Here is a 135304-nt window from a genome sequence, read left to right on the forward strand (position 1 = left end):
CCGGCTAGCAAGGGGACCCTGAAAGAGGTGTCTGCCTGGCAGAGAGGCGGTCCTGGTGTGCCGTCTCTTTGTGCCTCAGTTTCCTCCTCGTAAGTGGGGGTGCACAGCCCCCTTCTGGGGATGTTGAGAGGGGGTGAGTGGGGGTGGTGTGTCCAGGTGCCCCGCAGCCGCAGCTGCGGCCCTGCCAGCGGGACCCCCTGCCCTCCCGGCTCTCCCTACCCCTCCCCGCCGTGGTGGGGGTGGTGCCGGGCTGTTCCCACGGGCTGCCTCTGCAGGGCAGCCAGAGGAAGCCATCTGGAGGCCTGGCCCACCCTTCCCCCGGCCATCCTGGCAGGAAGTCACCGGAAGGGCTGTCCCCTGGGGCCCTCAGGCCTGTGAGGACAGAGGACGGCCAGAGCTGGGGGTCTCCGGGTGGAGCGGCGGGGGCAGGGAATGAGGAGGAGCAGAGTGGGCAGAGCCGGCGGCTCCGGGTCCACATGGCTGGAGCCCAGACCGAACTGTCCACAGAGCATGTCCACCTGCCTGTCCACCCTGTGAGCTGCCCCTTCCGCACAGCAGCCCCAGGTGAGGCCCAGCAGGGTCCTGGCTCAGGAGGTCACGGTCCCTGGACACGTGGATGGGGACTGTCTGTTGGAGAGGGCGCAGCCCTCCCTCCCCGCCCCCAGCCCCTCCCTCCCGCCCCTCCCCCGTCGCCCCTCGGGGCTGGCCAAGCCTGGAGAGGGATCAGAGCCTGGGCTTCCGCCCCTCGGGACGCGCCCCGCTGCCCACTGACTGGCCTGAGTGCGGCCGCCTGGGCCTGGGGACCGTTCCCACAGACGCTGCCAGCTGGGCCTGCCTGGCCCGAGGAGGGACACTGACCCCAGGGGGCCCTGCGTCCCGTACTCCTGGCTGCCCAGGCGTCTGTCCTCAGACAGACCTGGTGGGCTGGGGGCCCAGACAGCCCCGCTGTGCCAGCCATGGGGGGGGGGCCAAGGAGCGGCCCCAGGCGGCCCCTTCTCCCCCTTCCCCCCACCCCTCCCTTTGAGAGCCCCTGGCTCAGGGTCCTCAGACCACAGCCCTCCTGAGAGCTGGCTGGGGTGTCAGGGCCCCGCACGCCCGCCTCCCCCACCCCCGCCCGTGAGGGAGTGAGCGTGAGAACCGGGGCCCGGATCTGGGATCTGGAGCGCACTGCCGGGAAGCGTGTCCGCTGGTCAGGCCCGGGGCGACTGTGCATGTTCCGGGGAAGTCGGTGTGCCGAGGACAGGCGGCCACCGGCACGTCCCCGGAGGGTCACTGGCGGTTCCCAAGCATAGACTCCATGGCACAGCCTGACAGCTGCCCCCGGGCTCCGCTGGCAGGGGGTTGGCTGCCTCCCAAGGCAGAGCCGGGCGGCCCCCAGGTCGGAGTGGGGTCGGCCGTGGCCCGCTGCCCCCACTGCCTCGGGAGGAGAGGCTGGGAGGGCCAGCGCGCCGGCCGCCTGCGTGCGGCCGCGCAGTCCCTCCGGGGGAAAGGCACGCCGGCCTGGGGCGACCCCCGTGTCCATCCGCCGGGGAGCAGATGGCACACTGCGGTGGCCTCTCCACGCCGTGGGGCACCACCAGCCACGGGACGGAGTGACGGTGTCCTGACCCAGGCCACGCGGTGGATGAGCCCTGAAGACTCGGGGCCGGGTGGCAGGGGCCAGCCTCAGGTGCCACGCGTAGTCCCCCGTGTGCCTGGCAGGGGGAGGGGGGCGCAGAGCCACAGGAAGTGGTCCGGCGGCCGACAAGGCCTGGGCTGGGGGGCGTGGGGGGGACTGCCAGTGGATGTGGGGTTTCTTTGGGGGGCGATGGTGGGAATATTCTGGAGTTAGGGCGTGGGTGGCGCCCTGGAACCCGGGCACAGTGGCGAGCGCCCTGCTCTGTGGGCTGCAGCTCCGCTGGAGAGATCACCCCGCCGCCCGCACAGCCCGGCCCGAGCGGACCCCCAGTTCAGGGCTGCAAAGCAGGATTAAGCGGCTCTGCCCGGGCGTCCGGTGTAGGGCCGCCCTCGCTCTCACAGCTCTAACGGAGGGTGGCTGACAGCCGCCCGGTGTGGGGACGTGGGGACGCGGGGACGCGGGGACACGCGGACACGGGGACGTGGTGGGGGCCCCAGCGCTGGAACCCGGCCCGCGCCCCTCCTCCTGCCTGAGCAGAGTGCCTGGTGTCCTCGGTGAGTTCTGCGGAGCCAGTGAGGGAGCAGAGGCGCCGGGACAGGCCCCCGCGTCGCCCCCAGCGAGTGCGGCCGGCCTCCCTGGTGGTGAGAGTTTCCCTCCGGCCCCTCGCAGAGCCTGGGTGGCGGGTCTTGGGCACAGGCAGGTGCCCGCGGAGGGGCTGCCTGGTGGGGGCGGGGCATCGGTGGCCACGCCGTCCTTGGGGTCCTTGCCCGCCAGGGACTCACAGAGTCGCTGAGGGGCTGTGTGGGGTCCTGTGGGCCTGGGCTTGGCCACTGCCGGAGCGAGTCCCTGGCCTGTCCGGTCCCCGCACACTTTTCTCCCAAGAGGACGGGTCAGGGAGGGAAGGCCAGCGGAGCGGGGTCCGCAGCAGGACCCGGGCACCTTGGGGGACTTGCCGGCTGGCCCCTTTGTGTCTTGAGAACAGCGACCTGCTTGCCGGGCCTTGGTGTCCCTCTTGCGCGGGCTCTTCAGGGGCACAGGGCGGGGGTGGGCTACCTCGCTCTGCCAGGCCGGCCCAGAAATAGCCGTGACCTTCCGCACCCAGCTTGGCAGCCCCGGGGCCGCGAGGCCCACGCTGGCCCGGCCGAGGCCTTGCAGGGCGGCGGGTGGGTTATTTTGGACGCGGCCTCTCCAGGCCCCCCGGCCGGAGCTCTTTCCCGCGGCTCCCGCAGGCTCCTCTGACGCGCGTGCACCGGGACCTTGGCCAGCGGCCCTGGCCACCTGGGTGATCTCGCTCCCCGTTCTGGGTCCCCGGAGCCTGTGTCCCAGGCGGGGTGGGCGGGGGAGGACCCCAGGGAATAAAGCAGGAGCTGGGTGAGGGGCCTTTCCGAGCCCTGACGTGTATCACAGGGCTGGGCCCCCGCTCCCCCTACAGGGGCTGTTCTACGGGGAGAAACTTCGCGGAAAGTGCCCACTGGGGCGGGGGCGGAGCCCTGGCGCAGCCCCGCCCACCGCGTGGCCCCACCCATACAAGGGGTGGAGGACGGATGTGGCGGGGAGGGGTCTGTGCCCAGGTCGCCATGGAATCCGTTACGTGGAGTACGTGCAGGGGACCTGGGAGTCCCCCCCACTGCCCAGGACGGGACACCGGGCCCAGGCAAGGGACGCTCGTGGGATGTGTGCACACTGGTGAGCCGGCCGGCTGGGGCCGAGTGGCACTCAGAGCCGCGGGCGGCACGTGGGCCTGTGTTCCGCCTGGGCGGTGGCGCGCTCTCCAGAGACGTGCGCCTGCCCCCTGCTCCGGCCAGGCTTCTGGGCGTGCTGGAGAGCAGGAGGGGCCAGCGCACCCTGACGCCCTCAGGCCCCGCCCACCAGCCCGGGGGCCACACGCTTGCTGGGCCCTCTGCTGACAGCGTCCTAGGTCTGAGGACAGTCCAGCCCGCTCCTCGCCTCCCGAGCGGGTGCAGGACGGCCGGGGGGACGCAGGACACTGCCGCTCTGTCTGACTGTACTCGGTGGGATCCGGCCCTGCCCGCCTCTCAGGAATGACCGGGAGGGGCTGCACGGCGGCCAGGCGCTGGCTGCAAGCCGACCGCCCTTCCCCTGCTCCGGGCTCCTGCCCCGGTGCTGTCCGGGGGTCCCAAAGAGCCGTAGCTGCCCGTCTGCAGAGAGGGTCCGGGGTCCAAGGCCTGGCTCTGTGCAGGTGGGCGCATCGAGCCCAGTGAATTCTGAATCTTTGCTGCAGAGGGGCCTAACGGGAGGCCGCCCATACCGCGTGTGCCCTAGGCCCGCCCACCGGGCCACGTGACGCCCCCCGCAGGCACCGGTGGGCTGGGCACCCAAGGGCGCAGTTCCTATTTCCTCACCTGTGGGTGAGAGTTCGGTGGACAGCCTCCTCCGGCCGGCAAGAGGTACCCTTGAGCCACAGGGACCCTCCGTGAGGGTCCCAGCACCCACGCTGGCTCTCTCAGGCCTGGCCCGGGGTCTCTTTGTCTGCTGAGGGTCCCGAGCACCCTGGGCCAGGCCTTCTCGCTCCTGGCAGGGCCAGGCTGGGGGCCTGCAGGGGCGCCTCTGAGGGCCTCTCAGGGGTCATTAGCTCCAAGTGGGCCCTGAAACTCCGTGTGCTGCTGGCACCCCACGCCCGCGCTGGGCACGGCCTGCAGGGGTCTCGGAGACGTGGGGCCTGGTGCCAGGAGCCACCGCCAGCCGTCCAGGCCCGGGAGGGGAGTGCCGGCGACGGGGGCCACGGGCCTAACGCCGAGGCCAGGGCTGGCTTTTGGAGCTCGGTGGCCCGTGTCTGGCGGCATCCCGGGGACCCAGAGTTCCCAGCCAGGGGACCTCTGCTCTAGATGAGCAGGCTCTGGGGTGGGAGCTGCCGCCAGCCTCGGAGAGAGCCAGGCCCCCAGGACCGGGGCCTCCTCATGCAGGGGCAGGTGCCGCGGGGCCTACCAGACACTGCTCCTGGACACCCGGCCAGCCCGGCGAGGGGCCCTGTCTGTCCGGGGGTGAAGGTCTGGGCCCTTGGATGAGTCCAGTCTCGTCCACCCCAAGAGGAGACCGCTGGCCGGGCCCAGGGAGGGGCAGTGCTCCGCTGTGCGAGGCCCTGTCCTGCTGGGCAGTGAGGCAGAAAGGGGGGGCCACCCACCTCCGAGGCAAACGCCAAAGGCTGCTGGGAGGCCCCCAGCCCTGCTGCGTCCAGCGGGAAAGACGGGCGTGGTCCGGGGCACAAAGGGGGTGCAGGGCTGCTGCTGCTGGGCTGTGGTGGGGGAGGGCCCCGTCCCTCCTGGCTGAGCCGACTGGTCCCGACGCCCCATCTGGGGCATGACCAGTGTGTGTCCCCACAGGGCTCCTGGTCTCCCTGGGCGGTGCGGGGAGCGCTGCTGAGGGTCACACCGGAGCTGGACCTGGTGTCTGTTGTGGAGCTGCCCCTCCCGCTGTGTAGGATGGTCCCCGGGGTTGTCCCCACCTGGGGGGTGTGCAGAGGGGGCAGGGCTGGAGGGAGGTCTGGGTGGCCCCTCCTATGGCTGTTGCTCCCCATTGCTCCCCCGGGGGTCAGGCATCAGTGCGGGCTTCTGGGGGGCCACCTGGGCCCCTAGGAATTACCCTCCAGGAGACTGGATGGCCTGAGACCCCTCAACCCCCACCCAGGGTGGGGTGAGAAGGCCCCACCCTTCCTGATGTCACCATCCTGGGGCAGCATCCTGGTGGGGGAGGGGCAGCCGCCCTCGGCCCTGGGAGGCAGGAACAGCCCCTCCCCCGCTGGTGGGGGTTCCCACTTCCTCAGCCGGAGCAGGGCCGTGGGGCGGGGCGGGGCAGGGTCACGCGCCCACTGGCTGGCCAGCTCCCTCCTCTCTCGGGAGGAAAGGGCCACAATGGGGTGACCCGAATGCCTGGGCGCTCAGGGGGCGCTTGGGAGGAGCAGGGCTGATGGGAGAGATCCTGTGAACCCCTGAGCAGGCGTGGGGGGGCGTGGGGGAGGGGCACGCAGGTTGAGGGTGAGCTATCTCTGTGTGGGCAGGTGGGGGGTGGGGTGAGCCCACCCGGGAGGGAAAGGGCCCTCGGACCCTCTTCCTAGCTCACATGGTGGGCGCGGGCGGGGGAGACAGGGTGGACACCTGAGGAGCCCCTCGCCTCTCCCCCTCCCCCCGCCAACCCCATCCCCCTGCCAGCTGCAAGGTCTGGGCCTCGGAGCCTGGACTCCCCTCCCCTCTGGCTCCCTGCCCGCAACTCTTGCCCCTCCTGCCCCCTCCGGCTCTGGCTGCCTGCAGTTACAGGGCCCTGGGGACCGTCCTACCCACTCCAGCCCCGGAGCCCGGCCCGGTGGGGGAGGGGCCCTCCTTTCTTCCTCCTGGGACCAGGGTGCCCCTGCGACCTCAGACCCACGTCCCAGCCCCCCGTCCAGCAGCTGGCGGCCCTCGGAGGCGGGAGCCGAAGGCCAGGCAGGCGGGCGGCAGGAACCTCCCCAGGGCCGCCCCCACCGGTGCCCCAGTCTTCCCGCCGATCCCGGGTGGGCGGGGGTCTGGGGCCTTGACGTGGGAGGGCAGGCAAGCGGGCAGGGATAAAGCCAGGCTGGGGGCGCAGCCACAAGGGACTCTAGGACTTGGGACTCGGGTGAGTGTCTGAGGGCTCCTGGCGGCCACGGGGGTCCCCAGGGTGGGTGGGCGGGCGTGGAAGGTGGGGTGGCCGCCCGGGGCAGACCTCAGGTGAGCTCTCGGCCAGGGGTCCTCGGGACTCTGGCTCCGAGGCTTACTCGGCCAGGTGGGGCAAAGGGTCACCCTGGGGCGGGAGCCTCGTCCTCACGGACCTCCGTGTGGGCCACGTGCAGACGCGCCCCATCGTCCCAGGCTCCCTGGTGCCGTCACGTGCCCCCGCTCCCAGCCGAGACACCAGCCTCCGTGGACGGGGGAGGGGACTGGGTGCCCCTGTGTGGGGCTGGCCCGGCTCTCCTGCCCCCCGGTGGTTCCGGAACCCCCCTGTGCCCACGTCCTCTCTGGCAACCGCGGGCCAGAGCGCAGCGGCGATGGCACGGCCACGCACTGGCGGGTGGGGGTGGAAGGAGGGCTTGTGAAAGGTCACCCAGGACAGCCGGTGTGCACAGGTCCACCCCCCCCCCCCCCGTCACCATGTCCCTGGAGGGGCTGGGGGCAGAATGGCTGCTGCACGGGACCCACGGCCGCATGGCCGCTGGTTTGACCACACCCTCTCCTGCTCCTCGTTACCTGGGTGCTCACGGTGGCCTGGGAACCCCCTTGTGCAAAATGAATCAGAGGAGCACCGGGGACACAGACGCCCCTCCAATACAGGGGGGCTTCTGATCTGTTCGACCCTGATGGGCTATAGGCTCCGAGGAAAAGCAGGCGCCGGCCACTCCCAGTTACCGTGAGCACCGGCAGCCCCGATCCCGGTTTGACGCCACCCCCGGGAGGGGGGTCTGGGCATCAGAGCAGGTGTCGCACCGCCCTGCGCCCGCTGCCCACCCGGCCACCCGTGAGGCGAGGGTGGCAATGACAGCCTTCCCGTCTGCGGCGGAGCTGCGGCCTGTCCAGGCGGGGCCGCGGGCTGACAGCGCGGGAGGGTGGCCTTGGTGGGCCGGCCGCACGGGCAGGCCAGTCCGCGCCACATCCTGTGGGCACCAGACGCCACGTGTGTGGCGAGGCTGACCCTTGTGGGCCTGCGGGTCGGCGGCTGAGCTCCGGGAAGCGTCTTCGCCACCTCGAGGTCCCAGTGGGTAAAAGGGGGGCCTGGCCCCGTGGAAACGGAGGCCTGTTTCACACGGCTCTGTGGCCAGCAGTGGGGTGCCCTGGGGCCGGCTGGGAGGTGCCCCCACCTCGAAAAGTGGTTCCCCTGTCTGGCAGTGTCTCCTCTGGGAGAGGAGGCCACAGGACCCAGAGAGGGCAAATGCTGGTCCCAGGCCACACAGGGAGTCAGAGCAGTTGGCCAAGCCCTGACGATGCCGTTGCGGGCCCACTCCTCCAGGAAGTCCTCCCTGATCACCTGATGCTCCACCTCTGCCTTGGGCAGCATCTGCCTGCGTGTGGGTTGGTTCCCCCCGCCCCCCCGGGAGGCTTCCCTCCTGCTGGTCACACCCACACAGTGGGCACTCAGCAGGCACTGGAAGGAGGGACTGGTGACTTGGGGAGCTGCCCGAAGGGGGAAGGCGATGCCAAAGAGCAGCGAGCAAACCGGGGTGTGCAGGCCAGGGATTAGATGGCGTCTGTGACCTCTGAGGCCCTTCGGGACCTCGGGGGCTGAGGTCCCGTGATGCGTCCTGGATGCTTCCCAGGTCTGGACTGCTGCCCAGAACGTTGGGTCATCTGTCCACAAACAAGTGGGGGGGGGGGCTCCTGGTGCCAGCCCCAAGTGCGGGAGGCTGGGTGGAGTCGACGACCTCTGTGTCTGCCTCCGGGACCCGCCCCCCCTGCGGCGGGCCGCTCTCTGCCCCGAAGGGCACGTGCCCAAGGGAGAGGGGACAGGGCCGGAGAGCGGGCAGGGAGGCAGCAGCGGTCGTCAGTGGGGGCTGGGCCCGGGCGCCGCTGCGTGCGAGGGTGGGAGGGCTCTGGGAGGCTTTCTGGGGTGGGGCGGAGGGGGTGAGGGCCCGCCCTGGCGGGGCTCCCCTCCGGGCCCCCCCACAGCAGTGTGTGGACGCGGGCTCACGCTAGGAGGCTTCCAGGAACGGCTCCTGCCCGATAAAAATAGACTTCTCTGAAGGGCTTGGGGCGGCGCCAGGGGCGGCAGGTGCCCCCCGGGCCTGGCCGGAGGGGGCGCCCCGGGCGAGGGGGTTGGGGATCTGGGGCCCAGGTTTGCAGCCTGAGCAGCTGGGTGGGCTCTGCGTCCTGGGTGCGGACCCCTGGGCTTGAAGGGATCTTCCATCCGGAGGGATGGGGGACAGGCTGGGTGTCTCCAGAGGCCCACGGCCAGCGGGGCAGCACCCAGCCCCACTGTGGCCCCACCTCCGGGCTGTGTGGCTGGAGGAAGTCACTGGAGCCGTCCGGGCTGCTGTGTGTCACCCACACGGTGTGGCTGACAGTCTCGTTCACGGTGTGCAGGGCCCAGCAGTGTCTGGGGGGACAGACCCTCAGGGAGTCGTCACGGTGGGAAACCGGTGGGACACTGGGTATCCAGAGCCGCCGTCCAGGGAGTCGCTGCTGGGAGCCAGGAGCCCCGGGGTGCGAGGGCCACCACGGCCACCCCGTGTTGAGTCGGGGGACCACGTGCATCTGGACCCGAGCTCCCTGGAAGCATGCCAGGGCCCTGGGGAGGGTCTCGCCTGGGAATGTCACCTCATTCCGGGGGGTGGCTTTTCCGAGGCTTGGAGGGCGAGGTGCTGGGGAGACAGCACCCTGTGGACCCTGCCTTCTCGCGGTCCCAGGGCAGGCGCGGAGCTCCACGGAGTCCGTTCCTCACCTGCACACTGGGGGCGGGGCGGGGAACAGCAGCTGGCGCCCCTCCAGGCAGCGAGGCCGTGAGGGGTGCTGTGGGTGCTCAGCAAGTGGAGGTGGAGGTGTCCTCAGTGTGAGACCAGGGTCCCCGCAGGAGCCAGAGCAGGGGCCGAGGCCGGGGCCAGGCGAGGTGGGTGGCAGCGACTCTGGGGGTGTCAGCCTAGTTTACCCATCTGGGCCATGGCTACTCTCCTCTGTATTTTCAAAGTTCTGGGTCCAAGCCTTGGCCAGGGCCGAGGTGACCATCAGGAGCACCCTCCGCGCCGCGCGGCTCCACCGCTGCCCCCCTCCGAAGGGGCCGTGGGGAGCCCCGGAGGTTCCAGGGCGGCGCACGCTCGCTCGGGGAGGAGGAAGGCCGTGCGCCCGGCGGCAGGGGCCCCGCCCCGCGGCGGCCAGCGGCCCTCCCCTCTGCCCTTGCATTTCCCCTTCCTCCGCGCCGCTTCCTCCGCGCTGGGCCCTCCGCCGCCCCTTTGTTTGCCGGGCGCGGGGAACCGACAGTTATATTTAGGCGGCAGGTGTGGGAGTCACAACAAGCCAGGTCGCCAGCCGGTCACCGGCCACCCCGCCCCACGTGATGCCCGGGCGCTATAAATAGCCCCCGGCCGCCCGCCCGGGGAGCCTCCGCGGGGAGCCAGCGCCCCGCACCGTGGGTCTCCCGGCCGCGGCCCGGTTTGGCCCCGTGCGGATGGAGGCAGCGGCAGGACGCCCGCACTCTTCGGTGAGCGGGGCGCGCAGGGCGCGGGCGGGGGGCGTGCCGGGAAGGACCCCAGCCCCGCCCCGGGGAGGTGGCCGCAGCCCTCAGAACCAGCCTACGCGCCCCGGGCTCACGCGCGGCGGGACCGGGTGGCCCCCGCCCGAGCCAGCCCGCGCCCGGGAGGCCAGCCCGCTCAGGGGCTCGCGCTCCGCTCCCGTGTTCTCGCCGGCCCGCTCTGGGACCCCCTGAGCCCTAGTCCTCCAGCCTCCCGGCTTCCATTCCCGGTCTGGGTCCAGAGGGGCCGGGCCTCCTGGAACCCTGTGGATCCCGATCCCTGCCGGCTCCTCAGCCAGCTGTGAGCAGGGGTGAGGGCGGTTTCCACCCCGTGAGCCGGCCTGAGCGCCGCTCCTGACTCCCGGACTTGAGCTCGAGGAGCCGGGGGAGCGCTTCGCTGGCCTGGGCAGGGCGCGGGAGGGCCTCTGCCTCCCCCTGGGCTGCCCCCTCCCCCGCAGGCGGGCGGCGAGGGGCCTCCCCAACAGGTTCCCGCAGGACAGTAGTTCCGGGTGGGGTGAGAGGGGGAGGAGGCAGGCTGGGGTCCCGGGAGGGGGCGTGTGTGTGCTGTGGCCGGAAGGCCGGAGGGGTGGGCTCCGGACTCTAGGGGCGTGGGGGGTGGGCCAGGGGGTGGGGCTGGTGGCCTTGGGTCCTGCTGCCTGGGGAGCTTGCTGAGTGGCCTCGCTGAGGAGGTGTGGGTAGGAGGAACCGCCTTCCCGTAAGGCCTGGTTGAGCCACGCGGGGCGCCTGGGACAGGACGGTGGGCGTCCTGTGTGCCCCCACCTGTGGCTGGGAGTCCCAGACCCTGCGGGGGACCACTGGGTAGTGGCCTTGGTCCCACCTCTGCCCAGACCTCTGACCCTAGCCTGCCTAACCCCAACCCCACCGACACGGGACCACTGCAGGCTCCAGCGGGCAGTAGTATGGGGGGGCTCTAGGCCCCTCCCTGCCCAGTGACCCTCGGCCCTCAGGACCCGCCCAGGGACACTGGGTGGCAGAGCCAGGCCACCTCCTGATGCCCACAGGTGTCCCCAGGAAGGGAGGCAGAGCCTCGTGGCTTCCTGGGGCCTTTACCCCCTTCATTCTGGCAAACACATGCACACGCTCACACACACATGCACACACGTGCACGTGGGGCCGGCTGCTGGCTCGGGAGGCTCAGGCGTTCCTACGCTGGCCGTCCGGGGCCTGTGCAGGCGTCTCTTTCTGGCTGCAGGGTGGCTCCGGCTGGGGCTGAGCCAGGGCAGGACCCTTCTCTCTGTCTCGCCCCTCCCCCCCCCCCCGGCCTGGGGGCACCACGCCCCCTGTTGAGCCCTCCTCTCCCAGGACCACCTCAAGGGCCAGGGTGGAGGCGAGACGAGGCGGCTGCCCTGGGCCTGGGAGTGGCCGTGGCGTCTGGGGTCTGAGGCCTTGCACCCCTCCTGCACCCAGGCTGAGGTCCCGGGGGCCACTGGGTCACCGCTGCAGGGACCTTGGGGGCATCTTGTTCGGCCTCTCGTTGTGCAGATGGGGAAACCGAGGCCAGCGAAACCTCCCTGGGGGCTGGTGCCGCTGCGGGGGCCCCAGGCCTGGGTCTCCGGAGCCCAGGAGGGAGAAGCAGGCGCGGAGGTGCCTGACGGCCATCTCTGTGTCCCGGCAGAGTCCCTCCCTGGTGCCGCGTCACAGAGCGACCCCCTCCTGGCCGCCTGTGCTGTCACCCCCTGGGCATGTGCCCCGGAGCTGGTGGAGGACAGAGCCCGCCCTGTTGCCCCCTGTGTCCGACCAGCCCCGTGGGCGAACGGTGGGGACGGTGGCCGGGGCAGAGGGGCGTTGAGGGGGGAATCTCGGTGTGAGCGGAACCTCCTCCACTCCCCCCCCACCGCTCCCCCTGACCCCCGTCCCAGCCCCTCGGCTGCCGTGCCCCAGCCTCCGTGTCTGAGGACCGGCTGCCCCAGAGCCACCCAGCTGGGAAACCCCACAGTGGACAGGTGGATGGTATGGGGTGTGGGTGGGGTGTCTGCCGATCACGGGGTGAGGGGGCCAGGCTCCGGGTGCTAGGCCCCTGTCACCACAGACGGCCTGGCGTCCGTGTGTTGGGGTTCGGGGCTCCCCGAGAGTGTGTGTGTGATCCTGAAACCCTTTCCTCGCTGGGTCCCCCATCGCTCCATCCTGGTGGCTGCCCTGTCACCTCCGGGCCCTGGGCCAGCCCGGCAGGAGCTGCCCTCCCTCCCGCTCTCACGTGGGGAAACCGAGGCCCGAGGAGGGCCCCCCTCTGCCGGCTCCCGCAGCGGGTCCCAGGGAGAAGCAGCGTTGACAGGGTGGTGGGGGTGGTGGTGGTGGGGGTCGGGCAGGCTGCCGCCGCTCTGGGAGGGCGGGGGCTCCGGCGACCCCTGATCTTTCCACTCCCTTCTCCCCCTTGTCCCCAGACGCTGCCCGCTGCTGACCGGCCCGGGATTCATGGCGAGGGCCTCCGGCGGCAGCCCTGAGCGCCGCCGCACCCAGCGTCGCCGCGCCTGCCGCTGAGGGCGCCCCCGTGCCCACGCCTCTGGCCCACACCATCGCCCTCGCCCGCCAATGGCCTCTGCCCGGCCCAGGGCCACCTGAGCCCCCAGCGCCCTGCCAGGACTCGCCGTGCCCCGATGGGGTGACGTGAGGCAGGCCCACGCGTCGGAGCCGCCCGCGACCTCCGCCCCAGGGGGGCCCCGTCGGCTTGGTTGCAGTGTGCTTTCCCTTCGGTCGGTCCTCGGGGCTCGGCCGCCCACCGGAGGGGCCGCCCGCCCGCCCGCCGGCCCGCCCACCGAGGCAGAGAGGACGCCCCCGGCAGCAGGCGCAGCGTGGGACGCGGCTGCGGCGGCCGGACTGACGCGGGGTTTTACAAGTTTTCTTTCCGGAGTCTCTCCATCGCTGTTTCCACGTTCGCCCTTTTGTAACTAATTGTTTGTAACTGATTGCTCATCTGTGAGAAGCCGGGGCCCAGACGGGCCCGTTAGACTTCTGGGGGCTTTTTCTCTTTCTTTTTTACGGACTTGGGTTTTCTTTTTTAGCCATCCTGCCCCCTCCCGAGTATCTGCACAATATTTGTGCCGGGGGCGGGGGCGGGTTTTTTAAAAAGCGTTTTCCTCTCTCAGACAAGCACAGGGACCCCCTTCTTGGGTTGTGGGGGGCTGGGGACTCCTCCTGCCCTCGCCCCCAGCCGGCCCCGGGGAGCAGCCATGGCCCGCATGAACCGGCCGGCCCCCGTGGAGGTGAGCTACAAGAACATGCGGTTCCTCATCACGCACAACCCCACCGACGCCACCCTCAGCAGCTTCGTCGAGGTGAGTGGGCCGGGCCGGGTGTCCCGAGGACCTGGCTGCACTGCCCTCGGCCTCCCGAGAGCGATCTGTGGCCGTGTCATCCTTGGTTACAGGATCCCCCCGAGGGGGGGCACGGGACCGTGCCCAGGAGCTGGGGGCGAGGACTGCTGGGCGGTCATTTGGCTCCTTGGGGGCTGGTGTGTGGGCAGCTGGGCTGCAGGCTGCACGGACGGAGGCGGGTCCAGGGTGGGAGGGGCGGCCCACGCCCTTTGCCCCTGCAGAGGCTGAGCAGGAGGCGGGTGGGGGCCCAGGTGAGGAGCTGCTGCTGGGGCGGCCTGGGCACAGGCAGGTGGGGACGGGCGTGGAGGCCAGCACCATGGCCAGCGCCAGGCCCGTCCGGGCCACAGGAAGCCCACAGGCTCTGGTGGAGGCCTCGGGTCAGCACAGGCCGAGGGGGGCGTCGGGCTGCTGGTGTCCGTGGGTCTGAGGGTCCGAGCCGGGGGGTCCGAGGGCCATAGGGCCAGAGGACGTTGCTCGCAGCCCCAGCGGATGGGACTGGGCGTGTCTGCAGAGCCTGCGTCCCCTCGCACGGCCCCTGGCGGAAGCCTGGGGTGCGGGTCGGGTGCCGTGCCGTGTGTGGAGCTGTTGGTGGCCTCGGCCTCTTCCCTCTGCAGCGTGAGTGCGTGTCACGGTCACACAGAGACCGGGGCAGGGGGGCCCTGAAAACTCTACGGGGCAGGCGGTGGGCGCCTCGCCAGCAGGGCCCTGGACCCCGGACGTGAGCCAGGGGCCCTTTCCAGGGCTGCACCCTCACAGCTGGGACGCCTGAGGCCACGGCAGGCCCTGGGAGGGGGCTGAGGGCAGCACGCAGCCTGTGCTCGGGCTCCGGGCTTCGTGTGAGACCAGGGTCAAGGGTCAGCATGTGACTGGGGTCAAGGCTTTGACCCCAGGGGGCACCCCACAACCTCGAGCCCTGCACCCTCGCCCCCGAATTCTCAGAGGTGCTCTGCCCTGACCTCACTGTGCCCGGTGTCCCTGTCCTGTGACGGGGAGGCCCAGCAGCTGACTCCTCACCACCCCTGAAATAGCCGTGGGGGGGGCAGCTCCTGCACGTGGCCGGTGGGGGGACACCTGCCCTCCCCCGCCCCCCGGGTATAAATATCCTGGGCCTGGCTGGGAGCGGCCTCAACCTTTTCCCTGGGGCTTCCCTGCTGCCTCCCTTCCACCAGCAGCTCAGCACACGTGCGGCTCTCCCCGAGCCCCGCCCCCCGGCGTCCCCTGCCCCCAGGGGCCTGCCCCTCCCGGACTGACGGCCTCAGTGTGGGGTCTGGAGGAGCCCTTGGCTGGACTGTTCATGCCCCCGGCCAGGGGGGCTGCTCAGAGTCGGGGCCGTGCCGGGGCCCGCGGGTGGGCTGGTGGTGTCCTGTCCCTGCTGGGGGACCTAGGAGGTTTGTGTGGAGAATGGGGTCCCGCTGGGTCCCCAGCCCCCGGAGGAGGGGGTGATGTGCTCGAGGCTGCGGTCACCAGGAGCCCCGGTGCGGTGGGGGCACCTCCTCTCTGTGCGGCGCCCCGGGGCGCCGCTGCCAGGAAGCATCAGGAAAGGCGCTTGCCCCCAGCAAATCCGGGAGCCCCGAAGGCCACCCCGGGGGCTCCTGCGCCCCAGGCTTTCCGCCCGGGTGAGCCGGCTCGGACGGCTGGGCCTCGGTCGGGGGGTCATGCCCCGAGCTCTGCAGCCCAGCCCGGCATCCCCCCCCCCCCCGCCCCCGCAGGACCTGAAGAAGTACGGGGCCACCACCGTGGTGCGGGTGTGCGAGGTGACCTACGACAAGGCCCTGCTGGAGAAGGACGGCATCACCGTCGTGGTGAGGGGCGCGTGGTGCGGTGGGGGGGCTCTGTTGGCCGGGGGGGGCCCTCTCGCCTGGACGGCGCTGGGAGGCAGGCGTCCTCGGCCCTCCCGCGTGCCACCCGCCACCCGGCAGGTGCACGCCTGGACCCGGTGTCGTGTGGACACGTCTCGGGGAGGCCCGGGCATCCGGCTGTGTGACCTCAAGTGGGTCCCCTCCTCTCTGTGCAGCCTGGCCCCGCCTCCGGAGAGCTCGTCCCTGGCCGGCCTGGCTCGGGAGGCAGAGCGCTCGGGCTGCTGAGCCCTGCCACGGGCTGCCCCGCGTGCCAGGGCAGGCGGGCCCTCGGCTTCTCAGCCTCAGGACAGGCCCCGAGCGCTCGGTTGTGGGGAACCTGAGGCTGGGGTCAGTGGCTGCCTGAGGCCACAGACTGTGGCGGAACTGGGACCGCCCGGAGGGTGGCACTTTGGCAAGGACACCCCCTGCAGGGGCACTTCTCCGTGGGGGGGGGTGGGCTGTGACCCCCGCAGCCAGGCCGGGCAGGGACGCGGCCCCACCGGGCAGGTGCCTGAGACTTAGCGAGCGCGGGCCAAGCCGGGAGTCAGCAGCCCTGGGCCTGGCCCTGAGGCTGCCTCTCAGGGGCTGGCTGCCTATGCCTGGGGCCCTGTCGCCCGGCAGCAGGTGCTGCGGGGGGAGGGGCAGGCGCACCTGGCGGGCCCCTGGGGCGGCCGTCCGTGGAGGCCAGGGGAGGGACGCCTGGGCCGTTCCCTTGGTCCCTGGCCCTGGGGACCCGAGTCCATGCGGAGGGGGGATGGCTGTGCTGCCACGTCCCCGTGGGCAGGTCTCAGGGCTCCTCCCAGGCACAGAGCTGCCCCGGCGGCGGTGGTGGCTCGAGGCACGGAGGGTGTCTGGCAGGCGCTGCCCAGCTCTGCTCGGGCCTCAGCCACCTGGGCACTGGAGGGCCCTGTCCCTGCAGGGACCCTGTCTTTGGCAGTTGTCCCTTTGTAACCTCCACTCAGCTGTTTGGGACGGCAGGAGGAACCGGAGCTTTGGGGTCACACAGGCTCGGCCTGAGCCCCGCCTCTGCCCCCTCCCAGTCCTGTGACCCCGGCTCCTCACCCGTGGGTGCTCCCGGAGGGACTGGGAGCAGAGCGCGTGCAGGGCCCCCCAGCACAGGGAGCCACGGCCCTTCCCTTCCTTCCACTGCGGCGGGGAGGGTCGGGCGGGCGCGAGCCAGCGAGGCGGGCTGCTTTTGGTCTGGTGTTGCCGTCTCTGGCAGCTGGGGAGAGGCTGGTGGCGGGGGGAGCCCGCCAGCCCGCCGGCCCACCGCCTTCTGGGGCGGGGTCCTCACGGGCAGCTCCCCCTGCAGGACTGGCCCTTTGACGATGGGGCACCGCCGCCCGGCAAGGTGGTGGAGGACTGGCTGAGCCTGCTGAAGGCCAAGTTCTGCGATGACCCCGGCAGCTGCGTGGCCGTGCACTGCGTGGCCGGCCTGGGACGGTGAGCCGGTGGGGTGGGGCGGGGCGGGCCTGCTTGACCAGGGATCCTGTGGCCCGACTCGCTCTCGGCTGTGGGTGCTGAGCCCACGTGCCACGGGACTGCTTTCCAGAGGGTGCCCAGACGCGGGCCTCCTGCAACCTCACAGGGAGGAAGTGCTTCCTGAAGTCTGACTCCAGTCCCTCCTGCTGTGGTTGCAGCTTTGTCCTCGCCCTTGGGCAGGGAGGAGCTGTGGGCCCCACCCCTCCCCAGGCACAAAGACCCCCATCCCACCACACAGCCTGGGGTTGACGAAAGCAGCCGGTTTTGCAGAGGGAAGACCGGCCAGGCAGGGCTGATAGCTGAGTGTCAAGCTCTCATCCCGAGCCCAGCACAGAGAGGTTGCCTGGCCTACTCAAGGTCACACAGCAGGGCTAGGAGGGAATGGAATTTGAACCAGTTGGTGGAGCTGAGCTTCGAGCCTGCACCCTTCTCAGGGGAGTGGGGGGCACCGGGGGAGTCTGGGCAGCCAGCTACGGGAGGGGGAGGGCTCCGGCCCGGGTCTCCAGCTGGCAGCCTGTCCAGAGGGAGGTGCCGAGGCCTGGGTCACCGGCCCTGCTGTCCCTCCCCAGGGCTCCCGTCCTCGTGGCCCTGGCCCTCATCGAGAGCGGGATGAAGTATGAAGACGCCATCCAGTTCATCCGACAGTGAGTGGCCAAGTGAGGCTGGCTGGTGCCAGCTTAGGGGTCCAGGGCCGAGGGGGCTCCCCACTCTGCGGGGCCCAGAGCCCTGCCAGCGGCACTGCTGACCCTGCGGCCGGGGCAGCCCCTGAAACGCCTCCAGCCCCCAGCACCCTCCTGGCCCCGAGGGCCCAGGGCTGGGCCGCCCGCCCAGAGGACGGCCCTCTGTGTGCAGCCTGTCCCCTGGGACTGGGGCGGGGCTGTGCTGAGGGGAGGGGGAGGGGAGGGCTGGGCTGTGGTCCCTCAGCCGGAGGCCCAGAGAGTCAGGGCAGGCTGGGCCTTGCTGCAGGAGCGAGTGGGCCCGACTCCGGCCCCTGAGAGCCACGCAGGGCGCCCCTGCTCTTGGGACCCATCTGATGCCGTCGGTGGGGGCAGCCCATCCCCCGTGGCGTCACCAGATCGCAGGGACAGCCACAGTGGACTGCGCGATGGCTCTCGTAGCTCTGCCTAGCACATGCGTGTATCTTCTGCTCACATTTCATCAGTCAGAGCGAGTCTGTGGTCACATCTGAGGTCCCGGGCAGTGGGGACGGCTGACCTGCTGGGAGCTGGGTGCAGAGCCCTAGGCGCCCGCCACACCCAGTCCCTTGAGGTCCCTCCCTCCCTCCCTCCCCCACTCCCAGGCAGCAGGCTAGTGCAGGCCTCACCTGCTGGTCCTCCAGCAGCCCGTGGCCGGGGGAGCAGGGGCACCTGGGTAATAAACATGGGGGCCTTGCCCACCGAGGTGGGGACCACCGAGGGAGGGAGCTCAGGGGTCAGCCCGCAGGAGGGGACGGCCAGGTGACTGGGGAGGGTGGGCCTGGCAGTGGGAGCAGCTCAGGCAAAGGCCCGGCAGCACGGCAGCCCCTCGGGCCTGCAGCTCCCCGGGGCAGGGCGTGGTCAACTCTGCTCCCGGCCTGACCCCTGCCCCCCCCCCCCCCGCCCCCGCCTGTCTCCCCAGGAAGCGGCGCGGAGCCATCAACAGCAAGCAGCTCACCTACTTGGAAAAGTACCGGCCCAAACAGAGACTGCGGTTCAAAGACGCGCACACGCACAAGGCCCGGTGCTGTGTCATGTAGCCCGGGGCCGGGGCCGCCCGCCCGGCCCCCCCAGCAGCGCCCCGCACCCCCCCTCCCGCCCCGCTCCGCCCAGGCACCCTCGGGGGCCTCTCTCCCTGCCCGTGTGTCCCTGTGTCCGTCTGCCCCTTTTTAGGCCGACCCCTCCCTCTGTCTCCTGTCCACCCTGTGTCTGTCTGTCTGTCCAGGGCCCTGGCCAGGCCCCGGCCTCTCTGCCACCACCTCCCGGCCCGGCTCTCCTCTCCGGCCTGTTGTTGGGGCGGGCGTGCTTTTTAACCACAGGGCCCTCCCCTCCCCCGCAGCCCCTCGCCCTGACCCGCTCTTGGCCCCTCAAACCACTGGGTCTGAGGCGGCCAGTTGTTCCGGACACTCGAAGGCAATAAACCAGGACCCTGTGGCCGTGTGTGCGTGGAGCGTGGAATGCGGGGCTGGCTGGTGGTTGTGGGGGGTGTGCCAGGGAGGCTGCCGTGCAGGCTGCTCTGGGCCTCCCCCTGGTGTCTGTGCTGGGTCCCTGCACCCTCCCGCTTAGGGGTGGGGGACCTCCCTGACACCGCAGAGCAGGTGGGGCCCCCCGGCTGCCCTGTTGGTGTTTGGAGGCGGGGCCTGGTGGCCAGCGAGTGGCCGCCCAGTGCTGCCCCCCGGGCAGGTGCCCTCGTCTCCAGCTCCGAGGACCGGAGGGCGTGGGGGACCGTGGCCAACTTGGCTCCCTGTGTCCAGGCCGCCCCCACCTGTATCTACCTGCCTGGTCCAGCACCCCACGCCCTCCCTGCTCCTGTTCCCGGGGGAAGAGGTGGGCCCAGGGATGGGAGCCCCAGGGTGCGGCTGGGGGGGTGCTCCTGGTGGGAGGTGCTCCCGGGGGGAGGTGGCCTGAGCGGATGTGGGAGGGGCCCGTGGGGCCCTGGAGAGGACGGGCAGGGGAGCAGGCCAGGCTGGGGGATGGCCTGGGCGGGGCAGCTGGCTGGTCTGGTCCGGAAAGGGGCCTCCTGGGCTGAGGCCAGGGAAGGCCACGCTGCCCATTTCACAGGACGGAAAACCAAGGCTGAGGGGAGAGCCCGCCGAAGGTCAGGTGGGCCTCCAGGAAGTCAGGGGCACTGCCAGGAAGACCTCTGCATCAGCCCTCTGAGGGGCTGGGTCGGGGGGGGGGTCTTCCTGCCCATTTCACAGGTGGAACAGTGGAGGCCACACAGCCCATCCAGGTGGCCAGGCCGCATGAGGAGGGCGCGACCCGGGGCCCCAGCTGGTTCTGCTGCCAGCCGGGTGCCAGCCTGGACTGGGGCCAGGAGGACGGCGGTGAGGGTGGAGGGGCTTAGGCCCACAGCGCCCCTTCCGGACCGGCCGCCCGGAGCTCTGAGCGGGAGATGTGGGAAGTCTGTGGGGGCACCCTGGCAAACGGCCCCCCCTGCTGGGATGCGGGGGCCCGCTGTCCTCGGGGTGCCCACAGTGCCCAGGTACTGGCAGGCTGCGGCCTGGGCTTGGGTCGGGGGCAGCCCCGGGTCTCTGTGAGCGGAGTGGCTGGCGTTCACAGGGCCCCCCACCCCCGGTCTGACCCCGTCCCCTGCCCTGCCAGTGTGTGCCGGGCTGGCCTTGGTCCCCCGGGGAGGGTGGGCAGGGAGCCCACAGGTGTCGACAGGTGTGACACTTCCTTGTTGAATTTACTTTTTTCTTTCAAATGGAAAAATGTTACGCGACCGAGCTCTGCACAGAGGGGAGGCGCTGGCCGGGCGGTGGGCGCAGGAGGGGAGGCTGAGGGGGGCGGCGGGCGGTCACTTCTGGCTGGCCGCCACTCGTGGGAGGAGGCTGAGCTGCCTGGTGGCAAACTCCTGGAGGCCGGGCTCCGGGTCCTTCTGAAGACCTTTGAAAGCTCCAGGAGGGGGGGTCCTGTCAGAGACGACCCCCACCCCTGCCTGGGTGGAGGAGTGGGCCCCGTGCTCCCTTGGGTGGGGTGGAGGGGCAGGGTGGGCCCAGGCTCCACCTCCTCCACCGTTTAAGCCTGGGGGGGCTTCTGTCCCCAACCCCACCCGGCCCAAGCCCCTCACACTTGGGCGCCCACCCATAGCTTCCGGTGGCGTGGGTGGGCCTGTCCCACAGCGCGGCGGGTGGGGGCTGCTCACTGGAGCACAGCAGCTTCACGTCCCCCGAGTTCACCACCTGGGACATGGCCTGGGGGTGGTAGCAGCTGGCGTAACCTGTGGGACAGACGAGGGGAGCGTGCTGGCCGGCCGATGGGGTTCACGGGCGGGCCAGGGCTCCCCGTCTTCTTGGGGGGCCCCAGACCCACCCCTACCCTTCCGAGGTGGGAGAAGCAGGGCAGGAGAGGTCAGGGTACCCAGGTGGGGCAGGCGTGGGGGGCCCCTGAGTCCAGGCACCCCGGTCACCTAGGAAGAGCGCTGCCCAGGTCTTGAGGTGGTGATGGCGGCTGTGCAGGTAGCTGAGGGCCTGTGACAAGTGGATGCCGAACTCCTCCTGGCCCTGGGTCAGCTGGCCAAGGACAGCACGCGTGTCATGGCCTGGGGTCAGCTCCCGCACGCCACCTCCCTCTCCCAGCTGCCGCCCAAGGCCCCTCACCAGACGGGACCAGAGGAAGTGGCGGGCGCTGAGGCCCCTCTCCCAGGCCAGGGTGCAGAAGAGGGTGTGCGGCAGCCGCCAGCGGAGCAGCAGGGAGCAGCGGTAGAAGGCGAACTTGGCCTGCTGCGGGGACGGCAGGGGAGGGTCACCGAGGGGCCTGGGGGCCCACAGCCAGGGGACCAGGGTTCAGGGTGCTCCTTCCCCGCCAGGCACCCTCCTGCCTTGCTGGCCTCCAGCGGCACCCGCTGGGCTCCTGCTCACAGCCTCCGGGGAAGCCCCGCCCCCCGGCCGCAGCCCCGGGGTCCCAGGCTGCACTACGGCAGCTCCCCTGGTTTGTTTCTGAACTGGCTGCTCATTGTCCAGCTCCCTGATGGCCAGGGAGCCTGGAAGGCCGAGCTGTGTCTCAATGGACTGGGCTAGGACACGGGTTGGCACACAGGTGAAATGTTGAACCCACATTTCAACAGGTTCGATGAGCAACCTGGGCGCCCGCCAGGTGCCAGGCGCTGGGGACTCGGCCGTGGGCAGAACAGGCTGGTGCCGCTCCCAGGAGGCACAGCTGCATGGGCACACCTGGGTGCGTGCATGTGCGTGCATGTGGGGAGGGCGGGCGGCCACGTGCTTTGGTGTATGTGTGCACACAGGGCGGGCAGGTGAGTGTGCGGGTGTGCGAGAGCACCTGGGGAGAGCAGGTGTGTGTGGGTGTGTGTGTGAGAGCATGCACACGGGGACAGCAGGTGTGTGTGTGTGTGTGTGCGTGCGCGAGCACCCGGGGACAGCAGGCAGACTGTGGAGAGGAAACCGGTGCAGGAGCCAAGCCTGCTGCCCCAGGGGCGACCCCTCACTCCATAGCCCCCTGGCCCCACGACCCCCGCCCACCCGTGGGTCCCCAGCCCCTCCAAGGCCAAGGCCCCTCAGCGGGTGCTGACCGTGACGACGGCCGGACAGCGGTCCTTCAGGTGCAGGAGCAGGGGCACCAGGCTCTGGTGGACCTGGGTGTGCAGGCTCCTGGGTTCCTTGCCCGCCGTCGCTGCCACCAGGTCCCCGAACAGCGCCATGGCCGCCGCCCGGATGCCCTCCCGCTCCTGCAGGCCCGGGGCGCACGGTCACCGCCAGACCTGCCCGTGGGCCCCCGCCCCCACCCAGTGTGGGGCCTCCCCAGGCTGCCGCGGGCACGGGCTCAGTTCCCTCCACAGGATGCTCGGGGCTGTGCTCCTGCTCCAGGCGGGGCAGGTGGGCTGCGTCCCAGGCCACCCTCTCGCAATCACGCCCTGCCAACCCAAGGGTCACGAGTGCATTGTGGGGGCGAGACTTACTCCCTCATTTCTCAGTGAGGGGAAACGTGAAGACCCGTCTGCTGGGAGGCCCGCTGGGGCCCGAGACTCTGAACCTGGGCTGTGCGGAGAGGGGCTGAGCGCCACCTGGTGGCCGTGGAGCCAGCCCGGGCCCCTGGCCGGAGGGCAGCCAGGGCTCTCCCTGCCTTGAGGAACAGGCCCAGGAGTGGGGGTGCTGCAACCCCGCTGGGGCACACTCACGTCGTCGAAGAAGCAGCGGGTGTTGACGGCCACCGAGAGGCTCTGGGCCCCGGCGCCCTGCGCCCCCAGGCGGTGCAGCACCTCAGACACGGTGCCCATGAGGTGCACCACCTCGCGCTCGCCGTTCCGGAAGAAGCCGTTGAGGAAGTGCGGCAGCTGCCTGCGGAGCAGGCTCCCCTGCGGAGGGCGGGCATGGCGGGCTCCGTGGGCCGGGGGTGCCCCGTGCCCCCCAATTCCTGCCCTGCCGGTTGGGCCCAGAAACCAGGTTTCCCCAGCGACGTGCCTTCCCAGGCCGCTACCCCGGCCCGTGTGCTTGCACCGGCCCTGTGTCCCTGCGGGGGGTGGGGCCAGCCTGGCCCCAACCTACAGATGAGCAGACTGAGGCCCAGAGAGGTGAAGTCGTGTGTCCCTAACCACACGGCTGGGAGGGACAGAGCTGGGGTCAGACTCGTGCCCTGGGCGTTCTGGGGTGGCAGGTGTGCTCCAGCCACGGGTGCCGCACACTCACCTTCTCGGGGTGGAAGAGGATGCTGCTCAGGCCCTGCAGGCTCAGCGCCCGGACCTCGGGGCTGGGGTCCCTGAGGCTCTGGGCCAGCAGGGTCAGGGCGTCCTGCTCCGAGAGCACCTCCAGCAGGGCCGGGCTGTGGAGGAACTGGGGGCCCCCGAGGGCAGGCGGCTCAGGCTTGGCGCCCTCGTCCAGGAGCGGGGCTCTAGGACTGGGGTCTGCGGGGCTTTCGGGGTCGGGGTGGTGGACCAGCACCCCCTGGGCATCTTGGTTAGCAAGTATTTGAAACCCACCTCCAAGCTGGCTCCAGCCCTCAGCAGGTTGATGGAGAAGCCGAGGCTCAGAGGGGGAAAGGGCCTTGCCTGAGGCCACACAGTGAGGCTGGGGCCAATGTCCCTCACCGGCCTGGCCCATGGCACCCCCTCGGGACAGGGCCCCACGGAGGGTGACCCAGACATCCCTGCTGGTGGGGCGGGGCGGGGTGGGGAGTGGGACCGAGCTACAGTCTGTAGGACGCCATGCGACCCCCCACCCTCTGCGCCGCCCCCAGCCCACCACTGCAGAGCCGGCTGCACCCGGCCCCCGGCTGCTTCCCGCCACCTCTTCTCAGGTCTCACCCAGGGGTGGACCTGGGTCCCAGGAGGGGGGACGGGTGGGGTTTCCTGCAGGGCTGAGGCCAGCGAGGGAGGGGATCCTGGGCCCCAGAGGTGTGGGATCCAGGCAGGGGCCCCCGAGTGGGAAGGAGGGGGCTGGGGGTCTGTTTGGGTGGGCCTGCCCCTCGTTGGGTGGGGTCCTTGTGTGGGTCCTGGTGGGGCACTGGGGCAGCTGGGGGCGGGGCTTAGGCCGGCACCTACCTCGTTGAGGATGAGGATGGCCACCTTCCTCTCCCGCCCCTCCGGGCTCCGCAGGCTGTGCAGCAGCTGGCGGGTCACGCCCTTGACCTGCCCGCAGGCACCCTGCACCATGGCCCTGGGGGCAGGGGGAGGGGACAGGGCCTGGCTTGCAGGAGAACCTGGCGCCCGCTGTCCTGCCACGACCCGACCCAGAGAGGCGGGGTGGTCACCACCCCTGGGAGCGAGCTCCCAGCCCCTCGGCACCCGCTGCACGCCAGGCCTGTGCGGGGCATGCAGGAGACGGGCAGGCACGGCCCTTGTGCCGAAAAGGCCTGGGGCTGGGCCAGGGCCGGGGAGACACCTGCACCCACGGGCTCTCCGTGTGTGGGGGACCGGGCGTGGGGGCGCGCCTCTGCCGTGCACACGCATGAGCCCCTGGGGCTGCTCCCCCAGCTCGCTCCTGGGGTCGCCACGGCCAGCCAACCCTCCCCGCCAGGCCCCGCCCCCACCTGGCCAGGAGGCCCACGCCCTTCGGGTAGGTGTCCACAGCCGCGAAGAGGCGCCAGGCGTCCTGCAGCTCCAGCTGGGCGAAGCTCTGCCAGGGGCCCGTGGTGGCCAGCAGGCTCCTCAGCGCCTCCAGGGACAGGCTGCAGGGGAGCGGCGGGGTCACGGGGCCAGCCCCGCCCCGGCAGCTCCTTCCCGCCCCCCTGTTCACAGAGCCGGGCAGGTTTCCGAGTCACAGGCTGAGGGGGTCCCCGCCGGGCCTCGGGCGAGGGTCCCCTTTAAACGTGGGTCTGAGAGCCCAGAGAGCCAATGGCGGGCAGAGGGAGGCAGGCTGGGCTGGGCCGGGCCGGGCGGCATCGCCGAAGCGCAGAGGAGGGCCCCCCTGCACCTCCAGCCGCCACCGCTCCGCTCTCAGAGGGTCCGGCTCCGCAGATGTGCACCCGCGCACTGGGCAGCGACCCCACCCTCCCTGCAGAGGAGGAAGCCCGACCCCGTCACACAGCCCGGCCGGAGGGGGCGGCAGGAGGGGAGTCGAGCCAGACCCTTCGCTCCCAGCCTGCATTGCGGCGTCTCGGCCGTGGTCCCAAGCCCCGCCGGGGGAGGGCTCAGGGGAGGGCTCAGGGGCCGGCCGGGAACACGGGCCCACAGAAAGCAGGGTGCCCCACTCCTCGGCCGGTCCTTGTGCAGGCCACCCGGGGCTCCGTCCCACCACCCTGGGTGTGTGGGCCGTCACCTCCAAGCAGGCACATTGTGAGCAGATTTGCAAGAGCAAGGGTCAGAGGGTGACAGGCCACACCAGGGAGTCCCTGGGGGCGCCAACCCACGAGCCGGCTGGGGCTGGCTGGACCGCTGGCTCCGAGCCCTGCCGCTCAGAGGGGCAGCAGTTTCCAGGTCCTTGGGCTCAGCCACGGAGTAGGGACGGAGTCTGGAGAAGGGGACTTGGGGCAGAGTGGCCTTTGTCCCCTCTGTGACACCTCTGGGAAGCCTCTGGCTTCACAGTCCCCTGTCCCCGCGGCCACACCAGGGCTTGCGGAAGGGTGGTGCGGACTGATCTGGGGGCCTCGGGACTTCTGCGGCTCGCTCTGCGGGAGGGGCGGGGTGGGCCAGCGCAGGGAGACGGGCGGCTGCCCTCCTGGGTGGGGGAAGCAGAGGGGGGATGGGGGCCCTACATGGCGGCTTTCTCCCGCCCCTCCCGCGGCGTTCGGGGCGGAGGACGGCGCATCAGCTCGTTAGGGAAGATTCATGCGTTTCTCGCAGGTGATCTGACTGAGAAAGGAACTTTATGCACTTCCGACTTCAGAAGCAATATGAGAAGAAGCGGCACTTTTTCCCAGCGACGCGCCTTGGGGAGAGCCGTTAAAGCTGACAAATCGCGGGGAGCGCATCATAACACAAACAAATGAAAAGCGCCGGGCCCCTGCGGTCTTCAGGACGTGCTGGCGGGGTCCCCCAGACGCTGTGCAGCGCAGAGGGAGCCGAGGCTGCCGGCTGCACCTCCGCTGCGGCTGCACGGGGCAGGCCCGACCCTGACCCTCCCACTCAGGGTCGTGGACCGGCCAGGACATCCATACCAGGCTGTCCCAGCATCGAGTGACAGGCACAGGGGGCGCAGAAGGACGCCTGCCCCCAGGAGTTAGGACGCGGCTGGGCGGTGCCCCCGCCAGGAGCGGGGGAGGGGCAGGAGGGGCCCTCCCTCCAGGGTCCAGAGGGAGCGCGGCCCTGTGCACGCCTTGGGCTCCTGGACCCGGGAGCTGCGAGAGTGAGTGCCCCGCGGTGGCGCAGAGCTGCCCAGCCCCAGGTCCCGTGGACACCCTACCTCTGGGGGCTGGGCATGGCCTCCTCCTGGGCCTTCTGGCTGGGCCGGGGCTCCCTGGGCAGGTGCAGCTCCAAGATGTAGTGCACCTGGGCGAGGAAGGCCAGCAGGAGCTGGGGGTAGGCCTCCTGCACCGTGTCCTTGAACTCTCGGGTGAGCTGCAGCTTGCACAGCGTGTTCATGGCCTGTCGGGGCGCAGGGGACAGTGAAGCTCCCTCGGCCTGCAGCCCGGGGCCAGGCCTGCTGGCGGACCTGTGGCCGGGCTAGGAAGGGAGCTCCTTGCCCCGGGGCTGTGCCAGCAGGGCCTGGGCTTGTGGGGAAAGCTGGGGGCAGGGCAGGTTCTGACAGGGCAGTGGGGGCCATGGGAGGCCGCCTCTAAGGCGTCTCCAGAACTCACAGCCCCAGAGCCCGAGCCGCCCCCACGCCCGCCGCTCTGCTGGAGCCCGGAGGAGCCCCTGTGCTCCCCTGGTGTCTGCACGGTGATGCCTGAGTCCTGTGTCTACACCACACGCCTGAGTGCCCGCCCGAGCCCTGCAGGACCACCCGTCCCACCGCACAGAGGGGCAGTGGGCTCGGAGGGGTCCAGGGCCCTCAGCCAGGAAGGGGGAGCTGGGCTGGGACCAGGGGGCCGGGCAGGGCAAGGCTGGGTGAGCCCCCTCCCTGGGGCCCCGCCCACCTCAGGCGCCCAGACCCCGCTGATGTGGAAGGCCCCTGTGGAGTCACCTCAGCCCAGGGGCAGCGGGCGACAGCCCTGGGGGTGCGGGCAGAGGCTCACCGCCATCGAGCGCAGGTGGGTCTTCTCCTTAGGCGGGGGGCCGCTGTCGCTGGTCCGGGTGGGCAGCGGCCTCTCCTGCAGCCACGCCAGCAGCGTGGCCAGCACCCTGCGGCTCCCGGACGGCTCCGCCCCCAGGGCCCTCCACAGCTGGAAGGTGTGGCTGCGGGTAGAAAGGGCGTGCGGGCTCAGCCTGGTGGCCGCGCCGTGGTGACCGGGGCCCCTGGGGCCTGCAGTGATGTGGCGGGGGGAGGGGGACGTGGAAGGGGCCCCGGGTCTCTATTGCTGGGTCTCCCCGCTTGCAGGGTCTCTCCCCTCGGCCCCTCCCGGCTCAGCCGAAGACTCTGACTCTGTCTGTCACCAACTCTGTCCGTCCCAAACTGGCAGGGCAAGTCCAGCGGGCACTCAGGGCCGTTATCCTCTGACCCTTGCCCTCTGACCTCCAGCCCCTGCCTGTCCTCTCTCCTCAGGACCCTGCCTCTGGGCCCATGCTCGGAGCATGCCCCCTGTACCCCCCTCAGCCCGCTTTTGCTCTGCCTCTGGGCTCGCCGCACAGTCTCTTCCTCCTGGAAGCCCGCCTGGCTGCCTCCTCCCGGGCCACGGTTTGCCGGGGTCCAGCTCCCCACTCCTGTCCAACCACAGTCAAGTGAGTGCCCATTGCTGGCATGTGCAGGGAGCTCTGCAGTGTCCCGTGCCCATTTTGCAGGTGGGTAGACTGAGGACCAGGCCTGATCGGGGCTCTGCTTTGTTACGTGGGGAACTGGGACAGGAGGCCAGGCCTGCGTGGTCATGCGGCCCTTCCGCCTGGTCCTAGGGCGCGGCCCTGTGACCCGGGGAGGCAGGCAGCTTTGGGGCTCCCCAAGAGGTGGGTGGCCAGTGCTCTGTTTCCTGTGCTGGGGGTCTGTGGGCCTGAGTGCTGGGTCGAGGGGCCTGGAGGGGCAGGGGGGACTCTGGAATGGTGGGCGGGGCCGGGAGGCCACAGTGGGTGGATGGGTTGAGCTCCGATGCCCAGCTTTAAGATGGAACCATGAGGGGCCGCCCTGGAGCCCTGGGAAAGCCACCCCTGTCCCAACCGACCCTGGGCTGGGTGGGCATAACAGCTCAGGGGACTCCAGGAGCCCCCCGAGTGGGGTCTCAGGCCACCTGGGGCCTTTGGGGTCAGAAGGGTCTGGGCTCCGATGCCCTCCCTGCTCCAGGCTGGCTGTGTGACCTGGGGCAAGTTCCTTCACCTCCTTAGGGCAAAACTGTCTCCAGAGGCTCAAGTGAGATGATTCTCCAGGGCCAAGGGCACCCAGGGGCCAAGGTGTCTAGTCTGTTCCCTGTGGGCGTCTGTCACTCGGGGCGGAGGGGGGGCAGTGGGAGGCGCCTCTGGCATGGGCAGTTTTAAGAGGGGCCGTCGGGAAGGTTTGGCAAGAAAGGGGCGCGGACCCGGAGCTGCGGCTGCCCGGGGCCAGCCGTGCAGCTCAGGGGTGAGTCGCACACGCTTCGTTGAGAAACAAAGCCGGACCCCAGAGCGCTGGGCGGTACGAACCACTCAGTTTCCGCTCACACTTTCAGGCCGCACCGTATTCTTTCTGATCTTCTAAGAAAAAAAAAAACTACCCGGGATGGGGGTGCGACCACAGCCGGGGCCCCCAGGGCTGTCTGTGCCGTGTGAATGTGACAACACCCGATGCCGGCCGTGCGGAGAGGCGCGGCGAGGACCTTGCATGCCTTGGCCAGCCCGTGGCGTGCGAGGAGCCGGGCTCTGCCCAGGACTCAAGCGCAAAACCTGGTGTGGGGTCTGGTTTGCACCGTGCACTTGTGGCCCCCAGAGACCTCCGGCAGGGAGTTTAAATTAGAAATGTCCTCAGGCTGTCGTGGCTCAGGCTCAGGTGACAGAGAAGCCACACACAGCCAGGCGGAAGGCATCACCCATGTCACACGCTCTCCCGCTGCACGGACGTGGGAATGTGGAAAGTGCTTCTGAGAAGGGAGGAAGTCAGGAACATACTTCAACACGCGAAAACCAGCGACGAGACGTCCGGAGACCGGGGTGGCTGCCGGGGTCCCCGCCCCTCCAGCTCTCCTGGGAGGCCCCGATGCCGGGGCTCAGTGGGTGGGGCGTCGTCCCATGCAGCGAGAGGACACCGGTTTGATTCCCGGTGCGGGCACGTGCCTGGGCTTTGGGTTGGGTCCCCAGTCGGGGTGCCTAGAGAAGGCAGCACATCAATGTTTCTCTCCCTCTCTCCCTTCCTTCCCCCCTCTGTAAAAGAAAATAAAAAGTTCCTGAACAACAACACAGAGAAGGACGGAGGGAGGAGTGAGACGACACAAAAACTGTGATCTCGGAGAACAACAAACCCAATGCCACTATGAGCAGAAAAGGAAAACGCCGGCCGGTCCCAGCGTGGCATCCCCACTCTGTGACCCCCCACCCCCGGCCCCCCAGCAGGCTATGGCAGCTGATGGCAGGAGAGGGGCCCAAACGCACGTCCAGTCTGAAGGGCAGTGCCCAGCACGCACAGCTCCTGGTAGAGAGTGAGGGCAGCAAGGAGAGCCCCCTTTTGGAAGTTAAGTGGTAAAAGGGAAAGACGCAAAAAGGGGACACTGGAGGGGCTGCGAGAGAAAAGAGGGCCCGGGACCCTGCGGGACAGGGGGCCCTCCCACCTCCCACCAGACCGGCCGGAACATCTGCCGAGTCGGCCGGGTTCTGCTGTACTGACAGAAGGGGGTGCCATTGAACTTGAAATCCTACGGAAAGCCCAGTCGTGCCTCAGATGAGCAGGAACGAAATGAGCAGGTCGGTGGAGTAATTGCAGAGGAATCAGGAGGCGACACCGGCACACGGCGGCGGATGGGGGGGGGACTCTCTCCATGGAAACCACCGCGGTGCAGAGAAAGCCGTCAGATGACGCTCCAAACGCCGCCAAATGCGCGCGAGCGAGCGTTTAAAGATACGAACACCCGCCTTGGATTATAAATGAAAAGATACATAAATAAGGGAAGAAAGGAGAGTTGATTGAATTCGGGGAAGAGATGGAAGAAATGACAAAATTATCTCAGAAAAAGAAGAAAGCCGACCGCAAGGTGCCCCAGGGAGATAAGATTCGAATGAAAATTTCATGAGGGGCCTCGAGGAGCAGCCGGGGCGCAGCCCGGAGAACAAACGTGAGCGCAGGAAAGCAGCGCCGGGGGTCAGCGAGGAAGCGGGGGGGTGCGCGGGGGGCGCGGGGGGCGCGGGCCACCGGCGACGGACGGCCGGCGTTGGGATGACGGCACTCGGAAGGGGAACGGCAACCGTGGGACAGGACTAACATCGAAAACTGTAACCGAGAGAACTTCTCAGAAACAACGACAGCAGCAACAAAACAAACCCCCCCGTTCAAGGGGCCCACCAGGACCTGGGAAAAGGAATGATGGGCTCAGAGTCATCGCTTAGCAAACTGGTTACATTTCGGAGACAAAGGGAAAAAAAAAGCGGCCACATGGGTGGGCCAAAAGATCGTATAACCTATCGGGCTTTTGGAAGACAAAACAAGGCCGCCACGGAGCAGCGCTTATAGATCACGTGGTGAAAGACAGCGTGCACCGAGGATTCTGCAGCCCGTCCTCTGCTACAGACGCAACTTTCCACGCGAAGAACCTGGGGGGCGGGGCTTGGGTCCGACGCCGCGCGCTCCTCTGGGAGCATGCGCGCCATCGCAGTGAAGGCTGCGGCGCGCACGCAGGCACGCGCATCCCAGCTGCGGGGATGCGGGTGCTGACCGGGCGGCAGGTTTTGACAAAGGGTAAATGTGCAACTGCAGGGGACGAAATGAGAGCCAGAACGAAGAGGCAGAGTGACCTCACTGGCGGGTCTAGGGGAGTCGGTATCAGTAGAAATGGAAAAATCGGGCATTGAAAGGTTAAGTGATAAAACCAGGGGCTGGGGGCGTTAAAGTAGGTTTGTAAGGACAAAGGTAACGACTGGAGCAAAACCCACAACCTCTGCCGAGTTCAAAAACCCTCCAGACCAAAGAGTGCACGTCTTGTAGAAAAATAAATGCGGCAAATGCAACGAAACGCACAATTCCGACATGTTGTGACAGAGTTGAGCGTCCACACACCTGTCATATCAATAAAGGACGTGCACTGGAATGAACTCATCCGTTAAAAGGAAAAGCGTTTCAGTTTGGATCACAAGTCAAGACCCGCGCGCAGGCCGTGTAGAAGATAACACCTAATGCGATTGGATCCCGAAAGGGTAAGATGAGAGAATGGGCACGTGCGTGCCGGGAAAACGGGAAACAATGAAGGGAGCCGAGGTGGGGACCCTGAGAGCAGACGGGGCGGACTCAAGTGCCCGCAGCATTAGCAGTGACGAGGCAGGGCGCGCATTTCAGCGCGGAACGTCACCATTCATGACGGCGGAACGTCACCATTCAAAACGGCGGAACGTCACCATTCAAAACGGGCGCTCAGCATTTACGGACACATGCGCCTCCGACAACGTGGCAGCCGCCTTGAGGACTGAGAAGCCGCAGGAGGCGGGAGGACACACAGACAGAAGCACAGTGACACTAGGAGACGAGACCACACGGCTCTCAGCTGGGACAGGTTGGCACAGACCCAGGTGAGACCCGAGCAACCCATCTGAGGCCGGTCTGGTGGGTGTGCAGCAGGGCGGCGCCAGGCCTCTCGGCTGTGTGGTTGGCAATCGAAAACTCGTGCTGGTGAGCTTTTTCCTGCACGAGGCCGCCAGGCTGCAGGGGCCAAGGGGGTGCAGCCAGGTTTAGCCCAGTGGGGTTTTGCCAGCTGAGTGTGACGGGGGACATGGCACTGGGGACCTGTTCAGGGAGTGTGTGTGAAGCTGCCAGGTGGCATCTGTGCTGGTAAGGGGGGAGGTGGGGACGGGGAGGGGCTGTGAGGAGGAGGGCATGGGGCACAGAGGCCCGCCGTGTGCCAGCGGGAGCGAGCTGGGACGGAGGATGGCGTCTGGGAGAGCACGGAGGGGAGGGGTGGCCGAGGGAGGAGGAGGACAGGACCTCGGGGAGAGAGGGGATGTGGGCATGGGGAGAAGGTTGAGCAGGGGACGGACCGTGCACCCTGAGGCTGGGGGAGGGGTGACCAGGGGCTACCGCGTCCAGGCCCCTCAGAGGAGTGTGGGGGTGGCATGTAGCGAGTGGTACGGACTGAGGGCCTGGGGCTCACTGCTGTGGCTTTGGGGAGCAAGAGGACCCAGTCCCCCTCCAGACTCGGGCCTGAAGGCTGTGGGAGAAAGGTGGCCCCACCCTGAGGGCCGAGGTGGCCAGGGGCAAGCAGGAAGGGGGTCCGGGGAAGAGCGAGAGGGAAGCGGGTCCCAGTGTTGGCTGGGGGATTGTGAGGGGCTCTCCCCCCACAAGGTGGCGGGGGCTGCAGCTGGGCTGGTGTCTGTGCAGAATGCGGCCAGGGCGCAGGCCAGCAGAGCCCCCCACCCCAGTGGTGCGCCGTGAGTGCGCGGTTTGAGCAGGTTCGTGGGGCTCTCGTGGACTGGGAGGGGGAGCCCCAGGGTGGGCGGCGAGGGCGGTGGGGCCGGGCACCTGTCCGGGGGTGTGGAGAAGTCCAGGAAGGTAGCCACCAGCTCGGGGGTGTGGTTCCGGGCCAGCAGGGTGATGGCAAGCAGGACGTCGGCCTTGGCTTGGGGGACGCGGACAGAGCTGAGCTGCAGGTGGATGGCCTGGCCCAGGTTGGCCACCTGTGCGGACAGGGAGAGTGTGGGGGAGAACGCCGGGCTGAGTGCGGAGGTCGGAGGTTGGAGGTCAGGTCGGCGGCCCTGGTGAGCCTCCTGGGAGAGGGAAGTCCCGCCCTGGGGGGCGTGGAGCTCCTTCAGACAAGGCCCTCTCCTGAGCGGGGGGACACAGGCCTGTCCAGGGTAGTCTGAGGGAGCAGGCACAGCCCCGGACACCTGGTCAGAAGGGGCGTCCCCGTCTGAGGGGGAGACAGTCCCACGACCTTCCTCAAGGTGTCTGTGGTCTTCCAAGTCCGTCTGCGTGTTGCCGGTCATCCGGAGGGTAGGGTCGGACACGCCCACCTTGTCCTCACCTGATCCCGCCACCTGAGCTCTGGTTGCCCCAGAACCCCCCCCCCCCCCCCCCCGCTGCTGGGTGCCCCTCCCCCCACCCACCGATGTCAGATCTAACGTCGCCCGCCTGAGGTCTTGTCTGCCACGCCTGCCATCGGTCACCCTCTTTCTGGGGGCGCCACCCTGCTGGGTACACTCCATTGCCTTTGCATTTCCTGTGCGGCCCAGCACCTCTCTGTCTGCGGTCTGTCCCCTCTGCCAGACCAAGAGCTCCTGGGGGTGTGGGCTGTGCCCCCTCCTTCCCCATGTCCCGTCCTACTGCTCCGTCACTGTGCCTTTGCCCCTCGACCTTGCAGATGCCGCCCAGGACCCCGCACCCCTGCTCGGGCCCACCCTTCCCACCCTCCCTCCCTCCCTCCCTTCCTTCTTTCCTTCCCTCATTCATTGGGACCTGTCAGGGTCGGGTCTGTGTCTCCCCGATCGCGCTCAAGTTCAGGGCCACTGCCCTGGCCCAGAGGCCCTAGCCCTTGGGTGCTGACTGCTAGGCCACCCCTCCGCCCCCTGCACCGTCGTGGCCGGCCGTCCACCGGTTCCCCGCCCCCTCACGGTCTCCAGCTGGGCCCCGTGCTCCTGGATGACGGCGAGCAGCACGCTGGCGGCCGCCTGCACGCGGAAGGGGCTGGTGGAGCCCAGGCCCTCGATGGTGGTCCAGATGAGGTCGGTCAGCTCCGCCGGCGTGAGACACTTCATGACCTCCTGTAGCAGCAGGCGCGGGGCGGCCGTCACTGCGGGCCGCCTGTTCCCGGCGCCCGCGTCCCACCTCTGCGTGCTCCCCTGCTCCTGTGCTCCAGGCGGCTCGAGTCCCCGAGCGCCCGTGTGCTCCTGAGCCCCACTGCTCCGGGCCCCCCAATTCGTGTACCCCGTTTTGCAGTTGGATCGCCCCTGCGCCTCTGAGCCAACCACAGCCCAGGAGCAGAGAGGGAGGCGCGATGCCCACCCGAGGGCGGAGGCCAGCTCCCTCCTCGCTCCGACCCCCGGTCCGCTCTCCAGGCCTTCTGAGCTCTACCACCCTGGTGGGCTACCGGCCCCACCCCTCCCATCTGGGCCCTGTCCCTTGTCCAAGGGAGAGCCAGAGCCGGGCGCCCACTCTCTGTGCTCCAGGGCAGTGCAGGCTGGGGCAGGCTGCCCCTTCCCGGGCCCCGGATGCTACGCTTCTCGTAACTGAGTCCACCTGAGGCCCTGGATGCTCTGCGGTCCCTTCACCTCGGTCCCCACAGAGCCGGAGGCCAGTGGGACCCTCATTCCTGCCCTGCCTCTGCCCCCAGCCCAGGTCTTTGGGCATGAACCGAAGCCAAGCCAGGCATCCCCACTCTGGCCTCAGGGCTGCAGACCCTTCCCACGACTCCCCTCCTGACCGGCCTCCCTGGCAGCTGGCCGCTGCTCCGGGGCACTCGGGGCCAGAGGCAGCTGGGGCTAGATTCCGGACCCACCGGGCCCCAGCCACTGCTTTGTTGTTTGGTTCCACTTTACAGCTGCGTGCTGAAGGCTCTCCCACCGGGCCCCGTGCTGGGCCCTCCGAGGTCCTGCTTCTGGGCGGGAGTGGGCAAGGTCCACCCGGGGGTGGACGAGTGCGCCAAGGGCAGGGTCTTCTTGAGCCGCGGGCTCGACGCCAAGAGTGGGCAGGCTGACATCGCCCAAAGAGACCTCGCGGCTCTACGTGACAGACCCTGCCCGAGCCCGCACCCGCACCCAGCCCCACCCAGGGCTCAGTCCCGCTCATCTTCAGAGGGGAGCGCAATCCACATCACGTACGAAGTGTCACGGAGATATGGGAGTGTGCTGTGGTGACGAAAGGGACCCTGGGGAACCACTGGACACCCGTAGCCATTGAACGAGGAAGAGCTGGCTGAGGTAGACCAGATGACCAGGGGCCAGGAGGGCAAGGCCAGGCCATCTCGGGGGAGGGTTTGACCTCCAGCGGGTTAAGAGAGGCCCCTGCAAACATGGGGAGGGCAGGACGATCCTGCAAAAGTCAGACTCAGAGGAGGGGCGTCGTCTGGTGCCTCAGACACCGACCATGACGGCCGAGTGGGGGCCGGGGGCTCGCGGAGGCTGGGACGCCGCTGGTGCCACCGTGCCCATGTGCCCGAGGGAGAGCGAGGCTCAGAGGGAAGGGGCGCGTCCCAGTCCCAGGTGGGAGCAGCAAGAGACGCGGCTGGGACTCCAGCCCAGGCTGCTGGCCCCTGAGCCTGTCCCTGGCTCCTCCCTCCAGGTCCCTCCCCCCACGACTCCCCTGTCCCCGGCCAGGGGCCGCGACTCCTCCCAAGGCCCCGTCAGCCACCAAAGACGCAGGCGAGATCCTGGCCCGGGTTTTAATTCTCACTGACCCTCTGGGTCCAGCCGGGCCGCACCAGCGGCCGGAACCCTGTCAGAGGGGGCGGCGGTGGGGGTCGGAGCAGAGCATGGCCACGGCCCCCCACCCGGATCTGCCCACGATTCTAAGGGCTTTGACCTTGATGACTTGGGAGCTGCCAAGCTGGAAGAGTCGGTCCTTCGGGAACGCCGCCTCCGGGGGGGCCAGGAGCTTGGCCTTCTGGTCTCCGCTGCTCCACAGCAGGGCTCCGTCCATGCTGGTCTGGGGGCGCTCCGGCGCCAGCCTGCCTGCCTGCGAAGGCCCCACTGGCCGGGGCGGCACAGGGCGGTGGTGAGTGTGGGACAAGGGTGGGCTTGGGGTCTGGGCTGGGAGAGGCAGGGGTGAGGGCGGGGTCACTGGCAGGCAGGGTCAGGCCTGTGCCCCAGTTTGGGGGTGGGGCCCAGAGAGTTTCTGGGGGCCCGGGTGAGGCCATGGTGGTGCTGCGGTTGAGGGTAGAGGGAGGGTCGGGCAGATTTCGGGGAGCTGAGCCGGGGCGCGTGCTGGCATGGGCGTGAGTCTGCTGCGTCGGCCGCAGAGGCTCACCTCTCTGGCGCCTCAGGAGCTGGTAGAGTTGGCCCAGCCCTTCCACGCTGGAGTCCTGGGTGGCCCTGTCCGGGTCCTGGCACAGGACCCCCAGCATGGCCACCAGCTGCCCGGCCCGTTTGAAGTCGTCCTTGGGCTGTGGGGAGAGTGCCGGGGACCCGCTGAGGGCGGATGCCACCCACGGGGCCCCCACCCGCCACTCCCTCACCCCCGCACGGCCAGGGCCGGAGTGGACGCCCTCTGTTCGTGTGGCAGGGCTGGGATGGGTTGGGGCAACGTGTAAGGGGTGGCCGAAAAGACTCAGAAATCAGGAGACATCACACGTTCGTGTAATAGTTGGGAGAGCCAGAGTGAGTGGAAAACCCCCCTGATGGGAGAAGTTTCAGCACTGTGAGCAGAGCCAGCACGGGGCTCGACACTCCCGAGACCTGGCCCCACGCGCCTCGCCCTGGGGCCAGGCCGGGGTCTCACGCCACGCTACCTCCACAGTGGGCAGCCCGCCCCGGGCCCCGGTGTGCCAAGTTAATCGTTTGAAACACCCTGTTACACCATCACTGTCTCCCCGGTGCGGTGTTTTGGCGCCCGCATCAATGTCACGCCCGAGGCCAGTGCCTCACCCTGGTCCCACTTCTGGGCCGTGGACATTGATTTGGAGTAAATTGAAGCCATGCTGAACCCCTCTTGGGGGTCCTTCCCGTCCCCGGGACGCTGGGGGAGTCTGCACGGTGAGCTCACTTGCCCGCAGCGCCACCTCGCTCCCCAGCCACACCCCACGCCCGCCCGCCCGCCTCTCCGCCTTCCCGGGGACGGCTCTGGCGGGCGCGGCGCCGCAGGAACGGATTTCCTTGTCCCCCCACCCGAGGCTCCCTAAGGAATTGCTGCTGATTCTGGCGGACCACGAAGTACATACAGCTTGCTCCCTGAACGGGGCTGAAGTGGATTCGACCCGGGGACGACAGGGCGGGTGGAGGAGGGTAGGCTGGGTCCCCCAAGTGGTGGGGGGCCGTGGCGGGTGGAGGGCGGCGGCCGGGTGGTTGGCCTCCTACGCAGGAACTGCCACCCTGGCCCGGGGCCGGGCCGCACGCCTTACCAGCCCTCCCGGCCCCCACCCCCTGAGTCCCACTGTACCCCTCTGAGGAGGACACTTCGTGGGCGAGAAACAGAGGCACGGGGTGGGGCTTCGGGTGCGTGGACAAGAGCCCAGCCTCCGGGTCAAGGGTCAGCGCCCCTGGGGTCAGAGCCCGGCTGGGGGGACCGGAGAGGTCCTCCACTGCCGCCCCAGCCTGTTCCCTCCTGTGTGGAAAGGGGGTCTCCTGGCCACCGCAGGGCACTTGGGGGCCCGCCCCGGTGGCAGCAGGGGCACGGGGGGCCTAAGCCCCCCGGCGGGAGGGGGCAGCCTGGCTGGGGCAGCAGAGGGGGGCAGGGTGTGGCCCGCGCCGGCAGGCACTCACGTCCAGGCAGCGGTTGCGGCTCAGGAACCGGAAGAGGCCGACGCAGCTGTCCACAGCCCGCTGCCGCTCGTGCGCTTTGTCCGACGCCAGCCAGGTGAGCAGGTGCTGCGGTGGGGCCGGCGGGGGGGGGGGGGGTGCTGCAGCCCGGGCCAGCTCCCCCGCAGCCCGTGCCCTCTGGGCCGCCCCCCGCCCCGTGCCGGCCCGCCCGCCCCGCTCACCGACAGCAGGAAGTGCAGCTCGTCGGCCGTGGGGTTCTCCGAGAGGAAGGTCTGCAGCAGCTGGTCCAGGGCCTCCGCCGTCTCGTCATAGAGGGTCTGTGTGGGGACCCGGTGAGGGTCAGGTGGCCGCCACGCCCCGGGGGTGGGGGACGGGGGCTGGAGGCCGCTGCGGGGCTGAGTGCTCTGGCCTCTGGGGGTGAGGGGTGCCCACTTCCTGCAGGCTGCTCAGGCCGGGCTGCCCAGCGGAGAGCCTGCCCAGGAAGGGGCCTCACAATCCCAGTGTGGCAGCCGGGGCGGCTGGGCAGGAGGGTGCTCTGGGCCTGCCCGGTGGGGAGAGAAGCCCGTCTCCAGCTGGGCTGGCTCCCTGGGGGGCCTCAGGGGGGCCAGTGCTGCCCCACCTGCTGCCAGCACCACCCCCAAATTCCTCACAGATTTACACAGGGGCCCCACTCTCGTTCTGCGGTGGTCCTGGCAAGTCACGCAGCTGGTGCCGATTCCTGGGTCCCCCACAGAGGCCCCCAGTCTCTCCTGCTTGGCTCGCCAGGCAGGCTCGGGGAGGGAGGGGGCCGCAGAAAGGGCCTAGCCCACTCCCCACTGGAGCCCATCGGAGCAGAGCCCTTGGGTGCTGGCCCTCAGCTCCCTGGGCGCCTGGGGGGCTCCCTTGAGCTCGCCAAGGTGCTGCTGGAGACGCAGACCCGGGGCCTGGCAGGTGGCCGGTGCCCACCGGCACCAGCTCCCTCCCGAGGTGTGCGCAGGGCGGAGCCGGAGGCCCTGCCCAAGGGCCTTCTCCGTGAGGGGCCGCGGGCGCCGGACCGCACCTGGATGTCAGGCGGCTCCAGGAAGAGGCAGGTGTGTCTCTCCAGGACGTCCAGCAGCGGCAGGGTCAGCACGCTCTGGAGGCAGGTGGACAGCAGTTGCGATTTCTTCTCCAGGTCCAGGGGCGGCCTCAGCTTACTGTGTGGGGGACAGCGGGTGGTGAGGGGGGGTCGCGGGAGCCGGGTTCAGGGTTCGGGAAAGAGACGCCTGCCCGCTCAGCCAGCAGTGGGCGGGCCAGGAGCACAGCCCCCCTGGGACTGAGGCGCCCCCTCCTCGTTTGCCTTTCCCCCATACGAGTCTGCCCCCTCAGCCCGGCCCCTCTGTGACCTCTGGCAGGCCTCCCCTGCAGGTGACTTCCGGAGGGCTGTGTGAGGGCCTGGAGGGGCTCCGAGTCCAGCACCTCCCCAGCTCTGGCCGCTCCGTCGGACTTGAACCTGGTCTGACCACTCTGGGGAGGGCCTCCCCGCAGCCACTGCCGCCTGCTGAGGGCAGGGCCCGGCCGGCGGGGCGCTCGGCCGCAGCCCGCCGCGCCCCTCCGCGGTGGGAGAGCACTCGGCCTCGACTCCCCAGGCCTCCGTCTCCTGGGCAGACTCACTGGGCCTGGCCAGGGTAGGGAGGCCAGGCTCCCCTGGCCCCACCCATGGGTGGGGGGCTGCGCTGGCATCCCCCAGCCTCCCTCCCTTCCCTGGGCCCTTGGCCACTGTCCAGGCTCAGCGTCCCTTCGCATTTCCTGCCCCGCCTGCTGAGTCTGCTCCAGACTGCCCTGGGCTGGGAGCTCGCCCCGACTGCTCTGGCCTTGGGTGTCCAGGGGGGTCTGCTCCCTTTGGAAGCCCAGTGCTGGGGCCTCTGTGAGCTGCCCGCCCCCGGCCACCACGGCCACCATGGCCCTTTGCAGCGGGGCCTTGACTCCCGGCCTCCCCCCGCCTGCTGTCATGCTGCCGCCTGGTGCCGAGGAAGGCCCTGCGCGGGGCGGGGCCTACCAGAGGCTGGAGATGACGCGGATGGCCTGCTGGCGGGCCGGCGTGTACAGAGCGTCCTTGGGTTCCTTCTGCAGCAGGACCTGCGAGGGCGCGGGGCGGGCTGTCGCTCGAGCTGGGGCCCACCCCATCCCGACACCAACCGAGTGCAACCTCTGCCTGAAGGCCTGGGCGCCTGGCGCCCCTGCGCCCCACAGGGTCACGCTCCAGGTCCTCTCCCCGCCGGGCGGCCTGGCCCCCACGGAGGGAACAAGGGCACGGACTGGAGACTCTGTCTCGATGCCGGGTAGCCCCACACCGGCTGCTCGGCCCTGGGCGAGCCCCCCAACCGCTGCGAGCTTCCCGTACTCACAGACAGCACGGCCTCGCCGCGTGTGTTATGCGTGAAGAAAGGCACGCAAAGCAGGTCTGAGCCGCAGCCGGAGCTCAGCAGACGGGAGCTGCTGTGGCTGTCACTTTTGTAACCACCCGCCGCCCCTGTGTCTCCTCCCCGCCGGCCCGCCCGCCGGCCCCCGGCTCTGTGAGGCCGCAGTCTCTCGTCTCTGCGGGCAACCGCGGGTCTCCTCTAGGCCAGCAGCAGCAGCAGCAGCAGCTGGGTGGCTTCGGCTGCTCTGGGCCTCAGTGATGTCCCCTGTGGGGGGCACGCACCTGGCCAGCTCAGGGTCAGTGGGAGGGCCAAGTGCGGTGGGGGCATGGGTGTGCTTCCCGGTGGGAGAGCCTGGGAGGGGCTAGTACCTGCTGTAGAGACCCAGCTGCCCCCCCCCCCCCCCCCCGCCCTTTGCCCTGACCGGGGCTCACCATCAGGCATTCCAGGAGCTCGGACAGCTGGGAGAACCGGCAGCTGTGGGTGCCGCTGCTGAGGCTGAGGGCCTCCACCAGCATGAGGACGGCGGTGAGGAAGCTCTGCTTCAGGGTCTCGTTCTGGCGAGGGTGGGGCCAGGCCGGGAGGCATAGGCGGGGAGGGCGGGGGAGGGCAGGAGCCTCAGTCACACGGGGCAGCGGGCCCTGCCGGGGTGGGGGGAGGGGGCGGCCCGGGCGCTGGATGTACCCAGGAGCTGTAGCGGAAGAAGAAGATCATCCGAGACAAGATGCTGTCCACCCATGGGAGGATGCGGGCCTGGGCCTTGGCCGCCATCTGCCCGTAGGACAGGAGGATGGTGCTGCTGGCCCACTTCCACTGCAAGTCCTCCGAGGCCGGGCCCTGGGTGGGCAGGTGCGGAGCGTCAGGGCCCTCCCGGCGGGACCCTGCCCTGGGGGACCAGGGGCGGCAGGTGCCCGGGGCCCTAGCAGGGGGCTGGAGGCAGGGAGCTCTGAGGGGTGGCGGGCCTCAGTTTACCTCAGCAGGAAATAAGGGAAAATGTTTCCACCTGCGGGAGTTATCCGGGGCGCAGTGGCTGCCCTGGCCACCCGCGGGGGCACGAGGGTGACCTCTGGCCTCGTCTCGTGTGTCAGACAAGACTCAAGGTCAAGGAGCTACGGACAGACCCCAGCAGCCACCACGGCCACGCCGGGAGCTGTCCCAGAGCACTTCCCAGCACGGCTCATCTGAGCCCTGACAGCTGGCGAGGCAGGGAGGGGAAACCGAGGCACAGGGGGCCAGCCTGCAGGCTGGCGTAGAGGTGGGGCCACACGGGGGGCCGGGACGTGTGGTCCAAAGCTTGTGCAGGGGGCCCTGCAGGGAGGCTCAGACCTTTCTGGAGGGCGGGGCCCCAACCCCCGCCCCTTGTTGGGGGGCCCGTGACCCCAGTGACCCCAGAGCCAGCACCTTGGGGGAGAAGCTGTGGAGGCTGCACTTGATGGGGTCGCTCTGGCCGAAGTGCTCCAGGACGGCCCACGCGTCCTCCAGGTGGCGGGCTGCGGCCAGCCCCACCGTGAGGGCCATGCCCTAAGGAAGGGGCGGGGGAGGAGGGCCACCACGTGGGGTCCCGGGACAGGGCCTGGTCCCCTCACCGAGCTCGTGGAAACTGAGGCTCAGAAAGGGAGGGGCCTTGTCTCGGCGCCCAGGTGCCCACCCCCCACCCCGCACACTCTGGCACTCGCAATGCGGAGCCCAACCCCGTCGGGGTCCTCTCACGGGGTCTGGAGGGCGGAGGGGCGCAGGAGGGAGGCAGGACCCCCTGCAGGCCTGTGGGCCCCCTGTCCCCCCAGCTCTGAGCAGAAAGGAGCCGGGGGGGCAGAACCATGACGGCCCAGGAACTAACTAGATGTGTGTGACGGAAAAGGGGACCCGGGCTGCGATGTGCCCAGTCTGGGATGGGGCGGGGCCCGGCAGGGGACTCGGGTCCAGCTGAGCCTGCGGGCAGGGCCGGTCGGTCTGGGGGCAGGCCGGGGCCGGTCCTCACCTCCCTCTGCTTGGGCCACCGGTGGGAGGTCTCCAGGAGGGTCTGCAGGTGCCTCCTGACCGTCGAGCCGTCAGCCTCCGCTTGGAGGATCAGCCCGTAGAAGACGAACAGGAAGGCCTGGGGGAGGGGCAGCTGCCTGTCCGGAGTCCGACCCCGCCCTGTCCTTCCCCGGCCCCCTGGATGACCGGTAGCCGCCCGCTGAGGGACCACCCACAGCCGGCCTGGCGGGGGACTTTAGGGGTGGTCTTCAAGTCCGGCCCCCTCCCCCTCATTTCTCTTGGGCCCGGGCAGCAGGGCGGCGGCCGGGGCGGGGGGAGGCGGAGTGTGGCCCACCTTCTCGGGGGGCTGCTCCCGGTGGGTCTGGTCAGGCTTGGTGAGCGCCCACAGCAGCTCCTTGGACCAGACGTCCGAGTTCAGGAACGGGACCGCCTGGGCAGCTATCTGCGAGCAGGTGAGGGGGGGCAGGGCTGGAGCCTCCCTGGCGGGCCCCTCCCTGCCCCCACCACGCAGGGCCCTGACTCCTCATGGGCCTGCTGCCCCCTCCCCCCCCACCGTCTTCCGGGCCGGGAGGACCCCGAGCCCCTGGAGGTGACTTTGGGGGCAGGTGTGTTGTCGTTACGGCTCCCACGTCCTTGCAACAGGCGGGCTCGGAGCTTCTGGGTCTCCCGGGGTCAGCTTGGTCGTTTGCGGGTTTCCAGGGCGTTTGGCTGTTCTGTCTCCGCGGCCCGGGCCCCTGGCATCTCGCCCCGCCGTGGCCGTTCTGGGGGCGGGACTGTGGGCGCCGCCCGGTCCCCGCTGGGCAGTGGGCCCTGGGGCAGCGTCCTGTTTCTGGGATGGACCCCTTGGTGGCGGGGTGGGGGGGGCAGAGGGGGTGCGGCCCTTGGCCTGGCCGCCTGGTGGGAAGCCCCCACCTAGGGGTTCAGCCACTCCCCCTCGTTTGTCTCTTTACAGATGCCCTTTGACCTCTCCTCCAGTTTACTTCAGAATACAGAACACACTTCAATCAATCGATTAATTAATTAGCGTCTTAATCCTCCCCTGAGAATACGGCTTTTATTGCCCGAACTTCCTAAGCTCCCCGTGTGATTTCTCCTGTGACCCGCCGGTGCCTGGCAGCTGTGCTGCCCTCCAAATATTTGACGTTTTTCCAACACTGTTTTGGCTATTGATCTTTAATTTATATTCCGGGCCGAGCACGGACGCGGCTCGGCTGCGGTCCTTGCGCGTGTATCGAAACTACAGGGGGCCCCGCAGTGCCCGGGCCTCGGTGAGTGCCAGTGGAATCAATCTGGTTAATTAGGTCAGCCATCTACAGCCTGAGCGATTTCCCGTCTTATTTGTGTATTAATTACTTGTCTCGCCGCCGCCGCTGGTCTAATTTCCACTAGAGTACAGTTTAACCAGGACGGCGCTGCTGCCGCGGCCCCGTGACAGTGAACATGACACACCCTGAGCAAGCCCTGTATGGGGGGTTCTCCTGTAACCCTCACGACACACGCCTGAGCCAGGTACTTCCGTCCCCACTGGACGGACAGGCGAGGGAACCGGGGCACCGAGAGGCGGTGTAGCTCTGCGGTCACCCGGCTGCCGTCGGTTGAAGTTGGACTCCACCCAGGGTGAGCGGGGGTCCCCCGTCCCTCCTCCCAGCCTCACAGGCCCTCGTGTGGGTGGGTGGGCAGAGAGGGACCTGCACGGACACCAGGCCGGGGCTCTGGCCCCTTCTGTCCGCCCCAGCCCTCCCCCTCCCGCCCTGCTCAGAGCTCCATCCACCTCCGCGCCCTCTGGGGCCTCTTGGTTGTGGGCCCCACCCCAAGGCAGCATGGGAAGGGCCTTGTGTGTGCTGGGCACCATCCTTGGGCCAGCTACTCGGGGAGCAACGTTCAAATCCCAGATCCCCCTCCCCTCCCCAAGCCTATTGGCGCATCTGCAAAGTGGGGCTCCCCGCACCCCCACGTGTTGGTGTGCTGCCCCTGCCGCACTGGCTCCCTCCCTACCTTGCTCAGCTGCTCCTCCCAGCTCGCCTTGTCGGCCCGGCTGAGGGGTCCCTCTGTGGGGGACAGCAGTTGCTGGAGGCTGGCCTGGTGGCCACCGCCAGGGCTGAACCTCAGGCTCCACGTCCTCTGTCCCTTGGACCCTGGACCGAGTCGGGGTCCCTGCCTGTCTCAGCTCCAGGGTGGCAGTGAGCTCCGAGGACTGAGCTGTGGTTGGACTTGGGGTCCGGAGCCAGCCTGGAGCTGTGGCCCCATGGGCTGTGCTGTGTGACCTCGGGGGGCCTCAGGGGGCTCCCCAGTGGCCCTTGGGGGTGTGTGCTGGGGTCCCCACAAGGGGAGAAAATGAGGCTGAGAGAGGCGGGCATCACGAGACGGGACGCCCAGCCTCAGAGGGAGGGGCTGCTTCAGGGCCGACCCTGGGGATCTCAGAGGTCACTCAGGCACAGGGGGACCTGAGCCCAGCCTGCTGGTTCCAGGCAGGGCTGCAGAGCCGAGGTGGGCTGGGGCCTGCCTCCTCTCAGACCATAGTTCCAGCCCCGAGTGTGGCCTTTGAGACCACACTGTGTCCTGCACTGTCCCCAACCTCTGCTGACACCACCGACCAAGTCCTCCCTAAGGTCCCGAGGCGTATACACCATCCTCTCCTCAAATTCCTCCTCCTCCCCCCAGGCACAGCTCAGACTTGGCGGCCTCCTCTAGGAAGCCTTCCCTGATGGCCACCAGGGCAGCCCTGTGCCTTCCAGCTGAGCACTGGTGAGCTCAGCTCACGCCCGTGGATGGCTGAAACAGTGCCCAGTGAGAGCTGGCATCTGCCTTCCTGTGAGCTCCTAGTGGCAGGGAGCCCGGCATGGGCCGGGCCTCAGCTAGCGTTTCCGGTCTGCACTAGCCGAGGCCTCATCCTAGCGAGACCCTGACTTCAGGTGGCCCAGCTGGGCAGGGCCACCCTTTCACAGGGGTCTCAGCAGGGCCGGGGGACTGCAGGGAGCTTGGTGGGCAGGACTGCGCCCTCCCGATCTCTCTGACCTGCCCCACCCCTGCCTCGTTGGCCTGGGAGCAGAGGGCGGCCTGGGGTGTCCCAGAGCCGAGAGCAGGACGTACGTGGAGAGGTCAAGATGCCCATCACGTAGAGGAGGCTGCGGTGGGGGAAGACGCCCGTCAGGACCTCGGTCTCCAGGTGCCGGGCCACCTGCCGCCACGAGTGCCTGCAGACGGCCACCAGCAGGTTGCTGGCCGCGTCCTGGTATGCCTCTTTCAGGTCCTGTGGGCGGGAGGGGGGTGGACGCAAGAGCGTAAGAGCGGGCGCCCCTATTGAGCCCTGTGGCGCCCCACACGGGTCTCCGAGACTGGTGGGGGTGGGGGGAAGCGGCTGCAGGAGTGGACTGGGGCCAGGTGCCCTCCCTGCTGCGCACACCTGGTGGTCCCGCAGCTCCGGGGGCCCGGTGTCCGGAGGGGCCGAGGAGGTCTCTGAGCGGGGAGGCCGGGTATCCCCCAGGCACCTGATCGACCCCTGACCCCGCAGACAGCCCCTGGGCAGGGTTGGGGGAAGACCTCGGAGGTGGGAGCTATACAACCCAGGACCACAAACGCGGTGGAGCCCGAAACAAGTAGCTCGGAGGAGACAGAGGCCAAGCAGAGAGATGGAAACTTCCAGAGAAGCCGCCTTTAATATCCTCTGAGAGATAAGAGAAGATAATGCCTCTGCGAATGTATGAGCAGCGGGGCACGAGACAGGAGCCTTCCTGGAACGGACCGAGATGCCGCGCAAGTTAAAGGTGCGGAGGCACGGACGGGAAAGGCAATTAGGAGGCTGCGAAGATAAGGCCGCGCTTCGGAGGGCGGAACAGAGGGCGGGAGGTGGAGAAGGAGAGGAAGATAAGGACGCGAGGAGCCTTCGAAGGCGCCGTATCTGAGCCGCGGGGCCCCTGGGGCCCGGAACAGGGACACAAGACACTGTCCCCGACGAGTCCACGTCAGCCACTTCCCACGAAGCGAGGACGCAGGGCCGCCGGGCTCCGTGGCTAAAAGCAGCCCCAGAGTGAGGCCCACCGCTATGGCACGGCAGGGCATGCAGGGCAGAGAGAAGGTTCCAGAAGCCTGCCACAGAAAGGCAGGGTGAGGATAAAGGAGCAATGTTCACATTGGCTCTGGGGTCTGTGCAGCCGCATTGGCGGCGGGAGGACAATGGGGTGACCGTTGGGGACGCGTGTGGTCCAGGTGAGTAGCTCAGAGATTTCCCGACAGGCGTGGTCTCAAAGTCCTGCTTCCCACACACATGTTGTCAGGGAGCTCCTGGGCAGGTGTCTGCCTCAGGGGGGAGGCGACGGGGGCAGAGGGAGGCCTGGGGAGGAGGGGATGGCGTCCCAGACAGAGGTGGGCTCAGACTTCTGAGACATGCTTGGCCGCCTGCACCTGCCCTTCTCCGTGGGTGAGTCCCCCCAGACCAGCGCCAGGCCCCCACGGGAGTGCCGGCCCCGACCCGGCTGGGTTCGGTCCCCCGCACCGCCCAGACCTGCCGCAGGCTGCCCCGGGGGGCTCCTGTCCACCCTCGGTGGGGCTGCCTCCTGGCCCAGCCGGGTCTCGCCGCCCCTCCCCAGCTCTTCAATATTATGACCGTCAGTCTGTCGGTTACACATGGACGTCTTGCTCTTTTACCATGTGCCCCATTGACCTCACCACAGCGAGTGAAACCCCTTTTTTACAACTTAAAAAGAACTTGAGAAGAAAGACTATCGGAGGGTATGGACACCCTCGCTTTTCTGACGGGGCGACGCATAGGCCTCTTTGTGGGGAGCGAGGGATTCGTCACACCCGCGTCCGCCAGCTGGGCAGTGACCACGGGCAAGTCTCCTGGGCGTAGCCCCCGGCCCCTCCATCCTTGCGGGGCGTCAAGTCACGCCCATTCCTGCCTCGTGGGGTGCCAGGGCCTGGACCCCTGATGGTGACTGGTCAACACTCCCTGACCACAGCTGGGCATGTGCTTTTGGCTCCTCCAGCCGGGGCTGCCCCGGGCTGGTGGTCTGAGTGGGAGCCACAGGCCCCCAGGCCTGGAGCCGCCGCAGCTGAGACAGCTGGCCGGCCTGGGGCGGCCCCTGGGGTGACACTTGCGGCGGGGGCGATTGGTGGGTGGTCCAGGTCAGGACCTCTGCGTCTCTGTCAGGCGGGACTCTGAAGGCGGGCCACCCAACGCTGAGTGACAGCCCGGGGAGGGGGCGAGACTCGCAGAGACATGCAGAGGCTGGGGTGTGGGAAGCGCCGGTGGGAATGGTGAGGGAGGGGTGGGGAGGGGGTCCGGAGCCCGCTGCAGGGCGGGGGCCCGTGGGGGGAGTGTGCCGAGCGGCCTCGGACATCGGCTCTGCCGCCTACAGGGCCTGAGGCCAGACAACAGTGAGCTCTCTGGGCCTCACCGGCCTCGGCTGGGAAATGGGTGCGTGGGGTCGCCCCTCGGAGGGGCCAGTGGTAAGAAGATGGGAAAAGGGATGGGAGTCGCTTGGCCAGCCCAAGGCTGGGCCGTCCCAGCACCCTTGGACCCTGGGGCCGCTGCCTGCACCCCCTCCCCCTGGGGGCTGGGGAGAGGCCCACCGTGGACTTGGCCATGTTCTCCAGGGCCAGTTTGATGAAGGCCTTCTCCCAGCTCTCCTCCAGCGAGTCGCTGACCCCGATGACCATCTCCAGGACGTGGAACAGCCGCAGCTTGTGCCAGCTGGAGACCTGCGGGCGGCACAGTGGGCGGAGGCTCAGGGCCAGGGCTGGGTCGCCGCGAGAGCTTGTGGGGGTGGAGGTGGGGCCAGGGCCCGGGGGGAAGGTCCCGAGGGGTGCATTTGGCCATCTGGCCAGTAGCCGGTTAGCGCACACCTGCTACAAGCTCGTGCAGCCGTGAGCCGGTTTGGCAGAGACAGGCGAATAAAAGTTTGTCTCTATCCTCAGGGACTGCCATGGGGTTTCAGGAGTGTTCCATCGCTAAAGCCAGTTTATTTAGGGATTCCTGCGCTTCCTCATTCATCAGAACTCACACACGCCTTCCCCAGCAACCATCCACCCGAAGATCCGTCTCACCGACGATCCGGATCCATATATCCATGCGCCCACCTGCCCACCCACCATCCATCCACCCACCCACCTGCCCACCCACCATCCACCCACCACCCATCCATCCACCACCCACCCACCATCCATCCGCCCACCCACCATCCATCCACCATCCATCCACCCAGCTACCCACCACCCATCCATCCACACACCCACCCACCCACCCACCCACCATCCACCCATCCACATACCCACCATCCACCCATCCACACACCCATCCAGCTACCCACCACCCATCTCGGCCACTCAATGGCTCTGTGACTTAAGGCAAATCGCTGTCCTCCCCTAAGCCTCAGTCTCCTCATCTACGGGGGCCGTAACACCTGTCCTCAGGCCAGTCAACACGTGTCGGCCCCCTCCCCACCCCCCGCTCAGCCCTGTGGACACACGAGACCGACTCGCCCAGATCACGGAGCTGCTGTGTGGAGGAGCCGAGGTCTGAGCCCGCCTTGGGATCCAGCCCCACCCTGCCCCACGCCCCCCGCCCCCGAGAGCGGCCCGAGCAGCGCCCACCTCGGGGTTGTCCTTGAAGTAGTCGTGGATGGTTTCCAGCACCAGGCCGGGAGCCTCGTGGGCCATGCTCTTGATCTTCTTGACAATGGAGCTCAGGTGGGCGGAGTCCGAGCCGCTCAGGTCTCGCAGCATCTTGAAGCAGATTGCTAAAGCGCACGGTGAGGGCGTGTGAGGCAGGTGGGCTGCGCGGGCCGGGCGTGGGGAGAGGGGTCTGAAAGGGCGCACTGGGCACTGGGCGCGTTCCGGGGCCTCCTGGCCGTCCGGTCCCCTGGGGTCCAAGGTCCAAGCAGCACGATGCACTTGTGTTTCTGTCCGTTTGTCCATTCGGCCAGCTTTCATCCGTGCATCCATCCACTGTCATCCACCGACCCGCCGATCCACTGTCCATCCACCTCCACGTCCACACATTTGTGCATCCGTCCGTCTGTCCCTCCGCTCATCTGTCCGTCCTTACACGCATCCACCCGTCCAACCGTTAGTACATATATCCACTCGTCCACTCACCGATCCGCCCACCCAGTGATTTGTCCACCCACCCGTCATCCACCCACCTTCCTTCCCGTCCACAAACCCATCGTCCATCCCGCTCTCTCTCCACCGATTCGGCCCGCCGTCCAGCTAGGCAGCACTCAGTGCCGCCCACCCTGGGCAGTCCGAGGGCTGGGTGGGGGTCTCAGAGAGGAGTCAGGGCCCCGCTGTGTACTGGGCACTGGGAGGGTGGGGACAGGAGGTCCCGACTGCGAGGGAGGGGCAGGCAGGACTGGGGGTGGGGTGCGGCGGGGGGCGGTCACCTGTAGTGCAGGCCCTCTCCAGGAAGGCCCGGTGCTCCTGCGGCGCCAGGGCGGCCTGGCTGCTCTGCGACTTGCACAGCAGGATGGTGGTGGGGTGCGCCGCTCTGCCCCTGCGGGCGGGACTCTGCGGGGCCTTCCTGCAAGACAGGTCCCTCGAGGATTCCGAGATGTGGGAGGAGATTCTGAAACGGAAAGGGGTCCTGGGTGCCCACGCCTGGGCGCCAGGGACACTGAGAGCGCCCTGGTGGGGCCAGGCCGGGTCCCACCCTCTCAGGCGTCCGCCCTGGGGCGGGGCTGTGAGTCTTGTTAGTGGACTGACAGCCTGGGGGCGGGGCTTTGAGTCGTGCCAATTCTGAGGCACCATTGAGTCGGCCGGGCCGGACATGGTGGGTGGACTGGAGGGTCAGCGTAGGGCATCCAGCCTCCAGCTCTCGCCCAGACTTGCAGGAGGACCCAGGCTTCTCAGGACCACCTGAAGTGTCCGGCCACCACCCGTGCCTGCCAGGGCCTGGGGCAGAGGCCGGAGCACGTCCGGAGCAGGTGGGGGCCGCAGCACGTTAGAAGGAGCGTGTCTCAGTGTCTCACCCCTCCACGTGCTCCACTGCCACGCACGACATGTGTTGGGTCGCGCCACGCAAACCCCTCCCGTGGTTCCCCATTAAAAAACCCACGAGAACTAAAAAGTGAGTTCTTCGAAGTCCTGGCTGGCGTAGCTCAGTGGATTGAGCGTGGGCTGGGAACCAACGTGTCCCAGGTTCGATTCCCAGCCAGGGTACATGCCTGGGTTGCAGGCCATAACCCCCAGCAACAGCACATTGATGTTTCTCTCTCTCCCTATCTCCCTCCCTTCCCTCTCTAAAAATAAATAAATAAATGAAATCTTAAAAAAAAGTGAGTTCATCGAATCTGCAAGTATGGAGTCAGTGTGTAAAAATCAGTCCCGTTTCTATAAGCCAGCAATACGTAATTGGGGATTGAAATTCAAAAGGTACCATGTGGAGCAGCTCTAAACATGAAGACATATGCAGGCACGGACCCGACAGGTAATTGGAAGCTCTCTGTACTGAAAGTACAACATAACGATGGAGAGACTGAGAGGGCTCTAACGAGAGGAGACGCACCGTGGCCACGGATTGGAAGACTCAATATGTTGTTAAGATACCACTTTTCTCTAATTGTATCTGAATATTTACTATAATTCCAATTAAAACCCCAGCAGGATTTTGTGTGTGTGTGTGTGTGTGTGTGTGTGTAGTAATCAACAAGTTGTTCTTAAAATTTACACGGAAAAGTAACAAATGACTTCCAGCTCTGCGGCCAGGCTGGGGTAGGCGAGGCCATACTGTGTGACGGAAGCACAGAAACACAAATAAATGGAACAAAACACAGAGTCCGGAAAAGACCCGCCGGTCCGAGGCCGACGGACTTTGGATGAAAGTGCAGACACGGTTCACTCAGGGAGGGCACGCAAGTGGGGGGGGGCAATTAGTGGGCGCACGCACGCGGAACCTCCCGGTTCCGCCTCAAGCTGGGTGCGGAAACGAACTCAGAATCAACCATAGACCCGAGAGTGAAGCCTACAACTGTAAAACCTCCGGGAGAAAGTGCAGGAGGGGATCTGGGTGGTCTCGGAGGAGCAAAGGATTCTCAGATGCGCACCAAGAGACGGTCGGTTAAAGAAACGAGTCCTCGCACTGGGTTCACCCGCACGGAGAGCCTCTGCTTTCGGAACACAGGAGAGGCTATAACCGAGGAGACAGGCTGTGGACTCGGGGGAGGGTGTCTCCATGGACCCCACGTCCGGTGGGGGCCTCCGCCCAGAGTGCAGGGAGAGCAGTAACTCACCGCGGACCTGTCCACACTGGGTGGAAGACCGAACAGACGCCCCCCCCCCACCCCCCCCCCCCGGCCCCAGGAGATAACAAAATGGTGAATAAACAGCAACATGCTGGGCGCCCTTCCCCAAGGGGGAGACGGAGGAAAGGCGTGGGGCGGGGGTGGGGTGGGACCCGGTGACCCAGCAACCAGAACAGCGTCAGCCAGGGGAACGGGGGGGGGGGGGGGGGGGGGGACAGCCAGTGCCGCGGAGCCGGGCGCCTCCTGCCCTGCGTGGGGGAAGCCACGCGGTGCGGCCAGTAGGGGGCGCAGCTCGGTGCGTCCGAGGGAGCTGGACGTGCGCCCACCATCCCCCGCGGCTCTTCCACACCTGCGTGCTCACTCCAGAGCCACGGCAGCTGATGTTCACACCACACTCTGCCCACGCGCGCTTAGAACGGCGTTATCTGCAATGGCCCCGTGTGGGAGACGCCCGCGTGTCCTTCCAGTGGGAAGGGCATAAACCGCGTTCAGTGCGTGGGTACCGCTCGGCGCTAACAGGGACCGAGTGGCCGAGAAAGGCCGCCGCGCAGTGATTCCTCAGCGCGTTACTAGGGGGCAGGAACCTCCCCCGCGAAGCCCCGCAGCGCGGGGCAGGCTCGGCCCTCGCGGCCTTCATTCATCCCGGGGGTGCTGGTTCAGCGCCTGGTGTGCCGGCACCGCCCCGGGAACGGAACGCATGGAAACCCCTGCCCTCACAGCGCTGCCACTCTTGGGGGAGAGACGCCGAACAGACAGGGAGCTGCGCACCGTGTCAGCTGGGGACAGGGACGTGGGGGCAGTCACGGGGACTCGATGGACCAGCTGTGGGGGTCAGACTTGAAGAAGCCGGGCTCAGGGAGGTTGGCTGGGGACAAGCGCAGGGGGTGGCTGGCTGACGGAAGAAATGAGTGAGCGATGAATGAATGAAGGCCTTCCGGGAATAGTGCAGCTCCCCCAGCCTCCCTTCTCCTCCCTCCTCTCCACCTGCCCCCGTGGGGGTGGCCTCCCACCAGCCCCACGACCTGCGGGGACACGGAGAGGCCCCGTGAGCTGCCCCGGGGCCCACGGCCTCTGCAGGATGGTGCTGGCTCAGAGCTGGGCCCTGACCCCGAGGCTCACCCCTTGGAGAACGGGCCCTTCCTTCCACACGGGCCCGGCTGTCACCCACTCCGTGCCCCGCAGGGGCCTCTGCCGGGTCCACGCTGGCCACAGGCGCCACCGCCACCTGCTGGCTCGCCCCAGATCCGCACCCCTGCCCTCCCTCGACCAAGATGGAGTTGGTTTTAATAAAAGAAACAGCCAGAACACAGCCAGCTGCAGACGTGGCGAGGAGACAAGGGTGCACCAATCAGAACCAGGGAACCGGGGGGTCAAGGCTGCTCCCCAAACGGTGCCTGGGGAGGGGCTCGCAGGCCCCACTGACTCCAAGGCCGAGTCTGGGGGGCGGGGGCTGGGCGTCCCTGTGCCCCAGGAAGGGCACCCGCTAGCCTGGGGCTGAGGAGGCAGAGGAGGGTGGAGCTGCCCCTGGGGCCCCCAGGACTCTAGGGACACTGCTTCCTCCCTCCTAGCCGCCCTCCCCAGCTGCTGGTGGCTGCTGCCGGGCCCCTCCCTCCCCGGGGCCTGGGGGTCTGCCCTCCAGCCCCACAGGGAGGCTCTCCCCCCAGAGAGGGAGAGGCCAGGGCCCCTGTGGGAAGCGGGGCACCCGGGTCCCCTCCCGGGCTCCCACAGGCCCTGGCCTGGCGCTGGCTGACCTGGGGTTCTGGGACAGCGCCGATGACACGCTGTCGGCCGTGGAGTGGCTGCCTGCCTTTTCCGAACACTTCCGGTCCATGGTGGGGTCTGGTTAGGAGGTCCCGCAGGCCCTGTCCTTGTGCCCGGCAGGGTAGCCCTCTCTCTGGGCCGCCCCTGCCCGGCCCCGCCAGCCCTGACCTCACCCCTGAGGTCACAATGGTGCGGGCGTCCGGGGCAGCTTTCCAGGGACACTGCTGAAACTGGGCAGGGTGGTCTGGGCGCAGCCCGTGTGCACGTGCCCGCGCTCGTGTTCCCAGTGGGGCCTCGGACCTGACCTTCGGTCTCCGGTTCGCAGCTGGGCCCCAAGACCCCTGGGGCCGGCCCCCGCAGACACCGGGCCGCAGCCCCGGGAGACCCTGAGACAGAGTCCCGGCCAAGCTGGGCGGGGACTCCTGGCCTGAGAAACCCTGGGCCGGCCAGCGTGCGTCGTAGGCAGCAGGTTTGGGGCCATCGGTCCCACAGTGGTGGGCAACCAACCGCCACGTGTTCCGTGCCGGGCAGCGGCGGATTCGGGATTCGGTGTGGGCCGATGCGGCACTGCGGAGCGGAGCTGGGTCCAGAAGGCAGACCGGGGACCCCCGCATGGGTCCTTGTCACCGAACTCGGCTGTTGGAGGCCCTCGGGTGGGGCGAAGAGGGAGGAGGCGGCAGGAGCCCTGGGACCATCGGTGACGGGACCTGCTGATGCCCCAGCTCCTCGGGCGCCCCAGCCGCCCAGCCAGCCCCTGCACTGGAGGGGCCCTGGCCGCCGCGCTGCCCCTGGACTTGGGAGACAGCCGAGTGCCCGGGACGGGGGCCACGGTGGGAGAGTCTCAGAGACGACGGCAGGCACTGCCCACCCCCGACGGGGGCTTTAGGGCTGGCCCCCGGGCCTCCGACCCCGGCTCCGTTGCTGCTGGCCGGGCGGCCTGTCCAGGGCCCTGGCCCCTCTGCAGACGGGCCGGCGGTGCCCACCTCCCCCGGTGAGTGCAGGCGTTCATGCATTTCTGTGAGTGGTGCTCGGTGCGGGGCAGGGCCCGACCCCGCACAGCTGCCGGGCTCTCTGGGCAGCCGTCCCGCGTTGGGGCGGGGGGCGGCCTGACACTCCTTCCAGGCTGGTGGGCGGAGTCCGGCTTGGTTGGCGGGGGGGGGGGGGGGGGGGGGGCTGAGGCTGGTGGGGTCAGGGGAGAGTCAGGAGGGGGGCGTGTCTGTGGAGGCCCCACCAGGCCGCTGGCGCTGTCCTGCGCACGTTAACCGGAACCTCCCACCCTGACACCAGCCCAGCAGGTGGGGGCTGTGACTTCCCCCAGGCCCAGGGAGGGCGTCCTTCCCGGAGGGTGCGCTGGAATGGAGGGGTCAGCATGGAACCTGGCCCCCCTGGACACCCGCCCTCCCCATCCACCAGCACCCTGGAGGGCACCGAGCCGCCAGTCCACGGGTCCTGCCCGCAAGGAGGGTCCCTGGGGGGCCTGGCCCGGGTGAGCCAGAACAGGGGCACGGGCCGGGCCTCCTCTGTGAGAAGGGCCCCAGGCCCCCTCGAGTGTCCCTGGCAGGCATTCTGTCCAGAGGCCTGTGAGTGGGTGGGGCCCCCCGGTGAAGGTCATGGACAGTCCTTAGGTCTTCAGGAATTTGGGGGCTGGCAGTTACATGAGACCTGTTGACCCTGTCACCCCGCCCCTCCAGCTCCTCCCTCTGGGACCTGGCAGCCCGCTCCAGCCCTTCCTGTCGCTGGGACTCCCCCCACTTCCCCCGGCCCCTGTGCAGGGGCCGTGAGAGCACCCCCTGATGGGCCCCTGGGGTCGGTCAGGGTCCTGCCAGCCCACCCAGGCTCCCCTGCTGGGCCCACGAACCCTCGAGCCCCTGGCGCTGCTACAGGGGCCTTGGCTCATTGCCCTGGCCTGGGCCCTGAGCGGGCACCCTGCCCAGGACACCCCATCCTCCTGAGCTCCCCCTCCCTTCCCGCTCCTCTGCTCATCTTCCACAGGAGGAAGCGGGGAAAGAGGCAAAGTAAAGAGGCTTTCTCCTCCACTTTCTGAAAATGAGGTTTTAAAAATAACTGCAAGGCAGTGGCAGGAGGGATCACCTGGGAAGGGTGGGCTGCCCAGAGCGGGTCTGGCAGGGCCTCCGGCCCCTCCTCCTCCCTGGCGCCCCGGCCCCCCAGGCTGTGCCCTCCCTGCTCTCTCTGCCTGCCCTTGTCTGCCCCTCAGGGCGGCCGGAAGGGGAGCCGTGCAGTGTGTGTGTGTGGGGGGGGGTGCTGCAGAGCGTGGAGGTGACCGCGCCGCCGAGGGAGGAAGGCGAGCATGGCCCCGGCTGAGCTCCTGATGAGTCCCCCAGCTCCTTCTCCCGGCCCCCTGCTCGCCGCCGAGTCACGTGGCCTCCTGGGCGTCTCCTGGTCCTCGGGACCCTGTGCTTTTTCTACCTCCGGGTCTTTGCACCTCGGCCCCTCAGACCCCCCCCCCCCCCCCCACCTTCACGTGACGTGCAGCTGTCGCCCTCAGCCACAATGTTGTTCTCCCACCAGGCTGCCCCTGGCCACCCAGAGGTACTGAGGGGCCCTCTACCTGCCACTGTCACAGCCCCGCACTCTTTCCCCATCACAATTGGTGTTCCTTTTTTTTTTTTTTTTTTTGAGGCTTCATTTTTTTAATTGTTCTATTACAGTTGTCCAAATTTCCCCCCTTGGTCCTGCTCTGCCCGGCCCAGCCCCGCTCCCACAGTGCATCCCCACCCTGCTGTCCACGCCCGTGGGTCATCCATACGTGTTCCTCGGCTGGTCCCGTCCCCTTCCTTCCACCACTGTCCCCTCCCCTCCCCCGTCACTGTCGGTCCGGCCCTTGTGTCCACGCCTGGGGTTCTGTTCTCTTCACTAGGTTCCTCTGAGAGGTGAGACCGCACCTGACTGGCTCATTTCACTTGGCACAATGCTCTCCAGTTCCAGCTGCGTTGTCACAAAAGGTAGGAGCGCCTTCTTTCTTTTTTTGCTGCGTAGTGTTCCATTGTGTACATGTACCATAGTTTTTTTAAGCTGAAGTATGCTAATTTAGATAGACTGTTTCTTTTTTAAAAAGATTTTATTTATTTTTAGAGAGAGGGGAAGGGAGGGAGGAAGAGAAGGAGAGAAACATTAATGTGTGGTTGCCTCTTGTGCGCCCCCTACTGGGGACCTGGCCCACAACCAGGCACGTGCCCTGACTGGGAATCAAACCAGCGACCCTTTGGTTTGCAGCCTGCGCTCAATGCACTGAGCCACACCAGCCAGGGCTGCACCACAGTGTTTGGATCCACTCATTACTGATGGGCACTTGGGCTGTTTCCAGCCCTTGGCTGTTGTAAAGAGCGCTGCTGTGAACATGGGGGCGCACAGGTTCTCTGGAGCCGGTGATCCGGGGTTCTGAGCAGTTGGTGTTTCTTTCATTGGTTGGTCAACTTGCCTTTGCTTTACAGCTAGACTGTAAGCTCCCTGCGGGCGGGGGGGGGGGACCGGGAGCAGGCCATACCGGCCCCCACCCACATCGCACGGGCACTTACTGTTCCCGCAGTCCAATGGCAGCCCTGCTTTTCCTTGTCTTGGGGGCTCCCTGGCCACCGGCCGAAGGTGCCAGAGAAACAGCGCTCTTGGGAGCAGCGCTGACCCCATGACAGGTGGGTGGGCGACCGGCGACAGGAACGCCCAGTGGGATCGAGCCCCGGGGGCCCCCAGGTGACTGCTTGCTTGATGAATGACACCCTTCATCGGCCTCCTCCTGTCCCCCTGGGGATGCCTCCCAGCGGCCTCTTGTGCTCACACCACGGCCCCAGGGATACCCGGGTTCCAGTCCCCGGAACCTGTCATTGTTAGCTCACATGGCCGGGAAGGGCGTGGTGGCCGTGATTGAGTCAAGGGCCTTCAGATGGGGTGATGATTATCCCGGGTCACCTGGGTGGGCCCTGCGGGTCACCACAGGTGTCCCTGTGAGAGGGAGTTCCGATACCCGCAGAAGAGGAGGAGGTCGTGTGACCCCGGGGACAGAGACTGGGGTGACGTGGCTGCCAGCCCAGGGATGCCAGCAGCCGCCAGATACTGGGAGGGGCAGCAACGGGCCCTCTCCCAGAGCCTGTGGAGGGAGCGTGGCCCCGCTCACACCCCGACTTCAGCCCAGTGACACTGTTTTAAGCCACCCAGTGTGTGGTGACCCGGGGCAGCAGCCCTGAGAAATGAACAGAAGGGGTTTTGCAAAGCCCAAGCTAAGATAGCTGGGCCTGTCTACTCACTGAGGCAAACCGGAAGTCTTTCCTCCAAATGCAGGGCACCTGGCTGCCCAGGTGCGGACTACCCTTTCCCGCCTCCCTTGCAGCTAGGAGTGACCGTGTGACTAGATTCGCACACCCCACTTGGGATGTGAATTGCGCCATTTCCCCTGGTGTGTTAACCCTCTTCCCGGGGTCAGAGTGCAAAGTGGTGAGACTCCGTTCAACCCAGCCGGTAAACAGTTACCTTTCCGAGCCTCAGTTTCCCCGTCAATATGACTGAGCTGGAACCAGCTTACCTGAGATGAAAGGAGAAAAGTAGCCCTTGCTGGCATAGCTCAGTGGATTGAGTGCAGGCTGGGAATCAAAATGTCGCAGGTTCGATTCCCAGTCAGGGCACATGCCTGGGTTGTAGGCCATGGCCCCCAGCAACCGCACATTGATGTTTCTCTCTCTCTCTCTCTTTCTCCCTCCCTTCCCTCTCTAAAAATAAGTAAATAAAATCTTAAAAAAAAAAAAAAGTGACTGCCGTGGAGAAGGGATGGTATAACGTGACAAAACAGACGTCAACCTGGTCATAAAGGAACGCCCACACCCCCAGGCCCGGCCTCCTGGCCAGCTGGGACGGCCCCAGTCTTGTCTCACAGGGGCTGTGGGCCTGGCCTGGCACCCCCTCAGCCGTCCTCTGAAAGCCCTCGAGGTGTGTGGTAGGTTCACTCACAGGAAACGACAGAGGCGGCACGGGCGGTGGCCAGCATCCCCCTGCACCGCTGGGGCAGGCCGGAGGTTGTCCCCCCCACAGCTCCCTCCCCTGTACCCTTTCCCAGGCAGGGAGCAAGGCCTGTCTAGGACGTCAGGGGAGACTTTTGGGGGGAGGGGTTTCTGCCCCCAACCAGGGGTCTGGCCCAGACGGGCTCAGGCCTGCCTTTGCTGGGCTGCTAGGGAAGTAGAGAGACGGAGCAGGCTCCTCACCATGGCAACTGCACCTCCCCACCCACCCACTCACAGTGCCTTCCCAGGCCCCCGCCCGCACCCCAGGGGGTTTGAGGCCAGCCGTGTCTAACCCCTGTCCAGTGTGGAGATGCTGAGTGGGGCTGCTGAACCCTGGCATGCCTGTGGGGTGGGGGGGCTTTGGTCTGGAGGGGTGGCCAGCCCTGCCTCTATGCCACATGAGCACAGGACAGGGGCTATGGACACCAGAGCGACTTGAGTGAAGAGGGGAGGGGGCATGGGGGTCCATGGACTCGGGGGCGGGTGCAGGTGGGGGCAGTCTGTGAGTGGCGGGTGAGCTGCAGGGCGGTGGGGGGAGGGGCCTCTGCCCCTATTTACCTCCCCCACCCACTCCCTGGCTAGCCCAGCCCCCTGCCAGGTGGGGCCCCTTTAAACACAGGGTTCTTTCCTCCCCAGGAGGCCCCTCCCCCAGTCTCCTGGGCAGCCAGGTAAACAAGCCTGACCCCCAGCCTGCTGACATGGCTTCCCCCTCTTCAGGGGACCCCAGCAAAACAAGTCTGCCGCCGCCTCCTGTGCCTCTTCCAGGTGCGACACCGGGTGGGGGGAGGGGCGGAGGCGAGGGGGTGTTGGTGGCCTCTGGGGCTCTGAGACTGTGACCGGGCAGCAGCCCTCTTCCTGGGGGAGGGGGGTTCTGCCAAGGCCACACAGCGGCGGGCTGGGGGGGGCGGGGGGCCCCATCCTATGACACCCTGTCCTTCCTGCTCTAGTTGGGGTTACCTGCACTGCCGCCCCACCCCACCCAGGGGTCCTGCAGCCCTTGCACCCTGAGCCCCGAGGTGGGGCAGGGTCCCCCTCCCTCAGGGCTCCTTCCGGGCCATTCTCCGGCCCTGCTCCCCCACCCCGTCCGTCAGCCTGGGCCTTGCCTCCCCCCAGGCCAGGGGCCCCACCCCGCTCAGGCCCTCCTCAGCAGGGCTCCTGGGGGGCAGTTTCGAGCAAGTTCTCCCCCCCCCCCCCCGGGCCTGCCCCCCCCCCCCCCGCCCCTGTCTGCAGGGTCATCCCACCCTCCCGCACACCCTCCCGGCCTCTCTTCTCTTGTGTCAGCCTGGCAGCCCCCCAGCTCCCGCCCACTCCTCTCCTGGGCCACTGCGGCTGAGCAGAGCAGGGAGACTCCATCCACCCACCCACGCTGGTGGGGCCTGCCTGTGAGGCCGGGCCCTGTCCGACCCTGCGCCCCTGCGTGCCTCCTCTGTCCACCCTCTCACCGAGCCCTGCCCCTCCTCTCCCTCCCCGAGCTCAGCTGGGGGCCCGCCCCCCCCCCCCTCACTGGGAAACTACAGCCGTGGGAGGAGGATCCCCGTGGGTTTTGGGCCCCGCAGGCCCGGCCCACCTGCCCTCGTGCCCGCAGGTGCTGTCCGCCCCCACCTGCTCCCGCGGTGGTTCCTGCTCGCCTGCTCCTTCCCTCCCGGTCAGGGCCGTCCCCGGGCCCGCCCCCGCCCCCGCCCCCGCCCCCGCCCCCACCTGTCAGGGCCCTGGCCTCTTCACAGGGCCTCCGCCCCAGCACCGGGTGTGCTGCCACTCAGCCTGCCCGCTGACCCCGCTTCCCATTTAGCGCTGCAGTTGCTCTGCCCCCTGCACCGCAGAACTCAGAGAGGTTATTTATGCTCCCTGCCTCCCTCTGCTCTCAGCCCACTCGGGCCGGCCCTTCCTCGCAGGCAGCGGGCACTTCACTGAAGCAGCGCAGCCCGAGGCCAGTCTGCAGGCCTCGCTCGAGGACGTGGCCGCTGGCAGCTGGTGTCCAGGCCCTTCCCCCCTTGGGGCTCCTGGCCCCCCTCCTGCACCTCCGCCGTCTCCCCTCCTGCCCCTCACCCGGCGAGGGAGAGGGGCCTCTTCTCTCCTCACATCCCCGGGGATCTCGGGCCCCTTAAACACCAGCTCCCCAGAGCCCGTCCTGGCCTGCAGCCCCCACCCCGTGGGCAGGCCCGTGTTCAGCATCCCCAGAGCCCCTCCCCCGGCCCGTGTGAGGGCACCCACCGCCTTCCCGAGTTAGCCTCCTGGCCCCCACCCCCGACATGCTGCTCCGACCAGTCCCCGTCTCATCAGATGGGGCCTCTTTTCTTCCAGCTGCGGAGGCCCAAAGCCTCGGCGGCGGCGTCTCCCTCCTTCCTTCCCTCCTGCCGCGCCCGTGCTGCCGGCAGACCCTGCCGTTTCTACTACCTTCGAGGCAGATACAGAACCCCCAAGTACCTCTCCGCACCGCCCCCCGCCTTGCCAACAGCCCCTCTGCCCCGGATGGCCGCCCCCGCTGCCTCGTGGTCTCCCAGCTGCTGCCCTCGAGCCTCCGCCCGTCCGCTCCGCACCCCCACTCCCCTGGCTAGCTGCCAGTCGGAGGGCACCACTCCCCTCACGCACCCTGGGGCTCTCTCCTTGCCTCTGCAGGGTCCCCATGCACAGCGACCCTCTTCTCCTCGGCCCCCCCCACCCGCCGGCCCATCTGTCGGTGCTGCGCGTGAGGCCGGGCCAGCAGCCCCAGCGGAAGGGCCGCCCTGCCACTCTGCGGCCTCCTCCCCGAGGCCTCCTGATGGGAGGACAGGACGGGCTGCCCCGTGGGTGGAGGCACCACCCTTTAGCCCATCCCGGTGGGAGGCACCTGGGGGAGCCTTGGAGCTGTCCAGGGTGCTGGGAGCCGTGGGCCAGGGCCGCGGTTTGGGAGCTGTCCACGGTGCTGGACGCCACATGCCCGGTGGCTCGCTTTGGCCGTATCTGGGGGCTGAGCTAATAACAACACTTTCAGGCGATAAGGCCGGTTCGCCAATCCCTCCTCATTTGTGAGAGCGGCGGAACATGCTCGATCGCTCCCACTTTCTAGGAGGAGAAACTGAGGTGCAGGGGAGTTAAAGGACTAGTCCAGGTGTCCCGGGCAGAAAGTAGGGTCCATCCCAGGGGCACCAGCTCTTTGTCCTTGGGTGCAGGCGCAGGGCCTGAGTGTGGGGCTCCCGGCTCTGACGCCGGGCCCAGCTCCCGCCGGCACACGTGGTGCCCACGCGTGCCTGTGTGCGGGGGAGGGGAACGGTCATCGGGGCCCTGGCGCCGGGGGGCGTGGCCAGCTGGAAAGGGCTTGCCCAGCCAGGGTTCCAAGCCACCCTTGGGTGTGGGCACAGAGCCACTGCCGGAGCTGCTGCCGGGGGCTGTGGGTGGGCTTTGAAGGTGCAGAGACCCCCAAACCAGGGCAAAGTGCTGTGCTCACGTGCACACGACTTTCTGAGAGGGGCTCCCCTGATCCCACCAGACCCCCCCGCCCCGGACTCCGTGCACGGCTCCCTGTGAGGCCACAGGTCAGAGGCCTGGAGACGTCCATGCTTCTCCTTCGGCCTGCCCCCTGGGGAGGGGCCCCAGCGGAGACAGGGCCGACTCACCTTCCAACCTGACCCCTGTCGCCTGGGTCCTGGGGCAGCAGTGCCAGGCAGGGCACTGGACTCTCACCCTGGGGTCCTCCCCGCTCTGATGGGGAAGGGCTGGCATGGGGCCCCTCAGCCCTCACCCAGGAGAGTGCCCTTCCTGCTCTTGTCCCCACTCCATCCTGAGCGGCCCGGCCTCTGGGCGGGGCCCCCACGGTCCATTCTCCGCGCACCCGAGAATCAACTTCCGGTGCAGACAGGCTGGCCAGCCCCTCCCCCACTCAGCCCCGTTGGTGGGGTGCGCTTGTTCAGGAGGCCCCGCCCCGCCCAGCTGCCTGGGCTTCCTCCCCACGCGGAACTTCCCGCCCGCGTGACATTTAGTGGCAGATCCTCGGCCGTACCGCTCAGGGCCCGTCTGTCTGCAGGGTCCGCGGGTGGCCCCTCTGCAGTCTGAGGCTCGGCCGCGCGGGGGCGCTCTCCCTCTCCCGCATCACCCTGCCCGTCTGGCGCTCTGCCCGTGGCACGGCGGTCACTCGCCCTTGTCCCCCTGCCCGCCCCCCCAGGTCTGGCCCTGTCACAGGAGATCCGCTTCCCAGACATCTACGGCGGGGACACGCAGCTCTGGGAGGCGCACTTCCGCAGCATCGGGCGCGCCTACCGCGCGCTGGGCAAGGAGGACGACTTCACCATCCGCGTGCTCACGGAGGACTTCACGCTGCCCTTCCCGTTCGCCTGGCCCCCGGGGCCCGACCCCGCCGGCGGGCCGCTCTTCTACGACCCGCGTGACCGCACCGGCTTCGACTTCCTGCTGCGCGGCCCCGGCGCCCTGCCCCCCGCGCTGCTGCGGCCCCTGCACAGCACGGCGCAGGCGGCCCTGCGCAAGCGGCACCTGGAGCGCCTGGCACTGAGCTACGCGCAGGCGGGCGCCGCCCAGCGGCCGGGCCTCGTGTTCCCCGCGCCCGGGCCCACCGCCGGCACCACCGTCAGTGGGCCTGCACGGTCTGAATCCGCCACCCCCGGTGGGGGCACTCCAAGACTTGGCTAGCTCCCTGGTATCCCCCAGAAAGTTAATAAAGAATGCTTCTGCTTTTCCCGCCCCTCTGACACTCTTTGCTGGACACGCCTGGACAGGCATCCGGTCCCTGCTGGGCCCTGATCTCAGCTCCGCCCCCAGGCCAGGCTTGCTCCATGCTGGGGCAGGCAAGCCGCACCGACCTCAGATGGACAGTGAGCGAAGGGGCGAAGTCAGAGTGGCAGGCAGGACAGGGCTGCCAGAGGGAAGAGGACCTGGGAGAGGGGGGCGGTGGCCGGGCTGCCCCGCCCCCCGTGCCCGCCCTCAGGGGTCCTAACCAACCGCAGCCCCGGAGCGGGTGTGGGTGGCTCTCCCCACAGGTCGGACCCGAAGTCCTGGCTCCTCCCAGGAGCAGCTGGGGTCTGGTTCCTGGCGTGTCCGACTTCACGTGCACACCCGGGAGTTTTCCCATTTTCCATGGCGGAGGCCCTGGGACGGGGGAGATGTGGGAGGGTGGGTGGACAGAGGGGGGAAGGGCAACAGGCCAGCGCAGAGGGGGAGACAAGGAGCCGAGAGAACAGGGTCGGCAGGGGAGAGGCTGTGACAGCAAAGGGACCCCCGTGGTGCTGCCCCCCTGCCCCCTGCTGGCTCTGGGGGGGAGGGGGTGCCGCCCACCTCCCACTTCGGGGCCCAGAGCATTCCCTGAGTTAGGAACAGAGTGGGGGGGGGCTGGCCTCTGTCTAAGAGCATCCCCCTCTCCAGGGGACACGCCCCGGCAGAGGCCTGCCTGCCGTGGGCTGGTGGGCAGCAGACCCCTGGCTTCCTCCTCTGGCCTGCGCGCCGAGGGCCCGGGTCTCCTCCCGCTCGGGGCTCGGGGCTGGGTTCCAGGTGCGCCGGCACGGCGGGCGGCCTGGGGGGTGCGCTCTCCCTCCACGGAATGGGAGCTCTACTTCCCCCCTTTCCTTTTAATGCGAGGTTATTTATAGCTTCCTAGTCGTGGGCAGAAATGTTTTTCTCCAAAGTCTTGCTTGGAGAATCAGAGGCAGGAAATGCTCCCTCGGGGATGGGGGCGGGGGGAGGAGGCCTCGGGGCTCTGGGAGAGGGGTGTCCGGCCCCCCTCTTCCGCAGGTGGCCCCACAAGGCCCTTCACTCCCACTCCAGCCCCCCTCGCAGCCGCACACCCGCCCGTGCCCTGGCACGCAGATGCACGCCGTCCCCGTGTGGCGGTTGGTGTGTGAGCTGCAGGGGGACGACAGCGGTCAGGGGCCACTACACCTCGTGGTGTGTTCATGGCCCGGGGGCCCCAGAAGCTATCCCTCCACCCGGATTCACGCTCGGGAGGTTTACTTGGGAGACGTATATGTGGGTGGGGGGTGAGGAAGGGAAACAGCGGAGGGAAAGGAGCCAGTGACAGGTGTGACACACGTCATGGGTCCCCCGATGGGCAGCGGCAGGTCCCACCGGGGACCCTGGGCGACAGCGTGGCGCCCGCCGCAGACCTGCCGCACCCCAGGGACGAGGAAGTCTCCCAGGGACACTGGCTCCGGCGGGCCGCTTGCCCTGGGGGAGCTGGGTGCACACCTCTCCCGAGAGCAGAAGTGCAGAGCGGCCCTTTACGAACCTGCACGACAAGCAGGTGCAGCCGCCTCATGATCCTAGAGTGTCATGAGAATTTGGGGTTTATCTCTGGTGTGTTTTTAAGTAGAAATGTTTCTAGGAACGTGACCGGGATGTAACCTTGCTGGGCAGAGGGGAGGGGCACCCCAGGGTCCCCCTTCCATTCCGGGTGCAGGCAGGGCCCTGGGGAGGGGGCAGGGTGCTGAGGCTGGGCTCTCTCCACCTCGCGGCCCCCGCAGGCTTCCGAGGGCCCCAGAAAGCTGCATGCCCTTCAGTGTCAGAGGGGCTGACCCCCCAGTTTCCCAGGAATGGGGTCAGGGGTCAGGTGGGCCCCCCACCCCTGCTCCGGTTTCCTCGGAAACAGACTCTGAGGAGCAGTGAGGACGTTTAATTAATTGCAATTACAATCTTCAAAGGAAGCCAAGAGTTGAAAGTTGTTCCTAATTACTGTGTTAGGACGCCGGCCGCGCCTCAGGCTGGCTGTTAGAGTTCCTGATGGAGGACACATTGAGTTGCTCGGGGGCCGCTCTGCGTCCCTCCCCGTCAGACAAAGTCCTCGTCCGGCCGACACAGTCCAGGCTGCAGTGCATGACCGCGAGAGAGGGGCCCGGGGGAGGCCAAAGGCGGCGGCCAGGAGGAGGAGCCCAAGGCCCAGGCATCCGTCTGGGTGTACAGTGGAGGCCGGACGGCCAGAGCGGCTCCTTGCGGCCACCAGAGCGTCTCCTGGAGGTCACCAGAGTGGCCGGCCACGTCGTCCCTGTTCCTGCCTCCTGGCACTCCCTGGGCAGGCCTGTGTCCCCAGCCCCATGCGGTTGCGCGGTGACCGCTGGCCCGTGAGTCGTGGGCACCACGACATCTGTCACTTCTGGGCACCTGTTGTCAGAGCGAGGCCCTCGGGAGCCCTGTCCCCTCTGCCGTGGTGACCGAGACATTGGAGACAGTGCCCCCTTCATCGTCCTGACTCCCGGGGCCTGAGGGGCAAATGACCACGGTCGCCGTGGCCCTGGAGACTTCGCGCGTGCCCTCCTGCAGCGCAGCCTCACCTCTGCTGACCCTCGCGGGCCCCTGCGGGCAGGCAGGGCCGCGGCAGGGCAGCAGGACCGGTGCCCAGAAGGACAGGGCTCGCGGTGAGGGGGGAGTGTAGAACCAGGGAGGGGGGCCTCCTGAGTGCGGGGCCCGGCCGTCCCCCCGCTGTGGAGACCACGTGGGTGTGCGGCTCACGCTGAGCTGCTGCCCCTCTGTGCCTCAGTTTCCTCGAGTGCTGCCCAGGAGCCTTGAGGCCTGAACGAGGGGGGAGAAGCCTGTGGGCGTGCCCCGTTCCCCTTCCTTCCACGGGCTGACAGGCACCCCCCCCCTCCACCCCCGGCTGCCCTCCCGGCGGCTGCAGGTGAGAGGAAGTGGGTGCTAAGTGGGTGCTCCCAGGAAGGCTGCCGGAGGGGGCGGGTCTGAGCAGAACTCACAGGGAGAGGGGCTGGGAGGCGGGTGGCTGGGGGCAGGAGCCCAGGTGGAGGACGGACGTGGAGGGTCCGGGGGTCTCGCGTGGGGCCAGGACCTGCGTGGGGGGCTGCGGCCTGCCCCGTGGGTGGGTCGGGAGCAGAGACACGGCATGGCCTCACAGATGTTTTCGAACAGGCATTCGTATCGCCCCCCACCCCCCTGCCGAGGGGAGTTCAGTTCTCGGCTGACGAAGAAACCTCGCTCTTACGTACGAACCTCAGACGGGCGTCCGGCTGCCTGGCAGACGTCCCGTTTGTCTGCAGCCTTAACATTTCGGGGGGACAGGGGGGCAAGTTAGGAACAAATGTTTGGGAACGCTCCTCAGGGCTGTGGCGGGGGGCAAGGGAGGGGAGGCTGAGACGCACTGGTCGGGAGGCGCCCTCTGCTGCCGTGGGAGGAACCGGGCTGGGCCGGGTGCGAGGGGGCCGGGGGCTCGGGGCGGCTGCGCTGCAGGTGCCGCAGACCGGGTTGCGGTGGGCTGTCCTGGAGGCCGGACGGGAGCCCAGAGGGGCAGAGACGCCAGGGGCGCCCAGGGTTTGGCTGGAGCCGAGGGGGTGACCCTGGGGGTGGGGTGACCCCGGGGGTGGCATGGACCCTGCACGGGCGGCGGAGGCCTGCAGGCTCACGGGCGTGTTGGGGACCCAGCCTGGGCGCAGAAGGACAGGCGCGGTGGCGGCTCAGACACTTGGACGGCCGGGCGGAGGTGCAGGTGGAGCCCCGGGTGAGGCAGGCCCTCGGGCTTCTCGTCCGAGAAGTGGGCCCTGACGCCGGGCTCGCAGGCGGCCCCTCTCTGCCGGGCGGGGGCCGACCCCGGTGCTGGGCTGTTCCCGGCGCGCTGCGGCGAGCAGCGCTCTCCTGGCCCTGTAATTACTGAGCGCTAACGAGCCCTGAAATTAAATTAAGAGGAGGAGCTGACGCCGACATCCCTCCCCTCCCCGCCGCGGGAGAGCTGATGAAGATCTCGGGGACACACTGACGGCCGGCGGCCCCCCCTGGTTGCTGTGGGAGGAGGGTGGGGCCTCGGGTGCACAGGGTGTTCTGACACTCAGGTGTCCCCTGCGCTCACCGGACCCCAGGGACAGGGCGTGCCTGAGAGCACCCCCGACCAGGGGAGTCCCACCATTCCCTCTTTCCCCGGCTGGGGAAACTGAGGCAGGCTCCACTCGGGGCCTGGCTCAGGCCACAGGACTGGCCGAGTCCCCCCAGCCATCGAGCTCTGGGGCCTGGCGGCTCCAAGCACCCGAGTCCGCGGCAGGCGGGGCGTCCTCGGGGCGGCCTCTGTCCTCCGACCCTGGCCCTGTCCGCAGCCGCCCACCACGCTGGGCGGCAGCCCGTTCCCAGGCGGAGCGCTGGGAAGAGCCTCCAGGAGCCCCCGAGCTCCCCTTAGAGACGCGATTGTTCTGGACCCGCGGCTCCGCCACGGTCGCCCACCGCGCCCGGGCGCTTCCCAGTGCCTGCAGTCGCTCGGCATTAATCACGGCTAATTGCTAGTGGGAGCCGTTTGTGTCAAGAGCCATTATTCCCGGGAATAAAGCGAAATAAAAGACGGCTCCTTCCAGGACGCCGGCAGGAAGAGCGCCAGGCCCGGAAGCGGCCGCCCAGCCCCGGCGGCCCAGTCCGGGGGCTCCGGCCGGCCTGTGACAAATGGGGGCCCCCCCCGGCCCCCCCGAATGTTCAGAGAAATGAGCACATGGATCCTGCACACGCGTTTTTCTGAAGTTGTCGTGAGTTTCCTTGAAACCGAAGAGGGTGTTTTTTTCCCTTTCTCCTTTTTTTGGCAACAACAGCTGGGAATAAGTTGACACTTTCTAAAAACTGTCACATATTGCTCGGGGAGGGGCCAGGGAGGAGCCTAGCGCCCGCCAAGCCCTTGGGCCCTGATCTGAGCTCGCAGGCTGGGCGGGCGTCCTGGCTCTCTGGGGGTTTGTGGAGGGTGCCAGGGCACCCATGGGCCCGGGCAAGGTGGGTGGGCGCCACCCGGGGCTCCGGGGCCCGAGGGGCTGCCGGAGAGGGGTCTCTGCACGTTGCTCACTGTTACCTCTGTGTCTGAGTTTCCATTTTCATGGGAGCGTGGCTCCGATCCGTTTATTAACTGGAATATCTGGTGGTTATTTTCCTTTCATTGGGGTGTTGTGTCGACGTCTGCCCCTTCTGGCCGACACCCCCTGGGGAGAAGCCGGCGGCGGGGCTCCCAGGGCTCCGTGTGAGTGTGAGCGTGAGCGTGCCCCCGCTGGTGTCTGTGTCCGGGCACGGGTGTGTGTGTGTGCGCACCTGCCTAGGCACTCACCTGTGCTTGCCAGTGTGCATGTGTGTGTCTGTGCCAGCACACAGCACACATGTGTGCACGTGTGTTTGTGGATGTGTGTGCATGTGCGTCTGTGCACGGAGACACAGAGGCCTTTGCGGGCCCCTGGCCTGTCTCTCCCAGCAGCCCGCTGAGCTCGGTGACGGCAGGCCCATGTTACAGATGAGGAAACTGAGTCTGAGAGGGCAGAGGGGACCTGCTCGAGGCCCCCAAATGACAGCTACCCCAGCCTGGACATCTGTGCCCACACGGCCCGCTCAGAGGCGCAGAAGGCCATGCAGGGTGGGACAGGTGGGCGGGGCGGGCCGGACGAGGTGTTTGGGGCCCTTCCTGCCTCCTTCCACCTCCCCCCACCCCGTCCTGGCTGGCTGCTAGCCTCCCTGGACGGCCGGCCTGCCGGCCCTGGGGTGTGTCTGGCTCCCCCAGCCTCAGGCTCCACAATGGCCCCACTGTACACAGCGCCCAGTGGCAGCTCAGGAGGCCCTGCAGCTGATCCCCGATCCTGGGGTGTCCTGTGGGGACAGTGTGCAGAGCCCTTTTCCTGCGTCCCCCATGGTCCCACGAGGGAGTGGACCCCGCCCCACCCACAGAGCCAAGCCCTAGGAAGTGGCGACCCTTTTTGAATGTCCTGCAGCCCAGCTTCTCCCGTGTCCCTGTCTCATTGCTTGGTGAGGCTGCCCGGCTCCTTCCCTCTCATCACTCTCCACCCTCCCAGGAGACAGCCCGAGATTCCCACTGCGTCCGCGAGACTCAGGCTCACCCCAGGTGCCAGCTCATTGGCTACACCGTTCTGGCACGTTCGGGCAGATGTCCGAATGGCAGCCTCTGTTTCCCGGTCTGTAAGATGCAGCGAGACGTGTGTGGCTGCGGACTGGGGCCCCCAGAGGCCTGGGGACCCGGTGGGGACGCCAGTCTCACCGCCTGCTAGGAGTCTCCTGGCCTCCAGGAGTGTTGGGCCACCTCCGCCACGCTTCGGAGTCCCAGCGAAGGACCAGATGGTGTTTTGAGCATTTTAATAAGAGCTATTTGCAGTGTTGCTGCCATAAAAAAAATTCCTGCTTAATGAGCAAATGCATGTCGGTAGCAAGTTAAAGGCGCGTGGATGTTTTAAATATTATGTACGTCGTGTTCGTGTTAACAAACCTGATTTTTAATTACACCTTCCCTGCTGCCTGGCTAGGCTGTGGGTAGGGGAAGGGAGGAAAAAATCAGCCAAAACAAGTGTGGTTTGGCATCAGAAGCGACAGCCAGCTTCTCTGGACACCCCCCCTCCCCTTCGCAGACACCGCCCTGATGCACGGGCAGATGCGGGGGGGCCTTGGCGGGGGCTCTGGATGCTCCGCCCCGCCAGCCCGACCCGCTCTGTCCCAGGCTGCGCCCTGACCCCGGGCACCAATCCACCCTGGTTACTGCCTTAGCCCTCCTCCTGGCCACGGTATGAGCCCCGGTCCCAGCTGCGGACTGAGCCTAGATCACATTCACAGACTGAGCCCTGGGCCGTGTCTGGATGGCCTTGGACCCCTGCTGGTGTCTCCAGTGGGGATAAGCAGGGAGGCCCCAAGCCAGCAGGGGAGCCCGGGGGCCCCCTGAGAGAGCCTCGGAGGCCCCAGGGAGGTGGTGTGGGTGGGCTTTCTGCTGGTGGCTGAGAGAGGACCCCCAGCTCCCTGGACACCCACGTGTCTCCCCTCTGCAAACCCAGCTCCCCGCACTCAGGCCCACTTCCCAGAGTGCCCTGGGAACCCTGGGACCTGGTCGTCTCCAGGGGCCGCTCCAGAGGCCCACTTGTGCAGGTTCCCGACCCTCACCGTCCCAGGCAGGTCCTGTCTTCGCTGCCTTTCACAGACGATGCCCGGGTGGCTCTGGGAGGTGACGGGAGCCCCAGCATCGTGGCTGCTGTCGACACTTCTGGGGCTGGGGTGCTGGGCCAGGGGTGGGGCCCTCCCCGGGTGGGCCCCCAAGAGTAGCAGCTGCTGGGGGCCAGGCTAGTTGGGGCCTCAGGCCGGAGCTGTGCACAGGGGGAGGGGCCCATGGAGGTGACGGTCCCTGGCAGACAGGCCCTGTGGCCACCACCAGGGGTTAAAAGTCGTAGCAGCCATGCGGTGTGACCCTGCACCCTGAGTGTGTAAAGCGGGGCGATAATTTGCCAGCAGACCTCTTCTAAACGCTGGGCCCTGTGCCGGGAGGAGGGGGTCCAAGCGGAGGCCCCTGCTCTCGTGGAGCACCCACTGCAATGCATCAGTTCTCAAAGTGCGGCCCTCGGAACCCCAAGCAGGGTCCCCAGGTGCGTTCAGGGGACAACAGCAGCCACACGTCATCTGCCTCTTCTGTGTGACACCTGAGCGGAGGGGCGGCAGCGGGGACAGCAGGGAGTGACTGGGGTGGGCACAGGTTGGGGTGGTGGCAGCCTCCGCTCTGCTGGCCGTCACCGAGGGTCACCGAGCGTCACCGAGTGGCAGTGCCACCCGCCCGCAGAGCAGCCCCACCAGGGTCCCTGTCAGCGCTGCTGCCGTCCCGGGTCTCGGCCGAGTGCGCCCTGAGGGGGCTCTGCGGGGGTGGCGGCAGCAGGCGCAGCCGAGACTGTGCCGGGTGGGCCGACGCAGCGCCGTTGTTCCCAGTTACGAGCCCCACTCGTCGCTGTTGCGGGGAGAACCGCCACCCCGTGCTCCTCCCCGAGAACGGCCCCAGCTCTGCAGCTGGCCGTCTTTGGGCCCCTGTGTCGTGACCTCGGGGGGGCTGGCCGGCGAGGAGCGGAAGGGGGCAGGGGACAAGGCTCAGCCTCAGTGGCGCCCGTGCCGAGGCCCGGCTCTGCCCTGGGGGGCCTCCAGCTCTGGGGGCCTTTCCCCTCTCTCATCTGGAACAGGGGGGCACTCACACCTTCCTCGAGGGCAAGGGGGTGTTTGTGAGGGCCCCCGTATTGGCAGAGGTTCCGAAAATGACCGCAGCCGTCACTGGGAATGGCTGCTTTCTTGCACACCTTATGAAGTAAGCCCTAACATGTCTGTCTGGGGAAAACGGGGTTCAGAGAGGAAGCTGGCCTGGCCGGGTACTCCGTGAGCGGGGGTTGCAGTGAGGCCTGCTGGCCACCCGGTGCCCTCCCCTCCAGCTCTCCTCAGGCCCGGGGGGAGGGGGGCTCCCACACCCCTCCCCCAGCCCTGGTCTGCAGCTCAGGCCCCTGCAGAGCCGAGTTCTGGGGTGGCTCTCCCATCTTTGGGGGGGGCTCTGTGGCTGTTGTCATGGGAACGGCCTTCTCACGCCACGTGCTGCTGCCCTCGGAGGCCGGGGCCGGTGGACGGACGAGAGACTGGAGCCGGCCGCTCAGGGACGGGGAGGGGCAGGCTGCTCACCGCTGTCTCGCAGATGGGCGTGCCGTGGGCACCTGGCGGGGGCACGCGGTCACCTTGTGCCAGAGAGGAGCAGGGTGCAGTGCTGGGATTGGGTGAGGCCGGGCCGGGAAGGTGCAGCGAGGGGGCACCCTCCCCCTGGCACGCCGACAGGCCCGCTCTTGTCACCTTTGTCCCGAGTGAGTTCGTCAGAGCCCGCTGCCCTCCTGGAGGGTGGAGGGGGCCCCGCGTGGGGCGGCGACACGGGACCCATCGCTGCTGGCCGCCCCTCTGGTCTGCTCACGGCTGCCAGGGCTGGGACGAGGTGGGGCCGCTCACAGAGGGACCAGGACGCTCGTCCCCTTGCCACGTCGTCCTTAATCAGCCCACTCCAGGCGGCCGGGCAGCTAAAGCAGCCCCTTGGAGCGGCTCCCGGCCCCCCGGTGCCCTTTCGGAAGCCAACACGTTCAGAAGGAACGGCAACCCGTTCCGGTACTCTGGGCCGGAGGCCGAGCCGCCGAAAAAGTAAATTCTAATTAAAGTAGAAATTAATCCTCTCCCCCAGCTACCTGCTATCTGCTGCGGGATGAGCAAAGTTTTATGCTGCTAATTAATGTTATCGCTCTTTGGCTTTATTTACATAAGCAGATATAATTCACGTGGCTTTGGAGGAGCTGAAGGGGAAACAAAATTTTTTTTTCTTTACCTTAAAAGAATTAATTGCCTTGATCCCCTCTCTCTGTATTCTAATCACAGACCGGCAGCTCCCCTCTCTGCGTCCCCGCACCCCTGGGCTGGGGCTCCCTCTGATGAACTGGGCGCTCCTTCCGGGGGGTTGTGGGGGGCACAGAGCTGGGGAAGACGCAGAGGACGGCCGTGCACACGAGCCAGGCCTGGTGGACGGGGGGCGGGGGGCTGATTGGCACTTTCCAACATGGGCCGTGTTTACCACCCAGTTCAATAGGCTCGAAACACCACTGCGAAATCTCGAAAAGTTCCTGGCAGGTTTACACGTCGTATGGCTGGCGCTGGCGCTCGGCACGTTTTTTTGGAGAGGGCTGAGTCTGTGTGGTGACGCTCTCTGTGGCTTCCTTGGAGGGTCCAAGCCTGGGGTCCTTGGAGGTGGGGGAGCAGCTGAGACAGGCAGGTGGGGCAGGGGGATGGGTGTGGCCGAGGACCCCAGGGCCGCGCCCTCGCTGGAGGAAATGTGACCCAGAAACGCAGACGAGCTGCCTGTTGCCTGCTGACTCAGCCGGTGTCTCCCGGTGCGGGAGTGCAGGGAACCCTTGGGTGTTGGTCTGGCTTGGCCGGCACCCAGCACCGGGTTTCAGGGAAGCCCCTGGGTCCCCGGGCCAGAGTTCCCACACCTGTGACTGAAGGGGAGGCCCCCGTCCCGGAGGCCTGGGGGCTGGGGCAGGTGGCACACACCTGGGCAGGTGCTGCCCGGCCACGGGGCTCAGCAGCGGCCCGCCCTGAGTGGTCTCTGCATTCCTTCCCGGGGGGAGGCCTGACCCTGACCCTGACCCTGACCCTGACCCTGACCCCCAGCCAGTGGGTCTGGGATCGAGCACACCCATGATCTGAGGCCGGGGGTGGGGGCAGCAGGGGGGCTGGGAGAGGACCAGTTCCTTCCAGGGGAGAAAAGTGGCGTAGCTTCGAGAAACCACCTCCCCTGACTGTTGCCCCTCCCAGAGAGCAGCTGCGCGGAGTCGGAGCGGAGAGAGTCCCCCCCCCCCCCCCCCCCCCCCCCCCCCCCGCATTCTGCATGCCTTCCCCTCCGTGCGTGCGTGAGGGGAAGGAGTGATGCTGAGCAGGCAGTAATTACCCGAATTGAGGCGGAAATCAGTCCTGAAAGGGAGAGAAATGAAGAGGCCCTCGTCCTCCCTCTCCACCTGCGGCTCTGCCCCCCCCCCCCCCGGGACAAGGGTGCTCTCAGCTCCCGGCGGCCTGTGCCCTGCCGCTTCCCCTCCCGCCGCCCAGGAGCCCCCCTCCCCTGCCCCAGAGCCTGGACAAAACAGACTTTCACCTTCTTAGCACCACAAGATTGTAAAAAAAAAAAAAAAAAAGATCCTAAAGTAGTGGAGCCTTCATGCTTTCCTTCCCTTTTTAAACATCCTGCTGGTCTCCCTGTTGACTGAGGAAGGGCGTGGGGACACCGGTGGGTGCGCAGAGCAGAGAGCGGGCGCTCAGAGAACACCCCCCCACCCCCCGGCCCCGCCCGAGCCTGGCTCCGCCTCTCGGGACCAGCGCAGCAAACCGGGCAGCTCTGGGAACCGGAACCGCCGCACTTTGCTCGAAGAACCCCGTCAGCACTGAACAACCACCGACCCACCACACAGCGGTTTTCTTGCCGCCGGTCCCCGCACTATGGAAGCGGTTGACCTCCAGTGCGCGGTTCAGGGGCGCTGGCGGATTCACAGCTGTGCGCCCCCCTCGCCACACCCTCCCCGCGGAGAGGGAGACCCACGCCCCGCCCCCCGGCGCCCCGCCCATGTCCCCTGCGGGCCGCAGTCGGCGCGCTGCCTCTGGTGCGTCTGATCTGGTCCCTTTGCACACGCACAAACACGGACTCACAAACACGGACTCACAAACTTGTGGCCTCCGGCGTCTGGCTCCTCTCACTCAGCGCGAGGTGGCCCAGGCCCGTCCGCGGTAGCGTGTGTCGGCGCGCTGTTCCTTCTCCGCGGTCAGACGCTACGCGCTCCGGTGCATGCACCGACCACGCTGTCCCCCCGCGCCGCGGTGTCCGCCCGGACACTGGGGTGTTTCCGTCTTTGTCTGGAACGAGTGACGCCGCTGCGGACACTCGGGTGCAGAGGCGGTGAGGGCGCGGCGTTGCCGTCCTCTCGGCTCCGAGTCCGGCAGTGGGCTCGCCCGGCCTGGGCAGGCTGTGCCACCGCGGCGGCACCGGCCCGCCTCCCCACCGGCAGTGGGTGAGGCTCCAGCCCCGCCCTCTCCTCGCCCACATTTGCGGTCCTACTGGGTGTCGTCTGGCTGCGTGTCGACCATTTCTAAGCCAAACGCTGACAACCTTGTTGGACCCCAGCCCCCCTCTGAGGCTCAGGGAGGCAGAAGCGCTCCCCACCCCCCACACGCTGGGCTGCGGGGGGCTGTGGTCCTGTGACGGCTTCGCCCTGCGGGTCCAGTGCGCAGGGCCCGCGTGGGGTGACGTGTGGGGCGTCAGATAAACCCAGGAGCGAGTGAACGGCCGAACGTGTGCGCGCGCATCAGTGGAGGACTTGAACTTGCGTCGTGGCCCCCCGAGGCTGGAAGCAGAGGCGGGCAGACGGGGAAACTGAGGCACAAGGGCCCAAGCCGTGCTCTGGCCTGGGCAGAGCTGAGGCCCGACCCGGGGGGGGGGGGCTGGCCCTTCGGCAGGCACTGGGGCCCCCTGGCTGTGGTCCCGGGAAGCACACCCTGCGCCGGCCCGGCGCTGAGGCCAAGGTGCGCCGCCTGCTCTGGTTCGGTGGGTGGGGGCGGGGGGGCGGCAGGCGTTGGGGCCTGTGCTGGGATATTTTTTTTTAAACTTGAATTGTTTAGACCAGTTTCCAGTTCACAACGGAATTTGAGCAGAAGGCACAGAGGTTTCCCACGTGGCGCCCCCCACCCCCACACAGCCCCCCTCTGTCCCCCACCAGAGCGGGACCTTGGTTCCAACGCTGAGCCTGCACGGACGCGGCGTGGCCGCCGCGAGTCCGTGGTTCGCCCCAGGCCCCCTCCCCGGGGTGCACGGAGTCCGGTGGACTCGGACAGGGGCACAACGGCGAGTGTCCCTTGTCATTGAGTCGCACAGAGCGTTTCACGGCCCTGAGCGCCCCCGCCCCCGCCCCGGCACCTGCTGCCCCCGCACTGTCCCCGGGGTGTGGCCTTGTCAGGGCGCCGTGCAGCGGCACGCACACGGCGTGTGGTCTTTCCAGGCCGGCTTCTTGTGCTCGGCACCGTGCAGTGAGGGTTCGGCCCTCCGGGTCTTTTCCCCACGGGGCAGCTCATTTCCTTTCGGCGCCGAGTCACAGCCCGCGGTCTGCGCGGAGGACCGCAGCTCGCCCCCTCGCCCGCAGAGATCCCGCCGCCAGTTTTCACCGGGTGCCCCGCCCCCCGGGGCCAAGCCTGACTGTGCAGCCGACCTGGGGGGCCGGACCCGACGGGCCTCACGTGGATGCTTGCTGAGTGACTGATGGATGGAGCCGACGCCCGAGGGGGTTGCGGCCCGACCTCCAAACCCGCCCACCAGCAGGTGGAGGTGGGGCGGAGCTGCAGCCACTGGGGCCGCTGGACGCCAGGGCTGGGAGCTGGGGGGAGGCGCTCCCTCTGCCGAGCTCCCATCCCTTGTCTGAAGGTCGGGAACCGGGCAGCAGCTGCCCTGTGGGCCGGGGCCCCGAGGAGTGGCCGGCCGGCCCAGGCACTGCACGCAGGTGGTGCCTGATAAAGGCTGGACGCTCAGCGCCGCCCTGGGATGTGGTGTGGCCCCCCGGTGCCCTGTCGCCTTGCACGGCGCTGCAGGAGTGGTGGGCCGTGGGGCTGGGAAGGGCTCCGCAGCGGGGGTGGGCTGCCGGAGCAGCGGCTGGGGGTGGGGGTGGGGGGCAGCCGAGAGGCTCGGCAGCCCTCCAGAAAGTGACATTTGGAAGGAGGCGGGCCTGGGGCGCAGTTAACATTTGATTGCCAGGAGTGAGTGCTCCCGGGGGCCGCCTGACAGCCGGCAGCCCTCCCCCCGCCGCGGCGGTTGGCAGGGGTGTGCAGGCAGGGTTTAGGGGTTCAGAGGTGCACTTCCAGCTGGCGGCTGCCTTCTCCTGCACCCCCCAGGAGTGGGGGCGGGCCCGGGAGGGGGGCCTAATCTGGCCCTCTCTCCCACCCGCATCTCCGGACCCCTGGGCCAGATCGTCCGCCCTCACACTGAGTCGGGCTGACACCCCAGCCCCGACCCGGCCAGCTGTCACCCTAGCCTCCCCACGGGACGCCCCAGCCGCCTCCCTCCGAACCCTGCTGGCCTCTCCCGTGGGGCCCCAGGGCAGTCTGTGCCACTTCAAGGGGAGGGCCGGTGTGGCGACTGGGAATGGCAGGAGTGGCCCTGGGGACCGGCGCTCCTTCGGTGCTGATTCTGGGTGGGCAGCACGGCCCCGCCCCCATTGGTGGGGTGGCCCTGCCCAGCACCCCGGGGCCCCGCAGCTGTCCCTTCTCAGAGCGGCCCCTCACGGGGGCTGGGGGGGAGGCCGCTGCAGCCGCTGGGGCCCTGGCCCCTGGAGGGTCTCAGGGAGGGTCCCCCAGCCCTTCCTTTGTAGCTGGGGCTCCCGCAAGGACACGGGCTCGGACCTGTGCCTCGGTTTCCAGCTTCGAGAGGAACAGGATTGATTGCCTCGGGTCTGGGCTCCGGGCTGCTTGGCAGGAAGAGCCCTGCCCCCACCTCCGAGCACCAGGGGCCAGGCCTCGCCTGCCTCTCTGGTTTCCTCTTCCTGAGGGCCTCACCCGCCTGCGGTCCGGGGCTGGCTAGATGGCGCGCCCCCTGCCGTGTCTGCTGCCACCCCGGCCGCGGTCTCCACTTGGACCAGGGGCTGAGCCCGGGAGGGAGACACGTCTTGTCTTTGTGTCATGTCCCCTGGGGTCTGGTCTGGGTTGCCTCACCTCCAAAAGCCTCCTCCTGGGTGTCCCTGGCTTACCGCTGGTCCCCTCTGGCCCCTGTGGCCTCGGCCACAGGTTCGGCTCCAGGGCGTGTCCGGGAGAAGGTGGCGTGCTGCACGCACAGTCCTCTGTGGGGACCCACAGCGGGTCCAGAAGCTCCCGGGTCCCTCGGTGGCAGGCCTGTCCCCGCTGCAGCTGGCCCAGGTCAGCTAGGTGCGGTCAGCGCCTGGGTGGCCGCACCCTGAACTGCTGCGGTCCAGAAGCTAAGGGGGCGCCTTCCCGGGTCCCCCTCTGCAGCAGAACATTCCAGGTGTACGCTGTCCTGCCCGGCCCATCGGGGCTCCGCCTTCTGCTCAGGCCCAGGGGTGAGCTCCAGCCCAGGGCTTACTCCGCCCCCTGTGACTCACTGGGCCGCGGCCCAGCCCCAGCTGTCTTTGTCCGTCCGGTCCTGAGGGTCCGGTGCCGACCCAGAAACCAGGTGGGGCACGCTGGGGCGAGCGGGAGGCAGGTGTGGGGGGGAAGCGGGGTTTCTCAGCAGTGGTGCATGCAGGAAAGGAGAGTGCCCTGGGGGCGGGACCCGGGGGCCTCCCCTGCGTGTCACTGAGCCTGATACCTGAGTTAGGGGCGCAGGGCTAAAGGGGGACGGAGACGGCTGGGCTCGGCCACCCTGCTGGGAGGGCCTGCCCCCCACCCCCCAGCACGGCCGCTCCTCCTTGTGCCCAGGGCAGCCCTGGTGCCGGGTCCCTGCCCGCTTTCCCGCTGCAGGCTCCGGGCACCCTGGGGTCTGGGCCCTGCCCTGCCCACCTGAGCCCGCCCCTCCAGGCCCCTGGGCTGCTGCACTCTGGCCCTGCACCCACCCCTACCCCCACCCCCCGGCCAAGGGCTTCTCCACCTCCCCTTGCCCTCCCGTCTCCCGTGGGCTCCTGGAGGACTCCAGCGCCAGCCCTTGGCTTTGCAAGCCCCTCCCCCTGCGGGCCCCCCTGGAGAAGGCAGAGTCCCCCCACCCACTTCCTGTGTCCTTGTCAACACAGAGTCAGACCTAAGTGGGTTGCCATGTTCATTTCTGCCCTGACTCATTCTCCGATTTAACCGCATCGCATCTGGAGATGAGCCAGAGAGCGGCTCTGGGTTTTCCGTGCTCGAGGGGACCTGCCCGCGTTACTTGGAACGCGTGGCCGGCAGGTGGCAAAGAGCATCTGACTCTGAATCCAGGGCCGATGCCCCGGCCACTGCCCTAGCTGCCTCCCCTTCCCCTTCTCCCCTCTCACAGACGCCTCCTCCAGCGCCCACTCCCCGGACTCAGCCAGCTCCCGAGGGGTGGAGGGGACAGGGGTGCTCCGCTGGCCGACTGTCCCCCCAGGGAGGCCGAGGGACCTGGCTCGCCTGTCCCATGCTCTCCAGGACTCTGAGTTGTGAGCAGAGGGTGGAGCTGGCTGATCTCAGGGGCAGCCCCCAGGAGACGCAGTCATTTAGTCACTCAACAAACACACATTGAACTCTGGCTAAGAACCCTCAGCCGCCCTCCTGAGGCGAGCGGGCCTCTGCTTCCTGTTGTAGATGCCGTCTTGGTCCCCCCCAGTGTCTCCTTTGGTACCAGCACCTGTGCCTGCTCACTCATTTCTGATGGCATTTGAGGTTGCTGGACCACTGTGTGAGGGCACCGGAAGTGGATGGACAGATCAGGGGAAGCTTCCTGGAGCCAGTGGCCGTGAGGAGGTGGCTTGGAAACAGCCCGCTTGTGAGGGCAGAGGCTCCCTGGAGGCTGTGAGCTAGGCTCCCAGCTCTGTGGCCTCACTGCTGTCCTCTGTGGCGTGGGCACGACCCGCACTCAGCCCAGGGCCTTCCTGCTCTGAGGCGCTGTGACCCTGACCCTGACTTTCGGCAGGCGGGCTGACAGAGGGCCCTGGAAAGGACAGTGGAGGCGCTGGTCCTTATGTCTCTCTCGAGGGTGGATGCCGGGGCAGCGCACAGGGCTCAGCGACCTCTCGCAGGACAGCTGTGGACCACTGCACGCGCGGCCACCTGCAGCCACGTGCGCTCATGCGGGGTGAGGCTGGAGGCCGAGGACTGGCGTGGTTCCTGCCCCTCCCCCCGCCGTGCCAGGGGACGCCGACAGTGCTCTCCCTTCAGGCCCGCCCCGCTCGGAGGTCCCCATTTCTGGAAAGCCTTCTCAGAGCCCCCAGGGCGAGGCAAGCTGCTGCCTTCTGTACTGTGAGGAGCCTCAGAAAGGGCCGCGGCATTGCTCCCCCTTTGCAGTGTGACCTGGTGTCCAGTCTGGCCAAGGGGCCGGGGCGTCTGTCTGCCCTTGACTCTGGCCTTGACCCTTTGGCCTGCTTCGGGTGAGGGACACTAGCAGAAGGGGCCTGAGGAGTGTGTGAGCGGGGGGGGGGGAGCGTGCCCTGCCTTGCTGCTCCTGGGGACCCCGGGGCTGCCCCCGTGTGAGTGACATGGGGCCCCAGGCCTCCATGGCCCCCGAGGATGGCCAGCCGGATGCCGCGGAGTGAGTGAGGCCAGCTGTGCGCACAGGCGGGGGGGGGGGGTGCTCGGGGGCCCGGCTTGCACTGCCCCGGCTGAGCCCTGTGCCAGCGGCCCACCATGCCACGGCGAGCGGACAAACGACGGTCGTGTGAAGCGGCCCCATTCTGGGCCGCCGTTTCGCAGCAGCAGCCGGTGGCCGGCACACAGCCGGCACCTCATCACCCCCACACCGCCGCTCGGACGGCCCTCGCGGCAGCAACGCCACCCTGTCCGTGGGGGGTGGGCCAGGGCCCCGACTTCAGCGTCAGAAAGCCGCAGCTTCGAGCTCTGCACCTCGGGTCTCCGAGGCTCAGATGCAAAGCGGGGGTTAAGGACGTTCGGTCCCAGCTCCCTGGGCCGCTGCCGTGACTGAACTCCGAGGGCGGGGGGGGGGGGGGTGCTCTCAGAGCACGGAGAGCGCTCAGCAAGCAGGAGCGAGTGCCCTTTTGGCTTGGGCTGAGAGTGCCCCCGCCTGCACCCCCTGCACTCCTGTCCCCCCAGTCCCCCCGCCCTGCTGCGCGGCCCACGTGCCTGCGGGGCGCGGCGCGCCTGTTATTTCCGGGAATATTTATATTCATTGTTCAACTTGGCATTTATTGTTGGCGTTCCAAGAGCAGTCGAGCGAGATAAATGTCCCGTGTGCAGGACCCACGGGCAGCTCGCCTCCTCCTGCTGTGAATTCAGTTGTGTGTTGGGGCGGGGGTGGGGGGCGGCCACGGCGGGGGCGGGCTCTGCCGGGGAAGCCGCAAGCTGCTGCAGGGAGATAAAGCCCTTCGACCGGATGCGCTCGCGCCGCGCTGGGAGCCCTGGGCCCCGGCACTGCCCGCGCGCGGGCGACGGCGCCAGCCTGAGTGTCGACGCACGGCCCTGGGGCCCCTGAGGCGGCCCCCCCTGCCACCCGGCTCAGGTTCAACACCCTGCCCTGGACGCCGTTATCACCGCTCTTGTGACGTTATCTCTGGCCTCAGTGTCCCCTCCTGTCAGATGGGGTGACACCCTACTGCTTGCACGCGGCGGGTGGGTGCCCCATGAGTGTGGCCTGCCCCCTTCTCTGGTGGGCTCCGCCCCCTGTGCCGTGGGCTGTGCCATGCTGGTTGTACGGTGTCACAGGCGCCTCTTGCTCCCCGGGCTCTGTGCTGGGACCACGGCGGGGCCGGCCCACGACTGTCCTTCTAGGGACCAGGGACCCCCATTACAGTCTACAGTGGTGAATTCATTCTCCAGCTGAGGGAGCCGAGGCTCAGAGCGGTGAGGGGCCAGGCACGGTCAGCTCCTGGGTGGAGGGACCCACACCGGCACGGCCCTGCAAGATCTCGGGGACTTTATGGACCTTGCTCTGTTCTCATCAGAGGGAGTGTCTCCCATCCCTGTGGGATCTTATGTCAGCCTGAGCATGTACCGGTGTCTGAAGATAATGACGTAATCATGGATGTAGCCGGGGCCTTGAAGGGCGGGAAAGAGGGGCGTGTGTGAGCCTGCTAGTTTGATTCTGGGATGCTATTCCTGTCCCTCCCCAGCATCTTCCATTGTTCTGGCCCATCCCATACTACGCAGAAACCCTCTGTGGCCTATGGACAGGGTCCCCAAGAAAAGGTAATCTGCTTGCATGCCTCCAGGGACAGGAGGCGCACTACCTTACAGACAACGCACTGTCTTTGCATAACTCTGATCTGTGGACAGGTCTTTCCTTGGACTGAGCCAAGCCACAGTCTTCTCCCTGCCCCTGGCCCTGCCCACGGGGAACTTCAGGTGGTGAGCCTGCCCTGGGCTCTCCTCCGGGAGCCTCCCAGTGTCCCGCTGTCGTCCTGGTCACCTTCCTCCAGGCCTGCTCAGATGAGGACCTGGCCTCGCCCTCAGGGAGGCCCCTGGCTTCAGCAGAACCTTCCTTCACCCTCCCACGCCCTCAGGTCTGGGCTAGTGGTGCAGAAGAGGCCCTTGTGCACACACAGCAACACACGGACACGCATGGCACACACAGACACAGACACACATGTGCAAACACCTGGACATGGCACACATGGGCACACACAGGTGCACACACACCTCTGTGTGGAACACAGCTGTTGGCCCCGGAGGCCCGGGAGGAGGCCCCGAGTGTTTTAGGGGTGCCAGTCAGGTGTGCCATCCCCCAGCCTTTTCAACAAGGTTTTGGGGGGAGGGGTCCCTGCAGTTGCCTCTGCCCTTTCCCTGTATCCCTGCCTAGACATGGCCCTGCATGGACGCCACCACCTGTCCCAGCTGACTGTCACCTGCTGCTGGGCACTCCCGGGGACAGCAGGGGCCTCCCGCAAGCTCCAAGGTGGCTTTTCCAGGCTCCCCAACCAGCGCGGCTGGCCCCTGGGCCCCAGCCAAGCCGGGCTGGTGCGGGCTGGCAGCTGACGTGTTTATCTGCCCGGCGGCGGGGGTGAGCAGGCAGGCATGGCGGTAATTGGTACATTTTGTAAGCAATCATCTCCTGGCACCTTCTGCCATGGCATGTGGGCCGCCCGATCACGTTAATCACGGCCTGTGGCCGGTCCCGCTGCCTGACAGCTTCGTTTCTCTGCCCTGGGAGGTTGGAGCCGCTCTGGCCCTGAATGGTCTAATCTGTTATCCGCGGGCACATGGCTCTCCCCTGGCACGAGGACGGGGCTGGGGCCCGGCGGGCGGGCGCGTGGGCGGCCAGCCAGGCCCGGGAGGGTGGCAGAGATCTCGCCTTGGTTTATCCTCTGCAGAGCGCTGAGTCTATTTTGCCAGCTGAGAGAGAGGTGGGAGAGGCTGAGACCCCACAGAAGGGGGTGCAGCAAGAGGTGGGGGGGCTGACCCAGGGCCCTGGCTGTAGCCCCCTGCGGCCAGTGTGTGGGGCCCACCGTCAAATGAAAATCGAGGCCCAGTGTTAAAAAGCCACTGATAATTTCAAGAGGGTAACAGCTGAGCGCTGCACCAGCTGTGGGCCCGCTGACGCAGGGCACTGCGGGACTGCCCTGGCCACACACGCACGAAGCTGCCCCGTCCACGGCATTCACACATCCCGTGCGCACACACCCGTGCACACTCACGTGCGTGCACATGTACCCACACGCACACAGGGCACCGGGGAGTGCCTGGGGGTCACACAGAGCGACTCAGACTCAGGCTTCGCTTGCTCAGAGGCCACGGGCAGAGCCCTCTCTGCCTGGGCTGCCTGGCCTCCGGGAGGGCCCCGGGGCAGAGCCCGAGTCCCAGGCTGGGGTTCAGGCGAGCAGGTGTGGGCCGCCACTGGTGTTCTCAGCGGCTGAGGCGGCGGCCGACTGCGGGGACCAGAGCAGCAGGCTGCTCCACCCTTGACTCACGAGCGACCCCCAGCGTGCCGGTGTGAGCAATCCCTGCGTTTACCGTGTCGCACACTCACACGGCGCCCTCGGCACCCGCTGGGGCCCCCCCTTCGCAGGGGGCTGCCCCTCCCTGCCCGGTGCCCCCTCGAGGCTCCCTCAGACGGCGACATTCTGAGCGCGCATCGACCCGCCCACCCACACACTCATCCCTGCACCCGCCCTTCCGCCCACCTGTCCACTCACCACCTTCCCTCCCTCCCTCCCTCTGTGCGCCCATCCGTCAATTCTTTTATCTGCCCATCCATCCAACTTGTTAACCACACATAAAAGGCCTTTCAAAGTGAGAGGCAAGAAGCATTTATTCGAGATAAAAAAGAATAGCTATTAGGAACCAGCCGATGCAGGCAGAGGCCAGACGGTGTTCCGAGGAGGAGATGGGGCGAGGGGTGTGGATGGGACAGTGATGCCTGGAGGGACGGTGACGCCCACAGGAGGACGGCATTGCCCTCGGTGAAGACAGGGCGGCACAGGGAGGGGAGTCCGCACGGCGTGTTTAACTCTCGGGCCGGCGGCCCCGGCACCTGCCCTCTCGTCCTTGCAGACGGCTCCTCGGGGCAGGGTGCTGCCCCCGGTCATTCCGACGCCCCGAGGTTGGGGCGCGAGCGGTCAGGGCGGCCCCCCCGGGGCAGCGGCTCTGGCTCCATGTTTGAAGGGCTCTGTTCCTATTATTATTAATTATTATTATTATTATTACCACCACTACTACTGCTGCTGCTACAAACGACACTTCTGCGTACCCTCTACCCACCCACCCAACAGTCCTTCGTCTGCCCGTCCACTCCCAGCCCCCCCACCCTTGCACCCAGCCAGCGAACTCCCGTCCCTCCAGCAGGGCCTCCCAGGTCCCCTCTGTGCTGGTGCCTGGGCGCCCAAGGGCGAGCAGCCCACAGGTCTGAGCAGCCCACACATACAGTCTTCAGCGCCGGCTGTCAGAGGGGGCTGGGGTGCGGCTGGGGGGCCAGACCCCAGATCTGGTTGCTCACCGGTGTGAGGGGAACACGGGCCTGGCTGCCTGGGTTCAACCCCCGGCTCCTCCATCACCACGGTGTGACCTCAGGCAAATTACTCACCTTCTCTGAACCTCAATTTCCCCACCTGTAAATTAGGGAATTGCTACATTTATTGTGAGTTCACATCAGTTCACGAATGTCAGGTGCTTCATAGATGAAAGGCTCTTGGCGTTTCCTCTCGCTGGTGAAGCGCCTGGGGCCCTCTCCCTGAGCCGGCTGTGTCCCGGCGGCCCCCAAGGCGAGGTGAGGCCTGGCTGGTGTGCAACCCCTCCCCCTGAAAGCCATGGACAGCCTCCCCTTTGGGGCTGTGAAGGGGGCCCCGAGGAGCCAGGCTTTCTAAGGCCACAGCACCAGGCTCTGCTACAGTCTCAACAGGATATTGGTTTGTCACAGACACGCCGGCGGGGGCCCCCCGATCGGCACAGCTCGTGCCCCTGGAGAGGGAGGGGACAGATGTCTTCTGACCCTGCATGAAGGCCAGGCCCCAGGATGCGCTGTCCAGGCCCTCTGGACAGAGCTGGGGAGGGAGGGTGCTGGCCAGGTGAGGCGGGCTCGGAAGGAGGGGCATGTCAGTCGGGCACCGCGGACAGCGAGCGCGCCGTCCGTCAATCAGCACCGCGGACAGCACGCCACGCGCTAATCAGCACCGCGGGCCGCCGCGCCGCCTGTCAGTCAGCACCGCGGGCAGCGCCCGCCGGTCAGCACCGCGGACAGCGCGCCGAGCAGCGGGAACGCGCTGGGGACCGCAGCCCCGCGGCCTCAGGCCGGAGACTACATGGCGTAGTGGAAGCAGCCAGGGGCAGGGCCCGGTGCGCGAGCGGCTTGTGGGGCTTGCCGCAGGTGTGGAGGTGCTGGGCAGCCAGCTTCCTGTCAGATGACCACTGGGCGGGACGGGGCACCTCACAGCCCATCCGGGGCCCCCAAGCGCAGCTCTGCGGGAGCGAGGGGCGGGTATCCAGGGGCCGGTATCCAGGGCTAAGGGAGGGAGGTGGTGGGCACCCCAGCGCAGGGGCCTGTACAGGCAGCACGTGTTCCAGGGCAGCAGAGAGGGACTTTGCTGGTCGTGCACACCCCCACCCCAGGGCCACCGTGCCCCTGGTCCCCACGGCATGTCCAGCTCTCCGCCTGCGGTCCTGGAAGCCACGGGACCCTGGCCTGTATGGGGCAGCCGGTAGGACTGGGCACCCTCTCCCGGAGCCAGGCCCCCCCACCGTGGGGCAGGAGTGGGCAGGCTAATGTCCAGCCTCCAGTCTCCAGGGGCCACTTATGGGCCCTGGCCACACTCTGCTCGGGGCCGAGGGGCTCTCCTTGGCATCTCCCAGCAACTCTGCCCTGTACTGAGTGCCCTCCACCACTCCCTGGTGCCATGACCTGGGCACACGCAGCCCTGAACCACGGTGTCCTTGTCTGGGAACGAGATGGCACCTGGGGAAGTGCCCAGCCTGTGGCTGTCAGAATGTTCTGGAGCCACTGGTGGGGGGGGGGGGCGGTCCAAGGAGGAGGTGAGCGCAGCCTCTCAGAGCGAGCGCAGGGCCCTCCTGGCCACCACCCGCTGCCTTGGACCCCTGGCCGGAGGAGCGGGTCTCGAGGGGGGCAGGCCTGCCTGCTGGGCGGCTCGCTGCGCCCAGTGTGGAGTGGGGTGTGTGGGGAGATGGAGAGCAGTGTGACCACCATCCCAGCGACAGTGTGGCTGCAGTGGGGGCACCGAACCCGAGGGACTGTGTGCACCCTGGTAAGACAGGGGCTGAGGTTGTCCCCCTGCAGGACAGGGCTCGGGGGCTGCAGCTCTCCGAGCCACCTCTGGGAGGTGTGGTCCCTCCCTGGGGATCCTCGCTGCTCAGCTGAGGTCAAGTGCGTCACGTCGCAGGGTGACAGGGTCAGAGGGGGGGCAGGACCCCCGAAGGGGGCGGTCTGGGAGGTCATGGGGACAGCTGGACCGCCGATTTGGGGAGGGGCCAGTGGGGACGGACAAGGGAGGGAGCAGAGAGCGGGCTCGGTGCTGCCGGGGCTGGGGCAAACCTAGAAGGGACAGCCCGCTCTGCTCCTGGCTGCCGGGCCCAGGGCCAGCCCCCGCCTGACGAAGGTGCCGGGTGCTCCCTCCCTGCCAACGAGCTTTGGTTGGGGGGGACCCAGGAAGGGAAGAGCGTTCTCTTCCTCCTGCCACCCTTTCACCCGGGGCCACCTCCCGTGGGCTCTGCCAGCACAGCTCAGGGCCCAGGCCACGGTTTGGGGGGCACGCCGTCCCATGCCAGGCCAGGGCTGGGGGCCCTCCCCAGGCTGGCGCCCTCCCGGGTGTGGCCTCACGGGGCAGCTCGAGGACAGACTGTTCTAGTCTCTGTGTCCACGTCGCTCCAGGAGGGCAGAGTGCAGGCAGCACTTTCTGGGACCGGTCCGACCTGGGGTCTCCTCCGGTGGCCTCTCCCAGGGCCTGTGTTATGGGGCCAGAGTGCAGGGCCTGCTGCCGGGGAAGGTGGGTTTGCTCCTCCACCCTCTGCTGAAGCTGCGGCCCCAAGGGATGGTCTACGTCCCTGCCCTGCTCCGGTGGCCATGCCGGTGCCACCGTGGGGCCAGGAGACCCTTGGAAAGAAGCAGTGTGTGTGTGAGTTCCGTCCAGGCTGAGCCAGGAATGGAGGGAGCACGAGGCCTCCAGGGGCCCGTGTGTTGTAGTGGGGACTGGCGCCTCTTAAAGGGGTGGGTTGTGTGCTGTGAGGAGGCTGGGGCCGAGACCGCTGAGGCCCCCTGCCCCCACATCCTGGCGCTCACCCGTGGTCAGGCGTGGTGGCCCTTCTCATCCATAAAGGGGGTCTCGGCAGCTCCCTGGGTGACAAGAGTCGTTGGAAATGGAGAACCCCTCCCGGCGATGGTCAGTGGGCCCCGGAGACTCCGGGAAATAGTGCCCTGCTCTGACTGTGGGGGTGCTGGCCTCTTCCCCCTGCTTCTGGGGACCCTGGAGACGCACAGTGCCAGGTCCCCATGCCGAGGTCTGTGCTGGCCCGGAGGGAGGCCGGCGCGTGGGGGGCGGGGCGGGAGGAGGGAGCGGAACCAGCGGCGTGACTATCAGGGAGCTGGCTCTGGTCATAAACTTCAATCAATTTGAAACTCGTTTTTCTGGATATTAAGCTTCACTACCTGTGCGATCCCTCTGCTCCGAAGTGTGGGGGGAGGTGTCTGCGCCTGAGCACAGCCCCAGGACTGCCTGGCATGCGCTGGGCCAGGCTGCCCAGGGACCCCAAGGTCTCCCACGGGGGTGCTGGGGGCCGAGGTGGGCCCAGCTGGGGCCGGACGTCCTGGGTGAGGGCGCTGGCTCTGGGGTGCCCACTGGCCGGTGCGGCCTTGAGCCAGGCTGCTGGTGGGCGGGTCCTGGGAGCCCTGACAGGGCCTCCAGGGGGCCAGGCGGGCAGAGCCAGTGGCCCGGGTGGGGGTGGGGGTGTGTGCCCCGGTGTCTGCCCCCCCAGTGCCCCCTCGCCCCTCGGCAGGCGCTGGGGGCGGGGTCTCTTCCCACTTACAGACGGGGGAACGGAGGCCCCGAGAGGCTACACGGACATGAGCGGCAGGTTCGGGGTGCCCAGTGCGCCCACAGACAGACACACCGTGGATCATGCATGTCGGGGTCCCCCCTGCCCCACGGCCAGCGGGAGGGCTGCGGCCCCGTGTCTGGGAGCTCCCTTCACAGAGAGAGGAATAGTGTGGCCATTTTCGTCGCCCTCCCCCCCGCCCCCATGAACACCGGGGTCCCAGAGCCAGACCCCCAGGACCACACCTGGTTCTGTCTGTGGACACTTGATTGAATAGCAGTTGTTACTAAGAAAGCTGAGGGCGTCTGGGGTGCCCGCCGTGCCCTGGGCCCGGGAAATCCGCTTTCCCCACCTACCTCGGGTCCTCGCTCGTCCCACAAGGAAAGGAACGGTCACCACCACGACCAGGCGACTTCCTGAAGGGGCCAGCGCCACCGAGCAGCGGCGCTGGACTCGAACCCAGCTCCCCGGCAGGCAACGCCACACCACCTCTGAGGAGGCGCCGGAGTCCCTGGTGCCCGGGGTGGTCCTTGCACGTGAGCTCCCATCGCCAGCCTCGGTTGTCCCGTCGGCCGGGGTGGGGGTGTGCTGCCTGCCGGCCCCCATCTGCCCCTCTCGCCCCAGGCAGTGCCCGTCACCCAGAGCCCGTCCCGGCCCTGCCAGCCGCCTCCCGCCCCCTCCCAGCCCCCGGCCTGGCTGCCCGCCAAGGGCCACGCTCCCTTCTGGGAACAGCCGCTTTGGGCTCCCTCCAGGAACCAGCCCCCGGGGTGAGAAGAAGGCTCCGCTCTCGCTTCCAAAACCCCCGGCGCGCTCGCCCGGAGTCGTGGGCGGCAGATGGAAGCTGACAAGCCGAATAAATTAGGGCGCGATCGCTGGTGAGCAGACGTCACGTTGAACAGCCGGAGGCCCCGCTCGGAAGGCGCGCCGGGCTGCGCGTGGGGGCGGAGGGGTCTCTCCGCGGCCCACGACGGTGCTGGGACGCCAGGGTCTGGGCAAACCCCTCCCGGCTGTAGGGTCTCGGCCTTTCCCCCCCGCCGGGAGGGTCTGGGAGGGTCTGGGAGTCAGGGCCCCGGGCAGGGGGATGGGATGCAGGTGGTGGGCGAACAGGGGCACAGCACATGGAGCATGAACAGCTCTGTGACCCGCATTGGACTAAGGACGGGTAGTGGCCGGAGGGGCCGGGTCGTGATGGGGCGGGAGGCCTGGGCTGCGGGGTCCGAGCTGGGACCTGGGGAGACGGGAGTGGTCACCGGCCGTCGGCCGGAGGTGAGGAACGGGCAGCTCTCTGGCCTGGCCGCCGAGGGCCGGCACAGGGGTGGGGTTCGGGGCAGAGCATTGCCCCTCCTTGGGAGCCTGCTGTCTCCCTGGACACTGGTCCTCCTTACAGTGAATGCTCCCACATCTCCGAGAAGCAATTCCTATTAAGGTCGCCCAGAGGGTGCCGGGACCCAGGCCCACCCGGCTCTGAGGTGGAGCCCCCTCTGTGCCCCGGTCCTGGAGGCCCAGCCGAGGCTGGCGGTGAGTGTGGTTTGGGGCAGGCCGGGTTCCAGGGGCCCTCGGGACTCCTGGGGACTGGATGTCCTGGTGTGGACCCTGACCGACAGGGACTCTATGGATGGGGCCGGATCAGACCCTCCCAATCCCCCCCCCCCCACCAGAGAGAGGAGCCACACCTCCCATCTCCTCGCACCAGCAAACAGAGGCACCCGGCCGGTCTCAGGGCCTGGTCTAGCCCCGGTGCACGGCCACCCCACGTGGGGCTCTGGCTGTGCTCCCGACTGTGGAGTGGCTCTGGAGACCGCTCGCGGTTTTGCGAGAATCGTGATGAATCGGCTGAGAGTCCCACCAATGATTTGAACTCAATTACCAGGAAGGAGGAGAAGTGAGTCAGAGCTTTCCGAGCGAAATGGCAGGACGCTGTGCCGGGGCGGGGGGCGTGGGGGGGTGTTGGCAGCCCCTCTCCCCTGCCTCCTGGGGCCCCGGGGGGGGGGGAGGCTCCAGCTGGGACGGTGGGAGGGATGAGGCTGAGAGCCAGGAGATGCCGCTCGGAGGGCTGAGTTGGGCTGTGGGTCCCCCGAGCGGCCGGGAACGAATAGGGGGGTGGGAAGGTCTCGCTGACCCCAAATTTTCTTCCAGTTTTGTAGAATCTCCACCGGCAGAAAGGTGCTGGGGAGCAGGCCCTGCCAGCTCTTAAATGCTTTGAGACCCGGGTTTAGGGTCCTCACTGCTCCCACATCCTATTGGCTGAAGGAGGCCGGGGCCTGCCCCGCTCCCCGAGGTGGGGAACCGGACTCGGTGTCGTGAGGGCTTTGCACGGCGGTGAGCAGACACCCTTCGCTGACCCGAGAGACCCCCGCGGCCATGATTACATGTCAGGATGGTGGCCACGCAGAGCACCATGCGTCGGAAGCGTCCGAAGGGCCCCCTCCCACCTGTAATTACCTGGACATGCGGGAGTCGGTCTGCCACACACTCACCACATGGTACTGACACATAGGAGGTGCTCGGCTCACACTTGCTGAAGGAGCAGCCCAAGCCTCACCTCCTCCAGGAAGCCCTCCCCGATCATTCCCTCTGGCACAGAGTGGTTCAGAGCACAGGCCTCAGAGCCAGGCGGCCCAGTTCAAGTCCTGCCTTTGTCCTTCCCCAGCCCATCTGTGCCTTGGTTTCCTTGTCTGTAAAATGGGAATAAAACTGCAACCCCAGCTCGGCCGCATGCTGAGGGCCCCCCAGCGGTGCCCGGAGGTCACGGTTGGATGGGACTGGACACGGCTCACTGCAGGCCAGCCGTCCCCCCAAGATCCCCAAACGCCAGCCCGTGACTTCCTTCGTGCCTCCTGGTCCAGGGCTTCGGACCGGCGGTCCCTGGGGCGCCCCCGGCCCCACCTGCTCTGGGCCTGTCCCGAGGCTCTGTGACTCAGCGCTGTGACAGCACTCAGGTGCGAGAGAGTCATTTCCAGGCGTCCAGGGCTCTGGTTGATGACACGACTCATCTCTGCGGCCGGTCGCTCTGTTCCGTGACCGGGGCACGCTGTCCAGGCCGGGTGGAGAAGGGTCCGGAAGCTGGCTGCAGGGGGTGGAGGGGAGGGTGGCGGGGACGAGCCACCCCGTGGACGAATCTGGGGGCTGCTTGTGCCCAGCAGTCCAGGGCTCCCCCTCGGGCATAGCCTCTGGGGCTGCTGGGGGGTCCGGCCGCTGCAGGTGGAGAGGGCAGCCCCAGGGGGAGGGCGGTCGCCTGGACCGGGGTCCAGGCGAAGCTTCTCCGGTGGTGGGGGTCTGCACCCCCGAGTGGCACGTGTCTGTGAGGCCACGGGGTCACAGCCCCCTCCTCTACCTCCCCCAGCATCACTGCCTGCCCACTGGGGCTGGGGGCCGGTGGGCCTTCCCGGGTGAGGGAGGGGTCCCCCAGGACGTCAGGAGAGAGGGCAGCCGCTCAGGAGGGTGGCGACGCCGCTGCTGGGCGAGGCTGGGCCCTGGCTTCCGGGCAGAGCCAGGCGTCTCGCTCCCCTTGGGCACCCCTGGGGACCAGAGCCTGGCCGGGTCCCCCTTTCTCGCGCCCTCCCTCCCTGTCTGCCTCCGGCCGGCTCCCAGGCCTCAGCCCCCGGGAAAGCCTCCTGCTGACGTGTCCCGAGGGACTTGCCCAGAACCTTCTTCCGTGGCCCCCGGGCTTTCCTCCACAGGCTCCGCGCTCGCCTGCCCCCCAGCCCTGAGCCTGTTCCCTGTCTGAGCCGCCCCTGTGTCCACGGCTGAGGGTCCAGGGGTGCACCAGACTGGGGCCGTGGAGAGGCGGTTCCGACCCAGTTCTTCTGGGCCCTCGGGGCCACGGCGTCCTCCCCGGCCCGTCTCCTGGGGCCTGGCTCACTGTCCCCGGCCGGGGACCCTCCTCATCTGGGAGGCTGCGCCCCCTCACTGGACGCCTTCCCTCGCTGACCGAGGGACACAGGGGGACAGAGGGGGCCGCATGAGAGCCTCCCTGGCCCCCGCTCCCGTGGGGTGAGCCTGCCTGGGCGTCCCGCTCCTGCTCCTGCCCCACCCTGCCCCCTTTGCCCTCCTTCTCCCAAAAGCTCTCCCAAAGGAGCCCCCACCCCAGGAGCCCCAAGCCAGGGAGCTGGCTCGCATGCTGGGACCAGGAGTGGCTGGAGGAAGCGGGTCAGACAGGAGATGGCCGCATCGCCCGCTGATGGCCACACACCTCATCATTGGTCCCGGGAGGATGGTCCCCAGATACTGCCGCGGCATCCAGGGAGGGCCGGGTGCGGGAGCAGGAGGCCCGTGGGAGGGGGTCAGGGAGGACGCAGGGCCCTGGGTGGGGGCGTGCGGGAGGGGTCAAGGCTCCGAGGATTGTGCCATCGCACCGGCTGCTGTTGCTAAGAGCCGCTGACGCATCGGGGAGAGGAACGGCTGTCTCGGTCCGTTAATCACCCGCCTAAAGCCAGGTGTGAGGGTCGGAGGGCCTCCCCGGGAGGTGTGGAGGCAGATTCGCTTCCTGCGGCGGCCCCGGGGGGTTGGCGACGAGCACGGACTTCGCCGGGCGCAGGAGGGACGCTGGGGCTGGCGGCTTCTCAGGGCGTCTGTCCCCCCCTGGCCCGGGGCAGGGGCTGACAGGGAGGGAGTGGGCCCTGGGACTGGGGGACTGGGGGCTGGGGCTTCCCAGGGAGATGCGCTGAGAAGCCCGAGCGCCCCTTCTGGAAGAGTCCTCAGAGGCGGGCTTGCCCTCCGTGACACGTTCTAGCCTCTGGGCCGGACCAGACTGGAAGCCTCCAGCCCAAAGACTCTCGGGCCCCATACCTGCCGGGGCCACTGCGCAGCTGTGGGCTGGGGGACAGCCTGCCGCAGAGGTCGGGGACTCGAGGCTGCGCCCCGCCCCGTGAGCAGGGCCCTGGCGCAGGCACGGCCCCCTGCAGCAGAGGCCGAGGCCGCTCCTGCGCCTCTGGCCGTGGGCCTGGCTCCATGGCCCCGGCTGTGCGTGTGTGTGTCGGTTGGCTCGGCTAAGTGCACCTCCGTGTCCAGGCCAGGGCGGAGCCTCTCAGTGTGTGTCCGGTTCCTGGGCCCCCTCAGCCCCCCGCCTCTGGCCCTGCCTCCCGCCCCGCCTCCCTCCACCTGCCCAGGAGCCTCGGGCTTGGCTGCCTGCCCATGGAGACCGGCTTCTCTGTGGCACCAGCCCCTCTGGCGGAGCTCCCTGGGGCTCACACCTCCCGTTCCTCTCGCTCTTTCCCAAACCCGACTCCTGCCGGGAAGCCGCGCACCGCCGTGGCGGCCTCCCCTCCTGGGAGCTGGGGGCCCGGCACTTGCGTTGTCACGATGAAGGGGGTGTCGCCGCCTCTGCCGGGAACGGACCAGCCGCAGCGGTCGCTCTGGACTGGGAGTGGGCGGGCGGACGGAGAGGGGCGTGCAGGTGTCGGCCACCCCAGGGCCGTGTGGCCGTGGCTGTGGCCGTGCCTGGGAGCTGACCGAGGGCCCTGTGCACCAGGCCTGGGCCTCAGGGAGACGGCAGCGCGCCCGCCGAGGCTGCGGGTTGGGAGCTGGCTGCGACTCGGGGGCTGTGTTGGTGGCTGTGTCCCTGGGGAGTAAGTTTAAGAGAAAATGTTGCTGTTTCTCAGCAGTGGCGTCGCCACGTCTGCAAAGGCCCCCCCCCCCCCCCCCCCCCGCCGAGAACACTGCTTGGCTCGGGGCCAGGGGAGAGCCTCCGGGGAGAGGGGGCCCGCCTGGCCGGGGCTGCCCTGCCCGGCTCTGCCCGGCCGTGCCAGGACACCCGGCGAGTCTGCCCCTCCCTCTGGCCTCGGTTTCCCCCTCTGGTGTGTGTGGGGCCTGTGCAAAGCCTGTCCTGGCCCATGAAGCTGCTCCCACGCCCCCAACCCCCACCCCCCACAACTGCCCCTGGGGGAGGAAGGATGAGACATTTCCCTCCAGCTGATCTGGGGGCGGTGTGATTTGCATATGATTTGCATGAATATGCATGCCCACTTCATAAAGGCCCTGGCTCCAGGCATTTAAGAAAATTCCAGCAAACAGATCCAGGCGAAATGTTTGTGATGATCTGAAACCCCCGAAGGCAGCTTTGCTGGGGACGGTCCCTTCTGCGAGCCGTGTCCCCAGGCCCCCCCAGACTCTGAACTTGAGGGGAGTCTCTGAGAGAGAGTCCGGTCCCCCGGCCCGAAGTGTGCGGGGGCCCCCGGGGAGCCTCGGGGACGCCCCGAGGGACACCCAGTGGAGGAGGATGGTGAGGCGGGTGCTGGGCCCCAGGGTTGGGGTGCCCCAGGGAGCCCCCCACACACTCCCGTCCCTGCAGAACTCCTCACCCAGGAGCCCCAGAGGGGGAGGGGGTCGGCCCCTTAGTTCAAATCGAACTGCCTCGGGGTGGCCTCCCCGTGTCCCCCTCTGCCTCTGTGTCTGGAGCCCCTCATCGCCCCCGCCCATCCACCCCTTACCTGGCCAGGTTACCCCCAAAGGGCTCTCACATTCCACCTTTGAAGCCGATCGTACCACCCTCCCCAAAGCCAAATCCAAACAGAGCACAACCCGGATGCTCCGGCGGCTTCTCCCACTTTGGAGAAGGGACGGCACGCTCACCCACCAGCCTGCGAGCCTCCTCTGGGCTTCCGCCGCCCCCACGGGAGCCCCAGTGCCGGCCCCACTCCTCCCCACGCCCCAGTCCCGCTGCTTCTCCCTGGATGGGGCATTTGCACCCGCTGTTCCCCCAGCTGTCCCCCCGTAACCCCGCCCAGCAGTGCCCAGCTCAGCCCTTGCCCGGCTGGGTCAGACCCTCCCCCCCAGAGCTGCTCCCCTTGCTCTGACAGCTCTGATTCCTCCGCTTTGTGAGACCCCGGGTCCCCCCACCCCTGCTCGACAGAGAGCTCCACGGGGCCGGGCGCATGCCGGCGTGGCTCTCCCTGTGTTGGCACGTAGTAGGTGCTCAGTGAGTAAATGGACGGGTGGTGAGTGACTGCCTGCGGGACTCCTGCGTTGGTGTCAGACAGCCACACAGACGTGGGCCCCCTCACGCTGGGCTTGTGTCCCTCCTCCCAGGGAGGCCCCACTGTGTGGAGCACGCAGTAGGACCAGCCCTGGCAGGAAGGGAGCCTCTCCAGGCACTGCCCGCCCACCGACAGGAAACATGGCCACACCAGGAGCTTCCTGCCCTAGTCAGTGGGGGGCAGGGGGGGGGTTCGCTTGCAGAGGTTTTTGTTCTAAACTGTATTTGGCCCCCTGTCCTGTCTGCCAGTGACAGAGCCATGCTGGAGGATGACGCTGCTCCGAAGAGACCCCCGCCCTCACTGGGAGGGTGGCCGCAGGGCGCTGGCCTGGCGTGGGGGCTGGGGGGCTCACTGGGGGGCTCGCTGCGGGGCTTCTGGCTCCCGGTGGCTGGGCCGGCCGTGCGCAGCCACCACTGGGGACCCAGGGGCAGCCTTGGCTGCGGGCAGTGCTGTCAGCGTCTCGCCGGGGGGACGCAGAGCCAGGCCGGCTCCCTCCTCTGTCCAGCAAGTGGCCGTAAGGGAGTCCCAGGTGCCCCCTTGGTTCAGGGTGAGCGTGGGGCTCAGGGGAGGCCTGAGTCAATGCTCCGGCCCAAGAGCCTTTCCGGGAAGAGTGGGGGCGCCGGGGAAAGGAATAGCCAGGCCGCCAGCCCAGGCCTAGGTGAGCGGAAGGCCAGCGGCGGGGCAGGAGGGGAGAGCGGCTGGGCTGAGCCTGGGGCCCGGGGGTGGGGACCTGGCTAGAGCCATTCCGCTGCCGCCCCTGGGTGTCCGGCCTCGAGCACCTTTCAGAGGGTGGGGTGAGCCTTCAAGGTCAGGTGCGTGGGCCCTCCAGGAGGGGTGCTGGGAGCAGCCCCCCGATTCTGGTCTCCTGTCTCCGGGACTTGCCATCGTGGGGCCCGGGAGCAGCATCAGCAAATGGAAAGTGATGGCTAATGGCGGGAGTCTAGGTCAAGGTCACGATCAAGGTCAGGGGTTGGCGAGCCTTTCCTGTGAAGGTTTGAATAACAAATAGTTCCGGTTTTGTGGCATATATCAATACATGAGCATGACAGCGTCAATGGAACTTTATGCACGAGGACAGACAGTGGGCCGGATTTCACTAGCAGGCTGCAGGCGGCTGACCCATGGTCAGAGGGATCGGGAACTCCTTTGTACCTGCCCAAATCCTGGAGAAAAACACACACCGCCCTTAGGTAGCCTTGCCATGACCTTGTAAGTAGCATGGGCCAACTTCCCTCATGGGCAAACTCATCCTTGGGGTTGGGGGCGACACCAGGGAGGGCTTCTTGGAGGAGGTGCTGTCTGAACGGCCTGGAACTAGGAGAAGACACATTGCGGGCTGGAGGGGAGGGGTGCTGCAGGGGGGAGGCGGGCGAGCGGGAGGGGCCGCTGGCAGGCGCACAGCAGGCGGCCGGAGCCTCTGAGACCCTGACGGAGGGACGGGCGGGCTCCCAGCGCCGCCCACACGCTTCGGAGCAGCCGTGATTTAAGACGGCTGAGGCTCTTTTTAAGCGGGTGGTTTTCAGAGAAAAAGGAAGGTCACAGGGAGTCAGGACTTACACATCTTATCTTGTTCTCCGCTGCCCGCAATTCCCTCCGAACTCGGCAGGGCCTGTGGGTGTGCCGGCCGTGGGCGTGGACGCCGACCCCCAGCAACAATCTCAGGACTCACTCTCGCACACCCGGCTGGGCAGGGGTGCTGTTCTGTCCCTGGGGGTTGGCCGCAGGGGTGGGCGGGCGGGGGGGGGGGGCGGCCCCCGGCAGAGCCCAGGGGCTGAGAGCAGAAAACTCACACGGGGCGGGAGGAGGAGGAGGCACCGGGCCTGGGTGGGCGGGAGGCAGCTCTGCCCGGCACCTGCCAGTGGTCAGACTCTGTCCTGGCCCCAGCTGTGGTCAGGGCCAACCCCAGCACCCCTAGGCCCCTCCCTGCCCTGTTCCGTCTGCCTGGCCTCTTGCGGCTCACGCCACGCTTCCTCGCCCTCGGTTTCCTCGTCCCCAGCCGGCAAGGTGAGGCTGTCGGCTGCTCGATTCCTCGCGCCCAGAGCTGTGAGGGGCAGGCCCCGGGGGTGGGCGAGGCCCCGCCCTGCTGTGGTCTGCCGACCCCGAGGTGCAGGTAGAGACAAGGTCGGCGGGGTGGGGGAGGGCTGCCTCGTGGTAAGAAAGTCTCCACGGCCTGGCGGTGGCCCCAGAATTAGGTTCAGAGCCGCGGCTACCGCTGTCGGCAGGGAGTAGCATGTGGTCAGAGGCAGGGACGTGTTTTGTTCAGCAGGCCCTGTTTCCATTTTCCGGGTGCGTTTTATTGATTTCTGCACTGAAATAGTGCTCTCGGCGTTTCAAAATAGAAACCTGGGCGAAGGGATCCCAGACTTGGGATTTAAGTGGAAATTGACACGGCCCTTCACGAAATCCCCTGAAGGGCCGGGCTCTGGGCTCGCCGCGCCGGCCCGCGCCCACCCTCCCCACGCGCCTGCGGCCGTCTCGGCTCCCGCCTGGAAGAGGCGCTTGGACAGCGGCTGGCCCGGTGCTCTGCTGCGGGTGGGGCTCCCCTTCCTCTGTCGCTCCTCGGGGCGGGAGAGGCAGCCCCGGAGCCCCCGATGACCGGGAGCCGCCCAGGGAACCCACAGGGCTGGCCTGTCCCTCGTCTGGAGGGTCCTCTCCCCTGGTTGTCTGGGGCCAGGCAGCCACCGTGGGTCCCCTCCCTGCACCCCCTGCAGGTGCCTTGGTGAAGCCCCACCTTGGGGGGGCCACCTGGGCAGGGGAAGCTCCCCTCTGGGGTTCAGGGCCCACTGCTTCTTGTCCGAGGGGCTGTGTCCTGCTGGCATGGGGACTGGTCAGCCCCTCGGCTGCTGCCCCTGCGCTCTGCTCCCTCACCTGCCTCCCCACCTGCCCCGCCCCTGGAGGCTCCAGGCCTCCGCCCCTAACTGCAGGCTGGGCACCAGAACGAGCGAGCAAAGCAGAGGGGGTGTGGAAGGGGCAGCAGGGAGAGGCGGGTGCTGGAGGTGCCGGCCGGAGGGGGCAGCACCCAGGGCAGCGGCTGAGGCGGTGGGTGTGGGCGGGCACCAGCAGGGTGGAGGGGGGTGCTGGAGGGTGTGAGGTAGGTGCCCACCGCACCGGGTTCCCAGCTAGGGGGCAGCTGGGGTGCAGGGGCTGGGTGGAAGATAAGGCGTCTTTGGGGGCCCCTCCTGGGCCCCTCCAGGGTGCCCGTGGCCCCCACCCCGAGGGCAGGCCAGGGGCCGCCTCCCCCCACCCCAGCCCCTCATCAGAGGGCCCGCTCCTCCCGCTCTCGGCGCCGCCTGGAGGGTAATTAGCCCGTCAGCTGGGACGACGTTCTCCGAGCAGGTGCCAGCGAGAAGCTGGCTGTTCCGGAGCCGGAGTCGCACACATGCAGCGTCTTTTCTCCCCCTTTAATTCATAACGTCCCTGCTTTCTCCTCCCTGGCAGGCGCTCTCCCTCCAGCTGGGGCTGGGCGGGCGCATCACAAGGCCAGGCTTTGGTGGCTGCGGCCACGCGCCCCTGGGCCCCTCCCGCGCGCCCCAGCCAAGGGGGCTCGGTGCTAATTTTCACCCCCCCCCCCACTTCCTGAGCGATGACGTCATGCCAGCTGTGACCGTCCGACGGGGAGGTTTTGTGACTTGTCCAAGGTCGCGGGTGAGGAGGCCGCAGCGTGTCCCTGAGCCCTCGTTCCCAGAGCGGACCCCAAGGGAGGGCCCGGCCAGGCCCCCCAGGCCTCCCGACGGGCAGAGGGGCAGCGAGCTGGTGAAGGGGGCTGTTTTCCGCCCCTGCGTGCTGGGTCACCTGCTGTGTGACGAGAAAGCCCCCACAGGGCTCACGTGGGGTGAAGGTGGCGGGCCGAGCCAGCCGGGGAGGGGTGTCCTGCGGGCAGTCGGATCCATGACCCTGGGAATGGACCCTGAAGTCCGAACTCAGAGGGGTCTCTGGGTGGCCAAGCACGTGATACTGGAACCCCCCCACACACCAGGCCCCCACACGTGAGGACGGGGCGCAGCAACCGGCAGGCACATCCCGCCCTGGCCTGGAGCGCCACTCCATCTCCCGACCGCTCCTCGGGGCCGGACGCCCTCAGGGGGGTCCCACGCCCCCGGGGGCTGGCAGGTGCCCGGGAGGGGGCCGCACTGCGGGGCCGAGGCCTCCCTGGACTGTGCTGGACACCACGGCGGCAGAGGGGATGCCTTTCCCTCGGACGCCAGGGGCCGAGTTCCTGAGTGGGCTGCTTTGAGCCCACGGTTGAACCCACGGTTTCTAGCAACAGGAGCCTGCGTCTGGCCGCCCGGCCCGGCCCCCCCGCCGCCGTCCTGGCAGTCCCCCCAGCTCCTACCCCCACTGCTCCTGCTGCCATTTCGGAGCCGCGTGCGGCGCTGCCACAGGATAGGCCAGGGCCGCCGGGTCCCCGCTGCTGAGAACATGAGCTTTTCTCCCCGGCAGCGGGAGGTCTGACATCCTATTAGATCGGAGCAAGTGGCGTGGGCGGAACGGAGGCTCACGGGGCCACAGAGCGCTGGCCCGCCCGGGGGAGCAGAGCGGGGGAGCGTGGAAGGAGGGCCCGTCCTGTCCTGTCCCCCCACCGCTGGGTGCCCAGGCCTGCACTGGCTCCGCAGCCAGGGCGGGAGAGGGGCTGCCCTGGGGGGAGGGGTCGGCCTGAGCGCTGAGGGGCGGCACTGCCTCAGGCTCTGCCGTGTCCCTCGCACCCAGTCCTCCTGGCCTCTCCACCTCTCACCCCACACCCCAGGGGCAGGGCCAGGGCCAGGGCCAGGGCCAGGCGGGGCGGGCTGTGGCCACACCCCCTTCACAGGCCTCGGGGCCAGGAGCCAGTTTCGAAGCGGGGCCGGGAGGGCTGGGTGGCTGGGGAGGGTGGGGTGAGAGAAGGGTTCGTCCCCAAGCCACGCTTCGGGACTGGGTGCCCAGAGCCAGCCTCCCTCCTCCCTGCTCAGCTCCTCATGGTGAGCGGACAGGCGAAGGGGGCAAGGTGAGGTCAGTCCCCACCCCTGTGACCGGCAGGGGTGGGAGCCGGCTGAGGGACGGGGGGACTGGCGGCGGCCCAGGCTCCAGGGGTGACTGCCCGCCCCCTCCAGGCCGGGCCTCAGCCCCCGTGCCGGCCTGTTTCTGGCGCCTGACTCTTCCTCCATTCAACCCGGCAGGCATTCCCGGTCCCCTACGGGGGCTGGGTGACGGTCTCGGCCCTTGTGAATGGGGGGGAGGAAGCTGAGGCTGCGTGTGAGTGTGAACACGTCCCCAGCAGGAGGAGACAAAGGCCCAGGGAGCTGAGGCTCTGTCCCTCCCATGTGGAGTGGGGGGACCTTGGCGAGCTCGGCAGGAAGCAGGCCTTCGGCCGGCTCAGCAGTCCCTTCTGTCGCTTTTGCAAACTGGGGTGTGAGGTCCTGCTGAGGTCCAGCCACGCTGGACAGGCAGACGGGGTTCTGAGAAGCGGCTGGACCCACAGGCCCCCGTCCGGGTAAAACACAGCAGCCTGCCCAGGAAGTGGGCTCCGCGCCCCTCCAGACCCCAGCCGGTGTGGGGGTGCCTGGCCACTGCCCCGTGCTCACCAGCGGCCGGCAGGCGCGCTGCGGCCCAGACGCCCTGCGGACCGCGGCCACGGCGCCGGGGCTGGGGTGACCGTCTCTGCCTGGTTCACGTGTCCTCTCGTGCAGACGGTCACAGCCGACTCAGCCATCGGCTGGGCTGCCGTTCCCCGCCCCGGCCCTGCTGCGCCGTCCCGGCCTCCTGGTCTCCTCGGGGCTGGGACGGCCGGGTGCCGGACACCACCCCCTGGCCGAGTGCGTCTCTAGGGCACCACCACCCGCTGCCACTGCCCTCCCCTGTCCCTGCCCCCAGCCCCGGCGCCGTCTGCAGAGCAGGGCTCCGCAGCGAGAACATGGAGGACCAGACATTAATTTAATTAAGTTCATGCTCTAATTGTCTGGAGAAACTTCTTACGCACTGATATTAATTTACTTCCACTTAGGGCCAGTTACGCTAATTCAGATCCCCCTGAGGAGCTTAAAACACTGATGCAGCGAGCCCGATAGTGGGGCCGGGTGAGGGAGTCGGGGGGTGGGGGGGCGGACGAGGGCAGGCTGCGTCTGCGTGGGAAGTAGCCCCCCCACTTGCGGCCTCCAGCGGGGGAGGCGGGGCCGGGGCGAGGGGCGTGGCTCCTCCCTGTGGCCTTGACCTTGGCTGGAGGACAGCCACGGTCGCACCCCTCTCCTCCCAGTGTGTCGTCACTGCTGTACCCCAGGTTCACTCCTGGGGAGCTGCTCACCCTCCCCGGTGGCCACAACCCACAGTATGAGGGCCTCCCCCGTCCCCAGTGGCCCCAGGGCCAGGCCACCGACGGCTGAGGCTCACGCTCTGGAGGGAGGCTCATGGGGGAGTGCCTGTGGCGAGGAGCAGGGTGCACAGGTCACAGGGGCCCGGGAGTGTGACCCGCCGCTCCCCTCACTGCCATCAGTATCACTGTCACCGTCATCATCCCTGAGCCCCCTGGGTCCTCTCCTGGAGGAGCTGCCACATCTCCCCCGTGGCCTTCACCTCTGCCCCCGCCCATCTGGCCACCCCCCAGGGGGGCCCCATGCCCCTGATCCTCTGGGCGTCCAGGAGCTCAGATGCGATGGGCCCTGCACAGCATGAGGCTCTGGAGTCTGAGGGGCCACATCAGACCTTTCGGGACCCAAGGGCAGGGTGGTGCAGCCTGAAGTGACAACTGGGGGGGGCGGTGGGGACAGTGGGTGTGCCCCTCCCTCCATGCCCGCTCCCCGAGCAGGCTACACGCCCCATTCAGACAGCTGGCGTGACTGAGTGAGTGAGTGAGTGAGTGAAGGAGTGAAGGAGTGAGTGGATGAATGAATGAGTGAATGAGTGAGTGAAGGAGTGAGTGAATGAATGAGTGAAGGAGTGAAGGAGTGGATGAATGAATGAATGAGTGAATGAGTGAGTGAAGGAGTGGACGGTCTGGAGTGACCGGCGGAGGCTCTGTCCCATCCAGAGGAAACGGTGTGACCAGGGGCAGCTGGGGGCGGGTGGGCCTTGTGGGAATGTTCTAGGCTCCAGCCAGATGCCCGAGGTTCCACTCGCAGCCAAGTCGCCCGCCGACCTATGGCAGGTACCGGTGGCCTCTGGTTCCCACAGGGCTCGGCCGCTGCCTTGGGGGCCACGGGGCCCTGGGCCTCATGTAGGCCGAGCCTCTTCCGTCCGGGCAAGGCTGGCGAGGGGGCCTGAGTGCCAGGAGGGGCTGTGGGTGTGGTGGGGACTGAGCCCTTGTGCAGCCGGGGCCCCACGTGGGGGCAGATCCCCCAACCGGTGGAGGCGGCGGCAGGGCCAGCAGACAAGCTCCACGGGGCCCCTGTGGATGGATGGGCAGGTAGATGGATGGATGGATGATGGATGATGGATGGATGGATGGATGATGGATGATGGATGGATGGATGGGTGGGTGAATGAATGGATGGATGATGGATGGATGGGTGGATGGATGGGTGGGTGGACAAACAGGCCGGGGCCTCGTCCTCACGGGGCTCCTCGTGAGCTGTGTGGCTTTGGGCACCTCAGTCAACCTCTCTGGGCCTCTCGGGCCTCGAGTCAGTGTGGGCTGGGGGATGGGCCCCGCAGCCTTGACGCTGACCGCCACCCACGGGCAGGACGCGCCCTCCTCGGGGCCTCAGCCCGGGGACTGAGTGCTCCGCGTGGGGGCGGCTGGAGCGGTGCCCCTGCGCGCCAGCGGCTGTGACTCAGCCGCTGCTGACGGGGTAGGGCGTCGGGCCAGGGTGCCGGCCGCCCACAGCAGGCCTGCTGACAGCACATCCTGGGGCCCCGCTCCTGTCCTCACGGCCCCCACTCCCCTCCTGCCTCCCTGCCCACCCCGGGCCGCTCCGGGGGATCCTGGGCCAGGGCCGCCTTGGTCTCCGTCTCTCGTGGCACCGACAGGCAGACAGGTCCAGAGAGGGGGTCATGGGCGAGACGGCCCACACGGACACCCCATCCCAGGAAGCAGGCGCGGGGGGCAGAGTCCCGGTCACTTAGTTCTGCCTACAGCTGGGAGCGGGCCGGCGGCCCGGGGCTGGCCACGCTGCCCCGGGGCTGGGAAAGGGCTGGCCCTGGGCCTGGCTGCCAGGACAGGTAGGGGGGTTGGCGAGGGGACGGAGCCGGGGGAAGGGCTTCACCCCCATAGGAGACTGACTCTGCCTCCTTCTGTCTTCTGCTCTCCCAAGCTGCTCCACCAAGGCCACGACAGACAGTGCTTGGGGTCTTCTCCTGTCATATTTCTGTGTGTGCGGCCCTGGTGAAGTCAGAGCCAGGGCTGCACAGGTGGGTGCTCAGCTTGTGTTCTTGAGTGGGTGGGCCTGTGAGAGTGTGGGGGTGTGGGTGGGTGGGGGCCGCAGAGGCAAGTGTGTGGGTGGGTGTATGTGGGGGGTGGGTGTGCAGATACATGGATGGGTGAAAAGATATGGACAGATGGAAGGGTAGATGGCTGAGAAGATGGACAGGTGGATGGACGATGGATGGATGGATGGATGGGTGGGTGGATGGATGGGTGATGGGCAGATGGATGGATGGGTGATGGGCAGATGGATGGGTGGGTGGATGGATGGGTGGGTGGGTGGATGGATGGACAGGTGGACAGATGGACAGATGGGTAGGTGAATGAATGGATGGATGATGGATGGATGAATGGGTGGGTGGGTGGCCTCGTGGGAAGGTGAATGGGAAGACACACTGTTGGATGGGGGGATGGACAGGTGTGTGGGTGGGTGGGTGGGTGAAGAGGCAGGTGTTAGATGAACAGGTGTGTGTGGGTGGGTGGGTAGGTGGGCGGAAGGATGGGTGGACGAGTTGGTGGGAAGTGGATGAACAGATCAAGGTCAGTTTGTGGGAGGCTGGATGGCGGGGTGGGCCAATGGACTCCGGGTGGATGGGTGTGTGGTTTGGCAGGAGGGTGGGCAGGGAGGTGGGCCTCCATGTACCTGCGGGTGGATGGGAGTGGACGGGAGGCCAGAGGAGCGGGTGGAAGGGTGTGTGGACGGAAGAGTGGGTGGGGCGATGTGTGGGCGGGAGGCTGGCCGGCTGCACGAACTGCGGGCGAGGGCAAGAGGGAGGCCGGTGCCTGTCCGGTGCTGAAGCTTCGGGTGACCTCCCCCATCAGCAGTCAGGAATCTAGTGGGTCCAGCACTTGGCAGAGGCCCGGGACTGGCAGGTAGAGGTCCTGGGCGTCATCTCTGCCCGTCACTGTGTGACCTTGGGCAAGTCACTCACCCCCTCTGGTCTTCCGAGCACTGTCTGGAAACATTCCCGCTGCTGGTGTCCCGGTCTCCCCGCTTCGGTGGAGGTCCAGGGGTGTCCCATCCTTGCTGCCCTCTGCTCTCCGCCCCCCTCCCCGCTGCCTCAGACGCAGGGCCCTCCCGGGGGTGACAGCGCGGCGGGCCCGTGGCGGAGGCTCGGCAGGCGGCCAGCGGTGACGCCTTCTGGAGCGGGGCTGTCAGAGCCAGCTTCCTGGCCGGTGGACCTGGACAGGTGCCCGGCCGGTTTGGAGGCCGTCACTGAGGCTCCGCGGGAGGCCGTCTATCCAAGCGGCCGCTCGGGCTGAGGGCACGGCCCCCTCCGGGGCCCCAGACAGCCGCCATCTGGCAGTGGTGCCAGGCGGGGGCTAACGCCACGGTGTTCTTCTTACTCCGGTGAGGCTGGCCGGGCAGCGCCCACCCGAAACGCGGCAGGAGGCGGCGCCCGCCTGGCCTCCGCCCTGCCATCCCTCTCAGAGCCCCGGGATGTGCCGGAGCAGCAGGGTGTCACCGGGGCCAGGTGGAGAAAGGCAGAGGAAAGTGACATTTTCTCCATGACGACCATAGGACAGCGACACCTGCAGCGGCACTCCCGCTGTGGCCGGGGGGCTGGCAGTGTGGCCTGGGCTGGTGCCCTGAGGGTTGGGACTGACTGGTGTCCCCGGTACTGACCGCTGGGGTTTGGGGCCCTGCCAGTCTGACCTCCCCCTACCCCACCCCCCTTCCTGACGGCTGGGCAGCTTCCCGCCTCTGCTCGCTCCTCGGCGTGTCAGGGAGGACGTGCCCGCCTCCCCAGGTGGTCGTGAGGGCAGAACGAAGGAGGGCCTAGCAGGGGCCCGTGTGGCGCTGTGTCTCTTCCCCCCAGGCTGCGTGGGTGCTGCCCAGGGGCACGGGGGCCCTCCAGCCGGATCTGAGGGTCTGGGTCCTGTGACCCCAGCGTTTTGCTGGGCCCTGACCTGCCACCCAGGGTGGAGTGTGGCTGTCCCAGGCCCAGGGACCAGTGTGCTGATAAGAAGATTCGGGGACCAGGACACCAGGGCTCACGCCAGCTGAGTCCGGGGACCAGGCTGGGCTGCCCGGGGTGCTGCCCGGGGGAGGAAGGGCCAGCAGGACGAGGGGCACCGGGGACGAGGCGGAGGAGGCGAGGGGCCGCGGCAGGCGGGTGTCTCCCAGGGAGGCGGCTGAGGCCCCGGGCACCTCCCACCGACACAGAGCAGCCGCCCGGGCGTGGGGTCGGCCAGCCGAGCCCTGAGGCCGAGGCTGACCTCAGCTGGCTCTCAGGGCTGCGGGGCGGCCTCTCTGGGCCTCGGGGGCTGACCTGAGGTCCCTGGGGTCAGCAGAGGAGTGGCTGGGCTGGTGCATAGGCTCCAGGGGGGTCCTTGTGCCGGCGGCCTTGCTCCCTCCAGCCTCTGGGGGGCAGTGCTGGCCCGGCTACCTCCCCGTGGGCCAGCTTTGCCTGGGCTTCTGCTCGTGCTGCCATGCCTGGCTGAGCCCACAGGATGCCGCCTCCTGTCCTAACAGTGTGAGTGGGGGGCTCCCGACCCGCAGCCAGAGCACCCTGACGCCTGGGCCGGGCGGGCCTGTGGGCGGAGGGTGGAGCGGGCAGCCCCGGCAGGATGGACGAGAGGATTGCTCCCGTCTGAAGGAGCGGGATGCACGGAGGGCAGGGCCTGCATCCTGGGAGCTCCGAAGGCCCCTCACGGAATCATAAAAAGGGGTTCAGAGGGAGCCCCCCAGCCCAGGACGCTCAGCCACAGGCCGCAGCGTGGGCCGGCCCAACGCCCGCCGGCCGGGAGGGCGGCAGGACCCCGGTCCCTGCGAGTGAGCCCGTCCTCCGTGGGCTCTCTGTGTCGCCTGGTGCTCACTGCAGCTCCGGGGGGTGTGGGGGGGGCGTGCGGAGGGGAGTGCCCCCGCCTGTTTGCTGTCACAGGACAAACCCCCCGAATCTGGCAGCTTCGAGAAAGGGGTGAAAATCTCTGGTCGGGCCAGACTCCTTGGCCTGCTCCCAGGTCCCCCCCATCATCCACCTGCGTGTCCTGAGTTTCCTGAAGTTGCCGCCCGTGGAGTCCTGGCTCCGCCTCAGGTCCCGAGCTCGTCCTGCCCGAGGCTCACTTCCAAGCCCCTGCCTCCGCATCGGCCCTGCACGCCCCCCCCCCACCCTGACTCGGAAGTCCGCCGCCCCACCCTTGAGGGCCTCCCCCCCCACCCCCGGTCCCGCTCTCAGAAGTGGCGACTGACTATACAAAAGGGCCAGACCAGCTGTGATGATGGCACACGACCCCGCCCCCGGTTGTGGGGGAAGCAGAGAGAGCGGGAACCAACTCAATGGGGCCCCTCCCGCATTGCGGGTACCGGCCCCTGCGCCCCGGCCTCGCCGCACGGCGGCTCAGAGGCAAACCCCGCACCTAGCCTCGTCTCACTCCACCTCCTTCACTAGGCGCCGGTCAAACACTAGATTCTCTCGAAAACATGGCCGTGATGTCACTGTCGCCCGTGAAATGGGGTCCGAGTGGCCCCTTTTCTGACTTGGGGGCCTCTGGCTCTGTGGGTGCCCTCCCGGTCCTTCGTCCGCCGCACGCAGCTGCAGCCTGAGACGCGGGCTGTGCGCCCGGGGGCGCGCCCCGACCCCGGGATCTCGTTGGTCGAATCCCTCCGCTGCGCTTCCGTGCCCGGCGGCTGGGCCTGAGCTGGCTGGAACCCGTGTTGTGGTCGGTGACATTTCAGGTTTGGTCTCGTGGGTGAACGCGCAGCTGGAACGCCCACGACCTCCGTCCACGGGCCCAGGAGCGGCGGCGAGCCGGCGGCTCCGCTCTCCTCCACGAAGACCACTTTTACCGAAAGCGAAGCGTGAAAGGCTGGCCTCCCGCTCCTCGCCCGGCTGCCTCCCAGGCGCCCTGCCAGCACCCCGGCTGTCTCTCCAGACCCTTCCCGCCGAGAGCAGGCGCGAGGCCCCGCGCGCAGCTCACTGGTCCTTTTCCCCCTGAAACAAGTCGGGCCCGTGGGACGCGGTGGTCTGCGGCGTGCGCGCGCACTCGCCCTGGTGAGCTGTGCGGGCCTCCATGCCGCCCCCGAGAGCCGCTCCAGCCGCGGCGCTTCCGCGTCTCGGAAAGGCGGGGCTTTGGGAACCCCGCACCCCTCCGCCGCCGGAAGGAGAGACAACGGGGTCGTCTTCCACGTGTTGCCCGGGTTCAGATCCCCCCGATTAAGTCGTGGAGGGTCTCTACACGATTCTCACTAAAGTCGCTTTCAAAGTAAGACCCACACGAGCCGCAGCTCGGTGGCCCAGGTGCCCGAGTGCACGGCTGCCCCTCCACCGTGTCTGCGCGCGCGCGCTCTCTCTCTCTCTCTCTGAGCAATCCAAGTGTTGAGGGAGACTTGTCCCCTGCCCTTGGGAGCTGGGGCCTGCCTGGGGTCCTGGGGTCACTGCCCCGCCCCTGTGGCCCCCAGATGGGCGGACCCGCGTCAGGGTGTCCATCATGAGGCCTGGGCAGCGTCTGCCAGCCTCTCTCCCGGGTGGCGTTCGTGGCTGTCGGCCACCGTCCCTGCGCCGTCCGCCCACCAGGGAGACGCGGCTCCGCGCTGATAACACCGGTCCCTCCGTCTGAGCTGGCCGTCTCCGCCGAGTCCCCCCGCGGGAGGAGCCTCTGCCCGACAGCTGTGGGTACTGGGGCCGGGTGCGGAGAGGGCCAGGCGTCGTCGGAGTCTGCCCGGGTCTCTCCCTGGGTCCTCTCGTTCTCATTTCCTCTGGAGCACCCGCCCCCATCACCTTCAACTCAGGAATCCGGACACATTTGATCAGTTCCAATTTGCTGATATTTAGATTTCGCGCCTTAGGTTTGTGGAACCCCCTTCTGCTTGATCCCCGAGTGCTTTTGTGTGACCCCAGAGCCTCCCAGCAGGCCCTGGCCCTCCGGTCTGCGCTGGTCCCGGCTCGCAGCCCCCCGGCCCCCACGCCTCCAGCCGGCCATGTCTCCAGGGAGCCCAGGGTCCTGTGAGGGGGGGGGGGGGGGCTCCGGAAGCTGGAAAACCCTTTGTCCCTGGGTGGGTCTTCCTTTCTGAGCCGTTCCAGACAGCCTACCAAGTGTTATTTTTACAGGTTAAAAACGCAAGTCAGATTCAGGCTGACAGGATTTTATTTAATGACTTTGAATCTCCTTTCACACTGACAAACTTCGCTCCTAATGGCATCCCCATAATTATGTGTGTGTTTACCTTTGTACAAACACGGTTTCAAAGTAACAATACCAGCGTTATTAGTAACAGCGTGGTTGCTGAGACGCACCAGACGCGTGTCTCTTTGTTGCCCGGAGGGTGCGGCCCTCTGTCACGCGCTGTCAAACCCTGTTTCAGACTCTCCTCCGGCGGCTCCTTCCCGCGGCACAGCGCTAACCACTGAACACGGCGCGGGGTTCGCCGGTCTGGCTTTGCCTCTCGTTTTCAGTGGCTGCTGTGTTGAAGCCTTAGTTCTGTTGTGAAGTCACCCAGAGTGTTGGCTGGTGTGTTCAGGGAGGTGCCCCGTCCGTGCCCGCCCCCCCTACCCCCCCAACCCTGTTTTGGGCCTCTCCCTGAGCTGTGGACCTTTTCTTCTCCACCGTTCGCTCTGAACTCCCACTGCTCCCTGTGTGCCCATGCGGACGGCCGAGCACCGCCCGGCCCCTGTGGGTCTGGGGCTCCTTCTCTGGGACAACTGGTCCTGCCTCTTACTCCACACCTGAGGGCGGGTGTGGCCATGCCCCCACGCCCCCGCATCACAGGTGGGATTAAGTATCTGTCACAGGGATGGAGGAAGGTTGTTCAGGAGGTGCAGGGGGGTCCTGAAGCCCGCCCACTGCCCCCGGTCAGGCAAGGAAGGTTCCAGAGACAAGAGCGCCTGGGCAGAGGCGTGCACGGTGGCTGGGGACCCTGTGCTGGTCTCAGGCATGCGCTGGGCTCCACGGCACAGCGGGAGGGCTTGGGAGTCTGGGGGCTGCCGGCAGGAGCAGGGAGGTAGAGGGACTGCAGCCGGGGTGCAGGACTTGGGTGCCCCTGGGGACCCACGCTCTGTGGGTGACTGGGTCACCCACGTGGGGGAGGGACGGCAGTCTTTGCTTTCTCCAAGTCACCAGCCCGAGGGGCTGGGAGTCCACGGAAGATGCGGCCAGTGGGCACCGAGGGATCCGGAAACCCACCTCACCGGTGTGCGGACGCCGGGCCGTCTCGGTGGGTGCCGGGTGGAAGGCCCAGAGGAGGTTGGGGAGCTCGCTGGGGGAGGAGCCCCTCGGGGAGCCCCCGGCTCCTCAGCTGGCAGACCAGAGGAGCCTCTGCCAGCCCCCGGGGACTTGCCTTGTACACCTGCTCCTGTGTACAAACACCCCATTACGCCTGATTACAAACCATTAGTGCAATTAGGTTAGCCCCTCTCCCCCCTCCGGGGCGAGCCAGCTGTGTTGGGGGCCAGGGACAGAATAGCAAACAGCTTCCCGTGGAGGCTGCATCCACTTGTGAGGATCTGAGAGCCCCTCCACTTGGCCTAGGGAGCCGGGGCTCGGGACTGACCCAGGGGGTGGGGGCGGGGGCGGAACGGCCCCGGGCGAGGGCTGCAGCCTGGGCCTGACTTGGCATTCGGCCGACCACTGCCCGCCCCGGGAGGGCCGTCCGCCCGTGCGCTGCGGCCGCGTCTGCGCCTGGCATCCCCCTGCCTGCATGCACCGCCTCTTTCATCTCAGCCTGCAGCCCGCAGCCGCCTTTCAAGCCCCAGTGCTGGGTCACCTCTGGCCCCGTCACCTCCGGGGAAGCCCGAGTCAGAGACGCCCCACGGGCCACGCTCCTGACCCTCCTGGCGGAGCGCAGACTCGGCCGGGGGACTTGAAAGGGCCGTGGGGGCGGCGCACTCGGCTGGGAGGAAGGGGAGCGCTGCCGGCTGTCTGTTCGGAGAGCCGGGAGTGGGTGTGCACTTCCTGGGGCCGCTGCCCGCCCGCCCCGGCCCGCCCCGCCCCGCCCTGCCCGCGGGCGGATGGCTCCGCTCTCCCTGCCCGCCCCCTCCGGAGCTCACTGCCTGGCGGCACTTGCACGGCCCCGGCTGCCCAATTCGGGGTCTCGTGCTCTCCCAAATTTCAGCTCCCCCGACGCTGGGCGCATCTGTTGGGTGCTGGGGTCCGGTTGCTCTAGCCTGGCTGGTGTTCAGGGTGCAGCTGCCGTGTTCAAGTTCATGCACAAACTTGAACTTGGTCGTGGCCCCTGGGGACGGATGGCCAATAGGCAGGTACTCCTCCCCGGTTCTGTGTCTTTGGGCTCTGCAGCGTGACCCGGCTCCTTCTCCCACCCAGGGGTGGCTGTGCTCCCAGGGCTGTGTGCCCGGGGCTGGTGGCTCGGGGGACGTGGGACTTTCCGGGGTACAACTGGGGAGCCCCAAGCAAACGGAGGGGAGCTCTTCATTCCGTTTGTTCCCCGTCCCTTGGGCCGAGTCGGCCGGCTAACACGGCATGGCCAGTGGGCACCGGTTCCCAAAACCCCCCAAACCCCTGGTCTGGTAGCGCCTGCTGGTCCCCTTGGCGGAGACCCTCCCTCCAGCTCACTCCCAGTCTCGTGGGACAGCTCGGCCTGGGCCAGCGGACCTGCCCCGAGTCCGGCTGGGGCGGGACCGGACACCTGCGGCCTCGTCCCTAAACGCTGCGTCGCTCCTGCTGCGTGAGGCGGGCCGCACTCTGGGGTGGTCCGCGGTGCAGCCAGCGCAGACGCACGCACGCACAGTGCACGCTGCTTTCCCCTCGCCGAGCTGGGTGTGTGCTGCAGACACGCCCCGTGTGCGGAGCGCAGCTGCCACCAAAGTGACTTTTAAAGTGTACGCCGTGGTTCTGCGGGAAGGGGGTCCCCGCCAGCACAGAGTGGCGGGGACAGAGGGCAGCGGGTCCCCTTCAGGTCAGTGGCACAGATGCACACCCCCGAGGGCAGCTCTGCTTTGCCGCTGCTGCGTTGCATTCTTGAGTCTGGAGCAAGGCCCCCGGAGTTCATTTTGCACGGGGAGGGCCCGTCGGTGAGGAAGCCGGTTCCAGCCCCCAGGCCTCCTGGGAGGTGGCCGAGAGCTGGGCCGGCCCGGGGGTGGGGGGCCTGCAGGGCCTGGAGCATCGGGCGGGAGCTGGCTCCTAGCAGAGCCCGGAGCCCCGGGAGCAGGTCAGCAGTGGGCTGGTGTGCGTGCCAGACCATTCTCGTGGCCCGTTGGGCTGTGAGCCCGGCGGTGGGTGCGTGTGTGGCCACACCCAGACGAGGGGCACCCCTGAGGTCCGGCCGAGGCCCCTCCTCCACCCCTCAGCCCCAGGCAGGTGCCCGTGCCCGGCCCTCGGGGACCCCTGGGGCCTCTCCGTCCCGGGCCCAGGTCCAGACACCCGCGGTGCTGAGGAGCAGAGGCCCCGGGCTGACCTTGCCTCGAGCGGGAAGGTGAGCCGGGCGAACAGACGGTCACTTCCAAAATAGAGCTGAGTCTCCCGACACCTGGTGATTAATGTGGGGAGAGGAGAGCTATTTCGGGGCCGGCAAAGGAGCGGCGTCTTCCTTTCCCAGCGTCTGCTGAACTTTTCACTCCGGCGTGGCTGGAGGGGGAGGGGCCGGGGCAGCCGCGGACGGGGCCGGCGGCCGGGGCAGGGGGCTGGATGCGCCACACGCCACTCGGGCCACCCAAGCGCAGCGTGACCCAGCGCCCACCGTGGGCAGCGCTCTGTCTGGTTGGAGGTGACCCTGAGGTCCTCTCACATGGATGGAACATCCCACACAGCGGCCGAGAGGAAAAGTCCTGAGTCCGGCCACCCTGTCCCGGACACGTGTGTCCTCAGCCTCCCGCACCCTGGGCGGCCCGGGGAGAGGAGGGCCCCGCGAGGCCCCTGCTCGTGGGCAGACGCGCCCCTCCCCGGCCCCTCCCCCGCTGGTGTCTCTGCTGGCTCTGGGTGTCGGGGCGCTGGGTCGGGGGTCGCATGGTTCGCGGGAGCAGAGCAGTGGTTCCCTCCCAGGCTCCGTGCGCTCGTGGCCTGGACTGCGGGGCTGGGCCCTCCCGGGGGCGTCCAGGTGCCCGGGCGGGGCGGGAGCGGCAGGCGAAGAGATACCGTTTCACCGCCCCCTTCCTTGGGTGTCGGCTGGGAAGCGCACATTACGTTTCTTTATTAAAACTGTTCATCACATACCACGCAGATAGGAGAGGGACCGGAAGAGGAGACAAGAGTTTGGAGGACGGAGCCGTTCCGAGGGTGGATCAGAACATCGCCTTCAGGCGAACCCCGGGCAGAATCGCATGGTGGGGGGCTTCCCGTGCCTCAGTTTCCCCACAGCGCTCAGTCTGCGGAAGGCCCAGAACCAGGAGTCTGTGGATCCTGGAAGCCGTGGACGCGCCCCAGGCCTCTCCGGGACTCGGGCCCCCCTTCAAGGCTTATGTGCGTTCGCCCATGAGCTCTCCCGACTGCCTCTGAGGCAGGGGCCAGGGCCATCCTCCCCCTACGGATGAGGAAACCACCACAGCCCGGAGAGGCTGCGCTGCTGTCCGGTGTCACATGGCAGGCGAGAAGCAGAGCCGGTTTTGACCCCAGGGAGCCGGGGCCCGAGTCACCTGCTGGCTCCTGAGGCGAGCAGCGGCCCCAGGTCCTGGCACAGGCCCTCGGCAAGCCCGCCCTCACCGCCCTTCTGTGGGGCGTGTGCTGTGGTTTCTGCCTCACGGGCGGAGGGACTGGGTGACACCAGCGATGAGACTCCGCTGTGACGCACGGTGCATGGAGTCTCCAGGTGCGGGCCGTCTCTGGGTTCCACCTGGGGCCCACCTGGGTTCCACGGGGCTGCAGACACATGGCAGCCGGCGCCGGCTTCACCGGGGGAGGTCCGTTCTGTGCTCCCTCTAGGGAGGAGCTCTGTGGGGTCTTGAGAAGAGGGGGCCCTCCAATGCCGGGCGGCGTGGGCCATCGGGGCTGAGTGGGCGCTTCAGCGGAGGAGGGGGCGGTCGCTGAGTCCCCCACCCTGCCCGTCTCTCTATCCAGTTGCTCCTCGGCTGGCGGAGGTGCGTCGTGGCGGTGCCCTGCCATCTCGGGTCTGTCTGCTTCTTCCTTCCCTGCGCTCCGTTTTCTCTGCCCGCGGCTCGTGCGCACTCAGGGCTGGTGCATGTGCTCGGGGGACCGACACTTTAGTCACTGTGTGACCTCTCTCTCTCCCTCCCTCCCTCTCTCCCTCTCTCTCTCTCCCTCTCTCTCTCTCTCTCTCGGGCTGAGGGCTCCTTAGCTGGTAGGGACGCAGCACACACCCTGACCTCCTGTCGGCCGATGTCTGCGGGGGACGCCTCTTCCTGCCGTTTCCCCTCGACCCGCCTGCGCCCCTGTGTTTGAGGTGAGTGCCCTGTGGGCCTCGGAGAGCGAGAGCCAGGTCTCGCTCCGCCCACTCCGTTAGCCTCTGTCTCTCAACAGGCACCTGTTGGCTGCTCACATCTACTGGGGTCGCGGGGGTGTCACAGCCTGGAACGGGCTACCGCTCTTGGCTTTTGTTCCCTGTTCCTTCTCCCCGGCTTCTGTCCCTCTCTCTTCCCCCGCCCCGCCTGCCGGTGGGCTGCTGGAGCAGGCTCTTTGGAGTGCCCCGGGGCCTGCCCGTGGTGTTCCCGGGCGCGCCTGTGTGTCTGCACACGGCCGCTTTCCGCAGTGGCTGCTGCTCTGTCCCTGACTCACTGCGCCACACTCCCGGTCCCTCTTGCACCGGCTCCAGCCCAGTGGGGACACCTGCTTCCCTGTCCCTGCTACCGCGTTCCCTGACTGATAACGTGATGGCCCAGGACGGTTTCCGTCCCTCCACCCAGGGCCTCGGTGGCCGTCGACCCTCGTCGGGAGACCCAGCGGGAGAAGGGGCAGGTGCTGCGTTTGGCCGCCTCGGCCCCCTTCCTGCCGCCCCCCCCCCCCGCCTCCTTCCTGGGGTGGCTCCGTCCCTCGTGGCTTCTGCTCCGGCCAGAGACCCGGCCCCAGCCGCCCTGGAAGCGCCGGTCTGCTCTCGGCGGGACAAGCCCCGTGGTCTCCCTCCACCTGAGAACGTCTCCGTTTCCCGCACGGGCTGCACGGATGTCTTCCTGCCTCCTGGCTCCGGGCTGACAGCTCTTCCCTCTCAGTCTGTGAAACCCACTGTGTCATTCCCTCCCGCCCCCCCCCCCCCCCCCCCCCCCCGCCGAGCTCTGGCGCGAGGCTCGCTGTCACTCTCGTCGCCTCCCTCCCCCTCCCCCTCCCCCCCGGGTGACGGGCTGTTTTTCTCCAGCTGTTTCGAGGTAGTTTTCTCTCTTTTTCCCCCAGTTTGCAGAAGTTTGAGGGTGACGTGCGTTTGTATGGATTTGCTTGGGCTTTTCCTGACTGCATTTGCATGCCGATGTCTCGCCTCATTCTAGAAGTTTCCAGCCATCGGTTTTTGAGGTGCAGTGTCCACTCCGTGTGTCCGCCTCTCCCTCACGCATCTCCGAGGACGGGGACCTCCCTGCGGCTGTAGTCCCGCGGGGGCTTGAGGCTCTGCTCGCTCCTCAGGGAGCTGTCTCCGTCTCTGTGTCGTCCGGATTGGGGATCCCCCTCGCTCTGCCTCTGAGCTTGCGGAGCCCCCCACCCCCTCGGCCCCTCCATCTGGGCGGAGCTCACCCCCCGAGCTGCGGCGAAGAGTGTCGGCGGCGACTGCAGGTGCCGGCCTGGGCCGCGCTCTGGTTTATCTCCAGCCCCTGTTTCCGGGCGGACAGGCCTCCGCGCCCGTGCGCCTGCTGCGCGTCGTCTGTGGTTTCTCTGGGGCACGTTTCCCGGCGGCTGCTTGGGACTCTGGCCGGGAGATCGCGGCCTGGCTGTCGCCTTGGCGTCGGCGTCTGCTGGTCGTCTCCTGTCCTCCGGCGTGAGGTCTTCTGGTTCTTGGCCTGGCATGTCGAGGGCTGCGGCGGGCACCCCGGGTCCCAGCGAGCCCTGTTTCCGCTGACCTCCGACCCTGCTCCGGTAGCAGAGGGCCGGGCTGGGTCCTCAGTCCCCGGGCGGGCGGGCGGTAGTTGTCCTGGTTCCTCTTCCGGACTCTGTTGGCATCCGGGGTGGGGGGGGGCCTCCTCCTGATGGCCGGCGGGGGTGAAAGTTCAGGCCCCTCACGTGGTGCCTGCTGACGCTGCCCCTCGGGGACGGACACCCTGGCTCCCTGCCAGCCTTCTCCGACGCGCCTCAGATGGGAGCGCACAGCAGGTGCCTGCTGCCCGCACGCCGGCCCCTCGCCTGGCCCCGCCGCGCCTCGGCAGACGCGTGGGGCTGGCCCGGACCGTCCTTCACTCGGGGACCCGTGCAAAGGGCAGGCGGCGGGTCCTCGTGTCCGCAGTGGTAAGGTCAGACCCCAGCGCCCCGCTGTCTAGGCCCCCGTTACGCCCGCCGCTCTGGTCAGCCAGGCCGCGCTGCAGAGTCCGGGCAGTGGGACTCATGAATATTTCATCGTGAAATTATTTTTTTTGAAGATTTTATTTATTTATTTTTAGAGAGGGAAGGGAGGGAGACAGAGAGAGAGAAACATCAATGTGTGGTTGCTGGGGGCCGTGGCCTGCAACCCAGGCATGTGCCCTGACTGGGAATAGAACCTGTGATGCTTTGGTTCAAAGCCCGCGCTCCATCCACTGAGCTACGCCAGCCAGGGCTCATCGTGAAATTCCTGAGAAGGGCTGCTGCCCGGGCCGCTCCATAGCCAGTGCTTCCCTCTCGGCGTGGCACGCCGTCACCCCCCGCCACCACCCCCCCATCAACAGCGGGAGTTCCGCGGGGCCCTTCACCGCTCAGCAGCTGCGGCGGCCCACAGAGAAGATCACAGCGGCTGACGTCTGTCCCGCGTGTCCGCTCACGGCTGCTGTCGCAGGCACTAGCCCGACTGAGCGCCCAGGAGACAGGGCCGCCGGCGCGCGGAGTGAGTGAGTTTCACCGGTGGAAAGGATGGCATGGACGTCCCCCCCTGCCCCCCGTCTCGGGGGGAGCCAGGAAGCCCCGCCCACTCTGCTTCTGCCTCCCCAGTCCCTTGCCCGCACTCGAAGAGGGAGCTTCCCGGAGCCCCGGGCCTCCCACCTGAAGCCTCCGGGGCCCACCCGGGTCCTCGCACGAGACCCCGCTGCAGTCGAGAAGGCCTCTGACCCGCGTCGCTCTGTGCTCAGCCCGCAGCTCGGAGCCAGGTGCTCCCGGTGCCTCCGTGTCCCCTCTTTACACACGGGAAGGCACGTCTCCTCCGTGAGCTGCCTGTGGGGTGAGCAGCGCACGCAGGCACGGCCAGGGGCTGTCAGCCCCACTCTCAGGGCGAAGGCTTGAATGCACCTGGAGGCTGAGAGGCCGGCAGGGGGAGTGGCCAGGGAGCAGCCTGGGTAGTCTGGGCAGCCTGGGCGTGGGGCAAGCTGAGAATGTGTCTCAGTGGCTGTGCCTGGGGCTGGACCCAGTGCCTGGGGCAGAGTGGCCCGTCACTGGCTGCCTGCTGAGCTCCTGGTGGCTCGTAGGGTGGCCCCCTGCACAGGGTCCTCGACCTGCTCCCGTCTCTGGGCCCTGAGCTCTGGGGCCCGGGGCAGAGGGGTAAGGGTCCCGTGGGGCCAGCATGCCTGGGCACGGAGGGCAGGGCCTGGCCTGGTGTGGGGAGCGGGGTTCCAAGTAAGGTCATGGCGCCGTGTCAGCTGCAGCTCCGAGTTTTCTGGGTGTGACGCCCCCAGTCAGATCTGCGTCTCACCGCATCCCAACCAGCCCGTGGGCCCTTTCGTCTGAGAGCCCGCCGTCCACGGGGGCTGGGTGGTCTCAGTCCCGGGCCAGAGATGAACCCCCTGTTTGTCGCTCATGACTCTTGCGCCCTCCCGTGACTCCGGCTGCCGCCCCCGGTGCGCGTGTGCCTGTGTGTGAGTGTGCGCCCGTGTGCATGTGGAAGCACATACGTGCCTACGTGTGCCTGTTTGCACGCACATGTGTGCACATGTGTGCACGTGTGTGTGTGTATCGTATGTCTCCTCTGAGAGTGTGAACCCCGGGACAGTCCCGATCAGGACTGCTGCTTGGTGCCCTCCCTGCGACCCCACACCCTGCGGGAGCCCCAGGTGTCTGTCTCGTAAAAAGTCCCGAGAGAAAACCAGACCAAGGCTCGGGCAGTCGACGCACCGAGAGGGACTGGAGCCAGCCCGCAGACATGTGGACCTGCCTCGCCTCCACCTGTAACCGGCCGTGAGGCGTCTCTGCTTTATCGCTCTCCCGCTCGAAGGGGGGAGGGGCTGGCGAGGTTCGGGGAGCAGGCTCCCCCCACCCTGGTCACACGCTCAGGGTCAGCGCGTCACTTGGCCTGGCCGGCCTGTGCCGCAGGACATTTAACAACGTGCACGCCCTGTGGCCCAGCGCCCCAGCGCCCCCTTCCGGGCTGTGTCATGAGGAAATCATTGGGCGCGAGCTGGCGGGCTCTGTACGTGATCAGCCGTGGTCTGTGCAGGGCTGGACTGCAGTAAATGCCCGTCGGCAGGGGGGCAGGGAAACGAACCCCGGCACACCCCAGGGTGGGCTGCAGGCGGCGGGGTGACGCCGAGGGCTCCAGGTTGTTGGCGTGCAAAGTCGTCCGTGGGGGACGGGGCCGTCCCCGGCGGGGGGCCCTGTGCAGAGCCCCCCTCGCCCCAGCTCTGCCTCATGGCAGCGCTCCCCGCCTCTCCAGGGAGCAGGAGCGGCAGCGGGCACGACGCTGGAAACCCATCCACTCGCGGCTCCGGGGCCGAGTTGCCCGTCATCGGCCTCCGGCTCCGCATTCCTGCAGGTATTGTCTCCGTTTGTTATCGGGTGCGCTTTCCCAATCAGTGCTTATTACTTTAATAACCGTAAACACCGCACTTTTATATTTTAAGTGGTTCTCCTGTGCCCGGCGCTGACGGCAGGGCCCGTCTCCAGAGTGCCCCCCTGACTCGCCATAAAGGGGGGACGCGGTTTCCTGCAGGTCCGCGTCCCCGTCGGGCTGGACGCTGAGCGGGAGGCGTTGGCAGAGACGCGCTCGCAGACCCCTCGGGGGAAGTCACGCTTCTCGCGGGCGTGTCCTGGAGCGGGGCGGCTCAGGGTGGCCTGCCCGAGGCCGCACGGCAGAGAGGCTGGCCTCGAGGAAGGAGGGCCGTGTGGGCCTGGGCACGTGCAGGTGGGCGTGGTCCCTCCCGGGACGTGGAGTGATGGTCACTGTTGACTGGAGGCTTCTGGACCAGCCGGGAAATGGGGCCGAGGGGGGTCACAGCCGAGGGGGTGTGAGGGTGTCCGAGGGGTCACTGCTGGGTCTGGGGGTTCTGGAGGTGGATGGAGGCAGAGACCCGGCCCTGAGAAGTGTGGGTGAGTGGGAACAAGCTCCGAGTCCCGGACCAGGGCCACCCACATCCTCCAGTGGGACACGGGGGTCAGCCCTGCTGGACCTGCCTCCTGGGGCGGTGGTGGGGAGGCCGCCGGCAGGGCAAAGGGCCGTCCTGGGGCACAGTGTGAGCGCGGCGCCGAGCGTGGGTCTGGGACCGGCGCTGCCCGGTGGACAGTGAACGCCAGGCATTCTCGGGCGCTGCGCCAAGTGGCTTAGTGCACATCGGTTGGTTAATCCCGCACAGCGCCGTGAGGCGGACACGGCGGCCGCAGCTGCTTTGCAAATGAGCAAACGGGGGCCTGAGAGGTCCAGAGACTGGCCCGTAGCCACACAGCCCGTCGGAAGGAGCTGCGGACAGAACGTCGGGTCTCCACGGTCCGGAAGCCCTGACCCACGGAGACGGAGGCCGGGGAGGTCGTGAGGGCGGGCCCCACGACGGCGTTGGTGGTCCGGTACAGAGAGACAGAGGCCCGCATGCCTCCGGGTCTGGCCCCCTTTCTCTTATCAGGACATCAGAGCTTTTTCTGGGTTGCCTTCGTCGATGTAGCTCACTGTGGGTGTTAAAAATAAACGTTTAACTTTAGAATGGCTTCAGATGTCCCGAAAAAGCTCCTGCAGGCCCCGCACCCAGCGCCTGCTGCGTTCCCATCTCGGGCGGCGGCGGCGCCTGCGTCACCGCTGACGAGCCAGGATCGCCCCCCCACCGCCCGACCCCCGTTAGCAGCGGGCACGTTCCCCGGACGCCCCAGCCCTTGCCTGGCGGCGGCCCTCGGCTCCGGGATCAGGCGTCCTCGGGGGCGGCCGTGCCTCCCACGGCCCTGGTCTTCGACGGCCCGGCCGGCCCCACGGAGGCCCGATGTTCTGCCGAGCCGGGCTGAGGTTGTTCTCACGGCTCCTCGGGGATTCCGTGTTTCCAGGAGGGGGAGCGCTCAGTGAGGTGTCCTTCCCGCTCTGTCCAGAGCTCATGGGTGGGGAACACAGACACACACACAGCCCCTCGGAGCCGCTGCCCCAGGGGGACCTCCCTGACCCCTCGAGCCCCGACCTCAGGGCGTGGGAATGACCGGGGGCAGCACCCTGCCCCGAGGAGCCGTCTGCAGGGACAGGAGCCCAGGTGCCGGGGCCTCGGGCCCGAGAGTTAAACACGCCCCGTGGACTCCCCCTCCCTGTGCCGCCCTGTCTGCACTGTCCTCCTGTGGGCGTCACCGTCCCTCCCCGTCCCATCCGCACCCCTCGCCCCGTCTCCTCCTTAGAACACGGAACACCGTCTGGGCCTCTGCCTGCCTCAGTGCGTCCCGACAACAGCCCCTCTCTTTCATCTCGAATGACTGCTCGCTGCCTCTCACTGGGGAAGACCTCCCGGGTGTGGGCTCACCCGTCCCCTCCACGTGACTCGGCCGTGCCGACCCTGGCCGTGGCCCCTGGCTGACGCAGTGTCCTCGGTTCTGGCAGGAAGTGGCCGCGCAGCCCACGTCTAACGAGTGGGGGGCGCTGCTCCCCCCGGGGTGGGGGTGAAGAATCTCCGCAAACTGTTGGAGCTCCGGGGCCAGAGCTCCACCTGCCGTCCTCCGTGTGCGTCTCCCGTCCCGTGTCTCCATCAGCAGGGCCGGGAGGGCGAGGCCGTTGCTCCCTGGGTTGTGACCCACTTTGTAGTTTCGTGGCGGAAACCGCCGGTGCTCCCAGTCGGCGTCCCTTTGACACACCCCGTCTCCGAGTCGCTCCCTCCCCCCTTCCTGCAGGGACAGGCGCTCACCTGGTCGCGCAGGGGCCCTGCCCCAGCTCCGGCGCCAGCCGCTTCCCCCGTGGTCCTGGAGACTCGGCAGGGGCCGAGGTCCGGGGTGGTGTGCCCGTGGCCCTGGTGTCCTTGTCCCTAGTCCCTCCGGGCTGACAGGGGCAGGAAATGGGGGCACGCGTGCTGACCCGTGTACGTGCGGGCATCTATAAACACTTCATGCATGTGCGTACTCACGTGTGTCTGCACTGAAGCCGACTCAGGCTCACACCGACGTCTCGGGCTCTCCCCCGTCACGTGTGTCCCCACAGTCTGTCCCCCCCATCCCCCGCCTACCGGCAACTTCCGGAGCAGCCGTGAGGGACCCGCTTCTCTGCCTGCTGTCCAGCCACTGACCGGTCGGTCAGCCCCGTCCACGTGTGCAGCAGGGTCAGGACGGCTGGCCACACCCCGCGGGAAACCCTGCCACCCATGGGAGCCTGGTGTGCTGTGACGCCCCTCTGGTTCCGTCCCACAGACGCCAGGCGTTTCTAGGGGTCGTAGGTCAGCCCCTTGCCCCGCCCACTTCTCCCTTTGGGTTTCTGACCGCGGATCTCTGCCCTGGTGGCTGCCGTCCTCCCCGGTGTCCCTGTCCTCAGGGCTCAGTGGAAGGGACCCCGCCCGTCTCAGGCCGCCTCCGGCCGCTCTCGACCCCAGCACTGTCCTCTTCCGCGGCGGCAGGGGTCCCCACCCTGGGGGTCTCCCTCCCACTTCTCTGGCTGCTGCCCCTGGGGCCCCGGGGCTGGTAACGGGTGACGGGGGCCGGATGGTGACCCGGAGGCCGTGGGGATGGCCAGGCTGCCAGTCACACAGAGCCACCCAAGTGCAAGGACAAGGCGCATGAGTCCGTTCCCAGGGGCTCCGGGGCTCAGCTGGGGTTCGGGGTTTGGGTTTCAGGCTTCGGGTGCAGAGGAGCCGGCAGCTCCGGTTCGAGCCAGCAGCTCGGGGACGTGGCTTCACTGTCCGGCGGAGAGCCTGCTCCCTCCAGCTGCGTCTGGAACTCGTTGTGGGGGGGTAAGGCAAGGCCTTGGCTTCTGCCACATCTCAGGGCCCCGAGCACCCCCCCGCCATGCCCCGCATACACGCTGGGCAGCTGCTCTGGGCCCCCTGGACCCTCGTCCTTCACGTCCCCTTCGTGGGGCGTCCAGGTCCCTCTGTGTCAGGGAGGCGGGGAGGGAGGGAGCGCTGCAGCACGCCAGGGATTTCGCTGGAACCTTCCTCCAGGGTCGCCCCATTAAATCCCCGAGTGATCCTGTGTAGCAGTCGTCCATTCGGTCACTCACTGGGGCGGATATACCAGTGCCTACTGTGTGCCAGGCGCCAGGAGCACAGCCACGAGGCAGCTCTCTGGCTGCGGAGCCCGCCACCGCCTGCCAAGGACAGTTGGCCGCCGGACAAGCCGAGAAGTAGAACAGTGACAGAGAAAAACCAGGGAGGGCTGGGGACGGCCCTTCTCAGAAGGCGAACTTGAGAACGACCTGGAAGGTGAGAGCGCAGGCAGCGTGCCCGGGGCAGGGTGCCCAACGGCTCCGAGCCCCTCCTTCCTCCACGCGGGAGGCGGGGGACGGTTACTTGGCACCAGGTCCAGCTGAGGCATCATAAATGGGTCACCTACTGGAAAGCCGGGGCCTCCATGGGCCAGGACCCCCATCCGCCAGGCCTGCCGCTCCCTGGGCACGGAGCGGGGGCACGGTGGTGGTGGCACTGAGGTCAGCGCCACTGGAGTTATCCCTGGGACCAAGTGCCTTCCCCCTACCCCCTCCATCTCCTGATGTCCTCGCTGTGGTCACGAGGAGGTGTGGTGATGACCGCCTGCCCCAGGTGTCCCACGGACAGCGCCCAGGATGCAGGCGGGACCGGGGCGGCACACGGCGGCCACCGTGCAAAGGGCGGGAGCTCTGCGCCCCGTGGGCTGGCGTGTGGCCTTCTCAGAAGCTCTTCCGTCCTGTGGCCACGAGACCTCGCTCCATCCAGAGCTCCGGCAGCCAGGACTTCGTGAAGCCCGAGCCCCTCCCCCGTCGCACGGCCACCCCGCCGTGGTCACAGGTGATGTGAGAGCTCCCAGGGGCCCGGCTGGGCCCTTGTAAGTGTCAGGCTGGAGCCTGCGGACGGCCCCTGGCTCCTTGGCGCCTCCGGACCCGGACAGCCTGGGGGTGCGCTGAGCCCCCACCCCCTGGGTTGGGCTCCGCACAGCTCGAGCCAGACCCCCGGGGGGCGGGGAGGCGCGAGGCAGGGCCCCCCCCATGGTGTCTCCTGCAGCCGGGCCCGGATCGGCCGCTGCTGGCACCTGTCCCCACCCTGAGAGTGGATCACCGCCCGCCCGGCCGGCCAGCGCGGCAGGAGAGGCAGGCGCTCTAATCACCCAGTGTCCTGCGCGATTAGCTGGGAGATTGATGGGCCGGGCGCGCCCCTGCACCTGGTGCTCCGCTCAGAAGCCCATGAGCCTGCTGGAGCGCAGCCCCCCGCCCCGAGCCCCTCAGCTCCTGCCACTCAGGCTTCTCCCGCGCATCCTGTCCAGGCCAGGGCCTCCATCCAGACACCAGGCAGTGGGCCCGAGCCCCTCCGGTCCCCTGCAGGGCCCCGCAGGCGGGGGGCCCCGTCCCAGCGCCCCCTCCAGCCAGCCTCCAGCCCTCCGCCATGCAGGCGCTCCCCGCCTCTGCCCCCCCGCCGGAGCCCAGGTTTTGGTCCTTTGGCTTCTGTCCCCTGGTGGGCTCCGTGGGGACAACGGAGATGAGGAGGGGGAGGGGCCGGGTCCCAGCAGCACCCTCACCACACACTGAACAGGGCCTTCAGAGTCTGAAAAGCATGGTGGGGCGAGGCGGCCACTCAGCCCTGGCCTCGCATCCTAGAGGAGGGTAGCCCAGGCCGGAGGGCGCCACGCCGGCCAGGCCCCGGGCTCCGTCCCCTCCCCGGCCCCGCCACCCTGGGGGAGAAATGATGGGCTGTGGCTAAGGCCGCCCCGCCCTCGGCCCACCCATGACACTCACCCCGCCCCCCCTTGCTCACTTGGCCCCCACCGCTGCTCCCGGGACAACCCAGGGGCCGGCCCGTGCCTGGGCCGGTGTCCCAGAGCCACCAGGCCGGCCCTGGGTGACCGTGGGAGGCTCTTGGGCCCTCGGTGCCCCTGCGTATTCCTTTACAACACGGGCAACGGTGCCACCTTGCGCATGAGGGGCTTCCCAGCGTCCAGTGGGGAACCATCCTAAAGCCACCAGGGCAGTGCCTGGCCCAGGCCTCGCTCAGGCGCCCCTTGGGGAGGGGGGTCCAGAGGGGCAGGGGATGGGAACCCTTGGGGGAGGGGCAGGCAAGTGGGGAAGCACCCGTGGGGACGCCAGGCTCCCAGGACAGAGCTGCCTGAAGGTGGCGTTGTGCCCACACCTGCCGCAGGAGTGGGGGGGGGGGGCCGGGGGTGTTTCTGAGGTCCTCTTCTCTCGGGCCCGCTTGTGAGCATTTCAGTGATTTTAGCTCATTTGTTTCTCGGGAAGTCAATGTGCAGCCCAGGGGGCATTCCAGCTGCTGCTTGGGAGACGTTGCGGGGGGGGGGGGGGCAGCACCTGCCCAGGCCAGGGGCAGGGGAGCAGGCGAGCAGGGCCCCCGAGCGGCCGGGCGGGCTTCGGGGGTGGGGAGCCCCCTCCTCTGGGGAGGGCAGGGGGCTCAGCCCCACCGCGGCCTGCTCACGGAACTCACTTCCGTCAGGATTAGCGTTAAGCGTATTAAAAATAAATCGGGACCGAAAAGCGAGAATTAAGTAAAATTTAATATTCATCATGCCTCAGGAGAAGGAAGATTTCCTAAGTTTAGAACTAATACAAGGAATCGGGAGAGGAAATATGGACAGATTTGACTGCATAAAAATGGAAATCTTCTGCATGTCAAAATTAAACCACCAAATAAAAAGGCAAAAAAATTATATATATGGCCTGGGAACTATATTTGCAGCAAACATGACAGACAAAGGCTTAATTTCTTTATTAAATAAAGAACTCACGCGAATATTTGGGGAGACATGGAAAACGCACGTGATGTCAAGTTCAGATTCCTCCCCCCCCCCAATTTTTTTTGCGAGAGGGACGGGGCTATTAAAGTGGTGGGGGAACAGCCGCGGGCTTCCGCCGGAGGGGGCGCGGGCCCGGGGACCTCGGTGCTGACGGAGACTCCTAGGGAGGGCCACGATTCACACATTTTTGTCGCCTCTCCCCATTTTTCTATTTTTTCAGCCTTTAAGGAGCATGTTTCACCTAAAAGGCATGTGCGGTATGAGGCAATGGGTATCTTGATCTATTATTATAATTATTAGAGGCGGCGGCAACAGCCGGCGCTGCCGAGTGGTTGCTAGGCAGGGAGGCGCGCGTGGCTGGGGGGGGGCAAAGCACTTCCCAGCCACCGTCTCCTCCGCCGCCCCCACGCCCACGGGAGGCAGGGACCACTGTCCCCATTTTGGAGCTCTGAGCCTCAGAGAGGGCAAGGACTCTAGCCCGGACGGCCCAGCTCGGCTGTGGAGGCGGGACCCTGGGCCGGCGAGGACCGGCTGCAGGAGCCTCGGGGGGCCGGGGGTGGGGGGGGCGGGGCAGCGGGGCGTCTGGTCCTCAGGGCGTGGCCGCGCCAGGAGCCCAGACCCGGGGAGGAGTCAGCAGGAGGCATGCGCGTGCTAAGTGCGTACTAGAACGTGAAAGCGCGGCCGCAGTGCTTAGACTGGTGGGCTGAGAATCCCTCAACCTGACACGCTGGGGGGAATAACAGAACGGAGGCAGCAAGGCTCGCGGCAGCGGAACTCCGCTCCTGTTCGGTGCCCCTCGGCACAGAGCGCTGTGACCCGGGAGGCATCCCCAGGTGGGCTGTCCGGGGTCCTTGGAGACTTCAGATGGACACGGATGGAAAGGCTCCAAACAGAAAGCCCAGTGCGGACACCGGAGGACACAGGCGGGCCGTGTCCCCCAGCCTGCCCGCTCTGCCCTGGACTTAGGGACGCAAACCACCTGGCCTGTGGTGGCAAGCGGCTCATCTGGGACCCTGGAGGCCTTCCTGGGGGAGGCGCTGGTGTCTGTCTCCGAGCCTGGGAAGTGAGGGGGCTGCAGGAAGGGAGGGCAGAGGGGACCTGGTTTACTGGGCAGCGTTACGGCTGCCCGGGTGGGCACCCCCCGGGAGGCTGAGCAGGGAGGGCCGAGGCAGGCGGGTCCTGAGGGCCAGAAGTGGTCACTCTGCCCGGGCCCTCAGCTCCTGGAAGACAGAGGTGGCAGGAGGCCCCGAATGTGGCTTCGAAAATCTTGCATCTTTGGGGGGCTCATGGGAAAGAGCCAGCTGGGGGGGCCTGCTGGGGGAGAAAGTACACCCCGACTTTCCCCGTTTTCTTGACACCCCCCCCAAGGAGCTACGCCCGTGCCCATTCCACAGAGGAGAAAACCGAGGGGCCGGGAGACACAGAGCAGACGCCCCGCAGCTTCCCCGGCCCCCACCCCTGTGGCCGAGACGCGGCTCCTCGCCTGGCCCCGAGCCCACGTTCCACTGCGACCTCCAGGTCAGTGTGTCCGGTGAGGGGGACCGGTGGGGGCTGCCTCCTCCTCCTGCAAGGCCCGGGCCTCCTGAGGGCTCCTCCTGGCCTGGCCTGCTGCTGCTCTCGGGACAGCCACAGGCCCCCAGCGCCCTGACGGGCAGGGGCAGGGCACCCAGGGCAGGGGCACAGCCAGGTCGGTCGAGCCTGGTGTTCGAAGCCTGAGCCCACCCCCTGCATGCGGGGCGGCTCCGTGAGTGCTGTCTGCACAAGCAGTTCCAGCGAACAGGGGTGTTCAGCTGGGGGGGTCCTCGGTGCCAGCTCCCCTGACTGCATGTCAGATGGACACAAGCAGCTGTCCCGTGTCCCCGGAGTCTCAGGCCAGCTCAGCACACGCCGCTCACCTCTGGTTCATCTGGGTTCCCCGCCCAGACGCGCCCCCGAGCTCCAACCCCACTGCTCCCAGGTTTCACGGCGACGCCTCCATTTAAGTCAAATCAGGCCCATTTGCTTTCAATTCTGTTCTATTGGATTCATTCCGTTCAATTGGATTTCTCTGCTGTGATCCGGCTAAACTCAATTTACCTCGATCGTCCCCCCCCCAGGCTTTAGACGTGACCTGATCCTGGCCAATAATTTAATGTCAGCCAGTTTTCCCGTGTGACCCAAGACCCCTGAACTGCCCTGGGGCCGCACCGGCTAGTCAGTCCCCAGCGCCCTCGCCCATGGGGACCGTCTCAGTTCCAGCCTCCCTGTGTCTCCGGGGTGACAGAGAGCTTCCCTTTTGGAGGATGATCTGGAAGGCAGAGACGCATGCACGACGCTTGCTTTGGGCGGGGCCGTGGCCAGCCCGTCACATCACGCTCTCACCGCAGCCCTGGGGTACAGGCATTGGTGCCACGCGATCAGGGTCCCCACGGGAGAGCGGGGGAGGAGGAGGCGCACAGAGCTGAGGTCCCCATCCAGTGTCCACGGCCTTGAACCTGGGCCCCTTGACCTCTGCGTGAGAAAAGAATGCCAAGCGAGTCGGTGAATTCGTTCAAGGATGTGAAGACATCGTCACGTGCTCATCACTGTCCCGGGCCGGGGGACGCGGTGGCGAGGGCAGCAGCCGTGTTCCAGCCCCGTGCACCTGGGCCCAGGGAGGGAGGGACGTCCTGAGCCTTGGGTGGTGTCCCCGGCTTGGGTGGGGGCCAGATGGTCAGGGGAGGGCGTTGCATCCAGCCGGCGCTGGGTAGATGCTGCCGGGTGAGGGAACAAGGGAGCCAGGGCCTTCATCGGGTGTCAGGGGAGGGCTGTCACCCCGCCCCAGGTCCCTGCTCGGGCCCGGAGCCCCACGGTCCTGCCCGAGAGTCAACAGAGTGGCCGGTGTCACCGCCCCTGGTCACGGACCTCGTCCAGGGCAGCTTCCCTGGTCGCTTTTCCCCGCACTTTCTCCCCGGCTTCTTGTCCTGCCCGCCCCTCAGCGGGTCTCGGTGCTTGATACCGGCCTGGCCACCAAGGCTTCAGCCACCACGGAGAGGCCCTCCTGTCGTCCTGGAGTCGCCGGCTCTGGCCGTGCTGGGCAAAGACCGACGCCCTGTGGCCATCACCTCGTGTTTGCCTTCGGGGTGACCGTCTGGTCCTTCGGGGGCCCCGGGGCCTCGGCGGTGGGACACACGTGCTGAGAGGTGACAGCCGGGGCTCGGAGGTCAGTGAAGTATAAATAGACACGACCTTTGGGTGATGGAGAGAAAGCCTGGGGACACCCACGATTCAGAGCCCAAGGGGCGCTCTGGGACCCCCACTTCCATCTTCCAGCCCCCCCTCGAGCACTCTGCTGCCCCCTGCTGCCCCGCGTGTTGCACCGGTCCCCCAGCACCGAGGCCCCGGCACTTCAGCACCGCGTCTCTGCGGACAGCGCCCCAGAGCGGAGTCTGTTGTCCCTCCCGGTCCCCTGCCTCCGCCGTCCTCCAGGGGGCGTTTGTTTGGTGGGGAGTCCACCGAAGGCGCTGCTGGGGACCACCGAGGTGTCCTGCAGAAAGGCGGTGGGTGGCCCTTCAGAGATGGGCGGAGCTGGATTCAAACCACCCCCTGGGGCTGCCGGGACGCGGACCCAGGCCCCTGCCCGTCACACGGGGTGGCTCCGAGGGGCTTGAGCAGGGACCTTTGTCGGGAGCCTGACCAGTGGCAGAGCTGCGGCTTCTGTTCGCCCTTCCTCCTGAGGACGTCCGGTTTCCCAGGGATTCCCGGCGCCTGGGCGGGTGGTCGGGGGCAGGGTGGGGGGCGCCTCCTGCAGGCTGCGCACTCCGGCCCTCGGAGCTCTGCTGCGGCGTCTCCCAGGCCTGTCGGGGGGTGAGGGGCCGCAACGGTGCCCCGACCCACGGGCGTCTGTGTGTTTGACGTGTGACTCCAGGAGCAGAGATGTAAAGTCACAAGGCAGTGTGGCGGGACCCTGGGGACATCGGGAGGGCCCTGGGCCTGACCTGTAGCCGCCTCCCCTGCTGGGCCCGGCCGGGGTCTCCTGAGAGCAGGCCCCCTCACCTCGAGAGGGGTGAGGCCAGACCATACATGCGGAGCACCGCGTAGCCATGAGCGAGGCTGCCGATCCCCCGGGGCTGGCACAGTCAGCTCAGAATGCTGCCTCGCCCCCTGCCCCGGCCCCTGGGTGGGGGAGACCCCCCCTTACCCATGGCCTTCGCCTCCCGCGCTAAGGATCTATGATGCGTGGTTACCACCTGTGCTGGTTTCCCAGGTGGCACGCTGGCATGTCGGGCCACACGTTCCACAGCCCTGGTGATGTGGGCTCCCCGGGAGGGCTCACGGCGATTTCCTCCTGGGAGCCCCCTCTCCACTGCGCCTGTCTCCAGACCACACTGGGGGAGGCTTGTCCCACCCCGGCAGACCATTGCCAACCCACCTGTTCCAAGGGGGCAGCCAGGGGCGCCCGAGCCCAGCGTGCCTCTCCCCGCTCCCACCCCGGCAGCTCTGCTCCAAATGCCGGCTCTCGCGCCCGCCTCCGCGCTGCTCTCTGGAGTTGCCAGACACCCTGCCCCCACCCTGCCTGCAGGCAGGCTCCGTGTCACCTCCTGTGGCAAGGGGGGGGGGCTCGCGGAGAGCCTGTCCCCACTGCCGGGCCACGTGCTGGTACCAGCGAGAGTGACAGAGCTAATTTCCCAAACACCATCTGAGCCGAGTGCATTTTGATGAGAATGATGTTTTTTTCAAATTTTAAATTAGAAATTACATTTTTTTTTCTGTGCCAAAATAAAGACGAGAACTCAGAGGAGTCTGTTTTGAGAAGGGGCTGGGAACGGGGGAATGTGTCTGACAGACTCCGTGTTGAGCAAACAGACCGGGGCGCCAACTGTGTGCCTGGGGCCCGGCCCGGGCGGCGCCGGGGTCCTCTGCTCGCGGCTGCGGCGTGCGTGGGCAGTGGGGGGTGGGGGGACGGCACCCGCGCCCAGTCCCCGCCCAGCCTCCTGCTTGCTGCGTGCACGGAACTGTCCAGGGCGTGGGGCTCTGTCTCCTCCTGCGAAGAGGGCTCGGCCGTCTCCTTTCAGAGGGACCCTGGAGGCACGAGTGAACCTCAGTGTCACTCCTGCCCTCGGCCGGCCCTTCAGCCTGTACAGAGGCCCGGGACCGGGTGGCAGGGGCTGTGACACTCCCATCAGCAGCCCCCACGCCCAGAACTTTCTCTCGGGCCCTGGAGGCCCCGGGCTGCACGCTGCCTGCCGTGTGGAGTTTGTCGGGGTGGGGCTCAGCCCCGTCCTCCTGCGCAGTGTCTTCGAGAGACCTGCTCCAGGCTGTCACCACACTCTGCAGTCGGGGAAACTGAGACCCAGGAGCCTGACCGAGGCCCTGCAGAGGACTGCCTGGCAAAGGGTCCCCTCCCTGCACAGGGTCCGTTGAGGTAGGGCCAAGGGGTGTCAGTGAGGGCAGGAGGTGGCGGCCACCCCTGCCTGGACATGTGGTCTCACTCCTGAGAAGGTGTGTGAGCCCCCTGCTCCCGCTCCACCTGCCCAGGAGCTGCTCCTCCATAAAAATGCTGCTTCAGACGTTAGGACCCGCCCACCACTTTGTCCTGGGGGTCTGGCCCCCCTCCACCGATTCAGAGCTTGGCCTGGCAGGACGTGCTGCCACGCACTCACCCACTGAAGGCTCCGCAAGGCTGACGGACAGCGGGCGTCCCCGAGGTGCCCACCCCTCCCCGAAAACATTCTCATTTGCATTATCTGCTGGGGTTGCGGCCGCTGTGCAGCCTTAGTTTCAAAACGGCAACACGACAGGACAGAAGGCCGCAGCCACGCCCCCATGTGTGGGGCCCGGGCCCCCCGGCCGCGGCAGTGCACTTCTGCTCTCCCCTGGACCCCGGGCGTCTGGGGGCAGGCCCGGCTACCAGTCTGGATGAGTCTTTTGCTGAGTGCGCAGGGTGCGGGGACCCAGAGGTGGCCTGTTGGGAGGGGCAGGGGCCGCCAGCGCCATGGCCGGATGCCCGAGGGGCTGGAGCTGAGCTCTCCGTCCCAGGGGCGCCCTCCGACCGCAGTCTGGGGGCCTCACTGCCCCGGCTGGGGCCGAGCCCGGGGACCTGTGGGCACGGGCCACCCAGCCCCCCTTCACCGGCCCATGAGGGGGCCGCTCCTGGAGTGACCACGGCTTCCCCTCCGGAACCGTGGGCTCTTGGTGGGCCTTCAGGCCCGGGCCGTGGCATTTTAAGAATCTGAGAATCCGTGCCGCTGCTCAGAACGAAAGGGAAGGAGCCCTGCGTCCACGCAGCCCCTGGACGTGCGCGAGGGCAGCACGCTGGGTGGGAGGGGCCAGTCTCAGGGCTTCGAGCTGTGGCTTTTTCTGACGACACAGTCGTGGAGACGGAGGACACGCGGGGGTGGCCGGGGTCAGGGCGGGGTGGGGCCTGGGCAGCTAGCGATGGGCTGCAGCGCAGCCTCGGGGGGCGGGTCCTGTGATGGCGTCCACAGGACCACGCACGCACGGGCACGAGCACGCATGGACACGCTGGGACGCAGGTGCGCGCGCGCGCACGTACAGGTACACACAGGTGCTCGCACAGCCGCCGGAGGACACACCCGCCCAGGGCACGCCTGCTCTTCCCTGCACAGACAAGTGCGCTGGACCAGGGGCGGGCGCCGGGCGCCTGCGGGTCGCCCCCGTCACTGTCCCGGTTTCGGTGGTGAATGCCAGCTCTGGGGCCGGCTCGGTGACGGGTGCCTAGGACACCTCTGCACTATTTTTGCAACTTCCCGAGTCTAATTATCTCAAAACAAACATTTATGGCGTTTAAGTGAGACTAACAGCGGGAAGGAGAGGAGGCGGGGCTGAGCGGGGGAGGGCGCCGGGAAGGGAGGAAGCGTGGGGGAGCCTAGGACGGGAGGGCGGAGAGGTAGGGGACCCAGCCCACGCATGTGGTGTGCGCCCCTGGGTGCCAGGTCCCCTTCCTCGTTTACGCTGGGTGTGCGTTTGCTCCCAGGTGCGGCTGTAGCCAATGCGCACAAATGGAGGGCTTCTAACAAGAGCCTCCTCTCCCACAGTCCCCGGGGGGCTCGGTGTCGCAGGGCTGTGCCCCCTCCAAGGCCCTGGGGGTGGGGCCTTCCCATCTCCTCCAGGAGGAGGCCCCACGGCCTCAGGGCCACTTCCAGGCAGGAGATGGAGGCCCGCACCCGGCAGCCGGCAGGCTCCATATGCCTCTCTCTCCATACTCCGTACTCCCTAAGGCCTGGCGGAAAGCCTGCCTCCTCCAGGAGGTCTTCCTGCTGCCTCCCATGGGCCCTGGGTCAGGCCTCCCACCTTGCTCGCCCTGGTGTTGGGACAACGACCTCATGCTGGCTGCGGGGGCAGGGCAGCAAAGCGTTGGGGGCAGGCGACTGACAGGACCCAGGGCATCTCTGAAGGAGATGTGGTGCCTCCCACCATTTGCCGTGGCCGTTTGCCTGGGTGGCCTGGCCGAGGCTTCGGTGTGCTGGAGGGGAGGGGGCCCTGCTTCCAGTGACCCTTGACCTCCCGGGCTCCGAAGGAAGCAAAGGGACGGGTGTAAGGAGTGAGCTCTGACCGGGTTGTAGGATGAGGAAGCTGAAGTGCCTTTGTCACTGGTCCCAAGGGACTCGGCCAGCCCCTGAGCCTCACCCAGGGCTCCCCCAGATCCCTGGGCTCCCTGCACCCCCAGGGTGCCCCCCGGCCTGGCCAGCACCCTCCTGGGCTCTGGAGAGACAGCTCTTAATGAACACCCAGGGGTCCTGCCAGGCCCTGGAGCACCCCCGAGCCCAAGAGGGAGCCCTGCTATTTCTGGGGGCCCCAGGCACTCAGTAGCCCCGATGCCCACACTGCCCGGCTCTGTGCCTGCCCGGGGCAGCCCTGCAGGTGCGAGATGTGCCGGCGTCCAGTGCAGGGGCAGGAAGTACCCCCTCTCCCTCAGCCAGCCCACGCCCAGCCTGAGAGGAGTGGGGTGAGAGCCACCTCCGTCTGCACATGGAGCTGATGAGGCAATGGAGTCCCCACCCCTTGTCCTCCCGGGGCCTCCCGGGTCCCGGGGTCTGACCATCAGAATGTGGTTTTCGGACCGGGGCCTCTGCCAGGGAGGGGGCTGGGCGGGGCCCGTGCGGGGCAAGCATGCTGGTCTGAGCGTGCTCGAGGTTCCTGTTCGTATAAATAGGCTTTAAAATTTAATAAAAAAAACATACCAATTATAAAAGCTATTTACCCAGCCCAATCAATCACGGGCTTTGGCGTGTTTATGCCCAAACACCTGATTTCAGCTCATAAGTCACTTTTAGGCCCTCTTTAGCGCCCAACGACCCACACGAGCTGGCAGCACGGTTACAAGTGATAGGGCCTGTCTTCCATGTCCTTCACCGCCCCCGCCTCGTGCTCTGCAGCCCACGAAGTCAGGTGTTGCCTCGAGGGAAGCCAGGATCCAGGGTCAGGAAGGACTGAGAGTCCCTGGCCTCCTACCCGGAGCCCCCTCCTCCTCTGCAGGCAAGAGGGCCAGACCTCACCTCCTCCAGGGTGCCTTTCCAGCCCACACCGATCTGTGGCATTCTTCCCTTCCCCCAAGTATCGCTCAGCCTCTCTACACCACCGGTTTCTTACGGCAACCCGAATGCCACAGTAACTACCTTGTTGGCTTGGAGATGCATCCTGGAATTCACAATGTGATGGCTGGAGCTGACGCAGCCTCATTGGGCTACAACTAAAAGCTCACAGGGTTGGGTGACACATGACAGTCAGGCAAAGGGAGTCTTTCCCACTGCTCCCAAAATATGGGGTCCTCAGTGCCTTCTGAGGTGGGAGCGCATGCACCGTGCCGGGACGGGGGCCCTGCTCTGCACAGAGGGCAGCGTTGGTCTGCAGCCCTCCGTGGCCTCATCCCTAACAGGTGTCGTGAGATGCCTCCACTGCGGGCCTCTGGGAGGGTTCAGACCCTGGGTGTGGGCTGCAGGGGCGGCGCCCACCACTCGGTCCAGCTCACGACTGCTCAGCCAGTCACCTGCGCGTGGCCTGCTGGGTACCAAGAGCTAGGCTAAACCTCTCACACATTTTTGTCTGCTTCATCCTTCCCAGTTCACATTGGAATCTTCACAGAAAGCATTGCAAACATTTCCCGTTTCACCATTAGCCACAGGTGGAGTCAGTGGCAAGTCACGGAGACTCGGAAGAGCAGGGGCCCAGATCGGAAAGAAGCACATTTCTCCCTTTCCCACAATGCCTGGAGGCTGACTTCCCAGAGTGCACTGATGAGGTAGCTCCACGGGAATCTCAGGGAGCTCTCGTCCTTCAGAGCTCCTTTTGTCTTGGCGGTCCCTCAGGCATGGCCTCTATCCCCAAAGCTGCTTCATGGTGCAAAAAGGATGCTGCAGCTCCAACCATCACATCTGCCCTTCAGGGGCCAGGAAGGGAGAGGCAAGGTGTGAGTGGCAGCTGATGGTTAGAGTGCATCCCTGAAGCTGTCCTGTGACACTTCTGTTCACATTTCATTGGCCTGAGTTTTAGTCACACAGTTATACTTAGCTGCAAGGGAAGCTGGGATATGTAGTCTTTTGCTTCCAAGCCTGGGTACCCAGCTGAACATTCTGTTCAAGAAAGGAGAGAGGGGGCCTTGTAGGACAACGGGCCATCTCTGGCATGCCAAAGCTTGGTCTGCTCTTAGTAAAATTTTACCAGTTTATCCAGAGAAGCTTGTCCTTAGTGTAAGGCAGGGTTTCTTAACCTGGACACTATTAATATCTGGGGCTGGATACGTCCTTGGTGGTGGTGGTGGTGGGGGCGTGCCCCAAGCACCGCCAGCCACTTGGCAGCTTCCCTGGCCTCTACCCACAGACGCCGGTGGCGACCTGATTCAGCCTTAAGCAGGGGGAAATTCGGGTGCCAGCGGCAACATGGACGAACTTGGAGGACCCCGCGCTCAGTGAAGGCAGCCACACGCAGAAGGACAATGCCATCTGGTTTCCACGCACGTGAGGGACCCGGAGCAGTGAGATGTGCGGGAACTGAGAGAGGGGCGGTGGGTGCCAGGCCCCGGGGGAGGGAGCGGGTGCTGTCACTCACGGGTCGTATGGGTTTGGTGCGCGCAGAGTGTCCGTTTTACAAGATGAAATAACGGGGGTGGGGGGGGGGGGGGGGGGGGGGGGGGGTGGGGATGCATCCAGAACCACCACACCGCACACTTCAGAGCGGCTCAGGTGGCGATCTCTGTTACGCGTACGTTGCCACAGGAAAACACAGGAAGAAATGCCATGGGCACGTGGGCACCTCCTGGAGGCCCAGTCCAGCAGCACGCCTCCCCCACCCCCACCCCGGCCCTGGCCAGCCTGGTCGTGCAGAGTGCCAGGCACCGGGAAAGCCTGGAGCCCAGCGGTGGCCTCTTCTGGGGGCTGTCAGGGGACAGTGGACTCGTTGCCGGAGCCACGCTCCCAGATGACCCGGGACGTGAGGTCCCAGCATCAGCACACACTCCACACCAGGGCGTCCGGACCAGGGAGACCCGCACACTCGTCAGAGTGGAAGGGGGCAGGGCGCTTTGAGATGCGGACCACTGACGTACAAGCCCCCGCGGGGGCGGGGGGCAGGTGGGACTGCACAGAAATGGGGAGACCCCGCCTTCTGCACGCAAATCAGGCAAGGGCGAGTGGGAAAAGCATTCTCAGCCCACACGGTGCCTGCACAGTGAATCACGTCCGTGGGTAAAGAGCCCACAGAAAGTCACAAGCAGCTGGCACCACCGCGAGCAGATGACTGGTCAAAGTAATCCCCGAGTACGGCTGGGAAACGAACGCGGGGAGCGAGCCCTCCCTCACCGGCAGTAAAAGGAGACACGCATTAAGGCAAAGTGCCCCTTCTCGCTAATAAGGGGAGCAGACATTAGAATGCTGACGCCCGCGGGGCGCCGTAGGGCCGAGGCCGCGTGCGCAGCGCGCGGGGCGCCGCCGGGCCGCCGGGAGCGGACAGTTGCGGCACGAGCCACGTGCTTAACTGCAGCTCGCTGCCACCCACAAGTTAATTTCTCGGATGCCATCCTAAGGAAGTAATCCTAAATATAAAAGCAGATATTTTTAGCAAAATAATTAGAAGCAACCTAAGTGTTTGAACATGGGGGACGTTTCAGTAAACTGGTTTATCCAGTTGAAAGAATATTGCCGTCATTAAAAATAATGTTTGCTAAGTGTGTTCGTGGGGCGGGTGGGGGGGGGGGGGGGCGCTCGCGGGGAGCCACCGCCAGGCAGGCGATGCGGTGCCGAACGAGCCCACGATGTAAGCACACGCGCCGCCACGTTCAGGGGGGCCGCGAGGAAGAGCGCGCTGACACAGAGGGTGGGACGGACAGACCGGCCGCAACGCCCGGCCCCTGGCGGTCTCCGGGCGCCGCGCTCGTGGGCGGAGCTTCGTTGATTGGGCTCTTTGTTCTTGCGCACGTCTTCCCTTAGTCGGTCCTGCGGCCTTTTCCTAAGACACGAATTTTGCAAAAGCCTGGCTAACCCCGAAAGAAATGCCCTGCGGTCGGGGACGGCTGCGTGGCCCAGGATGACTGCGGGGCGTCGGATCTGTGAAAACTAAATCACAGCGAAGGGAGGGAGTGGCGCGGGTGCCAACAGGCGCCCGTCTCCTCGCCCCCGCAGCCGGGGGATGCCCTCCTTGGTCGGTCGGTGGTGTGGGCCGGCAGGTGTGAGCCGGCAGGTGTGAGCTCACTCTCCTGCACACCCAGGGAGGCGCGAGGCGTTCACCGCTGGGGAAAGAGGGGCAGCTCACAGGCCTGGCAAGGGCCTCGGGGCTGCACCTCTCCGCCGGGGGAGGGCCTGGGGCCGGTTTGCGGTCTCGGCGCAGCCAGGCCGCATGCTAGGGACACCGAAGCTCTTTGGGGCTTCCGTCTCCCCAGTGTTCTCCGTCCCCTCTGGGCCTTCAGGCCCCACTTAATCATTATCTGTGTCCGGGTTTGGGTGAGGAGGCCCAGGGTCCCCCTGTCTTTCATGCTGCCTGAGGGGTGTGGGGGCTGCTTGGCCCTCACTGCTCAGAAGCCCGGGGCAGTGGACCGGTCGGCGGCGGTCTGGCAGGCGCAAGGGACGCCAGGGTACTCCACAGGCCAACAAAAGGGCCCGGGGCCACCCCAGGAATCCTGGGGCTCCCCATGGGCATGGCGTAGCGAGGAGCCCAAGACAGTC

At 67.7% G+C, this 135304-nt stretch overlaps 2 protein-coding genes across 4 annotated transcripts; one reads left to right on the forward strand and one right to left on the reverse strand.

Annotated features, from left to right (window-relative positions):
- The first annotated feature begins 9459 nt into the window (after nucleotides 1-9459).
- Nucleotides 9460-18585, forward strand: PTP4A3 (protein tyrosine phosphatase 4A3). Of its 3 annotated transcripts, XM_028533915.2 has the most exons (6): nucleotides 9466-9772; nucleotides 12205-13095; nucleotides 14844-14936; nucleotides 16285-16415; nucleotides 17024-17098; nucleotides 18072-18585. In XM_028533915.2, the coding sequence occupies exons 2-6, from the start codon at nucleotides 12991-12993 to the stop codon at nucleotides 18187-18189; spliced, it is 522 nt and encodes a 173-aa protein (XP_028389716.1). In that variant the 5' UTR covers nucleotides 9466-9772; nucleotides 12205-12990; the 3' UTR covers nucleotides 18190-18585. The 3 variants fall into 3 exon arrangements, with proteins under 3 accessions (XP_028389718.1, XP_028389717.1, XP_028389716.1); XM_028533917.2 differs by lacking the exon at nucleotides 14844-14936 and having other exon boundaries at nucleotides 9460-9772; XM_028533916.2 differs by lacking the exon at nucleotides 17024-17098 and having other exon boundaries at nucleotides 9461-9772.
- A 1363-nt stretch (nucleotides 18586-19948) lies between these two features.
- Nucleotides 19949-52564, reverse strand: LOC114514733 (maestro heat-like repeat family member 5). Its single transcript, XM_036031691.1, has 30 exons — nucleotides 52485-52564; nucleotides 48877-49058; nucleotides 48086-48231; nucleotides 47066-47194; nucleotides 44585-44744; nucleotides 43490-43542; nucleotides 41829-41936; nucleotides 41496-41612; nucleotides 40919-41038; nucleotides 40202-40354; nucleotides 39952-40074; nucleotides 39157-39236; nucleotides 38179-38314; nucleotides 37361-37456; nucleotides 37143-37247; nucleotides 35692-35827; nucleotides 35248-35414; nucleotides 33342-33491; nucleotides 32254-32408; nucleotides 26717-26876; nucleotides 25945-26126; nucleotides 24134-24277; nucleotides 23646-23760; nucleotides 22795-22938; nucleotides 22287-22463; nucleotides 21681-21836; nucleotides 20752-20874; nucleotides 20562-20664; nucleotides 20298-20372; nucleotides 19949-20047 (listed from the first exon to the last, which is right to left on the reverse strand). The coding sequence occupies exons 1-30, from the start codon at nucleotides 52562-52564 to the stop codon at nucleotides 19950-19952; spliced, it is 3873 nt and encodes a 1290-aa protein (XP_035887584.1). The 3' UTR covers nucleotide 19949.
- Nucleotides 52565-135304: the final 82740 nt, after the last annotated feature.

This window comes from Phyllostomus discolor, chromosome 7 (genome assembly GCF_004126475.2).
Source record: "Phyllostomus discolor isolate MPI-MPIP mPhyDis1 chromosome 7, mPhyDis1.pri.v3, whole genome shotgun sequence".
NCBI classification, from domain to species: domain Eukaryota; kingdom Metazoa; phylum Chordata; class Mammalia; order Chiroptera; family Phyllostomidae; genus Phyllostomus; species Phyllostomus discolor.

What these genes read in the sequence shown, in the direction of transcription:
- PTP4A3 (XM_028533915.2), top strand. Translation starts at nt 12,991, where the DNA reads ATGGCCCGCATGAACCGGCCGGCCCCCGTGGAGGTGAGCTACAAGAAC. An exon ending in AGGACGGCATCACCGTCGTG is followed by an intron (nt 14,937 to 16,284) that starts GTGAGGGGCGCG and finishes CTCCCCCTGCAG; the next exon opens with GACTGGCCCTTTGACGATGG. An exon ending in TGCGTGGCCGGCCTGGGACG is followed by an intron (nt 16,416 to 17,023) that starts GTGAGCCGGTGG and finishes GTCCCTCCCCAG; the next exon opens with GGCTCCCGTCCTCGTGGCCC.
- LOC114514733 (XM_036031691.1), bottom strand. Translation starts at nt 52,564, where the DNA reads ATGGACCGGAAGTGTTCGGAAAAGGCAGGCAGCCACTCCACGGCCGAC. An exon ending in GCGCTGTCCCAGAACCCCAG is followed by an intron (nt 49,059 to 52,484) that starts GTCAGCCAGCGC and finishes TTTCCGTTTCAG; the next exon opens with AATCTCCTCCCACATCTCGG. An exon ending in ACTTCAAGGACAACCCCGAG is followed by an intron (nt 47,195 to 48,085) that starts GTGGGCGCTGCT and finishes TGCCGCCCGCAG; the next exon opens with GTCTCCAGCTGGCACAAGCT.